Source organism: Mustelus asterias, chromosome 18 (assembly GCF_964213995.1).
Source record: "Mustelus asterias chromosome 18, sMusAst1.hap1.1, whole genome shotgun sequence".
Classification (NCBI taxonomy): Eukaryota; Metazoa; Chordata; class Chondrichthyes; order Carcharhiniformes; family Triakidae; genus Mustelus; species Mustelus asterias.
Window position 1 is genome coordinate 68,092,988 of NC_135818.1, and position 117,323 is coordinate 68,210,310.

At 42.6% G+C, this 117,323-nt stretch overlaps 1 protein-coding gene across 3 annotated transcripts; it reads right to left on the reverse strand.

Annotated features, from left to right (window-relative positions):
- Window positions 1–341: 341 nt before the first annotated feature.
- On the reverse strand, window positions 342–80,736 carry ppp2r5eb (protein phosphatase 2, regulatory subunit B', epsilon isoform b). 3 transcript variants are annotated; one of them, XM_078234240.1, is made up of 13 exons: window positions 80,514–80,736; window positions 27,683–27,879; window positions 26,174–26,275; window positions 24,043–24,135; window positions 23,407–23,537; window positions 20,982–21,041; window positions 19,212–19,320; window positions 16,099–16,152; window positions 15,958–16,008; window positions 11,139–11,258; window positions 7,106–7,233; window positions 4,235–4,336; window positions 342–3,495 (listed from the first exon to the last, which is right to left on the reverse strand). In XM_078234240.1, the coding sequence occupies exons 1-13, from the start codon at window positions 80,665–80,667 to the stop codon at window positions 3,402–3,404; spliced, it is 1,395 nt and encodes a 464-aa protein (XP_078090366.1). In that variant the 5' UTR covers window positions 80,668–80,736; the 3' UTR covers window positions 342–3,401. The 3 variants fall into 3 exon arrangements, with proteins under 3 accessions (XP_078090366.1, XP_078090368.1, XP_078090367.1); XM_078234242.1 differs by lacking the exon at window positions 80,514–80,736 and adding an exon at window positions 30,824–31,046; XM_078234241.1 differs by lacking the exon at window positions 11,139–11,258 and having other exon boundaries at window positions 1,356–3,495; window positions 80,514–80,721.
- Window positions 80,737–117,323: the final 36,587 nt, after the last annotated feature.

Here is a 117,323-nt window from a genome sequence, read left to right on the forward strand (position 1 = left end):
TCTGCATGCATGATTGGCTTCTTTGTATTGAAGTAATTCATTTTTAAATTATCCTTAAGAATGTAGATACTTGCTACAATTTATAGGACAAACCAACTGGATTGGCATTCCAATATTTGATTTAAATAAAATCGGATTCAAATCTGTTATTGCCGAGTAGCATCCTGAAAATACACATCTAGTATTTGTGTAGTGTGCTTTTGAGATCTTGGATGAGGACAGCAGCTTAACATAAAATATTAGCACCGGTATCAGTTTATGTTTAATGCAATGCCACTTGTTGAAAATACTTCTTAAATCTATAGTTTTGACAAAGCAAGAAGGTTAATCTCAGTTTTAAGATCATTTACAGAATGTATTTGATTCATTACTGTACAATTATGCAACAATGTACATAACTCACACAGTTAGGATTTTAGTAATACTCTGACAGAAAAAGATAAAAATTTCAGATGCACCTGTGGTGATATAAACAGGGCCTAGTTTTAAGGCTGATAAAATTGGATATCCTAAATTAAAGAATTGGGCATATTAAAATCAAACACAGTCAAACCTCAGGCAGGCCAATTATACAAATACACAAACATGTCTGGGCCTGACCTATCAACCACCCATCAAAGGTCGTTACACTCTACTTGAGACTTAGCAGGAGATCATGGCACCTCATTGAAATGCATCGGCCTATTGTTAGAAGCGCAGATCGAGCCAGACTTTCTGTCACCAAGAGTTCCTGTAGATACCCTATCTGATAACAAGTTCATCAACATGGAGATGGACACCTGGGGGCAGGTCCCGGTGTCCTGTCCGGCAGACATCAAGAAACCCATTGGGTATTGGAACCCCCTCCTGGGACCTCATTGGCCGGAAGCCAGAGAAGTTTCTGGAAAGGCAAGCAGGCTGGGGGATAAAGGGACACATTTTCAGACACACTGCAGCGAAGACTCGACAGGTGAGACGGCCGTGACCATTCGGAAGACTGACCAGAGAAGGAAGGAAGGAAGAAGCTGCCATCGAGATTCACCTTCGTGACAACGGACCAGAGGGACTCAGAGAATCGGACCTGCAGTTCAACCAAACCATCTTTACGGGTAGTATCCTTGAATCTGCTGGGGTATCCTCTTGTTTTATGTGGGTAATTTGGGGGTTAATTGTGTTATTATTAATAAACTTGTTGAACCTTTGTGTTTGTCCTTTGTCCATCTTGCAAATAAGGGCACCAGGGTAAAACCTTGAAGTAAACAAACTGGTTGAAAGTATCTGAGAATTAACAGGTACAACACACCGCCCGTACAAAGAATATTAAGTGCATAACATTGTCGTTCTGCGGTATGATAAAGAAAGTAACACAAGAAATTCATTGGTAAGATTTATATTTTAAAACTCCTCGGTCAATACATGAGCTTCTGATTACAGCCTATTTACAGTACGTGGTCAAAAAATGAACCTAAGGGTGTTCACAGTAATCTGTCATGTAATACAGTAACTGCTGTGTGTGTTGGTATAAAAACCAGTACATACTACCAATGTGCACAGTCAGCAACACTGGTTGCTCAAACAAAGATGGTTATTGACTAGAATGCATCACATTTACCATTTCTGAAAGTATAGTGGAGTCTATTTAAGACAGTCTTAACTTGTTTAACTGGTTGCCTTTCATAAAAGTTGTAATACATTTCTTTCATGCCCCACTCATCCCTGAAATATATCTTATTTTTGTTTTCAGATCATGTTTTGCTTTAGCATATCATCCAAACATCAAATATCCATATATGGCATACCTAACATCAGTCCTCAGGTTACATTAACACCTTCAAAGGTGCAGTTCTGAAGTGCAGCATCCACCGCATAGTAACCGATTCTAGTTAAGTGCAAATTTCTTGCATCAGTTTTTGAGCTAACAAGTGATTATTCAACAGTACGTATTTCTTGATGAGGCAGTATCTTGTTTGACCCACCTAGCCCTTTTTCAAAGCTGAAAGAAATCAAATTTAAACACACTGTTTGTTGTCGGATTTAAAAGGAACAACATCTGGTTAGATTTTATACTGCTGTTCCAACAAGCAAAAAGATCGAGGGCAACCTATGAAACTTAATGGCCATTTAATTTTTTTTCTGAAGTGTGAAGTTAGTTTTCTTAAAAAAAGGTTGAGAACAGTGCAGGATGATGCATTTCTGATCTGCAGTAAAATTAAAACTACAAAACAATTTCTCTTTTAAAAATAAAGTTTCATACCATACACTTTCCCACACCTGGTGGGATAAAAGCTACTTTGTCAACAGAGTGGTGTGACACACAGAGCAATATAACACTGGTAGTGTAACAATCCAACTGGATCAATACAGTGCATACTATGCCATAAAACATCATGGCTTATTTCCCTATTGAGTCATTAAAAATGCTGGGGTGTATATGGCGTTGATGACCCCACACATTAGTCACATACACAATCCAACAATATTAGTCTTGTATCATGTTGCACTGACCATATACTTCAACAAGCAAACTCTTGCACACAATGTATAATGCAGTTCTGTGCATGGAGTTAGGAGGGGTGCTCATTTCTCTATAAGAACCTTCAAATTAAAAGTTTTTTGTATGAATTAATCTGTGGTGTAAATATGAAATTATGTAGCTTATACTGTTAATGAATAAAATCTTGTACAACCAACTTACACTTTGGTTAGTTATTGGATATATCTTGCTTACTCAGCTTTGTAACCCATCAAAACTATGCATCTTTAACAGATACCTTTTCTAATATACAGTACTTCTAGAATATCTGCAAGGAGTGTACTTTAATACACGCCTACCAGTACAAAGGTTATGAACTGTATCTTGATGCACATGGACACGAACCTTTACACAACCAGCGTGCCGTGTAGAGGTATTTTAACACCACAATAGGTTTAAAACCACCAAATTAAAAACAAAACTTTGACAAACTTGTAAGAAATAACTTCACCTTATGTATAAATTAAAATGCAGCAAAGTCTCAGGGTCAAGCAGGAACACAATCTTCAGTCTAAAACATGTTTGCTTGCAGCCTGCCACCAACGAGTAGGGAACTCTCGATCTGGGTGTCCTGATGTAGCGATCTTCTTGGGTGATTCCGTGCACCCACAAGGATGTTAAATTATTTTTTCTTCTTTTTTGAAAAAAAGTTAAAACAATGACTACATTTATAGAAGAGCTCTCAGAAATCCATCTACTGTACACATTCTGTACTGACACCCTTCTTTTTTGACATACCATTTAAATGTGAAGAGAAAAGTTATATACAATACTGTTACAGAACCGACTGTCATTGATAATGAAACAGATGTGAAATCTACAATACAGAAAACTGTTGCTCCACCTCTTACTACAACGTATACCATGGGAATATTAGCACCATGTTTCCTTAAGATTGCATCCCTTTTATCACACCTTTCTTTAATTCAAGAGCCTTCAACTTTTTCCAAAGCTCTTCCCTCTCCTTCTCCTTCTTCTTTTCCCTGAAAAATATTTTACAGAAAGACCATGTTATGTGGTGCAGTCTCCTTCTGCAAGTAACCATTTTATTTCATAATGTACTGCAGCAAATATTAGGAAAATAAACTATTATTGGAGCTCGATCATTTTTTGGGATACCATTGTGCACTCTGATCACTCCTAGGCATGACCCCTATTTGAATCTAGCTGTCAACATGGTTAAAGTTGACCATTTAGATTTGCAGAGAAATAGTGAGCAACAGGCAGCCTCATCACTTGAGGAGGCACTGTGGTCGCAACAGTCGAAACTCAAGAAAATGAAGGGTATCAAACCTCTTCATTCTTTTCTTGGCTATTTTTCCAGTTCTTGAGGCGAGCAGGGAGAGGGTTGAAGAAAGGAAACAAGTTAGCTTAAAGTTGTTACCTTAAAGTTGAATAAAATTGCATTTTGACTTATTTTCATTGAGCCTTCAAAGAAAACTGTCAATCATATTATTTCACCCATGCATAGGTGCCAATTGCATGCTTTTTTTCGTGTCATTTTTCCTAGTCCTATTAATTATTTTCCACAATCTCCCTTTCAGAAATCTGTTAGTGATTTTTGAGTAAATTCACATTATAACTGTGTCTCAAGGCAGCACGAAACACAAATCTATAAGGCATGAACGTTGTGCTTAACTTAAGGCAACAATAAAAAAGAAAATCACATATTCCATATGCCCATTAATGAATAAGCAAAATTAAAGGCAGTTAAAATCTTACTTTTGGCGATCTGACTTGTAGGTTGCTGTCAATTCATCAAATAAAGGGCTGTTCATTTCCATAAAAGCCTTAAGTACATTGTAGACTAAAGCTACAATTGCCCTGCACAAAACAGACTCGCGCTTAGAAAACATGTTTAAAGCAAGTTATGTGCATATGAAAACACTTAGAAATTTAAAAAATCAGTCAAAGAAAATTATACCAGTAATGGAGGAGGATTGCCAAATCCCAACAGCGATTATCAGAAAATAATATGAGTGATGTGTGTCACAAACATAATATAGATTTTAAGGACAACTATTTTAACAGGTGTTTGTTTTCAAACTTTTACATAGAGTTTCAAAGCCTTTTTCAAAGTGGAATTATGGGCAGACAACATGGTACCTTCCGATGTTTATTCAAACCTAGCTAGGCTCGTATCTCGAGACCAGGCTCGTGGGAAACATTAAAAATGTTTGATGTCTATTGAATTCTAAAAGAAGTGAAAATTATTGTTTACTTCTGAGGGTTCAGGAGATGGGAAGGGACTTCAAAGGACCTCAACATAACTAATTTCTTTGCCTGGTGGAACAATGCTTCAAAATTAACGTAGCAGCCATTTTAAGTTTTGGGACTGTACAAAGACAGTTTGAGAACATCCATCTTGTGTGCAGAGCCCCAGGAAGAACTCAAAACAACATAGGTGGCTCATGGTCAAGGGAGGACAAAGAAAAATGTAGAAGAAATCAACTGCTCTGCTGTTCCATTGAAAAAGTCCAGGTAATCGACAAGCGCCACATCCGCAGAATTAGTGAGGATTAGGAGACCTCTCCTCTCTCCCCAAAAGTCTGCTGAGTCCACCTGAAAAAGTTAAACCCCGACTGGGCTGTCTGCAAAAGTCATCGCGGCTGCTAAACTGAACCTCAAGTTTCAATCCCTTCACTTCAGAAAGCAGGAAACCAAACAACATACCTGCAATGATATCTCTTGAGACTGATGCGAAATCTCATCTTTAACTTCCTTTTATCTGCTTTTAATCGGTGTGTCTGCATTTTAGTTAATAATGATCACTTTTACCCAATAACTTTCAGCAATAGTTGCGTAATAAACAAATTAATCTTGTTTAAGACTAAAACTTGTCTCTGCTGCGTTATTTTTAAATTGAACCACTCAAATTCAAATACACGCACACACACACAGTTCATCGACCACTTCAGGGAAATGTTCCTGTGGTCATGACATGTGCTTACAATCTCAGAGGCCTTCAGTTTTTGCACACAAATAATCCAAACATATCTTGGCTTTGAAAAAAATAAACTACAATAAATTTATTATCAGCTCCTCTTTAGCACTGCATTGCTGAGATTTGCTACAAGCAAAATCTAAAAATAGGTGTCTGTATTTAAAACTTTAAAAATCAACCTTTGAATACAATTTTCAGTACATTGGAACTAGTGTGTTGCTGAAGATAATTTATACGGATAAGTTGTGTTTCAAAAAAATAATTGATTGAAATTAAATCAGGGAGAGAAAAAATGGCCAAATGATTACTCAAATTATAACTGTCTACACATTGTTTAAATCCCAAGAACAACCCTTGGACAGGTTTAAAGTAAATTAAACACATGCATAACTATGTAAATTGGAACAGAAGATGCATTAGTATTTCCGTCATATCTTCTGTTCCAGTATTTCTGTATGCTGTTTTATTCCTATAGAGGGTGCTGTTTCTAAAGGATAACCATGTGTCTTCATCATCACTTAAAACCAAGCCACCAATATGCCCGTTCCTCAGACTCATTTCTTTGTGCCAGTTTTGTGAGCACTTATCTGGACCATTGTTTCTCCAAGCTTTAGAAACTTTTGTACAGCTAGGTGCACAGAGGCATCAAGAATGCTTTTGCCCACACTGATTTAGTGCTTATCTACACTATAAATCAGAAAGAACTACATTTAATTCATGCGATATCACACCTTTTGAATCATGCAAGCATACAAGTGAATCTCTTCAGTTGGAAGAGGAAATCGTTACTTTTTGGAATTCAACGATCTGTTATAAACTTAAACAGATTAATCAAATAACGATTTTCGTGATCCATATAAATAAATAAGCAATGGCCAAAGGCAGTTTATAGTCTAAAATGTGGCTCCCTTTTATTCAATAAATCCTCAATTAAGTTTAATGACCTCATCATCTCCAATTTACACAATATAATTTTAATGTAAAGTTTATGGTGCTTCACCGGAGCATCAGGTAATCAGTAGGGGTTGGACAGACTGTTGGGAATGCGAGGTCAAAGTGGCAAATTTCGAAGAGTCTCTCTCTGATAGAGAGAAGAAATGCTGCACAATGAACTGGAGTTAGACCAGTGTGGGATGCAGTCTGACTGGTTTGGAGAAGGCTGCAACTGGGTGGTATAAGGCCGCTGAAGGATGTGTCAATGAGGAAATTGCAATCAATATGCTGTGGAGTGGTGCGGGGGAAAACTAAGTGCATCTGATCTGGAATGGAGTTTGTATGGAGTGGAGATGGGGGTGCCAGTCAGCAAAGAGGGAATTGGAGAAGTGAAGCTATGGGCAAGTGTTCTGGTGACTACTGGGATGAGATAGAGGTGGAGATGGGTGGGTGACGATAGAAATAAGCAGGCAGTCCTGGTGATGGACCCATGCTCAGTACGTTACCTACGTTAGGATTAACCAAGACAGGAGGTTGAACACTACTGAGTGAGCAATTAAAAAGGTACATTAAATTGGAAGGTAAAATGCAGGATTTCAGGTGCAGTTAAATGAGAATAATGCTGGCAGAGCCCCTCTGAATTAGAACAGTACACAGAAAAATGAAGTTCTCATCGGCAACAGAAATATTTTCATTTTAAGTGTAAAAATACATACGGGTTCCAATGTTCTTTAGAGATTCTGTAAAGGCTTGGAAACATGATGGGTAGGATCACAGCAGAGTTCTCTTCTATGAGACTCATAATGTATTCATTGTTCCAGTAATAAAGTGCCCTCTCAGCCACCTTAAGAGAGAGAGAACAATTAGATTTTCAGCAATATTTAACCAAAACTTTTCCATTCTGCTGTAAAAACAGCAGAAACGCTAGGAAAAGAGGTATCTCCATTGTGGAGTCCCCTCCAAAGGTGTTTTGTATTTGTTAAAGTTACTGGTGATTGTCCATGCAATCAGAAACAAAAACAGGTTTGAAAAGTAGAATCTGTTGAAACAGGCAGGTTCTGTATTGTTTTGGTCAGCACTGGGGAGGCTGTTATCAGTCATGGACACACATTGCCTAGAGTGCTGGCACTTACCTGGGCAAATGTTTTCCCAAACTTTAGAAAATTTGTGCAGATGTTGGTATGCAGCTAGGCGACAGAGGCATCAAAGGCCTCCCCCCCCCCCCCCCCCCCCGACTGATTCAGCACTCATTTACAACATAAATCAGGAAGAGCTACATTTTATTCATGCTATATCACATCTTTTGAAGCATGCAAGCACGCGTGCAAATTTCTTCAGGCGGAGAGGGGAATAGTTATTGACCTGCTATAAACTTAAGCAGATTAATTATTTCAATAATGATTTCTGCAATCCATTTAAAAAAGGCAATGACCAAAGACAGTTATAGTCTTAAATGTGCCAACATATTTGGTTCTTTGCTTTCATTCAATAAATCCTGAATTAAAGTATTTTAATGACCCCATCATCTGCAATTTACACAATATAACTTTAACTTAATGTCCTATGGTGCTTCACGCAGGCATCAGATAATCACAGTAAGAGTTTTAACAACACCAGGTTAAAGCTCTTGCTCTTGTTAGAACTCTTACTGTATTTACCCCAGTCCAACGCCGGCATCTCCACATCAGATAATCAGCAGCCTGATCAGAGTTGGCATCAGGTAGAATTGTTGGCCAGATATCTCTCTTCTGCAGTGGGGGTCACATGGGCGCATATACAGGAAAGCTCTGGTCTGGCAGATCAGCACTGGAAGCACTAACTGGCTTCAGCAGTGTTAATTCAGCAGTAGTGTCTTCCCATAGAACCACAGACAGTTCATGACACAGAAAAAGGCCATTCAGCCCATCGTGTCTGCGCCGGCCATAAAAGAGAAATAACTAGCTACCCATACTAATCTACCTTCCCAAACCCAGTCCATCGGCCTGCAGGCTACAATACTTCAACAGATCCAAGCATCTTTTAAATGTGTTGCGGGTTCCTGAGTCAATTACCAGACCAGGCAATGAATTCCAGATGCATACCACCCTCTGGATGAAGTAATTTTTCCCCCTATCCTCTCTAATCCTTTTACCAATTCCCTTAAACTTGTGGCCTCTTGTAATTGACCTCTCTGCTAGGGAAAACAGGGAATTCACATCTACTCTATCTAAACTTCTCAATCTTGTACATTAATTAAGGGATTACCTTAGTCCTCAGCCTCCTCTGGCCTAATGAAAACTGATGTGGAGATGCTGGCGTTGGACTGGGGTAAACACAGTAAGAAGTCTCACAACACCAGGTTAAAGTCCAACAGGTCTATTTGGTAGCAAAAGCCACTAGCTTTCGGAGCGCTGCTCCTTCGTCAGGTAAGTGGGAGTTCTGTTCACAAACAGGGCATATTATATGCCCTGTTTGTGAACAGAACTCCCACTTACCTGACGAAGGAGCAGCGCTCCGAAAGCTAGTGGCTTTTGCTACCAAATAAACCTGTTGGACTTTAATCTGGTGTTGAGAGACTTCTTACTAATGAAAACTACCCTAGTTTATGAATGTTTCCTCATAGTTCAAAACCTGGCAATATTCTTGCAGATCTCCTCGACTCTCTCCAGAGCAATTATGTCATTCCGTCAAGTGGTCTAACCAACAATTTATACAGTTTCAACATTCCATCGTTGTTTTTGTATTCTACACCTCAGCCAATAAAAGAAAGCATTCCATATGCTCTACCACCTTATCCACCCATCCTGTCACCTTCAGAAACTTATGAACATGCACTCCAAGGTCTCGCTTCCTCAACCCGTCTCAATATCTTCCCTTTCGAGTATTCCTTTGCTTTGTTTTCCTTCCCCAAATGCATTACTTTGCACTTTTCCAGATTGAATTCCATTTGCCACTTCTCTGCCCAACCGATCAAACCATTGATATTCTTCTGGAGTCGGCAACTGTCCTCTTTACAATCAACTATACAGCCAATTTGTGTCAAATGCAAATTTCCCAAGCATGCATCCCATATTTAAGTTCTAATCATTAATATGTGTAACAAAAGCAAGGGACCCAACACTGAGCTCTGTGGAATGCCACTGGAAACTGCTTTCCATTTGCAATGCCATCCATCAACCACTACCCTTAGTTTCCTGTCACTGAGCCAATTTTAAATCCAACTTGCCACATCCCATAGGCTTTTGCTTTTCGGACCAGTCCCCAGTCTGCCATGTGGGAACTTGTCAAATGCCTTACTAAGATGCATGTAGACAACATCAACTACACTACCCTCAACAATCCTCCTTGTCGCTTCCTCAGAAAATTAAATTAGTAAGACATGACCTTCCCCCGTTAGGCGCTCTGACTCTGATGATTTTGCCAAGAGAGTTTCTTTATTCATTCAACAGTTTTGAGAATTGGTACAGCAACATCAGACTCAGCATAGACTGGTGATGGAAACCAGCTTCATTAATTTCTGGAACAAAGCAAGGCAGTAAACCTCCAGATAGTTCCTTAGTGAGGTGTTGTGACAAAGAAAGGGTTAAGGATCTGCCTGGTCCCATCATATGTCAGGACACCAAACCCAGTGCTCCTGCTCCAGTGAAGAGGACTAAGCTCAGAAACAAAGCATCAGCGTCAGGACTGCTATTGATTTCCATCACCTATGAATTTATTTTATAGATAACCAAGATCCCATTGCTGTGTGAAGGCTTGAATGTGATGTGGAGATTAAAACGCACACCATTTCTTATTAAAGCTCTAAATTTGAAAAATTGATTTTTATACAGACAGATGCATTTTACCTTGGATCTTCCTTCAATTTCCTGCAGACCATATGCCACAAATGGAGCCACAAATCTGATTTTCCAATTGGTATCAACCCATCTATTTTAACTGAGTTATTCCCACTGACATTGGATAAATGATAGGTGACAATTTCAGGTTATGGACTTGAACCGAGACATTTTGACATAAGGGCAATCATTTTAACTAAACAGAATGAGCGTGAAATGTGCAATTTAATCTACCAAACAAAATTCAGAGCCTCTAAATGCTTGTATACCATGCTACAAAGTAAAAGTAATTATGCAATGGTACTGAAGTGCCTAGCACAACCAGGTCTGCAGCCAGGTTTCCGGATTACTGGAGGTAGGTCAGGAAAAATACTCAGGACTACCAAACTCCCGAGCCTGATGATTTTCTTTTCTAGTGATGGGGCTTTTCTCGGCTATAATTATATCACTGCCCAGAGATTCAGTGGCATGGCACCACTCGCTATTCATTTTCTCAGTTATGAGTATTTCATTAACACCTTCATATAAAAATACTCTCACAGACCATATGCACTTTCAATGACAAATTCAGGGTGAAAGGAACCCAAGTCAGAAGTTACAATTCCTTATGACACAATTTAAACTTGAGATCAGCATTAGCTAACCAAAGTTCTTACAGAATTCCTATTTTGAAGAGTTAAATACCGGCTAAAAAGATGAAGCAGTAAGTATAACCTGAAGCCCTAAGGGAGATTTTTCAATACCCAACATATGTGGCAATAAAGCAATATATCAAACCTTGTCAAAAGCCCCCACTCAATAATCTAATCTATTACACCAACAGACAGTGCACTTCCTATTGCTGTATTTATAGAAAATAATTTACATTGAAGTCCATGAACCTTGTGCAACTAGAATCATCTTTTAATCTATGGCACAAAAAGCAACTTCTAACCTGGAAATGGGGGCTGGAAACACATCTGGAAATTTGTTTGAACAGCGGGTCCTGAATTTTTACAAACTGTGTTGGCTCAATAACATCCAAGATTTCCTCTAACTCTCCGAGGAACATGACCTGGTTTAAAATATAAATATCATTAATTTCCATCATATTTGCAAAACACAGTGCTCTATAATTGTCCAAGTATAAATCATCTAACTTTATATGTTTGTAATTCAAAACATGTTATATTTTTGTAAATTCTGTACAATTGAATACGATCATTTCTCTATGTTGATTTTCTTCCCTGCCCACCCTCCTGGACTTATCCACCACTAGAAGGTACAATTCTAAAAACCATCAACTAACCCTCTGTTACCTCATCCAGGTCTGCAATCTTCAACGTGCGTTTTGTCGGTATATTTTTGACTATGTGGAGCCCAAACATCCCCAGATCCAACAGTCACTTCCCACTATTTGTTACTAACTGGTTTATACTTCCCTTTCTAACCCAAGAGCAAAAGGTCAATTATATTAGTACCTTTAGTACCACACTGACAATGACTTCAGCACAGGCCAGGAATCAAACTCATGACCTTCTGATCTGCAGAGTTCCATTATATACTCATAACAGCTGAGACATTGGGGACCCCAGAACATCACATAGCCTTCATTCTATTCAGCGCTTTGAATAATGCCAAAATATTACTGTCGTCTTTCCAAAACATCAATAACTTAAAGCCAAATGCTGACATTCCGTGCATAATGTTTCCATTTTCAGAGAACACGTTCCAACAGAGTAGCAAAAGGGAATGTTTATTTGCTAATCTGCATAACAATAAGAATTTTTGCTAGCAAAGTTCACAACACATCTGCCTGTTTAGTCAGTCTTCATTTTCTCATATAGGCCAACCATAATTTGATTCCAATGAGCTTTGTCGATGAAAGAGCTAGGTATTAACAAAAATATACTATACAGAAGAAAAGGTCATTCCATTTTAGTACTTGTATTGCTCATTTAAAGCACCTTCTGTATATTCTTTTAGGAAATCTAAAAATATTATGCTGAGAATAAGCACTACATAAGGTGGAAACATTTAAGAGCATTGCTTTAAATAATTCTCTAATGTTGAGTTCAGTAGCATGATTTATTTTAAATATTACATTATTTTGAAATAAGTACATCATTTTGAAATGCAGAAAAATATAGAAGAAACTTGAAAAAATTGAGGACATAGCATCCTGTGGGCACAATGCATCTTGGCATTGAAGTATTGTTTCTACTAAGCTTAAATGGAAGTCTGCCTCTCAAAATAACAGGTGAAGCTTTTAACTTTGGCAGAAGCTTGAAATGAGTGGCAATGAATTGGTCACCCATTATAAACCCAACCCTATTGTGAGTCGATGGAAAAGAGAGTTGTGCTTGGGTTTATTATAGGAGACTAAATCCAGATCACCCATTTCTGCCATCGTCAGAGCTGAAAGTTCCAACAACCATCTTTGTTATACATTGGCAAATATAATTTAGGTCTTTAATAGGTTTTTTCCAAATCCAAGTAAAACTTGAGAATGCTTATTTTACCTGGCCATCACTTCTTGCACACAACAGTTTAAAAATACAGTTTCTCAGAGTTTAAATACAGTCTCTCAAAAACGTTTATTCTGGAACACACACCTTCAAGCACGTTAAGGATTTGATTTGTTTACAGATGATTTATTCAATAGTCCTAGGTATGGTTAATTTTGAAAGTTCTACTCGTGATGCAGAAAAGAAAAGTAATAAGCAATCTTACTACTTCATCTGGATCATTATTTTGTCAAGTCTTGGGGTGCTGCTGTGACCCGAATAAGCAGGAGTGCCTGGCCCCATATTCTGACTTGGAAACCTGGAATATGATTGGTTCAGTGTCAGAGATGACTGGCCGTCAATCATACCCTGACACACAGAACATAGATGATCTCACCGTGCAATGGGGAAGTGGGAACAGAATGAAATTGTGACACCAGGACATGTGTGTATCTTTAAAAAAAAATTTTAAGGCACAAGCCTATGAAATGGTATGAAACTTTTTTAAAAAGTGGAAGTTTCTATGAAGCAAAGCTTATACAAGTTTACGTCAAAGGAAATTAAAAGTTTCAAAATTTTGAAAATTATAAATTTGGAAACAAAATGAACATTTTACACATCAAAACATGAAAATTGGTCACAGCATACCAAAATCTGTCAGTAGCATTAAGTTTTCATTAGAAATGAGAGACTGTGTGCATTAATTTAATTGATTTAAGTCTGGATTTTACTGTTAGTTCTTCTCCCACTTCCTGATTTAATTGCATGCAACCTATATATAGGAGCTCATATCCAAGCTAATATCCAACAGCAGAACTAATGTGGTCAGTGCTCATTCATCTGCGTGAAAATATTAAAATGCAGCAGTCTGTCCCAAACAACCATTTAAATTAACAATAATCCTGTGACATTTTTAGATAATGGAAATTATAGCCAGATTATTGGTGGCTATAATCAGTTACATTTTTCTGACAATACTTCAACAATGATTGCTATGGATAAAATGGAGAGTAAAAAATTTAAACCACCAAGAAGAAAAAACCAAAGTCAAAGTTACAATCCCAATTATAGTATTAGAAATAAGTTGGAAGGAAGTGCTGTGTGTTACTGGTTGGGTAATTGACAACGCCAGGGGACTACCTCATGGATTTAAATTTTTTATGGAGGAAGTACTGAATGAGCTGTCTAGTTGAGAGAGCACCAAGACCAGATGAGATGCATTCACGGATATAGAGGGAAGCAAGAGTGGAAATCACTGAAGCACAGGCCATAATTTTCCAATCTTCCTTGGACTCGGGGTGGTGCCAAAGGACTGGAAATTATAAATATTACACCCTTGTTCAACAAAGGATGGTAAAAGCCCAGCAACTGCAGAACAATCAGTTTAACCTCAAATAAGGAAAATCTTTTAGATTTGATTTAGTCACTTGGACAAATGCAGGTTAAGGGAAATTATTAGCACAGATTTGTTAAGGGCAAGTAGTGTGCAATTAACTTGTTTATGTTTCTGATAAGATACCAAAGAGAATTGATGAGGTCAATGCTGTTGATGTGCTCTACATGGACTTCTGAAAGACATTTTATAAGAAATATGTGACAAAGTTTGAGCCCATGGAATAAAAATGACAGTAGCAGTATGAATATGAAATTCGCAGAACAGGAACAGGTATGATTAACAGGTAATTATGCTTGTTCTACAGAGTGGAGGATGGGTTTATAGTGGAGTTCCCCAGAGATCAGTCTTAGGACTTCTTCTCTTCCTTATACATATGATCTGAAACTTGATGTACCGGCACAATGCCAACATTTGCAGATGTGAACTGTGAGGAGTGTATAGAATGCATAGACAAGTTTGTAGAAATGACAAACAAGTGGCAGGTGAAATTTATTCCAGAGAAGTCTGAAAGGATTAATTTTGGTAGGAAGAATGCAGAGAATATAAAATACAATTCTAAAAGAGGTGCAGGAGCCGAGGGACCCAAGTACTTGCACAAATCATTGTAGGTGGCAGGACAGGTTGAGAGAGTGGTTAATAAAGCACATGGCATCCTAAATTTATAAATAGTTACACAGAAGACAAATGTAAGGAAGTCATGTTAAGCCTATACAGAACGCTCATTCAGCCTCAGCTAGAGTACTGCATCTAGTTATAGACACATTTTAGGAAGGATGTGGAGCTATTAGAGCGCTCAGTGAAGATTCAAGAGAATGGATCTAGGGATGACAAACTTCGGTTACATAGATAGACGAGAGAAGTTGGAACTGTTCTCCTTGGAGAAGGTTGAGAGCAGATTTGATAGAGACATTTAAAGTTATTAGGCATCTGGACAAAGTGGATAGGGAGAGACTGTTCCTTTTGGTGGAAGGATTGAGAATCAGAAGGCACGGATTTATGGCAATTGACAAAAGCAGCAATGGCAACATGAGGAAAAGCTTTTTCATAGAGTGAGTGGTTAGGACCTGGAAAACACCACCTAGGAGTGTGGAGGAGGCAGGTTCAATCGAGAATCCCAAAAGGGAATTGGATTATTTGAAAAGGAAGCATGTGCAGGACGATGAGGAAAAGGCAGACGTGTGGCAACAGATGATTTGCTCCTTCAGTGGGCCAGACATGGTGGACTGAATGGCCTCTTCCTGTTCTGTACCATTCTATGATTCTGTGCTTTCACCCGATTGCCCTTTCTTGCAAAGCAGAGCTCGTTAAAAATCTGTACATTCTTACAAAAGAATTTCAGTGTGTGAAAAATTCAATATCAGTATTCATGTGTTTAATGGCAGCTTTCAATCTACATAGGAAACCATATACAAAGCATGGTATATGTATAGGTTTTCATAGAAGCTACAAGAATGTGGTAGTTCCATGTCTTTTTAAGATGACAAATTTTCTCTTACAATTATGGAATTGTACATATTTTGTGGTGGGATCCTAATAAATATCTAGGAGTGTTCATTAAATCCCTTATTCAGTATGCAGATCTACAAAGAATGACAAAAAAATTTAAACTTTCCACTAAGTTGTTTTGAAATGGAGGTTTATAGTTTGAATGATAATTTCAGCATCCAGCAGGATTGCTAATAGAAACATGTGCAGAACACAACTCTAAAGATACTCTGAATCAGCACATTAAGTGCTGCTACTGAGGCAACTGGAGTGATTTAACAGTAAAGTTTTCCTTTTCGTAATTAAAATTTTGCATTATTAATTACACCACCCTCCACCCTTCTATTCACATTTTAGCAAACCGCGAGTTCAAACTGTTTGCTTACCTCTTTTTGACTGCAAGTTTTTGGCCAGAACTTTAGTAAACCCCTGACGATCTGAAGCATATATGACAAACATTAAAATCAACTGACTTTTAATTTTTTTTTAAAACAAAGCATTAATTGAGAAACATTATTGAAACGTACCGATTCAGTTAACGTTGGATCTTTTTCTAGAAACTGTACAATGCAATAAGCCAACTGTTAAAGAAAAGTAAAATGACTGTTAGAGCTAGTAAAAAGAACAGCTTTTAAACATAAAAAAGAATATTCACTGATTCTGTCACATCTGAAACAAAAGGCTCAACTATTTTTGTGCAGTACGCCCAGAAAATCAATTAAGAGAATGTGATTCATGGCAGGTTGTCAATCAGATTTGGCCTAAAATACCTGCTCATCTTTGAGTTTACAAAGCAAGAAATTAGATGAGAAAGAAGAGAAATTAAAGTGGATTCTGATGGCTCTTCTGCAAGGTATTGTTGTTGAATAGTGTAGTATTATACCATACTACCTTAATACAATTCCCATCATGGCGCGGCATGGTGCACGCAGTGCCAGGGACCCAGGTTAGATTCCCAGACATTCTCCCAGTGTCTGTGTGGGTTTCCTCCGGCTGCTCCGGTTTCCTCCCACAGTCTGAAAGACATGCTGGTTAGGTGTGTTGGCCTTGCTAAATTCTCCCTCAGTGTATCTGAACAGGTGCCAGAGTGTGGCATCTAGGGGATTTTCACAGTGACTTCATTGCAGTGCCAATGTAAGCCAACTTGCAACAATAACTTTTATTGCGGGTGTAATGATTTGTCCACTAAAACAAATGGGAAATATACTGTGAAGGAACTAGCTCTAAGACCCAAATAAAAATGTTTCATGGTTTTCTCTCCAGACATCCTTCACTCTGCAAATCTAACTATAAGCTTGCTTGTAAATGGCAATACTTTAGCAGTTAAAAGGCAGATGTTTTTCTTATTTTCCTGCATTATAATTACCTCCTGGTGAAACATTGTTTAACCTGATACAACTTTATTTACACCAAGTTAATTAATATGTGGAAAGGTTTGTGTTAACCCATTTCTCACTCCTGCAGTTTGCTGTTAGTCAAAACCACTGCACTGAAATATATCCAGAAATTGGATTTAAAAGTAGAACCATAGAACATTACAGCACAGAAACAGGCCTTTTGGCCCTTCTTGCTTGTGCCGAACCATTTTGTGCCTCGTCCCACTGACCTGCACCTATAGAACCATAGTCCTGTGACAAGAATGATAAAAACCAAATTATGTACATTTGCTCCACAATAACTGAATGGTTAGAAATAGAACATTTAATTTTGCCAGTCACTTTGTAGAAGCATTTTTTTAAAATCTGCCTTGTAAAAAGGGGATATCAGGAGTCTGAGATAGTTTTTAAAGTAGGTCTTAAAGAAGGTGGTGGTGATGGTATTTTCATTATGAACAAAGACATTCTAAGACATGCTCCTCAATGCTAAAAATCATCCCGTATGTCATTCCTTCAAAGGAACTGTATGTGAGAGCGCGTAAAAAGGATGAAGAAATGTGAAAAATTCAACTCGAGGATGCTAAACAAAATAAACTTGTTCCACCACTACATGCAGTTCATTAACACCTCTTGCCAAGATTAGAATTAGCAACGGTTAACTGAAAAAAAGTTACCTTCTTATAATTAGACCCCAACTCGCAATTTAAACAGTGCACATACCAAAAAGGATATGTGCTTCGTCAGCAGCTTAATTGGTATCTCAGACAGCCCAAACTAATCCCTTCCTTCTTTCCCCCTCACCCTTTTATAGAAAAACTGCTGATTTGAAAATTGGATAAATGCACAAGAGTCTTGAATACATTGTTCAAACATCTTTGCTAACCTGCCCTCATTTGCCTTTTACAAGATACAGGCAAGATAAAGTGGGAGGATTGATGGGTCTCGATCTGAAATTAGAGTCACAGGATGACTACATCAAATGACTTAAAATATGGTGCTGGTGAAACTACGGAATAACTTAATCATTCCAAAATTGTGACATTGGAGTCAGCCCCTTTATTGACAGAAGAGGTTGCATGGAACTCAAAAGGAATCATAGCTCCTTTTCCCATTTCAGTATCCATTCTGGAGCATTTCATAGAATCCCTACAATGCAAAAGGAGGCTATTTGGGCCACAGAGTCTGCACCGACTCTCCAAAAGAGCATTCCACGCCACCACCCCCCCCCCCCCCCCCCCACCCCATCCCTGTAACTCTGCGCATTTACAATGATCCATCTTTAGTCTGTGGGACGAAACCCCAGCACCAGAGCAAATCCATGCAGACATGGAGAGAACTTGCAAATTCCACATATTGGAAATCCAAACGCTACTGAAGATTAACTTCAATGTTGGAAAATGCTGTCAAACTTTGCAGAAGAGAACCTAAACATTGCAAAAGATTGTCAAAAAGAATTGATAAATGGCTACATATCATGCCCTTCACCATTCTCTGTGATAAAAGTTTGATTCATAGGGGGAGATTCACCAGCCCCATGCACACAGGGGCAAATCGCGTTATGGTTGGAGACTCTTGCAAGAGGGGCCATAACACGAATTGCACTGGGGAGATTCATTTTGAGATACCCCTCACCCATGGCCGGCAACATAATGTGGTTCACCCCAAGTAGGGGCGTAATGATTAGCATAATTAAATCCTCATTTAAGTATGCATTTTATGTTTTTAAACCATATTCACCCAGCTCTGGGAATTTACCCAACCACCAGCACAACATGGAGCCAGCAGAAATCATTACTGGTCTCCACAGACAGATGCCATTGGAACCCTCGGGTGGTCAGTGACTGCCCCTGCCACAGAAGGCTTCCCTGGAGCAGCTGGCATCGTCAACGTCTTTAGGTCCCACACATCTCTTTCTCGGCATGAATTACCCCAAGCTCCAAAACAATGTCTAACATGGGTGGATTGTGATCTGGGTTGACCACCCAGCGGAAATCCTGCCAGGAACAATACTTAGAAATTTTGCGGAGAATTTCACCCATAGTCTTTGACAAACAAAAATAATTTAAATTGCATCACAAAACATAGGCTTAAGATACAGCGGAATGAGAATGATCATGCCTGCCGTATATGGTGCAAAGTTCCCAGATGGATGGTATCGTGGTGATTTTCTCCTGTAGATAAGAGCAATCTTCTGTTTGGATGTGGATGCTGAACAATTGAGTGCTAGAAAATTACAATATAAATGGATCATTCAACAGTCTTACCTGCGCATGAAAAAGCGATAAAGTCCTCACAGAATGCAAAGGGAGCAGAACCTTAATCAGAAATTGTTTGTGTTCAGCCTTCAGAGGCAATGCAAACCCATTTATTATACTGTCAACAGAAAAACAGGAAAGATTATCCACCTAATACCTTGCATACAAGAACAATACCCTTTCTCTGGGAACCTTATACAAAGGTTCGATATTAAAAAAGGAACAGCTCCAATTTACAGAAATGATCACATACACAAACCCCAAGGTTCATATTTTTAAGGATATCAGGTATTTGCTCATCAAACCATATAAGCCTACATGTCATTCTTGTCTGACCAAATTAACATCCCATGTATACATCCAAACTTCTTATAACCAGGAGTTAAGCATGCGCGACATTGTGGCAACCAAGAGTGACAAAGATTACAAAATCCCAATGATATTAATACATTAATATTTTTAATGTCACCTTTCACAGATAGCCAGATGAATATAAAGATTGCAAAAATGTTCATTTTAACCAATAGTTTTATCATAACATTTTAGAAAGACAGCTACAAATGGCACTGATAATCTCGGAGAGATCTCCAGTCTATACGGCTCTCTCCCTTCCTGTGTTTTTGTTCCTTCCCAGCCCCACACTATAAAGAGAGGAGAGTATTTTGGGTGCAGAAGAAAAACGAAGGCCAGCAAACCATTTAAAACAAAGCACTATTTATGCGTTATGTAAGCTATTTACTAAAGATGCATATTTCTGTCATATGAGCTGGAGTATAGCTACGATACATGACCATCAAGCTGCAACATTAACCATTAACGTTTAACATCGCCTGATCCTTTTCAGGCCACTTCTTAAATATACCTGGTGGAGAAGATTGATGCCTGGTGGAGCAGAGAGATTGAATAGGTTGGGACTTTATTCCCTAGAGCGTAGAAGAATGAGGGGAGATTTGATAGAGGTGTATAAAATTTTGATGGGTACAGATAGAGTGAATGCAAGCAGACTTTTTCCACTGAGGCGAGGGGAGAAAAAAACAAGAGGGCATGGGTTAAGGGTGAAAGGAGAAAAGTTTAAAGGGAATATTGGGGGGGGTTTCTTCACGCAGAGAGTGGTGGGAGTGTGGAATGAGCTGCCGGATAAAGTGGTAAATGCGGGGTCACTTTTAGCATTTAAGAAAAACTTGGACGGGTTCATGGATGAGAGGGGTGTGGAGGGATATGGTCCAAGTGCAGGTCAGTGGGACTAGGCAAAAAATGGTTCGGCACAGACAAGAAGGGCCAAAAGACCTGTGTCTGAGCTGTAATTTTCTATGGTTCTATGGAGAAGTGTTCTAAATAGGCAGAAACAGCTAATTGCAGCTGCTTGCAAAGCTCACAATGTCCCTGCTGGTAAGCATCTGGCTGCAGATCAGAAGAACTCAGCATTTGAGTATCTCCAACCAATTTCTTTTACTGTACATCTGTAACAAGGTGCATCAGGAATGTGAGGGATACACACATTATACAAGTCTTGGATAAAAATTTTCCTCAGTACGCCTAGACTAGAAAGGTTAAAGTAACCGCTGATCACTGCTTAGTGATCCATGCTGAAAAATGGATTTGTGTAGCTGCTGACAAGACTTGACCATGATGTTCTCGCCACCAATTAATTAACTAGCACTGCTCGCGTTGAACTCAGAACAGTCATTTGGGAAGGGCATCAGAATACTATTAAATTGATTCAACAACCTCGAGACAGAAGGGGAAAAATTAGAAACATTGGAGTGTGTGGCTGCTTACCTTCCTAATATTTCCAGGAGTTCTGCTACACCATTAAAATGTTCTGTTTCATAAACAAATCTGCAATGAGAACTGAAGTTAACTGTTTGTGCTTTAACAAGCAACATGCGCATTTTTACTGGGAAAAACAATGAGGAAATAACAATGCTGAACACTAAAACCCATGATATCAGTGTGCAAAAATTAGCAAAACATTTGACTTTAAAGGCACCATCTTTATATTCTCAAATAGTGAATTCAAACCTGATGTTACCTGCAAAATATTGACAATCAATAGGCTGGCTAGCTCTAACATTTGTGTGACCAACATATCATATTTTCGGCACTTGGCTCATTGGCCTTTGAGGAAACTGCAGAACAAAAAGAAAGCCCCCTCCTAATTTCTGTTACCTCCTCAGATAATGATTTTCCAAAATTCCCCAGATTCTAGAATGGTCCGAAGTATATTGGAAGTAAGCAAATGTTCAAGATTCAAGTAACGTGGGAAAAAGAACATCTATGTAAGAACTTGAGAAGTAGGAGCAAGAGTAGGCTGTTCAGCCCCTTCAACCTGCTCTGCAAGTCAATATGATCATGGTTGATTGGATTGTAGCTTAACTCCATTCTCCTGCCTGTCCCCATAACCTTCGACTCCCTTGTCAATCAAAAAGAGAGAAAATAGAAGTACAGGCCAGTTAGCCTGACGTCAGTCATTGGGGAAATGCTGGAATCTATCATTGAGGAACTCTTAATGCATAGTATCAGACAAAGTCAACATTGTTTTACAAAAGAAAAATAGTGCTTGACAAATTACTTAGTTTCTAGAGGATTTAACTGGTAGGCTAGAATAAAAAAGGGAACCAGCAGATGTAATATACTTGCAATTCCAAAGGCACCAATAAGATGCCACACGAAAAGGTTGTTATGAAAGATAAGGTTCATGGAATTAGGGGTAATATAATAGTATAGGGGAATGGCTATAAGACAGGAAGCAAAGTAATATAGAAACATAGAAAATAGAAGCAGGCTTAGGCTATTCAGCTCTTCGAACCTACTCTACTATTCATTTTGATCATGGCTGATCTTCAAATTCAACATCCTGATCACACCTTTCCCCATATCCCTTTAGACCCAAAATCTATATCTAATTTCTTCTTGAAATCACAATGTTTTGGTCTCAACTATTTTCTGTGGTAGTGAATTCCACACATTCACCACTCTCTGGGTGAAGAAATTTCTCCTCGCTCAGTCCTAAAAGGTTTACTCCTTATCCTCAAACTATGACCCCTAGTTCTGGAGTTCCCCACCACTGGGAACATTCTTTCTGAATCTACCCAGTCTAACCCTGTTAGAATTTTATAAGTTTCTATGAGATCCCCCTCACTCTTCTAACTCCAATTACTATAATCCTAACTGACTTAGTCTCTCCTCATATGACAGACCTGCCATCTCAGGAATCAGCCTGGTAAATATTCGCTGCACTCCCTTTATAGCAAGGACATCAAAACAGCACAGAATGCTCCAGAGATGTGGCCTCACCAATGCCCTATATAATTGCAGCAAAACATCCCTATTTCAATACTCAATCCTCTTGCTATGAAGGCCAACATACCATTTGTCTTCTTTATTGCTTGTTGTACTTGCGCGCTTACTTTCAGTGATTGATGTACGAGGACACCAAGGTCTCGCTCAGTATCCACCTCTCATACCCATTCAAATAATAATCTGCCTTCTTATTTTTGCTATTGAAGTGAATAACCTCACATTTATCCACATTATACTACATCTGCCATGCATATGCCCACTCAATCAACTTGTCCAAATGACGATGAAGCTCTCACACCTACTGCAAATTTGGAGATAACACATTCAGTTTCCTCTTCTAAATCATTAATATATAATGTAAACAGCTGGGATCCTAGCACAGATCCCTGCGGCACCCCGCTAGTCACTGCCTGCCAATTAGATAAAGACCCATTTATGCCAACTCTTGGCTTCCTATCCGCTAACCAGCTTTCTACAGAGATAGGGATTAAAGGGGGCATTTTCAAGTTGGGAGGCTGTGATCAGTGGAGTGCTACAAAGTGTGGGAAGATCAGTGTGGGAATCTCAGCTATTTATAATCTATGAATTTTCAACAATTGCACAGGGAGTTCCAGAGTACCTAATTATTCCCCCTGACATCAGAAGCAGTCACTCTGTTAAAACAAGGGGTTCCCTTGGTGTCACTGGTCCAGTAAATTACTGGAAGCTTCTGTAACCATATCCTATTGCAATTTCTCTCATGGAAAACACTACGAACTGCGTGTAAGGCTGCTAATTTTGGTGGGGGTGAAGTAAGTCACTGATCTTAAATTAGTGTTGAACATTACCCAGTACTAAAAAAGTACACTTGCGTAACTACATTCAAAGCAATCTTTGACACAACAGGCAATCACACACTTACTGTAGAAAAATATTGTTAATTTGCTTCCGGATAAATGCTCTAAGTCCAAGAAACTTTCCATAAATTCTGTGCAGGACAGTCTTTAGGTAGTCTCGTTCTCGGGGGTCCTCACTGTTGAACAACTCTAAAAGCTGAAAGCAACCAGGAAAAAAAACATTTCAACTTTGCTGTAAAGCTCATCTAGATCACAAATACTAGATTTTGTCATCTTATTGTTTTTGCAGTCACCATACCTCCAACTTTATAATCACAGAAGTTCAGCATAAAATACTTGGTAATGTCATGGAACAGATCAGATAAATTTAAAGGAAGACACACACAGAACTTAATGTCAAACTGATGAACCGCAATTTAATCAATAATCGTGGCAGTCTTGTAGACTATTCAGGTCCTATTACAGCATATGCACTTGCACTGGCCAAGGTGAACCACAAGGGGAAATCAATAGCACAACAATGAAAGTTTACAAAAATGTGTTTCAAAAGTATGTTCAACATATTATCTGTACACAAATTTACAATTATGCCAGAGAATACTACTATACTATTTGATTCCTTAGCTTCATGAACAGTTGGTTCCGAGAAAGTCAAGGCAATGTACCATTTATTATCTAGTCAACAAAAAGCATATACGCACCTGCAATATAAATTTTTGATCTACATACTTTTTGGCAATACTAGGTTGGAATTCTTGACTCTCCAAAAATCGAATGAAGAATTCATATACAAGCTGCAAGAGACAAGTTAAATTACAATTAGGTAACAACACTTACTTCTAAATGGAAAACTTTTTTAAAATGTAGGTTTGAATAATATCTGCTTTCAACCATCATTTCTTGTTGATTTCCAATTTTTTCCCTCTGCCCACCAAAAAGTTGGATAGTGCAGGTGGGGAATATACATCGACCCACAGACACAAATGAAAATATCAGTGCTTTACTGAAAGATGCATCGCATTGCAAGAAAGAAGAACTAATGGTCATGACCCAAATTAGCAATTCCTATATTATACAAAGGTTAAATACACAATAATCCATTCGGATGCAAAGAACACTTGAACTTTTCCCCATCAGAACAAAAGTGAGGGGGAAAAGGAACCGAGATATACAGTCGCCATAGCTTGTATACATTTTAGGTGCAGGTGGATATTACTTCTGCAAATCTCCTGTGACAAGCATGTTGGAGGTTTCCATTGAAGGAAAATTAACTGGACCAGCCATATAAATACTGTGGCTCCAAGAGCAGGTCAGAAACTGAGAATTCTACAGTAACTCATCTCCTGATTCCCTTAAATTCCAGCAGTGAAGCAGTCTGACACCATCCAGCACACAATGGTCCACTTGATCAGCAACCTCACCCACCACCCTAAAGATTCACTCACTCCATCACCAGTGGCAGCAGTATACACTATCTGTACCAAAGCAACTCTGCAAGACCCCCTGACTGCACCTTCTAAACACCCACGTTACCACCTAGAAGGAGAAGGGTAACAGGTGCAAAGAACATCGCCTGCAATTCACCTATCCCGCCACAATGACTTAGAAATATATGATCATTCCTTCACTGTCAAAATTCTGGAACTTCCTCCCTCACTGCACTGAGATTACCTGTGCCACATGGACCTCAGTGGTTCAAGGCAGTTCACCACCACCTTCTCTGGGGAAATTAGGGGTGAACAATACATGCTGCCCTTGCCAGTGATGCTCATATCCAATGAATAAATAAACAAAAGCAAACTTTTGAAGGACCACTGTCGCAATGGTTTACCCTCACTGGGTGATGAGTCTACCTAATCAACTTGGGAAAAAACACAAAGAACAGAGTTCTGGCAGCATCTGTGGAGAGCGAAAGAGTTAAAGTTTTGAAAATGCATGACTCTTCAGAGCTCTGAAGAGTCATACAGACTCAAAGTTGGCCCTGTATCTGTCTCCACAAATGCTGCCAGAACTACTTACAGTTTAAGTTTCAACATGGCAAGTTGGGAAACTGTATTTAGCTCTCTGTCAGTGAGATCTAAACCCCAAGAACATTTTTCTTTAACAAATATGTTTAATGTCGAAGCACTCGTCAATAAATGTGCTCTCGTGGAAATGATTCAGGGGAGATGGTTCAGTACCGGCAACGTCACTGGACTCAATGAGCTGGGACACTGGTTCAAACCCTGCCGTGGCTGCAGGTGGAATTGAAAGTTGCTCTCTGTCACGGTGACCATGAAACTGTCATCGGCTGTTGCAAAGCCCCATTTGGGCCCAGCCTACATGTTACTCCAGACAAATACAATAAGGTTGACTCTTAACTGCCCTCTGGAATGGCTTGGCATGCTACTCAGTTCAGGGACAATTAGGGGTTAGCAACAAATGATTTGATTTCTTGTTACAAGTATTGGGATACAGTGAAAAGTATTGTTTCTTGCATGCCATACGGACAAAGCATACTGTTCATAGAGTACACAGGGGAGAAGGAAAGGAGTGGGTGCAGAATAGAGTGTTGCAGTCACAGATAGGGTGCAGAGAAAGATCAGCTTAATATATTGTAGGTCCATTCAAAAGTCTGGCGGCAGCGGGGAAGAAGCTTATGCTGATTTTGCCAGCAACTCCCATATCCCATGAAGGAATTTTAAAAGATCGAATTTCAGGCCCAATGGGCTCAGATTTTAGGAATTACGAATTCTAAACCCTATCCAATAACACTGTATTTGGCCAAGCTACCTCTCAAATAACTGATTCATATTAACCAACTATTTTACATATGAACTTGCAGTGTTTCACCTGTAAATGAGGCCAGGATGCTTCAAGCGTTGGTTCATCTTCTTCTGGATCAAATTCTGATGACTCTGAAGGTGGAAGTGTCCTAAATATATTGAAAGAAACCTATAACAAAATAGAGTACTATATTAAACATTGAATTCTCCCCTTTTAATCCTATCCAATAGATTTTGATTAGAGAGCTACGTTCTGACAAAAACACATTGCGCAGCTACTTCAACAGCATCTCTGAGCTTCTGTCAACACTCCATGCATTAAGGACTGGAAAAATTAATGCCCTGTTCAAAATCATAGCTAATGGATAGATACAGAAGCTCCTGGAAACAATTCAATAGATAGGCCAACTGTCAAAAATAAAGTACACATGAAACTCATTGAGCATCAAGTATAAACCAATACTTAGATGTTCAGTGTTTTCTGAAGATTGACTTCCAAGTATTTTGATGAAGTATCTTAGATCAAATATGTCAGATTGTATTTTAGCTCTAGTATTGAAGTTCCTGTAAAGATAAAAAAAATAATCAGATGGACATACATTATTGTAAACAAATACATTGCTGTCCCCTGAACCCAGCATGAAGAGGATTTCATGCTAAACTTTCTACAGCAGGGATTGTTCTTAGAGAAGAAAAGACCAAAGAGATGAGAGGGGTGATTAAAATCATGAAGGACTTATACACAGAAATAGTTTCTACTGGCTGAACAGTCAATAAACAGAGGGAACAGGTTTAAGATAATTGTCAAAAGCCAATGGCAACAAAACAATGGCAACATAAAGAAAATCTTTTTTTTTAAAGCAATGAGTGGCTACAATTTGAAATGCAATGCCTGATTGCAAGGATGGTGCAGATTTCGTAGTTGCTTTCAAAAACGAAGTGGATAAATATTTCACAGCAAAAACTTTGCAGGGATATGAGGAAAGAGTGGGGGAATATGACTGGCTGAATTACTCCAAAAAGCCAGCACAGTACAGCACTGAAGGAGGCTGAGCTTATTCTGTGGAAAAATGCTGGGGGCAAGAGCAGGATCCAGCTAAGGCAACAAAACACTTCTACATTATACACATACAAGTTTCTTCCTCTTGGGCTTAAGGGAGCCATTTCAGTGGAACAGTGAAGGTAGAAGAGAGCAAGGGATTATTGTGGATAAGGGCATCAAAAATTTTGTGGTAACACGACTGAGCAGATTTGACAGCTGCAGCGAATGGAGGGCCAAAAGAGTAGCCAGTTGGGAGTCTGAAATATTGTAACAAACCAGAGAGAACATCTTGCGTCTAGAATCTTTATGCAGACATGTCCCATTGAGGATCAGGCTGACTTAAAAGCAAAAATGGCACTGAGAAAAATAATACCTGGAGGGATAACCAAAAAAGTGTGGTCAAGAAGTGTTGAGGATAACGTGTCTGAGATTAAATTTCAGAGTGGGGCCTATATAGGTTCCCAATGATTGGGGAAAGAGGGGACAAGATGCAGAAAAAGTTAGGGAAAGAAAGCTTGTAGGGCAAAAACTTACCATTTTAACTACTTCAGGGTAGTTCTGTTCTGTCAAGATTCCTCGACCAACTGCGACAAAGTCCACCAGTTCATTAAGGGTAGCGCGCTTGTACTCCTTCAGTTTAAGATCTGCTAGTGAATCCATGAAGTCAAATACAATACAACACTGTTGTAATTTCTTCTGGAAAAGCACTGCCTTCTCAGTTGTGGAAACGTCTAAAGAGGAGTGAGAAACAGTAAATTTAGAATTAGTTGAAAGAGATCAATTTAGCAGTCAAGAGCAAGAGTAGTTTCACTTTGAAATACAGTTTGAATTTCAGAACATAAATTTGTATTTAGGTAAACAAAAAGTTAACATTCTGTTCAACAAATCAACAGAAAAGCAACTCAGTAAAAACAATTCTCGGCTAAATTTCATGCTCTTCAGAAGTGTACAAGTTAGCTCAGTGAAATACTGTGAATCTTAATTCTACACAAGAGCAAACTAAAAGGGTACCAACATCCAGCTTACTTTAAGTGCTTTGCTAGTGTAATTCATTTCCACTTATGGATTAGTCCTCACTTCAATACCCAGCTAAAATTTGACTCTGATTCTGTATCCAACCGTACAAGCTTTTCTCAAAATATTTAGCATTGGACCACTATTTAATACATTTCCAAGCCGTAGCCCATGGGCCTGATTTAGTCCACAAGGCATTATACCTTGGTCCTCCCAAGTATAAGTCGCAGTTCAACTTCAAAACTTCCTGAAAGAATTTCAGAAAATTCTGTGCCTGCTCAGCCAAATACAGGTTAGTTTTTCCATTCATTGGCTGAGACTGGTTGCCTATCAGCAGCCAATGTAGGGATGAAGCCAGCCTGCAATTTGATGAGCGAACACGAGTCAGCAGTTGCCAAGAAAGTTTTGAGTATCTGTTTCTAACTAGGGATCGGAGTGGAAAGACATGTTCAATGGGAGCAGGTAGGGTCAGAGGTGATGGGAACCAGTGTGTGACCACGACAGACGGTGCACAGCAGAAAAAGCTCACGTCCGAAGAGAATGCATATGAGAGAATGGAGGTTTGCATGTGAGAAAAAAAAGAGGAAGTGTCTTGTGGGTGCTTGGAGGGGAGGTGTGTGCTATTGGGTGCTCAGGACCAAGGGCCCAGACATCTGGCGGTCTTAATTTTCTCAAGGGGGAGGGCGAGATCACGTCTAACCTGGTGGAGTTTTTTGAAGAAGTGACCAGAATGGTTGACGAGGGAAGGGCCGTGGATGTCGTCTATTTGGACTTTAGTAAAGCGTTTGACAAAGTCCCTCATGGTAGGCTGGTGAAAAAGGTTGGATCTCATGGGATAAAGGGGGAGGTGGTTAGATGGGTGGAGAACTGGCTTGGTCACAGAAGACAGAGGGTGGTAGTGGAAGGGTCTTTTTCCGGCTGGAGGCCTGTGACTAGTGGTGTTCCGCAGGGCTCTGTATTGGGACCTCTGCTGTTTGTGATTTATATAAACGATCTGGAAGAAGGTGTAACTGGGGTGATCAGTAAGTTTGCGGACGACACAAAATTGGCAGGACTTGCAGATAGTGAGGAGCATTGTCAGAAGCTACAGAAGGATATAGATAGGCTGGAAATTTGGGCAAAGAAATGACAGATGGAGTTCAATCCTGATAAATGCGAAGTGATGCATTTTGGTAGAAATAATGTAGGGAGGAGCTATACGATAAATGGCAGAACCATAAAGGGTGTAGATACGCAGAGGGACCTGGGTGTGCAAGTCCACAGATCCTTGAAGGTGACGTCACAGGTGGAGAAGGTGGTGAAGAAGGCATGTGGCATGCTTGCCTTTATAGGATGGGGCATAGAGTATAAAAGTTGGGGTCTGATGTTGCAGATGTATAGAACGTTGGTTCGGCCGCATTTGGAATACTGCGTCCAGTTCTGGTCGCCACACTACCAGAAGGACGTGGAGGCTTTGGAGAGAGTACAGAGGAGGTTTACCAGGATGTTGCCTGGTATGGATGGGGCTTAGTTATGAGGAGAGATTGGGTAAACTGGGGTTGTTCTCCCTGGAAAGACGGAGGACGAGGGGAGACTTAATAGAGGTGTATAAAATTATGAAAGGCATAGATAGAGTGAACGGTGGGAAACTTTTCCCCAGGTCGGTGGTGACGTTCACGAGGGGTCATAGGTTCAAGGTGATGGGGGGGGGGGGGTTTAACACACATAACAGAAGGACATATTTTACACAGAGGGTGGTGGGGGCCTGGAATGCGCTGCCAGGCAGGGTGGTGGAGGCGGACACACTGGGGACGTTTAAGACTTATCTAGATAGCCACATGAACGGAGTGGGAATGGAGGGATACAAAAGAATGGTCTAGTTTGGACCAGGGAGCGGCGCGGGTTTGGAGGGCCGAAGGGCCTGTTCCTGTGCTGTATTGTTTTGTTCTTTGTCTGTCCCTGGGAGGGTGATGTCGCACCTGAACCAGGGAGGTGTGTGTGGGAGTGAGAGTGTGTTTGAGAAAGTGGGTGCGAGTGAGTGACTAAATGTGTGTGGCCGGCAGTGCAAGGCCCTGAGTGTGTTGTGTGGGGGTCAGTCTGCCTTGCATCAAATCTCAACTTTCTCTCTCATGCTTACCACTGCACACCAGCACAAACTCAAGGACCCACTCTCACTCACACAAACACTGACCCTCTCTCACTGTGGATTTTTATTACCTGCTGAATTTAAGTTTAATTTGCGATGATATTGCTGTATTCTTGCTCAGCAAATGTTTCTTTCCTTGAAACCTCAACTTTAAAAAAATTCCATTTACTGTTGTGCTGAATGTATCATTCCAAAATCTGCTCCTAAGTCGCACTGAGTGAGAAAAATATGCAGTGTGGTCCCCGAACAAAAAAGCTCCCTGAGCTGCAATATGGCAATGTTATTCAAAAATCATCTTCAAGTGGGATACACAAATTCTGTATGAAATCCTAAACATTCCTATAAACTTCACTTTGAACTTCAGCCATTAGAGGGCAGATTTGACAACATAAAAACATGGTTAACAATGTGCCTTTCGAGTGTAAAGCCTTGCCAAATACAAATTGCTTTGAATCAAAAGTATGCAAATCGTCAAGCAACCCAGAAAATAGGCAGTGCAACAGACAAAAACAATGCTTGTACATTTACTCCTTTACCTTTGACGAGTTCCTCCCTTTTCTCATTCAACTCCAATGCATTGATTTCTATAATGTGGAGATGCCGGCGTTGGACTGGGGTAAGCACAGTAAGAAGTCTCACAACACCAGGTTAAAGTCCAACAGGTTTATTTGGTAGCAAATACCATAAGCTTTCGGAGCAATGCTCCTTCGTCAGATGGAGTGGATATCTGTTCTCAAACAGGGCACAGACACAGAAATCAAATTACAGAATACTGATTAGAATGCAAATCTCTACAGCCAGCCAGGTCTTAAATGTACAGACAATGTGGGTGGAGGGAGCATTCAACACAGGTTAAAGAGATGTGTATTGTCTCCAGACAGTACAACTTGTGAAATTGTGCAAGTCCAGGAGGCAAGCTGTGGGGGTTACTGATAATGTGACATAAATCCAACATCCCGGTTTAGACCGTCCTCATGTGTGCGGAACTTGGCTATCAGTTTCTGCTCAGCGACTCTGCGCTGTCGTGTGTCGTGAAGGCCGCCTTGGAGAACGCTTACCTGAAGATCCAAGGCTGAATGCCCGTGACTGCTGAAGTGCTCCCCCACAGGAAGAGAACAGTCTTGCCTGGTGATTGTCGAGCGGTGTTCATTCATCCGTTGTCGTAGCGTCTGCATGGTTTCCCCAATGTACCATGCCTCGGGACATCCTTTCTTGCAGCGTATCAGGTAGACAACGTTGGCAGAGTTGCAAGAGTAGGTACCGTGTACCTGGTAGATGGTGTTCTCACGTGAGATGATGGCATCCGTGTTGATGATCCGGCACGTCTTGCAGAGGTTGCTGTGGCAGGGTTGTGTGGTGTCGTGGTCACTGTTCTCCTGAAGGCTGGGTAGTTTGCTGCGGACAATGGTCTGTTTGAGGTTGCGTGGTTGTTTGAAGGCAAGAAGTGGGGGTGTGGGGATGGCCTTGGCGAGATGTTCGTCTTCATCAGTGACATGTTGAAGGCTCCGGAGGAGATGCCCTGTTTGAGAACAGATATCCACTCCATCTGACGAAGGAGCATTGCTCCGAAAGCTTATGGTATTTGCTACCAAATAAACCTGTTGGACTTTAACCTGGTGTTGAGAGACTTCTTACTTGATTTCTATAAAACAGTGGTATGCATGAAATTTTAATTAAAATCCCTGCCGCTCCAACTGGGGAAAACAGCCCACAGTACAATTTCAAACTTTATCCCTCCATACCTTGTTGGCATCTGTGGATCATACACTAGTAACAGCCAAATAGATTCATGTTGATTCCCTAGGGGCTGGCAGCAGCACTCAGGCCACTGCCTGCGCACATTTTCCATTGATATCATTGAAGGATGTTGCTTGGGCCACACAAGTAGCAGGTCCCAGTCCAGCATTGCTTGTTCAATGAATCGAGATAATCTGTGTAGAAGTGACGCTACGTGAACTTTTTAAAAATGCATTCTTTCATGGGATGTGGTAGTCACTGGTTAGTCCAGCATTTATTGCCCATCCCCAATTATGATGTGGAGATGCCGGCATTGGACTGGGGTAAACACAGTAAGAGTTTTAACAAAACAGCAGTGCTCCGAAAGCTAATGGTATTTGCTACCAAATAAACCTGTTGGACTTTAACCTGGTGTTGTTAAAACTCTTACTGTGTCATCCCCAATTACCCAAGAGGTGATGAGCCCTGGACGTGCCCTGCTATAACATATTGAACAATAGCACAGATAGTTCAGGAGCTCAAGTTTTCTATACTATTGCTGAAACAGTGTCAGCCTTTGCCGTACCAGTGTCTTCAGCCCTTTCTTGACATCAGATGGACTGAATTGAATTAGCTGAAGATTGGCATCTGGGGACTCCTGAGGAGGACGAGATAGTACTGGGGACACGAGAACAACAATATGGATCATCCACTTGCACTTCTCGCTGAACATGGTTGTAAATGCTTTTGTGCAGCTATTTTGAGCTCCAGGATCATTGAGAATGGGGATATTTTTGGAGCCTCTTCTTTCATTTAGTTATTTAATTGTCCACCATCATTCATGAGTGAATGTCATAGAAATCATAGAAACCCTACAGTGCAGAAGGAGGCCATTCGGCCCATCGAGTCTGCACCGACCGCAATCCCACCCAGGCCCTACCCCCACATATTTTACCCGCTAATCCCTCTAACCTACGCATCCCAGGACTCTAAGGGGCAATTTTTTTAACCTGGCCAATCAACCTAACCCGCACATCTTTGGACTGTGGGAGGAAACCGGAGCACCCGGAGGAAACCCACGCAGACACGAGGAGAATCTGCAAACTCCACACAGACAGTGACCCGAGCCGGGAATTGAACCCAGGACCCTGGAGCTGTGAAGCAGCAGTTCTAACCACTGTGCTACCGTGCCGCCCAAACAGTGTCAGCCTTTGCCGTACCAGTGACAGGACAGCAGAGCATTGATCTGATCTGTTGGTTGTGGGATCACTGAGCTCTGTCTAGCGTATGCTTTACGTTGTTTGACTCACCATGTTGGAGGCTCACCAGGTTAACACCTCATTTTCAGGTAAAATGCTTGGTCCTGCACCTGGCACTCTTCACTGAGCCAGGGTTCATCCCCCAGCATGATGGTAATGGCAGAGCGGGGGATATGCCAGGCCATGAGGTACAGATTGTGGTTGAATACAGTTCTGCTGCTGTTGATGACCCACAGTACCTCATGAATGCCCAATTGAGAGTTACTAGATTTGTTCAAAATTTATCCACAGTGCAACACAACATGATAGAAGTATTCTCAATGTAAAGACAGGACTTTGAGTTCAGGACTATCTGGCGATCACTCCTACAAATTCCACCATGGACAGATGCATCTGCAACAGATAGATTGGCAAAGACGAGGCCAAATAGGTTTTTCCTTCTTGTCGGTTCCCTCACCACTTACTGCAGACCTAGTAGTCTAGCAACCATGTCCTTCAAGACTCATCCAGCTCAGTCATGCTACCAAGCTGTGACAGACACTCCAGTAAACAACTCGGGGTATATTCTCTGCCCTTCCACCCTCCGTGCTTCTTCCAAGTGGTTTCAAACATGAAGTACTGATTCATCAGTTGAAGGATGGTCATCAGCTGGATGTTTCCTTACTCATATCTGACCTAATGCCATGAGATTTCACAGGGTCCAAGTCAATGCTGAGGTCAATGTTGACCTTCCCAGCTGATTGTACACCAGTGTCACTAGCTCTGCTGGGTTTGTCCTCCATGTGGGACAGGACATAGTCACAGACGATGATGGTCGTGCACAGGACATGGTCTGTAAGGTATGATTTCGTGAGCATGATTATGTCAGGCTGTTGTTTGACTAGTCTGTAGGACATTCCTTTCCCCTCCCCCCAATTTTGGCACAGGTCCCTAGATATTAGTAAGGACAACTTTTTAATGCCAACAGGGCTGGGTGTGTCGATGTCAGGTGGTCCATCTGCTTTCATTCATTATTGACTTCAGAAGGCATTTAAGAGTTAATCACATTTCTGTAGGTTTAGGGTCACATGCAGGTCAGATCAGCAGGTTTCTTTCCTTTAAGAACATTAGTAAGCCAGGTAGGTTTTTATGACGATCAACAATTGTTTCATGATTGAGACTAATTTAGCTCCAGATTGTATTGAATTGAAATTCTACCAACTGCAGTGGTGAGATTTGAATCTGTGTTCCCAGTGAATTAGCCTGGGTCCTCAGATTGCTAATCCGATGGCATTACCACAACAGCACCACCTCTCCTAACTTAATTTTATTTTGTGCCGCTTATGCTAAATGCTTCAAAACAAAGTCTATGAACACAGTTGGATGAGCATTAGAGTGCAAATTTCACTGATGCTTTTTCAAGCAGTGTGGTGGCACATGCAGTCTTCATACTTGCTCTTTTCAAACCAAGTGGTGCCTTACATGATAACTTTGATCCTATACCTAGCTTTAATAGAAAGTCTTGATAGTAGACATTTTGCCATATATTTAGCTGCTGTTATGAAAGATATATCTGTCTGTGTGGAGTTTGCACATTCTCCTCGTGTCTGCGTGGGTTTCCTCCGGGTGCTCCGGTTTCCTCCCACAGTCCAAAGATGTGCGGGTTAGGTTGATTGGCCAGGTTAAAAATTGCCCCTTAGAGTCCTGAGATGTGTAGGTTAGAGGGATTAGCGGGTAAATATGTGGGTGTAGGGCCTGGGTGGGATTGTGGTCGATGCAGACTCGATGGGCCGAATGGCCTCTTTCTGCACTGTAGGGATTCTATGATATCATCTAAACTAATTTATTTTTCCCAATTATTCTAAAATCAAATCCAGCTTTGGCAGCGGTTCATGGTTTTAACATGGGGTCAGAATTTTACTCCTCATGGCTTCACATTTAAAGCAATCATATTGAAACATTTACCTTGTTGATTGCAACCTTCAACAGTTTCTTAAAGAATGGCCTGTGAGGCCCATTCTGACCTGGTTTTCCTGAACACAGACACCCAGCACTGGCTGCATGCAGACTAACCCAATATTGCACCTGGGCTTCAAACAGATGGTAGGTCTATAGCATATTGCAATAAACCTAAGGCTTCATGCCCCTTTTAAGCATTGACCTTGGATGCATACAGCAATATATTGGGCGACAACTCCAGCTCAATAAGACTTCATTTAAAATACCATGCAAGTCCACTGCTATCAAACATGCATGATAACTCACCACAATTAGCTGCTGCTTGAAAGCCTAGGTATTATTCTGCTGTGTGCTTGATGCAAAGATCAATAAATCTCCATGGATACATAATCAATACTGAAAACCATTCCTTTCACATATATCACAAAGTGTAACCAATAGCAACATCCATTTACAATTCTGTGTATGCATTGTGCACAGGTTTCAATAACATTTCTGAATCTTTAATTACATGCAATAGAACTACCAACATAATTCGCTGGTGCCTTAAAATCAGTAAATGCTTGATGCCATCAAATAATGGATTCTATAAGAGCTGTTTTAATAGCTATTCAGGTAAGGCAACCAATCTTTCCTTGTTAACCAGAGTAAGTAACCGGATATTGTTAGAAAAATAGACATTTTTTCCTTTTTTTTAAAAAACAATGCTGAAATTCTGTTCTACCAAATGACAACAAGGGGCAGCACAGTAGCACAGTGGTTAGCACTGCTGCTTCACAGCTCTAGGGAGCTGGGTTCGATTCCCGGCTTGGGTCACTGTCTGTGTGGAGTTTGCATATTCTTCCTGCGTCTGCATGGGTTTCCTCCGGGTGCTCCAGTTTCCTCCCACAGTCCAAAGATGTGCGGGTTAGGCTAATTGGCCATGCTAAATTGCCCCTTAGTGTCCCAGGATGCGTAGGTTAGAGGGATTAGCGGGTAAATATGTGGGGATATGGGGATAGGGTCTGGGTGGGATTGTGGTCGGTGCAGACTCGATGGGCCAAATGGCCTCTTTCTGCATTGTAGGGTTTCTATGATTCTATGAAATTAACTGGATGTTTTAATCTGGAGAGCATTAAGGGGAATTATGTATACTTTTTCATTAATGATATTGAATAGATGATTGCAATATAGGGTACAGTTTTGAATAAAAAACAGCCCAATTCAATCCCTAATTTTGACCGAGTTCATCTTTTTCAGCCAAGACTGTGAAGAAATACTAACTAGGGGTTTACTCAACCATAGTGTCAAAAGCATCTTGCATGAGAAAATGTGACTTTATTATGATGCCTCCCAAAAAATCAGCTATCTAGTAGCACACAGGAAAAACTACCATTTGATACAGATAGACAGTGGGAAAAGCTACAGCAGATGGAATTCCGTATTGAGTGGGGCGGTCTGAAGTCATCTCTTTCAGATCCAAGACAGACTAATTGGAATATTAATGGAAGAGACTAGAACCTGTGGAACAGCAATGGGATTTAAATGCCAGGGTAAATGTATCACTAAATGCTCATGCACAGGTATAAAAAGAAATTAAAAAGGTTAATGGAATGTTGGCTTATCTCAAGGGGTTTAAAATACAAAAACATGGAAGTGATGCTACGCCTTTACAGAGCCTTGGTCAGATACATCGAGTGTCGAACTCCGTTTTGGGCTTAGATCCTCAGAAATAGTATAATGTCCTTGACATTATAGTCCACATTCGCTAGATTCACTAGAATACCACTAGGACTTATCGGGTTGAATTGACAAGAGGTTACATAAAGTTGGCTTGTATTCCCTTGAGGTTTGAAGCTTGAGATGTTTGAATCAGTGTTCAAAATGCTAAGGGGATTTGACAGGATAGAGAAACTACTTCCTCTGGTGGGGAAATCCAGAATACAGAAGACATAATAAAATTTAAGCTAGGTTATTCAGGAGTGACTTAAAGGAAATCACAAAGGTTAATCGAAAAGTGAAACACTCTCCCCAGATGATTGTGGATAATTGAAGCTTTCAAGACTGTGATTGATACACATTTGTTCAATAAGGATATCAGAGGACATGGAGCATCGATAGGTGAATGGAATCAATGGACACATTAGCCATGATCTAATAGAATGGCAGAACAGTTGAGGGTTTGATTGGCCTAATTCTATTCCTCTGCAATGGTACTGGAAAGTTGCTAGCCCCTCAGGAACTTTTATCACTTGGGGACAGAGGGAGAAAATTCCTCCTGGATAAAAACTTCCCTCTACTGATAATTAAGTTTGCCCAGTAATTATTAAATTCTGTATCCCAGTGAAGATTCAAGTTTGATCCATGTTATGTACTGCTAATTCACCTCAGCCTTGCAGGTAGCATTGTTCTTAAAGTAGTCACTGTATCCTCCTAAGAGTACAGATAGGACGGCACAGTGGTTATCATTGCTGTCTCACAGCACCAGAAACCCAAGATTGATTCCAGCCTCGGGTCACTGTCTGTGTGGAGTTTGCACTCTCTCCCAGTGTCTGCATGGGTTTCCTCCGGATGCTCCGGTTTCCTCCCACAATCCGAAAAATGTGCAGATTAGATGGATTAGCCACAGCAAATTCGTGAGATCATAGGGACAATGTAGGGCAGGGTGTGGTCCTGGGTAGGATGTTCATTTGGAGAGTCTGTGCTGACCTGATGAGCCAAATGGCCTCCTTCTACACTGTAAGCATTCTATGATGCTACGGTAGGGAGAGGAGGGAAAACATGATCCTACGATTGATGACCATGGTCTCTGCTGGAAATGAATGTGCACAGATGGTAAGTAAAGATCAATCATAGCTCAACTCCATAGGCTTGCCATATCAAAGTCTAAGATTCACAGATAAAGGTACTGGATAATAAATATCACATCTGGACTTAGAGAAACTGGGGAGAAAATTGAGGAAAGAAAGGCAAACGTTTCCTCAAAATTTTTTCTGTGCAACTGAATTCCTATATGCAACTCAGCCAATCAATCATTCAATCTGTGCTTATTTGCCTGAAATTCTAATAAGCAACTTTATTAATAAGCCATTTGTCCTGTCGTGAATGGAATATGAAAGTCAACTACAAAGCAAATTAATGAACCCACTTTTACCGTTTTCAATGCATATAAAGTCAAAGTAACAGCTGCCATCAAACAAGTAATTATGTAGCACTGTGCAGCAATGCTTCATTACATAAGATAACAGATTTACAGCTGATAACTGCAGCTGTTCAGCTTATCTACACAAGACTTCTCTCCGGGTAATTATGCCCGTCAATGTAGCTTCCAACCCTACAGACTGGCCGTCTGGATGGAGGATAACCAAGCAAGTCACGTAACTATAAGAAAAACAGATTTTTATCAGAATTCAAACCCAAGTTCAAACATTTTTACAAGCTGCAGAATCCAAGACATGCTCAAAGCTATGCACTTTATGAAACAGTTCATTTCACTTCCTATTCTGTATTTCTATCATTCTCTGTTATCATTTACAATGCACATAAATTTTTCCATGTTTAAAATCATAACCTTTTCAAAAATATACTGAAGCAACTTGCTAGCAAAATTGTGGCGTGGCATTCTCCATGGTGGCCTTCACGACACACGACAACGCAGGATCACTGAGCAGAGACTGATAGCCAAGTTCCGCACACAAGGACGGCCTCAATCAGGATCTTGGGTTCATGTCACACTATCTGTAACCCCCACAACTTGCCTGGGCTTGCAAAATCTCACTTACTGTCTTGGCTGGAGACAATACACATCTCTTTAACCTGTGCGTAACCCTCTCTCCACTCACATTATCTGTACCTTTAAGACTTGATTACCTGTAAAGACTCGCATTCCAACCATTATCTTGCAAATTGAGTTTGTGTCTGTATATGCTCTGTTTGTGAACACAGCTCCTCACTCACCTGATGAAGGAGCGACACTCCGAAAGCTTGTGCTACCTACTGGACTTTAACCTGGTCTTGTGAGACTTCTTAGTACGTCCCAGTATGCATTGGTGGATAGGTAGTTGGGGTTATTTTTACTGAACCACCCACAAGGTGAACTGACCCATACAGTGACTTTGCAAGTGACCTGGGATATACTTTCTCAGACAAGCATACCCTAAGTAAAGCATTTGTTCATTGGCTCTCTGAAAGTTTTGCACATTAAGACTGAAGTAGAGTTTAAACAATCACTCCTTCCTCTTTCCATATACAGTATTAACATTGCGACTGCTGCTGTTCTGGGAGTTGGAATGGGGTTGTGCATCCTGGGGCAGCCCACTTCCTGAACTGCTGGGATGCTTTGACACTCCAGCAGGTTTTATTGGGTTTGATACTTGCTATGAAAAAATCCAAGTAAATTGGTTTAAAAACTAGGGTATGTATAAGGCAAGCAGTCCAAGTCTCCATGGTTCCAGCCACCTGATCCCATAGTCGTAAGGGCAGGGTAAAACCAGCAAGCAGAAGTTTAAATGTCCCACGTAAATACCATGCCTGTATGCACGCTGGGACATCCTCGGGGTCCCAAGGCACATCAGTGATGCAAGTTGAGTCGGAGGCCTCTCCCCATATCAAAAGAGTTGCGCCAATCTGTATTTCGTAATCCCATATCTTACTAGATAAAAATGTCATTAGGCTAACAAACTACACTTTAATTTCAGTATATATTGACAGTTTAAATATAAATTAGTTTAACATCTGCAATGAACTGCTCCTGTCTATCTGGCCTGTATGTGACTCCAATCCTACACAATGTGGATGACTCAATGTCCTCCAGACAATGAGGCAGGCAAGAAGCCCTGTTTTTACCCAAGTAACTACCAATTCAAAAAAGTGTGCTGTGAACTTCTAGGTAGGATACTGGAAGCATGGACTGTAATAATTGGTAAAAAACTGAATGCTGTGATTGGAACAGATGCAAGAGAGATTATTTCTGGATGGAAAGGATAAGATCACCGAACAGTCTTCCATCATAAATATCGTATGATCATGTGATGGATGCCTCACAGTGCCAAAAGCTTTAAACTCCAAGAACTTAAGACAAAGTTGTATATTGTTGCATTATCACACATGGAAGCACATCTTGACTTAACCCTGACAAATATAGATGGATACATTATACATCAGGGAGCAGGGTCATGGAGGCCTCAGGGGATCGTTGCCCTGCTCTTTTACAAGTCCTCTCAGACCCAGGGAAGAATCCTCTCAGGCCCAGAGTTACGAATACTGGTTAATGGTGCAACCAGTGAAGGGCTAGACCCACGGGGGGCAAGGGCTGCTTACAGGGAGAGAATGGAGGACGGTAATGGAAAACCACTTGTCCCTATTAATAGTATCCATTGCAAGAAGCCTCAACACCAGGTTAAAGTCAAACAGGTTTATTTGGAATCATGAGCTTTCGGAGTGCTGCTCACCTGAGGAAGGAGCAGTGCTCCAAAGGCTCGTGATCCCAAATAAACCTGTTGGACTTTAACCTGATGTTGTGAGACTTCTTACTGTAATCACCCCAGTCCAATGCCAGCATCTCCACATTATAGTATTCACATCGAAAATGGGAGATTCCTACAGACGACCGAAGGCCATGAGACAAGGCCATGAGACAAGGAAAAACAAGCAAAATGGCCTACTCTTGGACAAATCACTACTGCTGTATAATACATACTACTCAATAAATCAGTATATTCGGTTTATTTTATCCAAATGTGATAACTCATTGAATTTACTGTTCTACCCAAGAAAAATCCCAACACTGCAAGATTCCACATCAGTGTTGAAAATATATTTATCTGACCATTCCTACTTTAACACCAATTCATTACTTGCTTTATTTTTTACTTAACTGTAGCCTTTGAAACATTTCTACACTTTCTAGTCACATCTTATTGGAACCATTCTACAAAATATTTTACACTAATATTTGGAAATATTATTCATAATGCAAGTTCCCCACTGCCAAGGGATACTACAGCCACTTTCTATAAATAAATCAAATTGAATCGCTTCCAATAGAATGTTTAATTTCACTCAAGTAGAGAATTTAAAAGATTTTCTGCAATGACTGCACAAATTATAAAGACTGAATCCTGTTTGTACTATTTAATGTGCCAAGTCCTTGGAGAACATTAATGTATCATGAAGTATACAGAAAAGAGTCAAATGGTAGTGACAGAGTGGCGTTAATGTTACTGAACTAATAATCCAGAGACATGAGTTCAAGTTATACCAGGGCAGCTAGTGGAATTTAAATTCAATTAAATCAATCTGGAATAAAAAGCTATTCCTAACAATGGTGGCCATGTATCTACCATGTAGTTACAAAACTTATCTAGTTCACTGGCATGTTTTAGGTAAAGAACTCTGGGGCCTTTATTCGCTCTGGCCTACATGTGACCCCAGATCATAGCAATGTGGTTGACTCTCAACTGCCCTTAGAAATGGCCCATCAAGGCACTCAGTTGTATCAAATTGTTACAGAAAAGTTGAACAAATACGAAACCAGGACCACACTGTATCGAACAAGGATATGACCATGGTACACACCACCTAGTCAACCTTGAAATCCCCTTAACTAACATCTGGGGACTTGTGCCAAAATTTGAAGAGCTGTCCCACAGTATCACCAAAAAACTGACTGGCATTATCACCTTACAACCAATGTCTCAAGACTCCTCCAGCACCATCTCCACGTATGTCCAATTCTACCAGCAGAGGCAATGTCACAGTGATGTACAGTCAGGAGGAAGTGCCCCCGAGAATCCGCGACTCTGGATTATTAAATTTCACAATATCGGGTCTAACACGGGCAAGGGAATTTGCTGATGACCACTGACTTCCCTCCCTCAACTCATGAATCAGTACTCCTCCATGTGGTGGTACACATGGAGAAGCACTGAGGGTAGCAAAGGCAAGGGAAGTGCTCTGGGTGGGGGACTTCAGTGTCCATCACCAAGAGTGGCTTGGTAATATCATTACTGACTGAGCCATGGGATGACATAGTTGACTGGCTGGGTAGAGAATGGTGAGAATACCAATCTGAGGGAAAAATCTGCATCACCTCATCCTCACCAATCTGCCGGTCACAGAAACACCTTTCAATAACAGAACTGACAGTAGTGACCACCACAGAGTCCTTGTGGAAACAGAGTCCCATCTTCATATTGAGGACATGCTCCATTGTTTAGTGTGGCACTGCCAACATCGCTAAATGGGAAGTTTTCAAATCAAATTTTGCAGCTGAAAACTGGACATCCATAAGGCAATGTGGGCCACTTGCTGCAGAATCTCTGCACCAGAATCTGTGACCTCATGGGCCTGGTGTATCCCTCATTCTACCATCAATCCTGGTTCAATGAAAAGTATGCCAGAAGCAGCACTGGACAAACCCGAAAAATAGGTGCCAGCCTGGTGAAGCTACAACACAAGACTACATGATGGACAGCAGAAGGAACATTGTGTATAAAGCCAAGAAATCCACAACCAGCTGATCAGATCAAAGCTCTGCAATTCTGCCACAACCAGTCATGAATGGTGAGTGCTGCCTCTGGCAATTGTTCGACAGGTTTGAGCTTTTCTCATCTGGTTTAGATGAGAGTGGGGGTTTCAGGGTGGATGAGCAGGCTGGTCATGGCTTGAGGTATGAGAAGCCATAATTTGGGGGAGAAAAAGGAATATGGTGATAACAGGGGACAGTATAGGCGAGGGGGATTGACTGTACTTTATAGCAAAAAGCAAGAATCCAGAAGGATTCTTGCCCAGTGCCAGAGTTCAGGACATCGACTCAGGGCTGGAGAGGAGCTGGAAAGTGGGATGGGAAGGGTACAGGCATCATGGTCCATATAGGTGCCCAACAACATAGGCAGGGCAAGGAAAGAATATGAGTTAGGCACCAAATTAAGCAAAACCTCAAAGGTAATAATCTCTGGATTGTCACTTGAGGTATATGTAAATTGGCAGAGAGCACATAGGATTAGAGAAATGAATGTGCGCTCAGAGAAATGAACTCATGGCTCAAAGACTGGTGTGGTGCAAGTGGGTTCTGTTTTGTGGGGCACTGGCACCAGTACTGTGTTGGGACCAGTGTTCTGGCGAGCTGCATAACTAGAGCAATAGAGAGCATTTTTCAACCAAATAGTGGAGGCAAGGGATAAAATTTGGGAAGATGTGGTAAATCAAAGAGTAGACTTAAGGCAAGAGAGAAAGGTACTACTATTTTAAATGATAAACAGACTGTGATAGGAAGGGATAGAGCATAAGTCTAAGAGTAAATCAGCGGATAGAGCTAGAGATTACAAAAGTAATATAAAGGACAAAACTAAAGGCTCTTCATCTGAATGCAAATAGCATTTGAAAAACAGTACAATCTGTTGAAATTACACAGACATGGCTGCAGAATGACATAGATTGGGACCCTGGATATCGAAGAGTACATGATATTTAGGTAGGACAGACAACTAGGCAAAGATGAAGACATAGCTCTGTTAATTAATGATATTAGCACAATAGATAGGGATGATATGACCCAAGTTCAGGAAACCAGGATGTGGAACTGGTTTGGGTAGAGATGAGAATTGATAAATGCAAGTAGTCATTTGCGGATGTGGTGTACAGAGCCCTAATTGTACCCACATGGTAGTATGAAGTATAAAGGAAGAAATACCAGGAATTGTCAAAAAGGTACAGCAATAATCATGGGAGATTTTAATCTACATATAGACTGAAAAAAATCAGATGGACATGGGTAGCTTAGGCGAGGAGTTAATGGAACATGTTCAGGACAGTTTTTTAGAACAAGATATTCAGGAGCAATAGAGCAGTCTAAACTACACCTAGTATTGTGCAACAAGATAGGGCTCATTAAAAACATCAGTGAATGTGCCTGAAGGGAGCAGCAATCACAATGATTGAATTTTACATTATTTGAGGGAGAAGAACATGGCCAAGACTGGCATTTCAAAATTAAATAAGGGCAATTACGACGGTATGAAAACAGAGCTACGAAATTACAATTACCAAAGTGATACTGAGCAAATTGTTGGGAGTGTGAGCTGACAAGGCCCTAGTCCCGATGGACTTCATCCTCACGTCTTAAAGGAAGAAGTTGTGAGATAGTCAATACACTGGTTTCAATTTTCCAAAATTTCCTTGATTCTGGGAAGGTTCCATTAGGTGGGAAAATAGCAAGTGTAACGCCTTATTCAAAAAAGGAGGGAGACCGAAAGCAAGAAACTACAAGCCAGTTAGCTTAACATCTATCATAAGGAAAATGCGAGAAGCTATTAAAGATGTTATAGCACAGCACCAAGATTAATTCAAGGTAATCAGGAAGAGAAAACATGGTTTAGTGAGGGAAGAATCAAGTTTAACCAATTTACTAGAGTTCTTTCAAGTAGTAGAATGTTCTGTGGATAAAGGGGAACCAGTGCATGTACTATACTTAGATTTCCAGGAGATATTTGATAAAGTACCACATTAAAAGGTTAATGTGGAAAATAAAAGTGCATAGGTCTCTGGGGTAACATACTGGCCTGGATGGAAGATTGCTTAGGCACCAGGAAACAGTTGGCATAAATGGGTGTTTTTCTGGTTGGCAAGATGTAACGAGTGTTGTGCCACAAGGATGAATGCTGGGACCTCAACTTTTTACAATTTATGTAAAATGACTTGGACGAAAGAACGGATGGAACGGACAATTCAAAGGTTGGGACATATTTTATGTTTAGCTTACTAAATAAAATCAGACTGCTTTGAAGAAAGATGAGACTGACCACATTTTTAAATTTCAACTCATTTTCTAGCAATCAAAATTCATGACTCAACCAAAGGGGCACATTTTTTATAGTTGTTCAGACTGCTTGAATGCAAGTGCAAGTATGGCATACATTACAATTGAACACTTCCATACATCTTTAATGCTTTATTGATTAAAGACAAGATGGAGGTTATCAATTATACTGGTAGGTTGAAGAACATTGCCAACCTTACAGGTTTGAATGCATGCAACTATCCTGTAATATTTAAATTCATTAAAGCCTGCCTCACAATTCATTTATTTTTAAAATTCTGACATTACTGAACAAGGTTCTGTTCTTAAAAAAATCTTTGCAGAAGGTTACTTGTTTTGCACAACAATCACGAGATTTTATACAATGGATAAAAGCCAAAGTGATAGGACCAGATGAGGAGTTTGGATTTTCCAACCACAAAGCCAACCCGCAAGACCAAGACTAATTTGCAGCAGTCCCAAATACATTTTCACGATCACATGAATTTTCTGGTTGTCTAATGTCAAAGAACTAACACGAGGGCAGATCCTCAACATGTACAGTTGAAAATTTGAAGATTTTCAGACCATTGCGATTAAAGTGACAGACTATTTATTAACAAGGGAGAGAAAGTGAAAATGACAATTATATAATATCTTGCAACAACAATTCAGTGTTCCTTAATCTAAATTAGAAAGCTTTTCATATGCAAACTATTCAGCACCACACCACTTAAACGACAAACTTATTTCAAAAGCTGGGAGGCTGTTTTGCTAAATCCTGTTAAGATAGCAAGTTTTACCATGTCATGTGAAACTCAGCGAAATAGTAATACTTTACTTTTTGCACAAAGCTTACCAAAATGCCTACAAATAGGTGAGTGGGTGCTACATAATGTGTTGGAGGTTTTTGCTAGCAGATTAATATTTTTTTTTAAAGTGGGATAAGTTTTGCTAAAAAAGACCATCCAAGCAGAAGAGTGAAACAGGTGAAATTAAACCTGTGCAGCATTTACTTAGTAAGAAGTTTAACAACACCAGGTTAAAGTCCAACAGGTTTATTTGGTAGCAAAAGCCACACAAGCTTTCGAGGCTCTGAGCCCCTTCTTCAGGTGAGTGGGAATTCTGTTCACAAACAGAACTTATAAGACACAGACTCAATTTACATGAATAATGGTTGGAATGCGAATACTTACAACTAATCCAGTCTTTAAGAAACAAAACAATGGGAGTGGGGAGAGCATCAAGACAGGCTAAAAAGATGTGTATTGTCTCCAGACAAGACAGCCAGTGAAACTCTGCAGGTCCACGCAACTGTGGGAGTTACAAATAGTGTGACATAAATTCTGATTCTAGGATCGCATGATAAAGACTCAGGAGGAAAAAAGCAGAAATATTTATGTGAAATAGTGTGACATAAACCCAATATCCCGGTTGAGGCCGTCCTTGTGTGTGCGGAACCTGGCTATCAGTTTCTGCTCCGCGACTCTGCGCTGTCGTGTGTCGCGAAGGCCGCCTTGGAGAACGCTTACCCGAATATCAGAGGCCGAATGCCCGTGACCGCTGAAGTGCTCCCCAACAGGAAGAGAACAGTCTTGCCTGGTGATTGTCGAGCGGTGTTCATTCATCCGTTGTCGCAGCGTCTGCATAGTTTCCCCAATGTACCATGCCTCGGGACATCCTTTCTTGCAGCGTATCAGGTAGACAACGTTGGCCGAGTTGCAAGAGTATGTACCGTGTACCTGGTGGATGGTGTTCTCACGTGAGATGATGGCATCTGTGTCGATGATCCGGCACGTCTTGCAGAGGTTGCTGTGGCAGGGTTGTGTGGTGTCTTGGTCACTGTTCTCCTGAAGGCTGGGTAGTTTGCTGCGGACAATGGTCTGTTTGAGGTTGTGCGGTTGTTTGAAGGCAAGAAGTGGGGGTGTGGGGATGGCCTTGGCGAGATGTTCGTCTTCATCAATGACATGTTGAAGGCTCCGGAGGAGATGCCGTAGCTTCTCCGCTCCGGGGAAGTACTGGACAACGAAGGGTACTCTGTCCACTGTGTCCCGTGTTTGTCTTCTGAGGAGGTCGGTGCGGTTTTTCGCTGTGGCGCGTTGGAACTGTTGATCAATGAGTCTAGCGCCATATCCTGTTCTTATGAGGGCATCTTTCAGCGTCCAACATTAGTTGTAAGTATTCGCATTCCAACCATTATTCATGTAAATTGAGTCTGTGTCTTATAAGTTCTGTTTGTGAACAGAATTCCCACTCACCTGAAGAAGGGGCTCAGAGCCTCGAAAGCTTGTGTGGCTTTTGCTACCAAATAAACCTGTTGGACTTTAACCTGGTGTTGTTAAACTTCTTACTGTGTTTACCCCAGTCCAACGCCGGCATCTCCACATCAGCATTTACTTTGTCAGATACTTTTTCTTGCAAGTATCTGCACCAGCAGCACTGAAATCAAGGCCAATAGGTGTGCAGTCAATGCTGCTCCTAAATAAGATCTCATCCCAGAATTGCTTAATGTTTTTCTACGTATCTATATATATTTTGCATCAGTCTTTACCAAGGAAGATGCTGCTACCCAGGCTATGGTGAAAGAGGAGCAGTTCAAACACTGGAGGGGTGTAAAACTGATAAGCAAGCAGTACTCATAAGGCACCCAGAACAGAGGAGATGCATCTAAGGATAGTAAGCGACGCGAGAGTGGAAAGTGTAGAGGCACGGGCCTTAATTTTCTAGTCTGTCTTAGACGCAGGAGTGATGCCAGAGGAATGGAAAATTGTAAATACAATGTCCTTGTTTAAAACAGGATGCAAAATCAGGAACTACAGCCCAGCCAGTTTCACCTTGGTAGTGGGGGGTGGGGAAATGTTTAGAAACTCTTATAAATAGTCGCTTGAGCTGATATGGGTTAATTAAGGAAAGTCAGCATAAAATTACAAGCAATTATGTTTAACCAACTTGCTTGAGTTTTTTGATGAGTTAACAATTAGGACAACGCTGTTGATATGGTGTTCATGGTCTTCCAGAAGACATTTGATAAAGCACCACATAAAAGACTTGTGAGCAAAGTTAGGCCTCATAGAATAAAAGGGGCAGTAGCAACATGGATGCAAAATCTTGATTTAAAGGAAACAGAGTTGTGGTTAATGGTTGTCTTTTGGACTAGAGGAAGATTTATGGCAGCTTCCCAGGGTTTGTTTTTAGGACACCTGCCCTTTTTGAATGACATAGGCCTTGATGTACAGGGCACAATTTCAAAATTTGTAAAAGGCTTGGAACTATTGCAAATAGAGCAAGATAGTGCAGAACTTCAAAAGGAGGAGACAGATTGGCGGTCAAGTGAAAGATGAAACTTAACGGACAAGTCTAAGAAGAACATAAACAATAAAAATTAAAGGGTACAATCCTTAAGGGAGTGCATGATCAGCAGGAAACCTGGGTATATATAAACATCAATCAGTGAAGGTGGCAGGACAGATTGAGAGAACAGTTAATAAAATAGGGGCATAGAGAGTACAAAAGCAAGGAAGTTATAAAACACTGTATAAAACACTGGTTCAGCTTCAGCTAGGGATTGCATCCAGTTCTGGGTACCACACTTTAGGAAGGACATGAAGGCATTAGAGAAGGTGGGATAGAATGGATAGGATGAGGAACTTCATTTATGTAGTTAGGATTGGAGAAATTGAGACTGTCCTCCTTGGAGAATAAACAGTAGAGAGCAGACGTGCTAGATGTATTCAAAATCATAAAGGATTTGGACAGGGTAGGTAGGGAGAAACTTCTCATTTCTGAAGGGATCGAGAACCAGATGGCACAGATTTAAAAATAATTGGCCAAAGAAATTGTGACATGAGGAAAAGCTTTTACAGGGAGGGAATCTGCACACACTGCCTGAGAACCTGAGACAGGTTCAATTGATGCTTTCCAGGGGAATTGGATTATTTGAAAAGTAAAAATAGGGAGAAGACCAAGGAGTTGCAGAGGTGAATTACTCCTTCAGAGAGCCAGCACAAATATTACAGGCTGAATGGCCTCCTTCACACCTAATAGGGGGTCAAAATTATGTTGAGAAGACCACATGCATACAAAAATAAGCAACAGCAAACCCAAGATTACAATGGAATCAAGATCAGAGGCTAAAGGAGTAAATGCTCCATTAATGCCCGAAGAACAAGCATTCCTTATTCTTGCCAGGGAGTATTGACGCAACATTTTATATAGTTAATAAATAACAATAAGGGGAAAGATAAGATGGATAGAAAGCAACTAATTCTGCTGGTTGAAGTCCAAGACTGGGGACGTGGTCAAAAATTACAGCCAGTCATTTCAAGATTGAAATTAGAAATATTTTGATGCACAAAGGGTGGTAGAAATTTGGAACTCTTCCACAAACAGTAATTGATGCTAGATCATATTAATTTTGTATGTGAGATTGATAGACTTCCATTACCCAAAGGTACATAGGTATAGGGAATAAAAGACACTTTGAATGCTAAATAAATAGCAATTTATGGTTTAAAGTAGATTAGCATAGCAGATTTCGGGTTAAGGTTTGAGACACATACTCCCAATTACATGTGATCTAACTGGAAAGGTAATAAGCTGGTTTTATTCAATTTTACCTACCTAGCAACTCCAATTTTCAGCACTAACTGAAAGTGACATCCTTTGCATGTTTCACAGCCTGATGTAAATACAGTACTCTACTAGAAGCCAGCAGCTAGGGATTACATTAATTAGTAGCCCAAAAATATTTTGTATCAGGATTTGACAGATTGTAAGGTGCGAAGCAATAATGTGAATTACTTTGTCAATGGGAGAAAAATGCCAAGCTCGAGTCATAGTTGCAGATGTTTGCTATATTCGTATTGCTATTAGGAACTTGGGGTAAACCTAACATGTTAACGACTGACCAAACACCATGTTGGGAATGAAAATCAACATAAAAGAAAAAAATGCCTGGTCAATGACAAGACACGTTTGTGCAAAGTGGAAATCAAGGAGCTTCCATTACAGTCTGAATAGAACATCAATTCGGGTCAAGTTGCAAGTTTACATGACAATCGGAGTTAATGCTCGAAAGGGAAGTTATACTAATAATTAGCTCAGATTTTTTTTAGAAAACCTACATGTTAGTAAAGTCATAGTAGAGAAATCCAGTGCTATTACTCAGAGCCCTAATTTCTTCAAACATCACTGGTGCTCACTCTTCTTGTTGGCTGAGTGTCCAAAACTGTACAATGTTTCAAGCATGGCCTCGCAATAAATTTATACAAGGTTAGAATGAATTGCTTCAGTTAAAAGTTTCAAGATACATTCCAGTAAACTGATTTGCAGACTGATTGAAGAATAAGGGGTCTTCAATCAAGTCAATAATCAACCACAGTCAAGTAATCTTCTAAAGTATATTAACTTTAACATTTTCACCAAATACAAGTAATTTTTTAATTAACAACTTCATTCAACTGAACAGGCCTAATGCCACCAATGTCTCAGCTGCTGATTTATACAGAACAAGGTGGTCACAGATTCAATTCTCTCTCGATGTTCATTTCAGTGAACAGAGGCAGGACAGCAGTCAAAGAATTACAATTAATCTCAGTGCCCCTAGTTGGGGAAATCATATTGCTCCCCAGAAACCACTTCTGGGAAGTGCATATAGCTGAACAGGGGAGGCGACGGCTTAGTGGTGTTATTGCTAGACTATTGATCCAGAAACTCAGCTAATGTTCTGGGGACCCGGGTTTGAATTCCGCCATGGCAGATGGTGGAATTTGAATTAAATCAAAAAAACATCTGGAATCTACTGATGACCATGAACCCATTGTTTATTGTCAGAAAAACCCATCTGGTTCACTAAAGTCCTTCAGGGAAGGAAGTCTGCTGCCTTACCTGGTTTGGCCTACATGTGACTCCAGAGCCACAGCAATATGGTTGATTCTCAACTGCCCTTGGGCAATTAGGGGTGGCCAGTGACACCCATGCCCCACAAATGAATAAAAAAACATGGGTGAAGCAAGCGGCTGCAATGGCTTCCTCCCCATCCCATACACAGGAGACACACATCACACCCAGGAACAGCAGAGATCATTCATAGAAACATAAAAATAGAAGGAATAGGCCATTCAAGCCTGCTCCGCCATTCATTTTGATTATGGCTGATCAAATTCAATATCCTGATCCCACATTCTGTCCCATATCCCTTGGTCCCTTTAATAAGTCCCTCAAGACTAACCCACCATTTTATTAGATTGTTACTGATCCAGACTTCAATTTAATTTACCCCCACCATTGAGTTGTGTCTGTGCCCGAGAAAAATGTTATCAGTCTGGAAAATTTCAATTCATTCAGAATCCACAGCCTTGAGGGAAGAAAATTCCCCATTGCCTGTATTTGAAATTAGTGATTCCCAATTTCACTCCTGAATGGCCTGGCTCTAATTTTCAGACTGTGCTGCTTCTCCACCAACAACATATCAGTGCAGGCATGGTGGGCCGAAGAGCCTGTTCCTGTGCTATATTGTTCTTTGTAAAAGAGCTGTATTAGCTAAAGACTGCAAGTTTATTTCCCACCACCTTAGCTGGAAAATAAACAGAATCATACTGATACAGCGGAGAGCCAGACAGTCCATTCTGCCTGTGCCAGTTCTTTGAAAGTTTTCTGATAAGTCCCACTTTAATGTCCTTTCCCCAATGCTCTGCAAATGTTTTCACTTAGCATTTATCCAAATGTTTTGAATATTACTGTTGAATCTGCTCCCACTAGCCTTTTAGGCAGTGCATTCCAGATTATGACTCTACATTAAAAAATTCTCATATCATCTCTAATTCTTTAGCTAATTACCTTAAATCAATAACCTTGGGTTACCAATCCTGCTGCAACTAGAACAGTTTTTCCTCACTGACCATCAAGTGCCATACGATTTTGGACACTTCTATTAAATCGCCCTTAACGTTCTCTGTTCCAAGGAAAACAACCTGAGTTTCTCCAGCTACCGAGCTGGAGTATTTCACACCAGGACCATTCCGCCAATCAAACCAAGATAAATACAGCCCTACTTATCAAAGCATTTACTGCACAATAATACCAAAGCAAACTGTTTAAAATTAGATAACATTGAGCTCGCCAAAGTTATAGTGGCAAATAACATTCCCTTCAAATAGTTTGAAAGTATGAATTAAGCAGTATTGAAAACAAGTGGCCAAAGTCATTCAGAGGCTATAGGAAATAGGAATAAGCTAGGGTTGTGAATGTATGCCAGTGGAAAAAAAATGGGGACAGTGCATCAAGGGTGAGTTGGATAAGTAACTGGGAAAACATTTTGCAGAGTATAACAAATCTAATGGATACATTAATTTGATGCTAGGATCAGTCTAATGGATACAAATTTGTATTATCCTATTAATAATAACTTTTAATATTTACACAAGCAGAAACACTATTCTTCTGAAACGGTGTGAAATTGTGCTGATAACCATCAAGAGGGAGTTGAATACTGAGAGCGCTTACATGATTGGTAATTAGCCATAGTCCACAAAGGACCACAGACATATCTCTCCGTTGGAGAGAACAGCAATTGGTTATATAGCTTAAAGGACACTGTTCTGCATCAAGCATGGGGCAATGCAAGGAGGCAGACTCCCATGGACTGCCACAGCCGGTATCGAGAATGAACCTGCACTGTTGGCATCATTCTGCACCATAATCTGACCACCTAGCCAGATGAGCTCACCAATCGCTACTTGATTGGTAATATAATAATTATATTCAGGAATAAAAGATAACCATATCTAGGCAGCTACAAACAAATCTTACATCAATAACTGGTAGAACTGATCAACTATTTGCGGAATATTTGTAACAATTACAGATTAGGATAAAAATTTCAAATTCCCAAAGTGGCTTTTGAGATTCAGCAGTACAAAAGTGAGAATAAATTAACAATCTTCAATATATCTTAAATATATTGTGTATAATATAAATATAAAATGCAGCAACAAACAGGTAATGCCAAGTTATTGAAAATTTGACAGACTGCAACTAGAATAGTGGCTCGACTTTTAGGATCATAGAATCCCTGCAATACAGGAAGAAGCCATTCGGCCCATCAAGCCTGCACCAACAACAATCCGACCCAGGCCCTATCCCCGTAACCCTACATATTTACTCTGCTAATCGCCCTGACGCCAAGGAGCAATTTAACTTGACCAACCAGCCGAACTTGCACATCTTTGGGAGGCAACTGGAGCACCTGGAGGAAACCCACGCAGACACTTTGGGTGTCTGAGTACAAACTCCACACAGACACCAAAAGTCAGAACTGAACCCGTGGCGCCGTGGGGCAGCAGTGGTAACCACTGTATCATGATGCCACCCACAGTGCATACGTGTTTTACTTCAGGGTGGTTGTCAAGGCTTTTTGTGCAAAAGAGATTGACTGTGATATCAAAGATGACAGCCTTTAGTTACAGGGAGAAGCTGGGGCTCTTAGCATTGGAAAAGGATTGGAGACTTAGAAATGTTCAAAGTGATGCTGTTCTGATAAGGTAAATCAGAGAGTGGAAGCATAAACTTAAGATAATCACCAGAAATTGATGGAAAAGGTGGCAAGATTTTTATTTATACAAAGTTGTTAGAACTTCAGTGGTAGAAGCAGAGTCAATAACAGCTTCTAAAAACATGTATTTTTTTGAACAATTAAAAGATTACAATCAGAGCTGATACATTTGGCATGTCCACTACAAATCTCACCAACTTCAACAGGTGCATCATAGAAAGCATTCTTTCTGGTTGCATCACAGCTTGGTATGGTCCTGCTCTGTCCATGACTGCAAGAAACTACAAAGGGTCATGAATGATGCCCAGTCCATCACTCAAACCAGCCTCTTATTCATCGACGCTGTCTACACTTCCTGCTGCCTTGAAAAAGCAGCCAGCATAATTAAGGACTCCATGCACCCTGGACATACTCTCATCCACCTCCTTCCATCAGGAAAAAGATACAAAAGTCTGAGACCAACCGACGCAAGAACAGCTTCTTCCCTGCTGCCAGACTTTTGAATGGACCTACCTCGCACTAAGTTGAATTCTCTACACACTAGCTATGACTGCAACATTACATTCTGCACTCACCGTTCCTTCACTTTATACAGTATGCTTTGCCTGTGTAGCACGCAAGAAACAATACTTTTCACTGTATACTAATTCATGTGACAATAATAAATCAAATCAACATGTACTGTAAAAATCCACATGACAACACCATTCAGAAGATCCTGCTTGACCAACCTTTCTTTTTATTTTTGGGAAAACACAAAATTAATAATGGAAAATGATAAGAATCCAAGTGAAAACAGTGAGAATTCAAGGTAAAACTTGGGTATGGATGTAAAATTGGCTGAAGGGGAAATAAAGCAGCATTTGTTCAGGGTTAATCTAAGTGAGCGGGAGATAACTAAAGAAATCAAAAGCCCAATGTAAACAGGTCAAACTTCCAGAGGATAATAACTATAGGGTGAAAGGGGCTGCAGCATCAGGAAGAAACAACCCGACAGCTGGAGAGGGATTATATCTGAAAGAGGCAATATAGCAACAGACGAAGCTCAATGCAGACAATTCCAAGTTAATATACATTGAAGTTAAAAGCAAGTTTATATGGCTACTTCAGACGCTGTGGCAATAAGTGAAGTAGAAATGCAATGAGATAATGATGATTTAGCATTTAATAAACGACAGCATCTAGGTCAGGCAGGATCGTGTGCAGTTTTCAATTTTAATTAAGACATTCAAAAAGATATTGGAGCAGATGCAATGAAAAACCATGAGGCTGATCCCCAGAGATAAAGGATTGGGTTATGAGCCGATATTGAAAAGTGGAGCTCTTTAGAGAGGGCACCTTATACAAACATACAAGATAGGAAACACACATCTGCAGGGCTGCTTTTAGATGAGACAAAACCCTAGAACAAACATGCACAGGCTGGTGAAAGGGCACTTCAGGATAGAAATTGGGACAAATTTCTTCATGTGTTAACATCTAAAATGGTCTTTTGGTTAAGGTAGTGGAGCCAAAATCCTTGCTTTCATTCAACATAGTTAGATGACAAGATGGGAACTGCAAGTTATTCTGGATGGATAGGCTAAAACAGCCTTCCTGGATAGAGATACAAAATCACAAGTATCAGCACCCAATGGTAAAAATGTAGTCAATGTTTCAACACAGTAATGCTCTGTCAGCAGATCAGTTAACAAAAAACAGTAACAATCATTCTCTCTCATCTCGGAGCAGAGTTCTCTCCGGTGTCTTTCCATTTTAATTTCTTCAGGCCATGGTAGTGTCAAAACAGGGGAATTAAATTTGCTCCAATACACAATGTACGTTTGTTTTTTATTCAATAACTAACAAATTTGTCCAAGAGTATGTGGCACGTAAATACATTTCAACATCATACCAAATATCTTTCTTTCCATCTGTTGAAGGTTCTTCAGCAACTTTTACAATTCCATTTTGTCTATGAGGTACACTATTCTCCTTAAAAAAGGGGCTCAATTTCTAGAAGATTCATTTTAGTCACAAATATTTCCTATTCAAATCCACCAAAACACAATAGACACTCTCGTGTCTTTTTGCACCTAAAGTACAGTGTGCTGGATTTCTAGCACATTCTCAGTTTCAACATGTGAAAACCCTTTTACATATTTTGATTCAAAACCTCAGAACCAAACGAACCAAAGCAAGCTGGAAGAATTTCCAAGCAAATTTTAAGCTATGAATATAGCAGAAGTGTAAAAAAGATCTAGTCATCTCATAAAATGTACAGGAATATGCAATAACAAAAGGGTAAAGATCAGCAGGTTCATCAAGCCAATACTGCACTTGAACAGTGGAATACTGTACCCCCACACCCCTCCAGCCACAAAAATCTCCTGGAATAGACAAGATCACAAAGAATATACCATCAATTATTCAAGAAATTATCTGATCATTAGTGAACTAAGTTAGTGAAGACTGACGGATCTCTTGTGGCATTCTTCATAATGAGTAAAAGGGTATGGCAAAAATCTGTGAAAGCATGTGGACATTGGTAAATGTTCAACTGGCTCAGGTTTCCTAATAACTAATCAAAAACCAATTTATTCGGCTGCTACAGAAAAGTTAATGTGACTTACTAAACATAAAACATATTACAAATAATCTAGGCTTGCAAGAAACTAAGTGAGGATCAAGGCAGATGCAAGTCTCGAGGGAACCCAACTGCAGCCAAAATATCACTTCCTCTCATGGTTAAGGGCACACCCAAGATGATGACTGAGGCTTGAGAAACTGAGCATACATTTTATATAATGAATTGGTCAACACGGCTGTGCATTTTCCATTGTGGAAGTTCAAGCAATAAATGGTATACCAATATAGCATCACAATCATCGTCTTTCTTTAATTTTTGATTTAAGAAAAATTCACCATTAATAGATCCAGTGACTGAAGATACTTGACGTCTGTAGAAAAATGTTTTTGCCCCACCTGCCATTATTCTAGTACTTTTACGACCAAATTACAAACCACTTCACATGTTTGGATTATGATGCAAACAGAATTACTGCACAATATACTTTTAAAAAAGCATATTAGAATATCAACATTATATGTTTAAAATTAGAGTGAACACAACAGTCTTTCAGGAATGACAGTCGAAACATTCTCTAAAATAGTTTGGAAAAATTGGGGGGAAATGCCCAAAGGTCCTTTGCTTTATAATAAAAGCTTTCCTTTAATTTCTGACTCGATCCAGAAATGTGTTATTCAGAATCCAGGAGGCTTATGATCATAGAGTCATAGAAGCCCTACAGTGCAGAAGGAGGCCATTCGGCCCATCGAGTCTGCACCGACCACAATCCCACCCAGGCCCTACCCCCACATATTTACCCGCTAATCCCTCTAACCTATGCATCCCAGGACTCTAAGGGGCAATTTTTAACCTGGTCAATCAACCTAACCCGCACATCTTTGGACTGTGGGAGGAAACCGGAGCACCCGGAGGAAACCCACGCAGACACGAGGAGAACGTGCAAACTCCACACAGACAGTGACCCGAGCCGGGAATCGAACCCGGGACCCTGGAGCTGTGAAGCAGCAGTGCTAACCACTGTGCTACCGTGCCGCCGGTATCAAAATATAGAAACTAGAAATAGAAACAAAAATAAAACTTTTAATGTTAGTCATGGTCAACAAGTAAATTCTACTTCCACATGGATAATGGTGTTTTGCAAATGTCTCCATTTTGTAGGTACCTCAAGGCTGCAGTGTGTCAATAACTTGATTTGTGTCCATTTTGTTTGTGCTATTATGCACCCCCTCTGTTTATCCACGTGATGTACTTATGGACTCCCATGTGCTATTTGTATTTGAAAGGGAGATTATCCTGGATTCTGCGAAGGTGCCAATTTCTCCCCGTCTGTTATATATTGAATTAAACTGCATGATAGATTGGCATTAAGGGAAATATTTCTGTTGTTGAGCAGCAAGGCAGGCAAAAAAGGCTGAAAGATTAAAGTTTAATGTGAATGGTGTCCAAGAAGCCTACAAACCAGTCAAGTCACTGGGTCAATATTCCTAACAGCACACTGGGTGTACCTACACCACATGGAATGCAGCCAATCAAGGCGGCAGTTTACCATCACCTTAAAGGCAATTAGGGATGGGCAACAAATTCTGGCCGAGTCAGTAATGCCCACATCCCATGACAGACAAGGAACAGTATATGAAGCCCAAGAACAGGTGAAGATTGGAGCAGGCACCTGAAGTGAGACGGGGTAAATGAGCAACAACAACAATTTGCACTTAAGACACATTTAACACAATAATACATTCCAAAATATTAAACAGAAGAGATGATAAAACAAAAGCATTAAGCCACATTATGTGCAAGATGACCAAAACTTTGATTCGAGGTAAGTATTAAAGAATGATTTAAAGTAGGGAAGTTATGATGTGGAGAAGCCGGCGTTGGACTAGGTTGGGAAAGTAAGAAGTCTCACAACACCAGGTTAAAGTCCAACAGGTTTATTTGGTAGCATGAGCTTTCGGAGCACTGCCCCTTCATCGGGTGAGTGCAGGATTTGGTTCATAAGCAGGACACACAGACACAAACTCAATTACAAGATAATGGTTGGAATGCGAGTCTTAACAGGTAATCAAGTCTTTACAGGTACAAACAATGCGAGTGGAGAGGGGATTAAGTACAGGTTAAAGGAGATGTGTATTGTCTCCAGACAGGACAGTTAGTGAGATTTTGCAAGCCCAGGCAAGTCGTGGGGTTACAGATAGTGCGACATGAATCCAAGATCCCGGTTGAAGCCATCCTCATGTGTGCGGAACTTGGCTATCAGTTTCTGCTCGGCGATTCTGCACTGTCGTGTGCCTTGAAGGCCGCCTACCCGAAGATCAGAGACTGATGCCCTTGTCTGCTGAAGTGTTCCCCAACAGGAAGGGAACACTCCTGCCTGGTGATTGTTGAGCGGTGTCCGTTCATCCGTTGTCATAGTGTCTGCATGGTCTCCCCAATGTACCATGCCTTGGGAAATCCTTTCCTGCAGCGTATCAGGTAGACAACATTGGCCGAGTCGCAAGAGTATGTACCGTGTACCTGGTGGATGGTGTTCTCATGTGAGATGATGGCATCCGTGTCGATATCTGGCATGTCTTGCAGAGGTTGCCATGGCAGGGTTGTGTGGTGTCGTGGTCACTGTTCTCTTGAAGGCTGGGTAGTTTGCTGCCTGCAATGGTCTATTTGAGGTTGCGCGGTTGTTTGAAGGCAAGTAGTTGGGGTGTGGGGATGGCTTTGGCGAGATGTTCGTCTTCATCAATGACATGTTGAAGGCTCCGGAGAAGTTTCGTAGCTTCTCCGATCTGGGGAAGTACTGGACGACGAAGGGTACTCTGTCCGCCATGTCCTGTGTTTATCTTCTGAGGCAATGAGTTTTTCACTGTGGCGCGTCGGAACTGTCGATCGATGAGTCAAGCGCCATATCCTGTTTTTATGAGGGCGTCTTTCAGCGTCTGTAGGTATCTGTTGTGATCCTCCTCATCTGAGCAGATCCTGTGTGTACGGAGGGCTTGTTCGTAGGAGATGGCTTCTTTAACGTGTTTAGGGTGGAAGCTGGAGAAGTGGAGCATCGTGAGGTTATCCGTGGACTTGCGGTACAGTGAAGTGCTGAGGTGACCGTCCTTGATGGAGATGCGTGTGTCGAAGGATGTAACCGATTCTGGAGAATAGTCCATGGTGAGTCTGATGGTGGGATGGAACTTGTTGATGGCATCATATAATTGTTTCAGTGATTGTTCGTTATGAGTCCAAAGAGGAAAATGTCATCAATGTATCGAGTGAATAGTGTCAGTTGAAGGTCCTGTGCGGTGAAGAGGTCTTGTTCGAATCTGTGCCTTCAAGACACACGACGACGCAGAATCGTCAAGCAGAAACTGAAAGCCATGAGGACGGCCTCAACCGGGATCTTGGGTTCATGTCACACTATCTGTAACCCCCATGGCTTGCAAAATCTCACTAACTGTCCTGGCTTGAGACAATTCACACCTCTTTAACCTGTACTTAACCTCCTCTCCACTCGCATTGTTTGTACCTGGAAAGACTTGATTACCTATTAGGTCTCGCATTCCAACCATTATCTTGTAATTGAGTTTGTGTCTATATATGCCCTGTTTGCGAACCAAATCCTACACTCACCTGATGAACGCTCCAAAAGCTCATGCTACCAAATAAACTTGTTGGACTTTAACCTGGTGTTGAGACTTCTTACTGTAGGGAAGTTAGGTCAAGACACAGAAACGGGAGGGGAGGGAATTCTGGAGCTTAAAGCCTCAGCAATTTAAGGGGTGCCCACCATTGGAGTGATTAAAATGAGAATGCGCAAGATAGATAGATAACTTGGAACATAGGAGACGGAGTAGGAGTAGGCCATTCAGTCCTCTGGGTCTGTTCCACCATTCGATATGTTCATGGCTGATCTGATTGTTGTCTCAAATCCACTTTCTTATCTGTTGTGGATTAGAGAGATGTAGAGAATCAATGCCATCAGGGGATTTAAAATTAAGGATGAGGATTTTAAAATTGAGGCATTACATAACTGGGAGCTAGAGTAGTTCAGCAAGCAAAGGGTGATAGGTGAACAGAAATTGATGCCAGTTAGGACTAGTCAGCAGGATTTTGGATGATCTCAAGTTTTTCGAAGGTAGAATATGGGAGCCTTGTCAGGAGTGACCTGGAATAGTCACATCTGAAGGCAATAAAGTGAGGGCTTCAGAAGAGAGACCTGAGGTGGTGGAAGAGGCAAGGGAGGAAATTCAAGTGATGTTACAGAGGTAGAAATAGGTGCTAGTGGCAGTACTAGTAGATGGTTGATAGCTCGACTGTCAATTATGATGCTGAATTCCAGTCTGATATAGCCTCAGTTGCTAGGTAGAGGGATGGGGTGAAATGCCTCAAGTCAATGGCTTCAGTCCTTCCAATGTTGAAATGCAGGAAAAGTTGCGGCAGGTGAAGAATTGGATCAGGAAAGCCTTTTGTGCAGTCAGGCAATACAGGGCCATGGTGGCAGTGGTTAGCGCTGCTGCTTCACAACGCCAGGAACTGAGGTTCGATTCCAGCCTTGGATAACTGTGTGGAGTTTGCACGTTCTCCCCGTGTCTGCATGGGTTTCCTCCAGGTGCTCCGGTTTCCTCCCACAGTCCCAAAGATAAGCAGGTTCGGGGGATTGGCCATGGTAAATTGCCCCTTGGTATCCAAAGATGTGTAGGTTAGCTGGATTGGCCATGGGAAATGTGCAGGGTTTTGGAAATAGGGCAGAGAGGTGGTCCTGGGTGGGATGCTCTTCTAGAAGGTCGGCGCAGACTTGATGGGCCATATGGCATCTTTCCACACGGTGGGGATTCTATGATTCTAAAATTACGAGAAGAAATTAAACGGAAGAAAAACCTTACATAACACCATTAAATACCTTCAGCTTTTACAGTTAGCAGTAAATATTTTAATAAGCAGCAGACTGCTGGATATGTGAAAATAATTGTGCAGAAAAACACGACAAAACACTGTTATTTTGATTCGATTATTGTCACATGTATTAGTATACAGTGAAAAGTATTGCTTCTTGCATGCTATACAAAGCATACTGTTCATTGAGAAGGAAAGGAGAGGGTGCAGAATGTAGTGTTACAGACATAGCTAGGACGTAGAGAGAGATCAACTTAATATGAGACAGGTCCATTCAAAAGTCTGACAGCAGCAGGGAAGCTGTTCTTGAGTCGATTGGTAGGTGACCTCAGGCTTTTGTATCTTATTTCCCGACGAAATGAGATGGAAGAGAGAATGTCCGGGGTGCGTGGGGTCCTTGATTATGCTGACTGCTTTTCCAAGGCAGCAGGAAATGTAGACAGAGTCAATGGATCGGAGGCTGGTTTGCGTGATGGACTGGGCTTCATTCACGACCTTTTGTAGTTTGTTGTGGACTTAGACAAAGCAGGAGCCATACCAAGTTGTGATACAACCAGAAAGAAAGTAACAGTTGGTGAGAGTTGTAGTGGACATGCCAAATTTCCTTAGCCTCCTGAGAAGGTAGAGGTGTTGGTGGGCTTTCTTAGCTATTGCGTCGGCTCATCATTGTTTGAGATCCGACCCACTATAGTGAGGTCATCAGCAATCTTGAAAATCGAGTTGGAGGGGAAATTGTGCCACGGTCATAGGTGTGAAAGGAGTATAGTAAGGGGCTGAGAACACAGCCTTGTGGAGCACCAGTGTTCAGAATGATCATGGAGGTGGTGTTCTGACGAAGGCTCATCTAGATACGAAACGTTGGTTCTATTCTCTCCTTACAGATGCTGTCAGACCTGCTGAGATTTTCCAGCATTTTCTATTTTTGTTTCATATTCCAGCAACCGCAATATTTTGCTTTCATATCATGGAGGAGGTGCTGTTGCCTATCTTTACTGATTGTGGTCTGTGGGTTAGAAAGTTGAGGATCCGGTTGCAGAGGGAGGAGCCGAGCCCCAGGCCAGAGTTTGGAGAATAATGTTGAAGGCTGAGCTGTAGTCAATAAATAGGAGTCTGATGTAGGTGTCATTGTTATCTAGGTGTTTCAGGGTTGAGTGTAAGGCCAGGGAGATGGCGTCTGCTATGGACCTGTTATGGCAATAGGCAGACTGCAGTGGATTCAGGCAATCTGGGAGGCTGGAATTGATTCATGCCATAACTAACCTGCAAGGCACTTCATAATAATGGATGTCGGAACCACCGGACAATAGTCATTAAGGTACACTGCCTGGCCTTTCTTTGGTACAGGGATGATGGTCATCTTCTTTACACCAATCTGAGGTCCCTATATGCTTTAAGAGAGATTAAAGATGCCTGCGAATACCCCCGCCAGCTGGTCCGCGCAGGATCTGAGTGCTCGCCCGGGTACACCATCCTGACCAGTCGTTTTCTGTGGGTTGACTTTCGAGAAGGCTGATCTGACATCTGCGATGGTGACCTCGGATACCATTCGGCCGAAATTTCCGGGGTGAAAGGCATGTTCTCGCTGACCTCTTGCTCAAAACGAGCATGTGTTGAGTTTTTTAAATTACCTATGTTAATATACTTGCACTTCACAGTAATGCAGAAATTTTCAAAACAGGATATAGTTTAAAGTTTATTTATTGTCACAAGTAGGTTTACATTAACACCACAATGAAGTTATTGTGAAAATCCCCTAATCGCCACATTCTGACACCTGTTCAGGTACACTGAGGGAGAATTTAGCATAGCTAATACTCCTCACCAACACACCTTTCGGACTATCGGACCATTTTGTATCGTTTTTGATCTGTTGTGTAGACGGAAATCATGACATGTACATAGAAAAGGACTGGGACTGTAAAAGTTCAAATGGACAAACTCTAACAAGAATTTTCATTTCAAAAGTTTAGATTAAATTTTAATCAAATAGTGCATAAGCGCGCAACGAGTTTTGAATGTTTGTTGCCAAACGGGAAATACTAATTTACCGGGTATTTCTGTGAAAACCAATGTGATTAGGAATGTCTTTATGTACCACAAAAACAGGGCTGTGCCAATGAACTATTGAAATAATCAATTTAGTAATTTGATGAATAAAGCACCTAAATCCATTCAATAAAGTAGCTTGGGTTGCTATTAAAGGTTTTTTTTAAAAACAACAAAGCCAGCATAATATGCAACGGATGCCAGTTTATTTTTAGTATTCCAGTTACACCTAGAAAACCGGATTAAAATTGATGTGAGTTTACATTTACCAAGACACTGACTTAAACCACAGGGAAAGCATGCTTTACAGGATTAACTTGGGGAGCAATTAAAATACTATGCTTAAAATTTACTTGGTCCAAGCATCACATCACTATTTCTTTGGTTTCAGCAGCTAGTTGCAACTTGTCTTCCAGGTTGCTCTAATATGGCAAATTAGGATTTCCCATAAAGTTATGGAGGAAGAGATATCAGTTTTCAATGTTTCTACTTTGTTCACTCTTTTTGGGCTATCAAAACTGGCCCTGATGGCTTACAGTAACTCACTGCCAAATTTTCTGCTTCTCTGTTCCACAACTGTATTTAAAGTAACCCCTCCCTCACTTTATTTTCATGATACTATCTTTACAAAGTCAAAAATTCAGATTTGAAATCTTACTAAAGTGACAATCTTTCTTTTAATTCCCCCACCTAAAAATACACCAGCAGAAAGCATACAAATAAATTAAAATGGTGCTATTGCAAAAATGGAAAAAACGTCATATTCAGCTTCAGTTAGTACAAATTTTAGTCACCAATTGTAATTTGGCTCTCAAATGCCATCCATTACACCAAGCAATTCAGACGAGTGGATATCAATACTCATCTAATTAACAGAACTCTATCCTCAAGCTCATTTGACATTCTATCCCAGATCACTTCACAGGTTGCTGTAACACAGTAAACTCAATCTGCTCAAACTACAACCAACACTAAAAGCCTCTGACTTATTCCAAACCCGTAGCTAGTTATTTAACCAATTAATACAAAATATCACTTGATGCTAGAAAATTGATGTTATAAGATCAGTCCTACAACTTCAATAAAAGCATTAGCTTATTTTTTCTTAGCTGTGATTATGCAATTGCATTTACCCTTACTTGGGTATACTAAAATATACTACTGGGTGCCCCATGGCACTATTCAGGGTTGAGGCAGCCACATTCACACAGTAATCTACATCAAGTAAAGAATGATCACTGGGAAAATCCGTCGCATGAATAAATGAGGTATCATTTACAGTCCAGAATTCTCTTATCCAGCCCAATGAGAAGTAAATGTTACAAAGTGAAACAAACTTGCATAATAAACTAATCTCAGGATGAAGCGGAAACTCAGAATTAAGAACCACAATTCAGGATTCATTTAAACCTAACTTTCCATCTTAGTGTACCTTTCTTTCTCCAGAAGAACATGCAATTTTTAAAATTTTGAATCCGTTCCTTGGATCCATTAAAACAACTTCCTTGCAAGACCTTCCTCAGACCATGTATCTATTACCCCTTGCGAATGCAGTTCTATCTGAAGTTCCCCCCATTTAGACCAAATTTAAAAATTAGGTATCCTGCTTTGTGATCCCTTCATTAATGTGATTAGTTTAGCAACTTTATCAAACCTCTTAATTTTGAAACTTGATAGGTTACTACTTTCAGGTGATCTCCTTTTGCAAAACAAACAAAATGTAACTAGATTCCGGAGATATAAAATTGTGTTTGTTCTGACATCCATATTTCCTGAACCTCAAAACTGAGAATTTATTTCTCTTTATATACCTTTCAAAGCCTCAAGGTATCCCAAAACACTTCCCAGCCAAGGAAATATGTTAAAAGCATAGTTTTTTGTAATTGATGGAAATGTGGCAATAAATAAAGTGACCAGAACATCAGTTTTAAAAGGTAAATCAGTAGAGTGATAAATATTGCCCAAAACACAGACTCTACTTGTAACAGTGTCACCAGAATTTTATCAAGAGACCAGACAGAATTTATATCACATCCGAAAACATCCCCAACAATACAGCACTCCTTTGAAATCTCAGCCCAAATTATGCACTCAGATGTTTGTATGGGGCTTGATCACAAACTGCTGACTCAAGTGACCACGCTACTTCTAAGCCACAATGGTACCAAAATCCCTCATCATTTGATGACAAGTCTTGTCGGGATCACTCAAGCTGGAGTCAAATCAGTGCCTGAAGTAGTATTTTCTCTTTTGGTTTATATTCTATGCTTCTGTTCATGAAATTCAATATCTTGCTTTGATTTTTGCACTGCAACTTGGCCACAACAATCCCAAATCCTTTTCCTACCAGTATATCACACATAACACCTTGATTTGGTTTCTCACTAATTATCTTACATAGCTCCACACTGAGCTTTATTTGCCTTGTAATTAGTCCTATTTCACCAAATCCTACTCCTCCTGATTCAGGTTGGATTGATTCTCAATCTTTGCTCCTCCTCCACATAAAGCATTATAATCTCGTAGTTTAGGTAATTTTCAGCAGAACATTGAGAAATTTAACTCAGCTCACACACACAAAGATGCAATCATCCAACAGCAAAATATGAATTTCAAATTGAAATAAAATGAAATGTAAACTGTTAAATATGCTTTAGGAGTTTGGACAATGCTTATATTTCATATCAATTATTTGTTACATAGGAAGTTGGATCATCTCCCTTTGAGTAATAGAAATATTTTTAAGGTTAATGAAAGATTCACTTTGGGACTGCAATGGTTTTTTTCCTGGTCATGAACATTCCTGATGTCTATTAATTGGCAATTCCTAATGCGAAGTAAATTTTATTTGTTTCGAACAAATTTAACAAAACAAATTTAATCAAAATTAATATTCCAAAATCTAAACATGCATTATACATGTCAATGGGGACTTTGAATTCTAAACCTGCTTGGCTTCTGACAATGATAATATTGAAAATGCTATAGAAAGAGTAAACAAAGTTGTGACAATTTGTTACTGGCTTGAAATTCACAAGCGGGATAAGCAGCTTTCATGCTCAAATTAAAGTGAGCAACACATACCCAGAGCAATATGCTTTATGTGATACATCCATAGCACCATCCTGCAAAATTCCATTCCCCTGCATCATGTTACACTGTGGGCCACTGTAGTAATATGCAAATGAAGTAAATTTCCAATTGCAATCTGTGTGTAAAAAAGTGCTCAGTACAGAAAGTGACCTCTAACCCATGATAGGATTGGCTTGTGAAACACGTACGTATTAAATTGTTAGTCAGATATTTCCTAATTCCATTCTTGTCAGTGGTGGTGGAGTTTGCAATCCTTTTACAAGAAATTCAATTCTGCAAACACGATCACCAGAATATTTCTCTATATCATTGAGTAGGCAGTGAAATAAAGAACAGCTTTGGTAAAGAAAATAAACAGGTCATAGTATTGCCAACATCACTTCATATTATACATACAAATATCCATTTCACAAGCCACCCAGAGTTGAAACTTTTGATACACGTTAGAAGAACTGCATACTGAACACATCTTAACGTTCCCCTGATTGATCAAGGTACAGTCCTGTGTGGCAGTGTGCCACACAAACCTGAAACGTGTTAATTTAGTTACATCTCAGCTGGAATGCAAGGAAACCAAAATCCTTGCCAGGATTGTGTTCCTTATTGAGAACTATAAACATTCATGCAGCAAAGAGCCCAAATTACCTGCTCAGAGTTTGCTTGCATTAATTTAAATTTCTAATCAGTACACTAGTCAAATTTGCACTCATTCAATCTATCAAAGCCTACATTCTTAAGGTTTTGGAATAACAGTATCTATTTAAGACTATAAACACCACAATCCAAAATCACTGTCTTCAAAATCATCCTATTACTGTAAATAGAAAACAGCACATTTGCAAATGTTTATTACTTTTCAGCCAGAGACAGTTTCCTTTAGCAAAGGCAATAATTAATTGTTTTTAATTGCATTAGGCAATTCTACTTGCAGTGGGAGTAAGCTATACTTAGAATCATTCACTGTAATTGTCAACAATACAAACCAACCGCAGTACAAACAGAAACTGCTACCTGGTCATTTTCTGCGACACTCAAATGTTGTCCCTAGGATATTTTTGAGGTTCCCACTGCTTCATGTAAGAGGCCACAAGTGTAACTAGCATGGAGAACTTACAAGGTTGTTAATTCAAAGGAAATGCAACTATTCTTGACTTGAACTTTTCCTTAATGTATTTTGCTGTTGAAAACACAGTTTAGTTGCATATTTGTCATCATCTTCCTCAGCAGACACTAGGATACATCCAGTTCTAATTCTGGATAAGGGCATTTAGTCTGCAAGTGAAATCTGAATTTAGTGCACACTCAGTTAAAAAATATCAGTTCAATATGTACAAATTTCACAAACCAACCCTCTCATGGATTAATGGTCACAATTTCCATGCCGAATACATTTTTCCACAAAACTTACAATCAGGAATTTCTCATTGGCATCATACTACACTAGCCCACAGTGCAACATGCTCATGATGCAAGGGAATTTCCAGTCATTTTCTGATCCCACCCAGACTATCAAAGGAGAATAACATGCACACATATTACCTTATGGCAGCACTACACTGCTCTTATTGATCATCTTAAAAAATTAAGCTTGAAGGAACATTTTTAAAATAATGGTGAAGGAAATATTTTCAATCAATCAGTTAAGATCACATTATGTTCAGAGCCAATTCAAACCTCAACTACCAGGCATAATGGCATAGCGGTTAATGTCCTCATTCCCGATTGGAAGTCAGAATTTTGAACATGTTGTCTTTCCTCAGTTGCCCGACTCTAAAGATCCTGACTTTGGTCCTATTGGCAAGATCAGTTGAAAATGGAATAGCCACTTTTCCCAACCAAATTTCTTCCATATAACTCAAGTCTAGTCGCTAGACCCACCAACATCCCACCAGTGTTAATTTTAAATGTATTTTTATTGAAGATTTTTCACAACAAATAACTCAAACTCTCAGATTGGTACAGTACAGCGAGATCATTTTCAAACAAATACACGTAAGAAACAGAAAAAGAAAGAACATTTATCAACACAGTTGCTTCAGATTATTCATTATATCCAGCACCTCCCATCATACAAGTAATAAAAGGATATATCTAAGGGTGATGGGGATATCAGGATAACACGATACAGCCACAATTCATTCAGCAGTGCTCAACGAAGCTAAAAGTGACAGAGTTATAGAACTTGTGTCTTCAAAATAGCCATTCAACCATACAAAATACAAGATATTAACACAAGTAAAATGGTGGTTAAACCACCAAGGATTTTTGCACCACACTTGGATTTACACCAAAGGATGCTTCCCCCAAGGCCAGCCACCTTGGAGGCACCATGGATACAATACACGTCTTTCCCATGATATATAGTCTGTCTGTACTATAACAAGAATTAATTGGAGATTCTATAACCTTAAAACAACTGAAATACACAATCTGCAATCCCATAAATTCTAGTGGGGGGTGGTGGTGTTCTTCACCCGCTGTGAGGGCTCGTAGGGTCCTTCCCACCCCCCCCCCCCCCGCCCGCCCGCAATGCCATTATACATTTTAATCACAATTGTGATAAAGGATATCAGGTGAAAACGTCCAAACCGGGATTACAAGATGAGAAGACGGATAAAAATTGCAGAGTTACAATTTACACAACACACCTCAGAAACGAAAAGCACATTGTGGAATGCATTCCACCAAGGACTGATGGATGCCCCTGGATTCACCAGGACATCAGAACAACAGGATAATATGCAAAAATTCACTACCATGCTCACTTGCAGGATTGCCCCTGTCAATGTGATCAATGATGTGGAGATGCCGGCGTTGGACTGGGGTAAACACAGTAAGAGTTCTAACAACACCAGGTTAAAGTCCAACAGGTTTATTTGGTAGCAAATACCATTAGCTTTCAGAACGCTGCTCCTTCGTCAGATGGAGTGGAAATGTGCTCTCAAACAGGGCACAGAGACACAAAATCAAGTTACAGAATACTGATTAGAATGCAAATCCCTACAGCCAACCAGATCTTAAAGATACAGACAATGTGGGTGGAGGGAGCATTAAGCACAGGTTAAAGAGATGTGTATTGTCTCCAGACAGGACAGCCCGCAAGTCCAAGAGGCAAGCTGTGGGGGTTACTGATAATGTGACATAAATCCAACATCCCGGTTTAGGCAGTCCTCATGTGTGCTGTCTTGTGTCATGAAGGCCGCCTTGGAGAACGCTTACCTGAAGATCAGAGGCTGAATGCCTGTGACCGCAGAAGTGTTCCCCAACAGGAAGAGAACAGTCTTGCCTGGTGATTGTCGAGCGGTGTTCATTCATCCATTGTCGTAGCGTCTGCATGGCTTCAGGAGGTGCATCAACACCAAATTCATCTGCCGCACTCACAAGACAGCACCGAACATCACCCAAGCACAACGTAACTCCATGCACGCTCTCAAGACCAACCGCAACATTGTCATCAAACCAGCAAAGGAGGGGCCATCATCATACTGAACAGAACGGATTACTGCAAAGAAGTGTACCGACAACTGAACAACGAGGAACACTACAGACAATTACCCACAGATCCGACCAAAGAACACACCTGTCAACTCAACACTCTGATCAAGACCTTTGATCCAGACCTTCAAAGCACACTCCGTGCTCCCATCCCACGTACTCCCCTGGAGATCTCTACTGCCTCGCAAAGATACACAAGGCCAACACACCCGGCCGTCCCATCGTATCAGGCAATGGGACCCTGTGCGAGAACCTCTCTGGCTATGTCGAGGGCATCTTGAAACCCATTGTATAAAGAACCCCCAGCTTTTGTTGCGACACTACGGACTTCCTACAGAAACTCAACGCACATGGAGCAGTTGAACCAGGAGCACTCCTCATCACAATGGGTGTCTCGGCACTCTACACCAGCATCCCCCACGATGATGGCATTGCTGCAACAGCGTCAGTACTCAACACCATCAACTGCCAGTTTCCAGATGCAATTTTACAACTCATCCGCTTCATCCTGGACCACAATGTCTTCACCTTCAACGACCAGTTCTTCATCCAGACACACGGAACAGCCATGGGGACCAAATTCGCACCTCAATATGCCAACATCTTCATGCACAGGTTCGAACAAGACTTCTTCACCGCACAGGACCTTCAACCGATGCTATACACTAGATACATCGATGACATTTTCTTCCTTTGGAGTCATGGTGAGCAATCACTGAAACAACTATATGATGACATCAACAAGTTCCATCCCACCATCAGACTCACCATGGACTCCTCTCCGGAATCGGTTGCATTCTTGGACACACGCATCTCCATTAAGGACGGTCACCTCAGCACCTCATTGTACCGCAAGCCCACGGATAACCTCACGATGCTCCATTTCTCCAGCTTCCACCCTAAACACGTTAAAGAAGCCATCCCCTACGGACAAGCCCTCCGTATACACAGGGTCTGCTCGGATGAGGAGGATCGCAACAGACACCTCCAGATGCTGAAAGATGCCCTCATAAGAACAGGATATGGCGCTCGACTCATCGATCAACAGTTCCGACGCGCCACAGCGAAAAACCACACCGACCTCCTCAGAAGACAAACACGGGACACGGTGGATAGAGTACCCTCCGTTGTCCAGTACTTCCCCGGAGCGGAGAAGCTACGGCATCTCCTCCGGAGCCTTCAACATGTCATTGATGAAGACGAACATCTCGCCATAGCCATCCCCACTTCTTGCCTTCAAACAACCGCGCAACCTCAAACAGACCATTGTCCGCAGCAAACTACCCAGCCTTCAGGAGAACAGTGACCACGACACCACATAATCCTGCCACACCAACCTCTGCAAGACGTGCCGGATCATCGACACGGATGCCATCATCTCATGTGAGAACACGATCTACCAGGTACACGGTACCTACTCTTGCAACTCAGCCAACGTTGTCTACCTGATACGCTGCAGGAAAGGATGTCCCGAGGCATGGTACATTGGGGGAACCATGCAGACGCTACGACAACGGATGAATGAACACCGCTCGACAATCACCTGTGGGGGAGCACTTCAGCAGTCACGGGCATTCAGCCTCTGATCTTCGGGTGGGCGTTCTCCAAGGCGGCCTTCACGACACGCGACAGCGCAGAGTCGCTGAGCAGAAACTGATAGCCAAGTTCCGCACACGAGGACGGCCTAAACCGGGATGTTGGATTTATGTCACATTATCAGTAATCCCCACAGCTTGCCTCCTGGACTTGCAGGCTGTCCTGTCTGGAAACAATACACATCTCTTTAACCTGTACTTAATGCTCCCTCCACCCACATTGTCTGTATCTTTAAGATCTGGTTGGCTGTAGGGATTCGCATTCTAAATCGGTATTCTGTAACTTGATTTTGTGTCTCTGTGCCCTGATTGAGAGCACATTTCCACTCCATCTGATGAAGGAGCAGCGCTCCGAAAGCTAATGGTATTTGCTACCAAATAAACCTGTTGGACTTTAACCTGGTGTTGTTAAAACTCTTACAATGTGATCAATCACAGAACAGGATCAATTAAAACATGAAATTACAGGGGATACATTCAAGGATTAACAGAACTGGAGAATGACTCTAAACAGGATAATTGGTCAAATTCGCCTCAAGAGTTCAGTTACAGGATTGCTCTTATCAATATTTTAAAAAGCACAATACAGGATCAACACAAGGCTAGAGGGTGCAGTCCAGGATTAACAAGTCCTGATTTTCAGCGTAACAGGAAAATAGGTGACAAATGCCTCATGCTCATACATCAGTGCCAGGATAAAGGACAATATCACAAAATCAGGAGAATCATCACAAATATTAATGATGAACTGCAGGATAATATAACCATCCATGGAACTTGAAAAGGCCAAAGCCACGACAGGATCATCGAGCAACATTCCTACAAGAGTTTCATCAACACCTTGGCACCTCCGCCATGTCATTCCCCCGAAACCCGGGTAAAGAGAAACCTAGGCCCCAGCACGTAGCAAAGCCCCGTCGCATCTGTCTGCCTCCAGCTCTTCTATGTACTCTGTGTTCATTGAGTAACGCAAGACCAATGATCAGAGACTTCACTCGACCTCAGGCCTTCAAGACCGAATGTAATGTGCTCCATCGATCTTGAAATGTCCAGTCTTCTAATCAAGATTGTAAGAGCATGGCAATAGCCTGTGCCGGGGAGTCGAGAGCATCGTCCACAACTTCACTCACAATAACAGCTATCATCCCGATGCCTATGGCACTGTCGAAGCATTGGCCGCTCACCAGCAAAACCGCCACTGCGAACTGGGCCCCATTCTGGCAGTCTCCAACCGTCTCACCAAACGAGGGCTCCCTGTCAACGTTTGGCCAAGATCTTGCAGGGACATAGCACACACAGGCTATATACATCAGGATCAAATAATTATGCATTAGGTTGAAAAAATAAGTAGCACCAGAGCTCATGAATATGCAGTCACTTCCTGCCCAGGAGTATTCAAAGAGCTTCCCATTACACCAACTGTGATGGACCTCAGCTACACAGGTGACTGATAAATCCAGCACAGCGTAACCTAACAAAGGTGAACACTGATTCCTACATATCCAACTACACTTGTCAGTGAACAAAACACAAGCAAAATTTTTTTCTACAGGAATAGAATAAAAATCAAAGAGCGGGAATTAATGTTAAATTCGCATGGAAGTAATCTGATTAGATCACAATGTGCAGTTCAGATCTGAACATTACAAACAGGATATTTTAGCACTGGAGAAAGTACAGAAAAGGTTTACTAGGATGCTTACATCCTTAAGTGGATGCAATGATCAGATATGACAGAGGATCGAACTCTTCTTTGGGAAATACCAAGTGCAGACTCCATAGAGGTCTTTACTTTTATGAAGGCATTTGTTTGGAAGCTGTGGAGAAACTTTTCTCACCGATGGACAAATACAGGTCAAAGAAAAATGAGGAATTTCTTTACTTGGAGTGGCAGGATAGTGGCACTCACAACATGGAGTGGTTAAAACAGGCTACAATGAAGATTTGAAGAAGAAACTGCATAAAAGAGGGGTTAGCAGAGAGGGGAGAGAAATAGAGGGCAGAGACTTACAGGCCAAATGACCTGTATGTGTCATTAATTCATAACATGAAACAAATTTGACGGGTGGGGTGAAGAGAGAGAGAGAGAGAGAGTGGAGAAAGAGAAAGAACTTTAGTCAGCACTCCCATTCCATTTATGACCACTATTGAAATAAATACATAAGAATACTGAGTATTTGGCTCGGCTAACCCACTATTCAAGGCATTATTATAATCTATGAAACAGTCAGCCAGCAGAATCCAAAAGAGTTGACACACTGGAACTAGAACACACAAGTAAAACTTTTCTTGCCCTCCACACCTCATCCTTTGTAAACTTTGCTAAACAGGAGAAATAACCGTTGCAGAATACGTGAAACACAAAGCACTTTTCAAACAAATATTACTTGTTTCATGACAGCATTTAATCTACTTCTAGCAGCCTCATTGATGCCATATAAAAACTAAAAGCTGTTTTTTCCCCCCCAAGTCCACAAGATATACTTGATCATATTTTTCAAACAGAAACTTCAAATACATGAAACTTTGAGTAGCTGCTTGGCAGATATCTCCATGCAGATGTGGAGAGTTCACACATGATTACATCTTTGCATAGAATGAACACAAGCAGATTCAGCAAACAACATTTTTTTTGAAGGCAAATGCTTTTTAATTCAAAGATAAAAAGCCTATAACTTCTGTATTAATAACATTTCTCAATTACCTTTTTCCATTAGTTACTTGCAGTAACACAAAATGATTACACTTAAGCAATGCTGTTGAAATTCCCAATTTCGTTATTCACACATTCAAAAGTAGGAGCTCACTTCAGTCTGTTTCCTTCTCTGTTAAAGATGGTTATACACAGTAAGAAGTCTCACAACACCAGGTTAAAGCTTGATGTATATCCACAAAGATGGTTATGCCAAACAAAATACTTGCTTACAACTCCAGTGCTGGCAATATGATGAAACGCTGTAAGAACAAGAATATTTAAGACTACCACACAGCAACACCCCTGACTGACAATTGTCAGATATTTTAGGCATCACATTGAGATAGTGTATTTGAAACCATTAATATAGTTAATGTATTCAGCTACCATTGCACTTTTCATTACCCCAAATCCATTACCAACTGCCTTTACCCTAAAATAACATGGCCTTCAGCATCACCCCCACCCTGACATTATTAAAATGCTCGACAGACAAAATGCACCAAGTCGTTTTCTTTGTTTTAGATCTGAAAACTAATCAAGATGAAATTACTTGCAAATCAATAACAGCAACCCAGTATTAAAGTGAACCAAGCTACATCAAAGCCAAAGGTGGCTGATGTTGGCGTTTTTGATTCCCTCACTTTTGTCAATTTGTTATTGATTTGTAGTTAATTTCTTTACTGCAACAGCCCCATACTGCTACACACAATCGGCAATCTAATATATCTTTCCAATGGTGATTGTCAAAATTGAATTTATTTTTCCACGGGCTAAAGCCAGAAATGCTGCAGGTATCAAACTCCAGGCGTGACATTGAGGGGAGGTACCACATGGTATGATGCCAATGCAAAATGATTGGATGGAGTACTGCAGTTCATCCTCAGTCTGTGCTATCAGTTGACTGCAGCCACTTCAACAATTAAACTGCTGCAGTTGCATCTACAACGATGTTTAGGTAGTGATTATAGTACCGCACTACCAAATCCCTCCATGACAAGTTGTGACTTCGAAATTCAATCTAGTAATTTGGTCTGACACAAGGAAATATGATTTTAAGAGCTGTCAGATTGTGGTAAAATCTTAACTGGTTCACCCGTGATCTTCAGGGAAGTGAGTGAACCCGCGATAGAAAAGTGCTACTCTAGAATCTGACCAGCACATGATTCTTGTGTACATTATGTGGCTGATGGCTAACACACTCAGAAGTGTCCTTGCATGTTAATCAGTTGTAGAGAAAAGAAAAATCACAATCTGGACAACAGGGGCTGACCAGATTAACCTCACCAGTGTCATCCAAATGTGAAAAACAAAAAATGGCCTCAGTGAAGTGAGGCAAAGCTGATGCCAAGTTCCTACTGCATATTGCTATTGACCTCCTGCTAGAAAACATGCACATGCGAGAAGAGGACTGGATATTCCCATAGTTAAATAGTTGCTGATACTCACTGCCCCACAACACAGGAGTTTTGGGAGGCTGCGAGCAGTGAAGGATTATTAGGTATTTGTAGAGGGAGGTTGGAAATCTGAGCATTGTGGGGAAAGCACTACCAGCGGACATGGTGTGTGGCTGAAAGAATGGAATGGAGAACAAGAAAGAATTTTCCATCACTGGTTTACTTCATTTGATCAGTGTTGTGCAAGCACTACCATTGCAACCAAGAAAAGGAAGAATTTAATTGTGATCGGTAATTGTGCACAGCCTGCAATGGAGTTGCTTTGCCAGCACGGAGCTCCACTGTGAAGGCTTGCTTACTTGCATGACTGAACCCTTAATGATGCCTATGTAAAAGATAAATGACTTCTGGTTTTGAAGCTAAAAGACAAATTTCAATTCTGGAACATTTTTACTGCAGTTGAGGGCTATTATCGAATCTAAACTATTTGATTAGCTGAAAGCAGACAAGCTAATGACCCACTTGGTCAGCTAACTAACCTTTGGCTGATTTTTCAGCATTTCTGCATGGATGGGAGAGAAGAAAAAACATGACTGTTTCCTCATCTGCCAGCATGAGAATACTTTACAATGGGAAAACTCAACTACCCTCACAGATCAAACAAATTTCATTCAGTACCAGAAAACAAACTTCCTGAAGTGTCAAAGGGACATCCCAACAGTTAGCAGCATAATGTTTAATCAGTTTAATTACCTTTCACTATCCTCTAAAACTCATGAGATGGCAAGCAGAAATCACAGATAATGCCAAGTCTAAAAAATTTGATACGGCAAAAGGTTTTAAGACCAAAGAAACACAGGGTACAGGAACCATCCAGCCTCTCAAATCTGTACTACCATTCAATTACATCTAGGCTTATCCGCATTAGAACTGGCCTCCCTTTATTCTATATCCCTTTTGGCTTCTCCCATTTTACTTGGGGTCACCGCAATGCTGGTCTCCAGCTCCTCCTATCAGTCACCCATTCTTATCCAAGCACACTGCCACTGTATCTTTCCATCTGGTCTCAGGCCTTCCTCTTCTTCTTCCTGGCACTCCGATCTCCATCACTCGCCTCACTAAATAGCCTCTCTCTCTGCATAACATCTCACTAGTATCCAGTCACTGCTCGGCTCTTCTTGATATTGTCCTAGTCTTTGCACTACATAACAAAGGCAGTCTCACAATTTCCTTTCAGTTTCAGCAATACTTTTCTCCATCACATAAACCACTGTACTCCTTCCCTCTGCACTGCCTGTCCTTCAAGGACAATATACTCTTCCTGAAGTCTGGTGCTCAGAACAAATTGCATGAGTTAAGGTGTGGCCTGACCAATTAGGGATTCTCATGTTAACCCCATGTTCGACTTCTATGTTTAACACAAACAGGAGACAACAGACTGGTATCATAGGATCATAGAATGTGTGGCACATTAAGTATTGCATGGCTAAAGAAACAGCCACTAGAAATTAAAGTTGCTTCATGTTTAAAAAAAACCAAATAATTTTATGATTAATCATGCCCCAACTACCATGGCGTGTTAACCAAGGTAAAGCTATTATCAATTAATTCCCAGGAAAGTAGAGACATTAACAATGTTAAATAATTTCTCTGCCAAACTGACAGTACTAGAAAAAATTTCCTTTTTGCAGGAAAGGTGGAAAATTCAACACTGGTTCTCTGGAGATGGTTATCCATTGAGTGCCTCGGGTGTGTAAACCAGCTAAATTCCAGGTTTCACCTGACTTATGCTAATCTGGTTAGCTCATAGCTGGTGAACATGTATGGAACAATACAACCACTACAACCCACCAGTCTTGGCATCACTATCACTACTTACCTCCCTCAGTGGCCTTCTTTAACAAACTATAGGATTGTTGTAATCTACCTTTACCTCATTTTCTTAATCCTTTACCTCCTTTTTTGTGTCTTATGATTTTCAATCTTGGTACTGATCTGGACGGCAACTATTGTCCTTCACCTAGAATGCTCTCAGCAATAAGAATATTCTTTAAGAATATGCTTTGCTGGGAAAAGTTATGACTAGAGACAAGAACAGCAACATAGGATATGAGAAAGCAAAACAATTAAACATGTGATAGTTTTTAAAAACACAGTAAAGCAATGATCTGCTGCTTTGGTAAAACTGGAAGGTGTGATTTTGCAATATCCAGAGTATTACTGCAGTTGTATGTATAATGAAGGATGGGTGTACTGTCACACCTTCCATGTCATTCCTAATCGGGATGTGGAGATGCTGGCGTTGGACTGGGGTGAACACAGTAAGAGTTTTAACAACACCAGGTTAAAGTCCAACAGGTTTATTTGGTAGCAAACACCATTAGCTTTCGGAGCGCTGCTCCTTCGTCAGATGGAGTGGAAATGTGCTCTCAAACAGGGCACAGAGACACAAAAATCAAGTTACAGAATACGGATTAGAATGCGAATCCCTACAACCAGCCAGATCTTAAAGATACAGACAATGTGGGTGGAGGGAGCATTAAGCACAGGTTAAAGAGATGTGTATTGTTTCCAGACAGGACAGCCTGCAAGCCCAGGAGGCAAGCTGTGGGGGTTACTGATAATGTGACATAAATCCAACATCCCGGTTTAGGTCGTCCTCATGTGTGCGGGACTTGGCTATCAGTTTCTGCTTAGCTACTCTGCGCTGTCGCGTGTCGTGAAGGCCACCTTGGAGGACACCCACCCGAAGATCAGAGGCTGAATGCCTGTGACTGCTGAAGTGCTTCCCCACAGGAAGGGATTCGCATTTTAATCAGTATTCTGTAACTTGATTTTTGTGTCTGTGTGTCCTGTTTGAGAGCACATTTCCACTCCATCTAACGAAGGAGCAGCGCTCCGAAAGCTAATGGTGTTTGCTACCAAATAAACCTGTTGGACTTTAACCTGGTGTTGTTAAAACTCTTACTGTATTCCTAATTGGAACCGCATTATACAATGTGAACATTGTCTTTTCAGAATTTAGATGGTCTCTTTAAATAGCAACAAACTATCAATTCATGACAAAGAATTCAAAGCAGTAACAACTTTAGAATTCAGATGATGAACATAAATTATCGATTTGCGCTCATGGTTTGGCAGTCAACTGAAGCATTCAATTGAAATATGCCTTCTACTTTAGAGAAGTCTTTACTAGAGTACCTTCTCACAACAACATGTGAACCAATGGAACCTAAAATCAGACACAAGATAGAAAGATATTCTGCTTAATGAAAGGAGCGGATATAAAGAAAATGTTTTCTAAATCAAGATGCCCAAGGACAAATCACAAAGTTATATTTAACAATCTTTGTGCATTTTAATTTCAGTCAGTACTGCAATCCTGCTTCAAAAAAGTTGCATGTTAGCAAGTGTTCTTTTCCAATTCATACATTTGCAATAAGTGAGCTTACTACATTTATTTTGCATCATTTTTGTTAACAGCTTGAAAGTCTGCTTTCCAGCCACTTTACCGCTTTGGAGCTGTACGGAACAGACATCCCAGATTCAATTGTCACCTTGTGCTGAGCTAAGTTTTCTCAATAATGGTAGCAACTGGCCTTTACAGACTGTGGACTCGAAGAAGGGGTTAAACAAATAACAACCAGATTCGTACTTGATCATTATCCAGGGGCCGCAACCATAAGGGTTGAATGAAGCAGCATTTGGCTTGGTATTCATAATGGTTCCTACTTCTGCCAACCTCCCATCAACGAATAATAGGTTACTACCAATTACACTTAGGCAATGAAGAATAGCGCCTTAGACAAAATATTTAAGGACAGCCAGCACCCACCAAAACCAAAGATGGGAGTAAACTCTGTGAAGGGAGGAAAATCATATTTTTAAAATGAGTTTTAGATAACAAATCAGGATATGAACCAAGAATCTTTGTCTATATATCCAAACTGCAGACAGTGGAAATGTATTTTAAAAAATCATAAAACAGCAATTTGACAAGAGTTAGACTAATTTCCATCAGAAGATGTGGCAGCCAAACTACTCTTATCACCAATATACATGTCTCCACTAGTATCCAAAAGTGATTAAAAACAGTGAAACAATGTAATGCCTAGTAACAATGTGTGGTCAGCCATGCTGCCAAACACCAATTCCAACACTGCAAGTAAAATAGAGCCAACTGTAGAACAGCACTTGCCCAATCGGCATAAGCAATTTATTTTAATCATATTTGCAAAATGTTTATGATTTTTGCAATCGTGCCACTCACTAGCTCTCTTACATATATATATAACGCTCTGCAACATACAGTCTAATGCAATGCAATTTATGGCTTACTTTTCTCATTCTCATTTCACTTCCTGAAACAATCCCGAATCGGAGGACTGCAGACCTCACTCAGACAAGGATCAACAGTAGGAAACTGTAAGAATTCAATCTGACTGCAGGTCCCCAGCTTCCATCAATACAAGGATAAATTATAGCTAGCTGAAAGTGACTTGGAAGGCAAATCACATATCTGGGTAAAATGCAGCGTTTTGAAGGTATTAGAATACCCAAGTTCACTTGTGCATGCAATATACAAACAGAATAACTCACCTGACCAGTGTGATTTAATTAAAATGTACAAAACTCAAATCAGCAGATTAAAACTAAATCTAAACCATTTACTTAAGTCTGGCATCCCACAAGAAAATAGTTACAAAAGTCATTGCCTCGAGAGACCTTTGTTACTTCAGCAACAGAGAATGGACTGTGAAGTCATTGTGAGCTTGGCAACCACACAATGGCGTTGGGTCACCTGGACAGGAGGGGGGAGTACCAATCCTGTCCCTGGCACACTATCCAGATTTAAAACCTCACCACAGCAAGTTGGACAGTAAACTTGCAACGAACAATCCAGTGAGGTTTACTTCAATACTTTAAAGTTGGGGTGAGGTGGGGAGAGAGATAGAGAGGCAAAAACTCAGACTCCCAATCTACTAACTGTTTAAATGTCCAAGTTGGATAATTACGCCCTTAGAGAACTTAGCAGCCATCCTCCTCACACTATATTCGAGAAACCTTTCCCAGCAGCTCAGCACAAAAGTTAGTTCCCTGATTAATGCCACTGCTCAAAAGAGTTTATCGACCTGCTGGTCTGATGGCCTTAAGAAGGGAAGTTAACACACAAGGGAAAGAAGGGATGAACAACTGTGAGGTGGTGCAGGCCTGGCCCTTACCTTTCAGAAGAGGCAGGGGGTTCAGGTCGACGGATTTGCCGTGGATCTTGTACTGCGAGGAGCTCTGCGAGCGCTTCTGCTTGGCCTTGCGAACGGACTTCCGAGAGAATCCGTCTACTTTCTCCACTGGCGAGGTGACGCTGGGTGAGGACATATCCCCTCAACCTCCTAAACTTCTCCACCAAGCCAAGTCACCTCACCTCAAGGAGGGAGAGGGGGGGAGGGGGTGGGGGGATAGGGGGGGGGAGGGGGGAGAGTGGGGGGGTGGGGGGAGAGGGGGGGGGGGTGGGGGGGAGAGGGGGGGTGGGGGTGGGGGGAGAGGGGGGGGTGGGGAGGAGGGGGGGGGGGGGGGGAGGGGGGGGGTGGGGGGAGAGGGGGGGGGGGGTGGGGGGAGAGGGGGGTGGGGGGGTGGGGGGAGAGGGGGGGGTGGGGGGGAGAGGGGGGGGTGGGGGGAGAGGGGGGGAGTGGGGGAGAGGGGGTGGGGGGGGGGAGAGGGGGGGGTGGGGGGGAGAGGGGGGGGTGGGGGGGAGAGGGGGGTGTGGGGGGAGAGGGGGGTGTGGGGGGGGGAGAGGGGGTGTGGGGGGGGGGGAGAGGGGGGGTGGGGGGGGGGGGGGGAGGAGGGGGGTGTGGGGGGGGGGGGGGAGAGGGGGGTGTGGGGGGAGAGGGGGGGGGAGGAGAGGGGGTGGTGGGGGGTGTGGGGGGGGGGGAGAGAGAGGGGGGTGTGGGGGGGGGGGGAGGGGAGAGAGGGGGGTGTGGGGGTGGGGGGAGAGAGGGGGGTGTGGGGGGGGGGGGAGGGGGGTGTGGGGGGGGGGAGGAGAGGGGGTGTGGGGGGGGGAGAGAGGGGGGGGTGTGGGGGGGGGGGGAGAGAGGGGGGTGTGGGGGGGGGGGAGAGAGGGGGGTGTGGGGGGGGGGGGAGAGAGGGGGTGTGGGGGGGGGGGGAGAGGGGGGTGTGGGGGGGGGAGAGAGGGGGGTGTGGGGGGGGGAGAGAGGGGGGTGTGGGGGGGGAGAGAGGGGGGTGTGGGGGGGGGAGAGAGGGGGGTGTGGGGGGGGGAGAGAGGGGGGTGTGGGGGGGGGAGAGAGGGGGGTGCGGGGGGGGGGAGAGAGGGGGGGTGCGGGGGGGGGAGAGAGGGGGGGTGCGGGGGGGGGAGAGAGGGGGGTGCGGGGGGGGGAGAGAGGGGGGGTGCGGGGGGGGGAGAGAGGGGGGTGCGGGGGGGGGAGAGAGGGGGGGTGCGGGGGGGGGAGAGAGGGGGGGTGCGGGGGGGGGAGAGAGGGGGGGGTGGGGGGGGGGAGAGAGGGGGGGTGTGGGGGGGGGGAGAGAGGGGGGGTGTGGGGGGGGGAGAGAGGGGGGTGTGGGGGGGGAGAGAGGGGGGTGTGGGGGGGGAGAGAGGGGGGGTGTGGGGGGGGAGAGAGGGGGGGGTGTGGGGGGGAGAGAGGGGGGGGTGTGGGGGGGAGAGAGGGGGGGGTGTGGGGGGAGAGAGGGGGGGTGTGGGGGGGAGAGAGAGGGGGGTGTGGGGGGGGAGAGAGAGGGGGGGTGTGGGGGGGGAGAGAGAGGGGGGGTGTGGGGGGGGAGAGAGAGGGGGGGTGTGGGGGGGAGAGAGAGGGGGGTGTGGGGGGGGAGAGAGAGGGGGGGTGTGGGGGGGGAGAGAGGGGGGGTGTGGGGGGGGAGAGAGGGGGGGTGTGGGGGGGAGAGAGGGGGGGTGTGGGGGGGGAGAGAGGGGGGTGTGGGGGGGGAGAGAGGGGGGGTGTGGGGGGGGAGAAGGGGGGGTGTGGGGGGGGAGAGAGGGGGGGTGTGGGGGGGGAGAGAGGGGGGGTGTGGGGGGGGAGGGGGGGTGTGGGGGGGGAGAGGGGGGGGTGTGGGGGGGGAGAGAGGGGGGGTGTGGGGGGGGAGAGAGGGGGGGTGTGGGGGGGGGAGAGAGGGGGGGTGTGGGGGGGGAGAGAGGGGGGGTGTGGGGGGGGAGAGGGGGGGTGTGGGGGGGGAAAGGGGGGGTGTGGGGGGGGGAGAGGGGGGGTGTGGGGGGGAGAGGGGGGTTTTGGGGGGGGGAGGAGGGGGTGTGGGGGGGGGGGAGAGGGGGGGTGTGGGGGGGGGGGGGAGAGGGGGGGTGTGGGGGGGGGGAGAGGGGGGGGTGTGGGGGGGGGGAGAGGGGGGGTGTGGGGGGGGAGAGAGAGGGGGGGTGTGGGGGGGGGAGAGGGGGGGTGGGGGGGGGAGAGAGGGGGGGTGGGGGGGGGAAGAGGGGGGGTGGGGGGGAGGGGGGCAGAGGGGGGGTGGAGGGGAGGGGGGGTGGAGGGGAGGGGGGGGAGGGGAGGTGGGGGGGGGAGGGGAGGTGGGGGGGTAGAGAGGGGGGTTGGGGGGGAGGAAAGGGTAGTACCCGACGGGAGGGGGGGAAGGTTACAGGGGGACCCCCCACCCCAACAGCACACCCCAGGCCGGGCGAGCTGACCTCCTTCCCGGTATGGTGTTCACTCAGTGTCCGGGGGGTGGGGGTGGGGGAGGGGGGTTGGTTTTGGGGGGGGGGGGGGGTGGAGCGGGGAGGGGGTCAGAGTCCGGACTGGGGGGGGGGGGGGTGAAACTCTCACTCGCTTTTCAGGCGCCCATTAAATCCCGCTGGGCCGGGCGCTGTGGGCTTTCCTCTGGGCGGGGGAGGGGGGGGGGTTCCGATCCTCCTCTCGGAAGAAGATGATAAAAAAAAGGATTTATAGTTTTAAAAACAAACTGTCACATTCCTCCGCCGGCCGCTCCTTGCGATCGCTGCTTCTCTCTCTCACTCAGCCCGTGCCTGCGTGCGGCTGTTTGTGTTAATCTCTTCTTTTCCTCTCTTTCTCTATTGTGTTCCTCTTTCTCCTTTTGTGTCAGCAGCAGCGCCGCCGGCCCGCGTCCATTTCCAATATGGGGCTGTGTGTGCGTCCGGATCCGAGCCGAGGGAGGGAGGGAGGGAGGGAGGGGGCGGGGACCAAGGGGCGGGGCCAACAGTCCCGCCCCCCCTCCGCCCTCCCATTGGGCCAAACCCGGAGACGTCAGCGGGTGGCAGCGCTTCCCCATTGGCTGAGGATGCCGCGTCACTCCCGCTGACGACAGCGAGCACCCCGCTCCTGAGTGGTCAGGATGAACGTCACTCAGGTGACGTCACTCGGGTGAACGTCAGATTCGGCTGCGCCCCGGTCAATAGGTCAGCAGTCACCCGTATGAACCGTTGCTCGGCGGCTGCAGCGGAGCCGAGCAGGCTGTGCCTTGAGAGTCCGCCGGCGGCAGGAAAGTTAGTGGCTGCTGTCTCACAGCGCCAGGGACCCGCTTTCAATTCCCCCGGCTTGGGTGGAATCTGTGTGGAGTTTGCACATTCTCCCCGTGTCTGCGTGGGTTTCCTCTGGGTGCTCCGGTTTCCTCCTCCCCCACCCCGGTCCAAAGATGTGCAGGTTAGGCCTCTTTTACGGCAATCCAAATGAACCAACTCAAATTAACTCGGGACAAAGTAAAAGGGGCGGCACCCCAAAAGCAGGGGGGAAAACAGCCCAAACAGAACAGAAGTACAAAGGAAACTTAAAACATCAAATCATAATGTGATTATCGGGGTCTATAACGCACCCCCAGCCCCTGCGGTGCCCGACGGGATGTGACGGTTAGGTGGATTGGCCATGCTAAATTGCCCCTTAGTGTCAGGGGGGCTAGCTAGGGTAAATGAATGGGATTACGGGGATAAGGCCTGGGGGGAGATTGTGGTTGGTGCGGACTCGATGGGCTGAATTGCCTCCCTCTGTCCTGCAGGGATTCTATGATATTCTGGGAAGTGTTGACTCCACTCCTGCTTTTGTCCAATGCACAATCTGCAGACTCTGCCACATGTGGGGGCAGGTGCTTCTTGACCTTTTTGATTTGATTTATTATTGTATGAGTATACTGTGAAAAGTGTTGTTCCTTGCGTGCTATACAGACAAAGCATACCGTTCATGGAGTACATAGGGGAGAAGGAAAGGGTGCAGAATGTAGTCATAGTTAGGGTGTAGAGGAAGATCAATTTAATGCAAGGTAGGTCCGTTCAAAAGTCTGATGGCAGCAGGGAAGAAGCTGTTTTGGAGTCTGTTGGTATGTGACCTTAGACTTCTGTATCTTTTTCCCAACGGTGGAAGAAGGTGGAAGAGAGGATGTTCGCGGTATGTGGGGTCCTTAATTATGCTGGCTGCTTTTCCAAGGCAGTGGGAAGTGTAGACAGAGTCAATGCATGGGAGGCTGGATTAAGTGATTGAGTGGCCATGTTCACACCCTTTATAGCTTCTTGCGGTCTTGGTCAGAGCAAAAACCATACCAAGCTGTGATATAACCGGTAAATATGCTTTCTACAGCGCATCTACAAAAATTGGTGAGAGTCGTAGCGAACATACTGAAGAACAAGAGTTGGGTAGCTTTTTTTTGAGCTTTGTACACTCCCTCCAGTACCTCAACTTTGTGTGTGCACATTCCCAACAAAGTTTCTCAATGTGTCTGGTGCCTTCCCATATCAAACCTTTTCCTGTTAGTGTGCATGTGACCTCTTCAGGGATGCTTTGAGCACATTCCTAAAATGTTTCCGTTGTGCTCGTGGAGTCTCCTGCTGTAACCAAGTTCCAAGTAGTGCGCTTTGACAGAGACATCCAGACTCAAAAGGTTAGCTCTATTCTCTCTCCAAAGATGCTGTCAGACCTGCTAAGATTTTCCAGCATTTTCTGTTTTTGTTTTGTCCCAGTAAAGCAATTGCTTTGCAAACCTGGTATTGGGCATACCCCCACGACTTGCCTGGGCTTGCAAAATCTCACTAACTGTCCTATCTGGAGACAATACACATCTCTTTAACCTGTGCTTAACGCTCTCTCCACTCACATTGTCTGTACCTTTAAGACTTGATTACCTGTAAAGACTCGCGTTCCAACCATTATTTTGTAAATTGAGTTTGTGTCTTTATATGCCCTGTTTGTGAACAGAACTCCCACTTACCTGACGAAGGAGCAATGCTCCGAAAGCTAGTGGTTTTTGCTACCAAATAAACCTGTTGGACTTTAACCTGGTGTTGTGAGACGACTTATTGGGCATACAAACAGCATTTCCTATCTACCAGAGCTAGTTTTGAGTGATTATCGCCTTGATGCTGGGCAGGTTTGTTTGCGAGGGGATGCTGTTGTTGACAACCTTTCTTGCTACCGGATTTGGACGATCATGCACCACTGGTCTCCAGTACTTCTCCAGTATTTTGAGATGTCATTGGTGAGGCCGCAGCTGGAATACTGTGTGCAGTGTTGGTCCCCTTATTTGCGGAAGGATATATTGGCCTTGGAGGGAGTGCAGAGAAGGTTCACCAGGTTGATACCAGAGATGAGGGGTGTTGATTATGAGGAGCGACTGAGCAGATTGGGTTTGTACTCGTTGGAATTTAGAAGGTTGAGGGGGGATCTTATAGAGACCTATAAGATAATGAAGGGGCTGGATAGGGTAGAGGTGGAGAGATTCTTTCCACTTAGAAAGGAAACTAGAACTAGAGGGCACAGCCTCAAAATAAAGGGGGGTCAGTTTAGGACAGAGTTGAGGAGGAACTTCTTCTCTCAGAGGGTGGTGAATCTCTGGAATTCTCTGCCCACTGAAGTGGTGGAGGCTACCTCGTTGAATATGTTTAAATCACGGATAGATGGATTCCTGATCGGTAAGGGAATTAGGGGTTATAGGGATCAGGCAGGTAAGTGGAACTGATCCACTTCAGATCAGCCATGATCTTATTGAATGGCGGGGCAGGCTCGAGGGGCTAGATGGCCTACTCCTGCTCCTATTTCTTATGTCCACAGAAGCCTGGATATCTCTGCTGCCTGGTAAACCATGACCTTCGTCTCAGGTTTGAGATCCTGATCCTCAAATATTCTTTTCCTCAGTCAGCCAGAGACTGAGCTGGAAAATTACAGGTGATGATGAACTTTGTCACCTTTGTCCGCCTTTGTCGAGTGGAGGCTCCCAAAGTATGGAAAATGTTCCACGTGTTTCAGATTCCATCATTGATCTTAGTCGATGGGGTGAGGTATTGTGCTATCGGAGTTGGTTGGAAGAGGACTTTAGTTTTCCGTTTGTTTAGTGGAAGTGAGTGAGCACACACAAATGTCACCGCATAATGAAGCTCAATGACAGTGGTTCTAGATTGAAGACGGCAGTTTTCTGTCTGTAGATTATCTCCATGCCTGTGGGTAACTTGCTGGAGGTGAGGTGCAGTTTTGCAGCAAGAAAAATTGAGAGTGGATTGGCCATGCTAAATTGCCCATTAGTGTTAGGGGGACTAGTTAGGTTAAATGCATGGGGTTATGGGGATAGGCCTGGGTAGAATTGTGGTCAGTGCAGACTCAATGGGCCGAATGGCCTCCTTCTGAACAGAAGGGATTCTATGAACAGAGTTGCTGCAATTACATAGCCTTGATTAACCCCAGTTTTCATTGAGAGAGGGTTTGTGGTGGTTCAGTTATTGAGGATCACAGCATATATGTCAGTCGCCATGGATTAGGCAGAGGATGTTGACATTACTGCTGAATGAATCAATTTTGATGAGAATGCTGCTTCAGGTTTTGTGGTTGACACAGTGAAAGGCTTTTGTGAAGTCAGAAAAGCCCAGCAGTTGGTGCTGTTTCTTGCACTTTTCTTGAACTTGCCATGCACTGAAGATCACGTCCATGGTGCCTCCTGATGGACTAAAATGCATTGTGGCTCTTGAAGGAGTTCCTCAGCCACTAGGAGGAGGCAGTTGGGGAGGATTCTTGCAATAATCTTCCATGTGGTAGACAGCAGGAAGACTCTTCGGAAGACTCCTGCAGTCAGACTTGCCTCCCTTCTTGAATTTGGTCACCATAGAATCCCTACAGTGCAGAAGGAGGCCATTTCCCCCATCGAGTTTGCACTGAGTCTCCCAGGCCCACCCTGCACCCTATTCCCGTAACCCTTGTGCATTTACCATGGTTAATCCACCTAACATGCACATCTTTGGACACTGGAAGGAAACCAAAGCACCCAGAGGAAATCCATGCAGACAAGGGGAAGATGTGCAAACTCCACACAGACCCATGGCCAAAATCGAACCCGGGTCCCTGGCACTGTGAGGAGCAGTGCTAACCACTGTGCCACTATTACCATCAGGATTACAGCATAGCTGAGGTCCCCCAGCATGCGCCTTTCTTCCCGGATGAATGATATTAGGTTGTGCAGCCTTGCCAGGATTCTATCTTCACCATGTTTGAGAATTTCAGCATGGATTCCAACTACTCCAGGGGCCTTGCTGCTGTTCAACTGTTGAATGGAGTTTTCAATCTCGCTCTGCAATGTGACTGAGTCTGGCGGGGTGTTGCAGAATGGAGTTGAGGATGTTCAAGTCGACAATAGAGTCTCAGCTAAGGGGTTTTTCAAAATATTCTGTCCAGTGAGCATTGACTGTCCTTGAAGATCTCTCCTCCATGCTTGGCTGCTAGCGGGATGGGCCCTTGAGTACTTGCACCGTAGATCATCATAACTGGAGAAACCTTCCATGTCATTGGTGACTGCAACTTGTTGGATTTCCTGCAGTTTCTCTGCCCACCTTCTTTGTCATAGGTTTTATGCTATACCACTGCCTTCAGTCAACTGTAGGACTCGTGCCTTTCTCTTGAGCCGTGGTAAAGTTCCCAGTCAGTGAAAACTATGTGCTTTGTGCTCAGTTAGGTCTTGTATCTCTTGGACACTTTTGTCAGACCAGTCATCGTGTTTCCTGGTAGAGAGACCAAGGACCTCTTTGCAGGCGCTTGTTATGGTTCACTTCAGGGTCGATCAGGTACTCGGCACATTGTAGTTCCTGGTGGCTGGAGGTTGAGGGGTTGGCAGTAAGGTGCTAACTGAGAAAGGAACTTTGAGGCTTTTGGGATTCATTTTTTTGCAGCATTGCTTCTGTTGCATCCGTTGGTTGCCAGGCTGATGGAGATGGTAGATCAGATGGTGATCAGTCCAGCAGTCGTCAGTACCTGTCATGGCGCGAGTAATGTGACCATCTCCGTGGTCCCCTGGTTCAAACAATTACATGGTTGAACAAGTCGCATAGTTGGCTCCGTGTGTTGTCATGAAGTCTTGTGCTTGTCATGAGGTGCCCGATTATCCCACAGGGGGAGTCACTGAGATACCAGACAGGCTTACTTTTGATGGCAAAGCACACCCCATGGGAAGCATCATTCCCCTTCTGGAAGGCTTTTCCAGAAAAAGATGTATTGACGCCTTGTTCCTTCAGTTGGCCTTCCCCAACACATCATGTCTCTCTTAGGGTGGCAAAGTCATATCATAGTATCCGTACAGTGCTGAAAGAGGCCATCCGGCTCATCGAGTCTGCACCAACTCTCTGACAGAGCATCCCACCCAGGCCCTATCCTCATAACCCTATGTATTTACCCTGCTAATCCCCTTATCCTACAACATTTTGAGACACGAAGGGAAAATTTACCATGGCCAATCCACCTAACCTGCACATCTTTGGACTGTGGGAGGAAACCCATACAGACACGGGGAGGATGTGCAAACTCCACACACAGTCACCCGAGACCAGAATTGAACCCGGGCTCCTGGCATTGAGGCAGCAGTGCTAACTACTGTGCCACTGTGCTCCCCTTTGGTGAGGCACCTCAGTTCCCAAGCTATGATGGGGATATGGTGTTTAGGTCTATCACTGTTGGAGTTGTCTATAAGGATCCTGATGTTCGAGGTCCTAAACTTCATTTTGACAAGAGGAGGATTGCTGTGCATGAATCCTTTTATTGTTGGGTAACATTGTCCGCCGACCATGTATGTTTCCGGTAGAGTGGGGCATTGGTCCAATGGCAAGGGTGTTGCAATATGATCAGAGGCTGAGCTCTGCTTTAGGTGATTAGCATGTTCTGTGCATGATCATATGCAGATACGTATGTAATATGTGGCCAGGAGTAGACTGTAGCTGAAAAAAACAAATTGAACCAGGAGACAGACACAGGTTCAGTTGGAGACTGAAGTCTCTATAATCATTGCAGTGGTGGGTGAAGGGCAGTATTGACCAAAGATACTCAATGTTGCAGGAGATCAGCAACACAGAAACAGAATTTAGGTCTTATAGTATAGCCAGCGTAGTCCTAAGCAGAAAATTTCATCTTGATGTCAAAGAGAGTCCAAGGGTTTGAAGCCAAGTTTGAAAGATGACTCAGATCAGCAAAAAGAAGAAAAAACATAAGAGCAATAATAAGCCCAAGATGGTTCCTGTACAGTCAGTTCCTTAGCAAGCTCCTCACTATGCCTATCCAACCATTGTAAGTAGTCTCACAACACCAGATTAAAGTCCAACAGGTTTATTTGATAGCACGAGCTTTCAGAGCGCTACCCCTTCATCGGATGGCACTCACCCTGATGTAGGGGCACTGCTCTGAAAGCTCGTGATATCAAATAAACCTGTTGGACTTTAACCTGGTGTTGTGAGACTACTTACTGTGCCCACCCTAGTCCAATGCCGGCATCTCCACATCATATCCAACCATGCAATCTGCTGCCATCTGTTCCTTCTTCTCCCCTCTAAATCCTCACTTCTGCTGATTAAGTTCTCCAGAATCTAATTCTGGGTGCATTTCTTAGAAACATAGAAAAACACAAACAGGCCCTTCGGCCCACAAGTTGTGCCGAACACATCCCTACCTTCTAGACCTACCTATAACCCTCCATCCTATTACGCTCCATGTAGTCATCCAGGAGTCTCTTAAAAGACCCTATTGAGTTAGCCTCCACCACCACTGACGGCAGCCGATTCCACTCGCCCATCACCCTCTGTGTGAAAAACTTACCCCTAACATCTCCCCTGTACCTACCCCCCAGCACCCTAAACCTGTGTCCTCTCGTAGCAGACATTTCCACCCTGGGAAAAAGCCTCTGAGAGTCCACCCGATCTATGCCTCTCAACATCTTATACACCTCTATTAGGTCTCCTCTCATCCTTCGTCTCTCCAAGGAGAAAAGCCCGACCTCCCTCAGCCTATCCTCATAAGGCATGCCACTCAATCCAGGCAACATCCTTGTAAATCTCCTCTGCACCCTTTCAATCTTTTCCACATCCTTCCTATAGTGAGGCGACCAGAACTGAGCACAGTACTCCAAGTGGGGTCTGACGAGGGTCTTATATAGCTGCATCATTATCCCCAGACTCCTAAACCCAATCCCTCGATTGATAAAGGCCAGCACACCATACGCCTTCTTAACCACCTCCTCCACCTGCGGGGCCGATTTCAGAGTCCTATGGACCCGGACCCCAAGGTCCTTCTGATCCTCTACAGTACAAAGAGTCTTTCCCTTTATATTGTACTCCTTCATCCCATTTGACCTACCAAAATGGACCACGACGCATTTATCTGAGTTGAAGTCCATCTGCCACTTGTCCGCCCAGTCTTGCATCCTATCTATGTCCCTCTGTAACTTCTGACATCCCTCCAGACTATCCACAACTCCACCAACCTTCGTGTCGTCGGCAAACTTACCAACCCAAACTTCAAGTTCACTTCCACCACCAATACAATGCAAATTATACAATAGAGTCATAGAGGTATATGGCACAGGAAAAGGCCCTTCGGCTCATAACAACTGCGCCAGTCAAAGACAAACCACCTAATTATTCTAATCCCATTTTCCAGCACTTGGTTCATAGCCTTGTACGCCTTGGCATCATGTGCACATCAAAATACTTCTTAAATGTTATGAGGGTCTCTGCCTCCACCACCTTTTCAGACAGAGTATTCCACACTCCCACCACCTTTTGGGTGAAAATGGTTTTCCTCTCATCCCCCGCTGCCCCTTTCCTTAAGTCCATGCCCCTTCGTCACTGATCCCTCCACTAAGGGGAAAAGTTTCTTTCTGCCTGCTCTATCTATGCCCCTTATAATTTTATGCATCTCAAACATGCCCCCCTCAGTCTTTTCTGCTCCCAAGGAAAAGAACCCCAGTGTATTCACTCTCTCTTCATCACTAAAATTCTCCAGCCCGGGCAATATCCTGGTAAATCTCCTCTGCTCCCTTTCCCATGCTATCATATCCCTCCTATAATGTGGATTCCAGAACTGCACACAACCAAAGCTGCATGTTCAGCTTTCTAAGCACAAGTATCTTGATCTTCCAGTGATTCAATTTAAATGCACCCACAAAAGCAACACAGCAATACCTTCAATTGCACAGACTGCATCGTTCCAGTTTTAGTATGTCATATTTTATGATGACACAGTGAGGTATGTTTAGACTGCTAAATGAAATATCAAAAAGGTTTTTTTCAATGTGAAGATAAATGATTCCATTACCACAGTTTGATCCCATTCTTTGTACGCAAGCCTTTTGGCTAGTGTTCTCAGACCACTAAATTAGAAGTAAGATCCTTCTCAACATAACAGGAAGAAGGCAAGAGAATGGAACTGTGCGAGTTGCTCATTTGGAGAGCCGGTGCAGATGCGATGGCCCAATGACTTCCTCCTGCACCGTATCGATAGTGCGATTCTGTGATAAGCATATGTATGTCTAGCAAGTTTCCCAAAATGGTACCTGATTGTGAATCACTCTGTGACATCCTGGGATGTAAGGTGCAAGTTCTTTCTTGTCTTTGAAATACCTCACTGTGTCATCATAAAATTGTACTTTGGTAATGTGCATCGTGGTGCTGAGTGAAAAAGACAAAGTTTAGTTCCTGATCTACGGTGGCAGTAGGGGTACTACAGTTGGCCTAAACCTCCCTAAATTGGGAAAGGGCAATATTGGTTTGATGAGGATAGTGTGCTGTTAGTAAAGGGTAGGGGTTCAGTTAGCTCAGTTGGCTAGATGGTTAGAGTGTGATGCAGAATGATGCCAATGGAGTGGGTTCAATCTCTGTACCGGCTGTGGTATTTCATAGAAGCCCCCTGCCTCCTTGCCTTGTGCTGAGCTTGTGGAGTGCGCCCCCTCAAGCTGCGACTTGCTAAAACTTGTTTCTTCCTAATGAGAGGGATGCCTACGTTCCTTTGGCCTGCTGAAGTTTGATTTTTATTTCTGACAAAGCTGGCTGAGACGCAAAGAGCGAAGAACCTCCTTTATGGTACGTAGTCGGGATTTCTGCTTCTGATCACTATCTGATGAACCTTGCTGGAAATGCACGTAATCAGCTCAAAAAGATCCAGACTTGCAGATGAATAGTTTGTCAATTTGTTGAGCAATAGTCACTGCGTAGGCTTAGACACAAAGAATGGTATTACCGTACAGCTATTAGAAATCATGTAATATTATACCACATGACTCATATTTCTGAGGGAGGTATGCGTGATTCACTGAGTACCTTTTTCAAAATAAATTACTTCGCATAACTACCTTTTATTAACTTCCATTACATGATCTTGTCGGAAATTCTCATGGAACATTTTCAATTTCGAATACTATTCACCCCCAGAGACATTACAAATTTAGGTGATAGTTTTTTTAAGTTCGTTCAGGGGATGTGGGAGTCACTGGCTGGGCCGGCATTTATCGCCCATCCCTAGCTGCCCTTGAAATGAGTGGCTTGCTAGACCATTTCAGAATCAACCACATTGCTGTTATAGGAAAGAGATAGAGAATCTGGTGAAATGGCACAATGACAATAATCAGTAAAACGAAGAAGATAATCATCGACTTCAGGAAACGTAATGGAGGACACGCCCCTGTCTACAGCAAAGGTGATGAAATGGAGATGGTCGAGAGCTTCAAGTTTTTAGGTGTCCAGCTCACCAACAATCTGTCCTGGTCCCTCCATGCTGACTCTATAGTTAAGAAAGCCCACCAATGCCTCTACTTTCTCAGAAGGCCAAGGAAGTTCGGCATGCCCACTACGACTCTCACCAATTTTTACAGATGCACCATAGAAAGCATCCTTTCCGAATGCATCACAGCTTGGTATGACTCCTGCTCTGACCAAGATCGCAAGAAACTACAAAGAGTTGTGAATGTAGCCCAGTCCATCTCACAAACCCAGCCTCCCCCCCATCCAGTGATTCTTGTCTACACTTCCCGTTGCCTCAGAAAGCAGCCAGCATAATCAAGGACCCCATGCACCCTGGACATACTCTCTTCCACCTTCTTCCATCCGGAAAAAGATACAAAGTCTGAAAATATGTACCAAACCAACACAAGAACGGCTTCTTCCCTGCTGCCATCAGACTTTTGTATGGTCCTGTCACATGTTAAGCTGATCTTTCTCTTCGCACTATTGCGCTAACTGCAATACTATATTCTGCATCCTATCCTTTCCTTCTTCCCTATGTACCCAATGAACAGTATGTTTTGTCTGTAGAGCTTGCAAGAAATAATACTTTTCACTGCATCCCAATACATGTGACAATAATTCAATTCAATGGAATCACATGTAGGTCAGACTGGGTAAAGACGGCAGATTTCCTTCCCTAAAGGATATTAGTGAACCTTCATGGTCATCATTAGACTTTTAATTCCAGATCTTTATTGAATTAAAATTTCACCATCTGCTGTGATGGGATTCTTGGACTATTACCCTGGGTCACTGGATTGATAGTCTAGTGACAATACCACTACATCACCACCTCCCTAGAAATATTTAATAAAATAAAATCATTTTCTGTGCCAAACGGGAGCAAGCTTCCAGCAGAGACACTGAACCAAGGTCCAAACAACTGTCAGATGGACAATACTCAAAGATAAGCGCTGGATCTTTTCCCCAGCATCCTGGCCAATGTATCCTTCAGTCATACTTCACTGAATGTAAAGTGCTTCAGGATGTCCTTATGTCATGAAATGTGCTCAAGAAATGCAAGCCAAAACATTCAAAACTCATCATTTGGGCCTTCGCTATCCCCTGTTTAACACTCCTAATGAGTTCCTGAAAAGCAGTGTGCTAAACAAAAACTTGGAAATAATATTGCTATTGGGAAACAGTTAATAATAATTGGGTGGTTTACGTTCCTGCCCCAGACAGAGCACTGCCCTCCTCCATGCTCACTGCCCCTGCACCACTCACAGCAAACGCTACTTGACAAAAGCCAAAAACAGGAGGTTATTGTAAATGAATCTTTAAGACAGAAAACTGGCCGAACTAGCGAAACCAACTGGCGGGTTTAGACTCTGCAATTCCCCACACCCACCCAAAATAAAGATCAGAGCCTGACGGCAAGTGTGGAAAGATAAAATCAAATCAAAGTATGTTGTGCGTTCACAGCTGGCTCCCAATGCAATGTGCCCGCAGCCTCCCTACCTCCCCACAGACTACAGGCTCTGAGTGAAGCAGCAGCTAGGTACTGTCTCCTGAAGAGGCTACAAAATAACAGAATTGTTACAGTGCAGAAGCAGGCCATTCAGTCCATCGTGTCTGCACCAATTCTCTGAATGGGCATTTGTGCCATTCCCCCACCTTCACCCTGTAACCCAGCACAACTTTCTTTTGGCTGGCATGGTAGCACAGTGGTTAGCACTGCTGCCTCACAGCAAGAAGTTTAACAACACCAGGTTAAAGTCCAACAGGTTTATTTGGTAGCAAAAGCCACACAAGCTTTCGGAGCTCTTAGCCCCTTCTTCAGGTGAGTGGGAATTCTGTTCACAAACAGAGCTTATAAAGACACAGACTCAATTTACATGAATAATGGTTGGAATGCGAATACTTACAACTAATCAAGTCTTTAAGAAACGAAACAATGTGAGTGGAGAGAGCATCAAGACAGGCTAAAAAGATGTGTATTGTCTCCAGACAAGACAGCCAGTGAAACTCTGCAGGTCCACGCAACTGTGGGAGTTACAAATAGTGTGACATGAACCCGGCGCCAGGGACCTGGGTTCAATTCCGGCCCTGGGTCACTGTCTGTGTGGAGTTTGCATGTTCTCCCTGCATCTATGTGGGTTTCCTCCAGGTGCTCGGGTTAGGTTGATTGGCCGTGCTAAATTGTCCCTTGGTGTACCTGAACAGGTGCCAGAGAGTGGCAACTAGGGGATTTTCACAGTAACTTCATTGCAGTGTTAATGTAAGCCTATTAATTAATAAATAAATACATTGATTGGTCATGATAGATTGCCCCTTAGTGTCAGGGGGATTAGCAGGGTAAATACGTGGGTTTACGGAATAGAACCTGTGTGGGATTGTTGTCGGTACAGGTTCGATGGGCCGAATGCACTGTAGGGATTCAATGATTTTCAGATTCTAGTCTAATTCCATTCGTACCTCCACCACAACTCTCAGGTAGTGTAACCCAGACTTTAACCACTCGCTGTGCGAAAAAAAAGAAGCTTTGCCTCTTTTTGCCAATCATTTTGACTCTGTGCCTTCCCGTTCTCGATTGTTTCATGTGTGGGAACAGTTTCACCCTATCTACCCTGTCCAGACCCCTCATGATATTGAATACCACCATCAAATCCATAAACTCAAGCCTCAGGGGTGGCACAGTGGCACAATGATTAGCACTGCTGCCTCACAGCACCAGGGACCCGGGTTCAATTTCTGGCTTGCGTCACTGTCTGTGTAGAGTTTGCACATTCTCCCCGTGTCTGCATGAGTTTCCTCCGGGTGCTCCGGTTTCGTCCCACAGTCCAAAGACGTGCTGGTTAGATGCATTGGCCATGCTAAATTCTCCCTCCGTGTACCCGAACAGGCGCCGGAGTGTGGTGACTAGGGGATTTTCACAGTAGCCTCATTGCAGTGTTAATGTAAGTGTACTTGTGACACTAATAAATAAACTTTAAAACTTTTCCATTGAAAAAAGGGAAAAAGAAAACTGCAGCTTTGTTTTCAGCTAAACTCTTTTGTTGCAAATTGAAAACTGCAAGATTTACTCAATCCGTGTCTCTACATAACCTCCAATGCGCTGCACTTTACAAAAGTCTAGCTAGCTATGAAAGCAGCAAAAAGAATTCTGTAAAAGGAATTAGCAATTAAGCTGAAATTGTATTTCAACATTTTTAACACGCAGTAACAACTTATCAATTGTGCTATACTGAAAATTAAGGGTGTGGCTGACAGCAGTATTCGAGGATGTTCTTTTATATTAAGGCTGTTGTAAAATGAAATGTCATACTAGAAAGATATATATAAATCATAATTTTCCTTCAGAGGTAAAAGCTTGCAGTTAAAATACCAGATAGTTTATTCAGACTTTCATTGATCCCATCCTACCAGTGAGGGTCTGATACGTGCCTCAGACTATTTATAATGAAGCAATAATAACTAAACTGACGCAGATTAGAGATGTTTTTCTAGATCTCTCTCTTTAGCTTTTCTTCTTGAAATGAGTAATTTCTATGTGCTGGCAATCTTCAGTTACCTTGATAAGAGGACAGTTTTCCCACATGAGCTTGAACAGTGACTGTCTAGAGGTGAGACTTCACAACTAAACCTCATCCTGTCCTCATGTACTTTTCAGCAGCAATGATGGATCCCAGTCAATTTAAAAAGTTGGATATTTTAGTTTTCCTTTCTAAGCCTGGAACAATGAGACTAATAGTAGAAACACGGGGTGAGACTAGCGAACTGAGCATGAATTTGGAATTGGAACTGGGATTTAGCTTGGCCTGTTTGCCTCAGTGCCACACTCCATTTACCCACCGAGATGCTAACAGTATGTATAATAAGTTTTAGAAAAAAGTCAAATAGCTTCCCATTTTGTAATTTTTTTTACCAAGTCACAAGAATATAAGCCTTTTGTTTGGAGCTCTTGATTCCCTGTTAAGAGGCTAATGTGACAGCATTAATACACGATACAACTTTTCTCATGCTGTATCCCCATTCTTAACTGTGTGAACAAGCAGGGGAAAATAATTAAGGGGTCAGTGACCCATGGTCCACTCCTTAATGATCAGCTGTAAAGTACATGCAGAAATGTGGGAGAAATCTTTGACTTTTCTCTCGAGTTGGGAAAGTAAGGGGAGGCTGTAGAGGAAGAGAAAATTAATCAACAAATGTTCCAGAGGGGTTTATAAGAAATGGGGCTTACAGGAAAGGGAGGATTCCTGGGCATTAAGTGTTTTGAAACAAGCAGTTATAGAACCTAATATTTAAGTGACAGTTTGGAATTTCACCTTCATTCATGTTATAGTCTTGTAACAGAACAGGTATTCTGCTTTTGTCCAGTAGGCTGGCGAAGCTTGAACGGTGCATCCTCATGCAAGAACTAAAGCTGAGATGTGCATCTGCACAACTCACAAGGCAGGAATTTAAGTTCTCATTCTGGCTGTGAAGTCTCATACTTACACAGCTAATCATCCGCATTCTGCCTTGCTCAGGTAAAGAATATGACTTTTGAGGACATACCATGCATACTCAATTTGGGTGTGCCCTGTGCAAACCACACACGGTAAGAGAGTTGTGACATTAATCAGATCATGAGATCTCAGTTCCCCGAGGGCAAAACATCCTTAAGTTTCTGAAAAAAAGTGAATTCAATTTGTCAAGGATAAAATTATTTTTAGGTCTTTTAAATACATAATTTACATTATCGATACGATTACATCGCTGTACTTGACACAAAACATTGTGGAGCAAAATAAAGTTCCTGGGTCGGAGTGAGAAAAGTTGCTTGAAGTGAAGTTTCTTAAATTTCAATTCTTTTTTATTCAGCTCTGAAATGTGTTTAATGAGTGGTATGCTTAGAATGTGGTGGGGGAGGCGTAGAAACCGATCATTATGTTCTTCTTACCTCTTCACAGCCAAACCTGTTCTAATTATCACCAAGCTGATGATAACCAGTTTTGGTATTGTAAGCAAAATGAGCTGCAAAACAAGTTTAACAAGCAAGTTCAAATTTCCCATTCAGAAACTTGCATTTAATTCCAGCACAATCTAAAACAATACGCCCGGTGAGAACAGAACAAAACTCTGCTTTGGGCAGAACATGGACCTGGAAATTGATTTGCTCCTGAATCTGAGCACAAAACTAAGCAGCAACAACAATCGATGAGGCAAGAAGACCACGTGAAACCGGCCCTCTGGCACCATCAGGACACGACTGGCTCGCTGGGTGTGCTATTTGCACTCCAAGAGGCAAGGCACATAGAGAAGAGAAAAGCCAGCCAGCAGCTATGCTGGTACTGGGTCTACAAGTTGCCCAGAAGGGAGGGGGGAGTCCAGAAAGGCGAAAATAACTCATCAGCAAATATGAAGTAATCAGCTTTGGATCTAAGAAAGACAAACTGGAATGTTTTTTTTACACTGAGAGGTTAAGAACTGTGGAAAGGAGAGGGACTTGTGTGTCCACATGCATGCACGGCCCACTAGAAGTTAGTGGATAAGCACAAAAAGTAATCAAAAAGGTTATTAGATGATTGGCCTTTAGGAATACCTAAGTATTCAGTTGCACAAACTTGGTCAGACCCCTTCTAGAGTACTGCAACTGTGTTTCTATTAGAAGGGTATGAAGACAGAGTTGGCTAAGCAGTGGGAGACATTTAAGGAGATACTGCATAACTCTCAGCAAAGGTATATTCCATTAAACACACAAGGTAAAAAGGATGCACCATCCGTGGATAACCAAGGGATTTAAGGTGGTATTAAATTGAAAGAAAAGATATACAATGTTGCAAAGATCAGCGGTAGCCAGAAGATTGGGAACATTTTAGAAACCAGAAAAGGGAGAAATTTGAGCATTAAAAAAAAATTAGCAAGAAATATGAAAGTAGGTGGTTAAAGTTTCGGCAAGTACATAAAAAAGGAAAAAGGCAGCTAAAGTGAGTGTTGGTCCCTTAGAGGGTGAGCCTCAGAAATTAGTAATGGGGAACAAGGAAAAGACAGAGACTTTGCATAACTATATCTCTTCACTGAAGACACAGAAAGTATTCTAAGAATAGTAGGAAATTGAGAGGCAAAAGGGAGGGAAGAACTTAAAACAATCATGATCACCAGAGAAAATGTACGAGGAAAATTAATGGGAATAAAGGCTGACAAGTCCCTGGACCAAATTACCAATATCCTTGGGTCTTAAATGATTTGGCTACTTGCAATCTTCCAAAATTTCCTAGATTCTAGAAAGGTCCCAGTGGATTAAAGTTAAAGGTCAAGTCTATTTATTAGTCACAAGTAAGGCTTACATTAACACTGCAATGAAGTTGTTGTGAAATTCCCCTAGTCGCCACAGTCTGGCACCTGTTCAGGTCAATGCACCTAATGGGCACATCTTTCAGACTGTGGGAGGAAACCGGAGCACCCAGAGGAAACCCAGGCAGACACGAGGAGAACGTGCAGACTCCACACAGTGACCCGAGCCGATTAGAAAAACTGATTAGAAAACTGTAAATGTAACAATACTATTCACGAAATGGAGGGAGATAGCAGGAAACTACAGGCCAATTAGTCTAACATCTGTCATTGTAAAAATACTCAAATTCAATATTAAGGAGGTAGTAGCAGGACATTTAAAAAAACTATAACATGATCAAGTAAAGTCATGTTTTTGTGAAATAGAAATCATATTTTACAAATTGATTACAGTTCTTTAAGAATTTAATAAGCAGGGTGGACACGAGGAACCAGGAGATGTTGTGCATTTAGATATCTAAAATACATTTGATAAGGTGTCACATTAAATGTTACTGCAGAAGTTAAGAACTGATGGCTTTGGGGGTGATATATTAGCATGGATAGAGGATTGGCTAACTATCAGTAAAGAAAATTCGAGATAAATGGGTCATTTACAGGTTGGCAAAGTGTAATTTGTGGATCACTGCTGGGACCTCAACTATTTGTGTGAAGGACACAAAGAGCCTTCAAATTAATATAGAAAGGTAACATGAGTGGATAAGAAATTGGCAGATGGAATATAATGTGGGAAAATGTGAGATTGTCCACTTTGACAGCAAGAATAGAAAAGCAGGATATTATTTAAGTGGAGCAAGGCTACAGAATGCTGTAGTTCAGAGAGACCTAGGTGTCCTTGTACATGAATCGTGAAAGGTTAGCTTACAGGTCCAGCAAATAATCAGGAAGGCAAATGGAATGATAGCCTTTATTGCAAGGGGAATGGAGGATAAAAGTCAGATAGTCTTGCTGAGCTGTACAGGGTATTGGTGAGGCGGCATCTGGAGTAGTTTTGGTCTCCTTATTTATGTAGGGATATACTTACATTGGAAATAGTTCAGAGAGGTTCATTAGGCTGATTCCTGAGATGAAGGGGATGTCCTATGAGGAAATGTTGAGCAGGTTGGGCTGATACTCATTGGAGTTTATAAGAATAAGAGGTGATCTTATTGAAACATAAGATTCTAGGGAAGCTCGACATGTATAACTGGCAGAATGTTTCCGATCGGGGGGAATCTTGAACTAGGGGGTCACAGTTTAAAAATAAGGTGTCTCATTTAAGACTGAAATGAGGAGGAATTCCTTCTCTCAGAGGTTCCTGGGACTCTTGCACAGAAAGCTTTGGATCATCGGATATATTCAAAGCTGAGTAAGACAGGTTCTTGATCGGCAAGGGAGTTAAGGATTATGGGGGACAGGCACAAAAGTGAAATTAAGGCCACAGAATCTATCTGTCAAATGGTAGGCTTTGAAATTCACATCGACAGTGGTCTTTGCTAAGTAGGTTCAGGACAGGCCAGGGCCCCTGTGCAGCCAACCTCCACTGATGAGGTCTCAGTATATGCAGTAGTGGAAAGACACAAACAATGCTGTACATTACTGACGAGTATCCCCTATACAGACTAATGAGGAGGCTAATGCTTGGCTTCAGGGATTTGCATTATAATAATATAGCGCTAAATGAGGCCATTCAGCCCACTGATTTTACGCCAGCTCTTTTGAAGGGAAATCCAATTATCTCTGGCTCATTCCCCATATTCATGCTGTTTTTTTTGCTCCTTCAAACATTTATCTAATTCCCTTTTGAAGGCTACCATTGAATCTGTCCCCACCAGCCTCTTAGGCAGTGTATTCCATAGCCTGACCAGTCATTGCATAAACATTTTTCCTTGCATCTCCTCTTGTTCTTTTACCAATCACCTTCAATCTTACCGTCTAGTTATTGGCCCTTCATCCATCAGAGACAAATTCTTTTCATTTGCTCTAAATAAAACCTTCATGATTTTAAACGCTTCAATTAAACCACCTCTTTACCTTTTCTGCCCTAAGGAGAACAACCTTAGGGTGGCATGGTGGCACAGTGGTTAGCACTGCTGACTCACAGCGCCAGGGTCCCGGGTTCAATTCCAGCCTCGGGTCACTGTCTGTGTGGAGTTTGCACATTCTCCCCATGTTTGCGTGGGTTTCCTCCAGGTGCTCCGTTTTTCCTCCCACAGTCCAAAGATCATAGTGCAGAAGGAGGCCATTCGGCCCTTCGGCTCTGCACCGACCACAAAACCACCCAGGCCCTATCCCCACAACCCCATCCATTTACCCCAGCTAGTTCCCCTGACACTAAGGGGCAATTTAGCATGGCTAATCCACCTAACCCGCACATCTTTGGACTGTGGTAGGAAACCGGAGCACCTGGAGGAAACCCACGTAGACACGGGGAGAATGTGCAAACTCCACACAGACAGTGACCCAAGTCGGGAATTGAACCCAGGTCCCTGGCGCTGTGAGGTAGCAATGCTAACCATTGTGCCCTGTGCGGGTTAGGTTGATTGGCCGTGCTAAATTGCCCCTTAGTGGCAGGGGGATTAGCAGGGTAAATGTGTGGGGTTGCGGGAATGGGGCCTGGATGGGATTATGGTCAGTACAGGCTCGATGGGCTGAATGGCCTCCTTCTGCACTGTAGAGATTCTAACCCTTTCCACATAACTGTAATCCCTCGTCCTTGGAACCATGGTTATAAAAGTCTTCAGTACCCTCATCAATCTTTTGGGGGGCAATCTTACAAATAATTCTAATTGCCAAACGAGCGTGAAAATGGAAGAGTTTCAGACCCGTTTATTCGGTGAGAGAAAAAGTCAAATCTTGCAAATGAGTTCTGGGCTCACTGATAATAATTGAATTAGAAAATGAATATTAAAATCAGCTTTGCGCCCTTCCCAAACGTGAGGTTGATTAGGCCAGCTATTCAGTGCCAGTATCATCACAAGAGGCAAGAAACCTGGCGCGAATCTGGTTTTTCACTTTTCTCGCAATCTTACTGGCTCACCACGCCGATCGACCAGCATGACGAGCCAGTAAGATTGCCCCATGCCACTCCTACAGTTATAGTGTTGTTCTTGAATTTCTCTCCTCTGCTGTGAATGCTGATTCTTCCTTGTGTTACATGATTTCATGGGAGCCATCTGCCTTAGGCTCCTTGGCTAAATGACTATTTTTTAAGCATGAACTCAGTCACCAAGCATTGAAGGACTAGTTGACTACGTAGGGCATCATTGCTGATTCTTATTCTGTGCTCACCCGACACTCACAAGTTCTAAGAAAGGTCAGTACCTAAAAATGTGTAAAAGGAACATTGGCTGACATTTCTCCTTTCCAACTCAGGATCACTGAAATACTAACAGAAATAGACTAAGAATCAAACTTGCGTCATTTTGGCCTGCTTGGCTCAATGCTACACTGGGTGGTGATAGCTGATTGTGCAACTGCAGCATTCAATGAGATCAGTACATAGCATTCTTGGGTACGACTGAAGCAGTTGTCATTGTACTTTGACAAGATCACATTACAATAGATCACTCTGGTTGATTCTTAGACGATTCAAGTACCAATAAATACCATGAAATTTCTGTGGCTGTGATCTTAAAAAGAATGAAGGCAGTGCTTCCACCCATAGTTCAGGAATGTGTATACATATAAAAGAGTAAGTCAAGACCAATTACTCTGCAAAATACAGGATGGAGTGAGTGACAGAAGTTGCTGTAAACTGATGGAATGTTGGCATCTCATTCGAAGACTGTAAAGCCCCTAAAATATTTGGAAACTCATGATTTCTGCCTCTATTTAAATTACTACATATGTCATATCCCAAACCAAAGACAGGGCGGCACGCACGGTGGCACAGTGGTTAGCATTGCTGCCTCACAGCACCAGGGACCCGGGTTCAATTCCAGCCTCCGGTGACTGTCTGTGTGGAGTTTGCACATTCTCCCCGTGTTTGCATGGGTTTCCTCCAGTTTCCTCCCACACTCCAAAGATGTGTGGGTTATGTGGATTGGCTATTTAATATTGACCCTAGTGTCAGGGGATTAGCAGGGTAAATATGTGGGGTTACGGGAATAGGGCCTGGGTGGGATTGTGGATGGTGCAGACTCAATGGGCCAAATGGCCTCCTTCTGCACTGTAGGGATTCGATGAGGTAAGTTGAACTAGTTGTTTAGAAAAGTAGACATAGTTTTGTGCTCTGCGCAAGTAATATATCTGAATCTCTGAGAATTTCAGCTGGGTTTGTTGTATATATTAATGCAAAACCTTCGGGGCAACCACCTTCACTGCAGAGAACACTGTTATAAATCTGTTTCAAGTGAAGTCAAACACATAGGATTGAACAACATGCACTTCATATCCTTCTGTTCTTGCGTGGGTTTGATTAAAATTATCATCAGCCTTACATCTGCTTGAGACTAGGCAATGTGGTATAGTCAAAACACTGAGTGAGAAAATCAACTCTGCAGCATTATGACACTGTCTATCTTAAGGAAGAAATATTAATAGAATCATAGAATCTCTACAGTACAGAAGGAAGCCATTCAGCCCATCAAGTCTGTACCGACCACAATCCCACCCAGGCCCTATCCCTGTAATCCGACACATGTACCCTGCTAATCCCCCCTGACACTAAGAAGCAATTTAACATGGCTAATCAACCTAACCCGCACATCTTTGGACTGTGGGAGGAAGCCAGAACACCTGGAGAAAACCCACGCAGACACGGGGAGAAAGTGAAAACTCCACACATACAGGCACCCAAGGCCAGAATTGAACCCAGGTCCCTGGCGCTGTGATGCAGCAGTGCTAACCACCATGCCACCGTGCTGCCCACTGTGGACTTTGCACTGTTTGGACTCTGGCCACTGGAACTTAGTAAAATGGGTGCCGTATCTACGTCCAGCACAGCCATCCTTGAAAACCCCTGGGATTAAAGGATCATTCACAGCAAACTGTTGGTTTCAATCCACCTATCGCTGGGAGCCAAAACAGTAGCTAAGCAGGATCTTCTCCTGCTTTGCTACAAGTACTTTATAACCAGTCTTCTTTTAGCATATAAAAAGAAAGGAAAGTCTGAAAACTGTCTGAAAATGAATGGAGAAGGATACATGAAGTACAAGTCCACTCACTGAGGAAGCTGTTTCAACTGAAAAGTCAGTACTTCTGGAGAATTCTTGACCAGATGGGAGAAATGGGTTTGTTTCATCTGACCGCAGGAACAGGAGAATCTCTAACTAACAAACTGTGTCTAACGATATCTGGGAAGAGAAACCAGAAACAGTAAATGCTACCTCCAACACCAAAAAAACATGGGAGCAGATGAGGAAGCATTTTGTTGTACTTGGGACAACCTGCCAAAGTAAGGTTCTCAATGGTACTTCTCAAAACATCAAGGTGAACATGCCACAAAAGCATTTTATTGCAACCAGTTTCATATTGATTTGTTCCCCAGTAAAAGAACACAAGACAACTTTACAACTGTTCAATTGCTTAACATGTGTGTGTACCATCTCCAATAGCTTGGGTAACCTGTGACCCGGGGGCCACACAGCCCATCTGGATTCTGAGTGTGCCCCATGAGACATTTTGTTGACCATTGCCCATGCGCAGAGTTGCCACATTCTGCTGATTTCCATCTGCGTAGTTTTTCTTTCTACTGGAATGACTGAAGTATATATAAACCGAGGACAAGTGAAGTGAGGTGCATGCTGATTTCTCACAACATTGACTGTGAGAGTCATGCACTCCCTTTGTATCCAAAGTGTAAATTTTTTTTACCATTTAAAATTGATGACAGTTCTACTAATATATTAATGATTAAGCATTTTCTACAACCTGTTATGAAATATTTCGGCATGTATTAAATGTAGTTAATCTTATTTGTGCAGCCATGGTTAATGAACAAGCCCGATGTCAACCTTGCAGCCCACTGAGATGAAGGAGGGTCGCTCATGCAGCCCACTCTAGCTAGGTCACCCATCACTGATTTATAAGGTGCACTGCAGGAACTCACCAAGTCTGCTTTAACAGTACCTTCCAAACCCACAGCTTTTACCATCTAGGACAGGGCCACAGATACTTGGGAACGCCACCACCTGGAAGTTCCAATGCAAGCCACCTTTCCTTCACTGTCGCGGGGTCAAAATCCTGGAACTGCCTTCCTAGCAGCACTGTGAATGCGCCTACAGCACAGGAACTGCAGCTGTTTGAGAAGGCAGCTCAGCACCATCTTCTCAAGGGCAATTAGGGCTGGGCAATAAATATTGGCTTACCCACTGACACCCAGATCCCGCAAATTAATAAAAATAAAATTACAATACTACAGTGGGAACAGTTTGCAGCTCCAACTTGCAGCTGGAATTGTCACACTTCCCTCTTTAAGATGTGCATATGCATAATGCGATAACACCCACAAGGCACCAGGGAAATCATTGGTTGATCATAGAAATCATAGAAACTCTACAGTGCAGAAAGAGGCCATTCGGCCCATCGAGTCTGCACCGACCACAATCTCACCCAGGCCCTACCCCCACATCCCTACATATTTACCCACTAATCTACGCATCTCAGGAAACTAAGGGCAATTTTTAGCATGGCCAATCAACCTAACCCACACATCTTTGGACTTTGGTTCTCCCTGTGGGGACTCATTGAGTGTGGGTTCCCCTGGCTACCAGGTAATGACTTGCCCAACTGGAACTCATTACCTAAGCGTTTTATAAGGCAGACCCAGGCCTGCTGAACTACAGTCCCGGGCAGGGACTAGTGTGTGTATAACACAGTTGTGGCTTTACTTTATGTTCTGTAAATAAATTATGTTCCTTTCCAGTCGGGTTTCCTGAGTTATTACACATAAATAAATTTCTTCCAACAAAAACTATGGTGCGGTGCTGATAAAGTTGGGCTGTAGGATTGGAAATTAGAGATCACTTGTTGTGTCTTGCCACAAAGTAATTACTTTTTCAGAACAATCAAGATTCAAACTTAACGCTGGACTTTGACTTAACTTTGAATAACTGACAAGTACCCAAGCAGATATTGGCATGTATCCACATGTCAGTCTCTGCAGTCTCCTCAGTATGGTCTGGTCGGATCCTCTTCTTCTGGGTCTGGTCTGTTCTTCCTTCTTCTCCTCTGAATGATCCAGGGTCATCCTTCATGGTGGTTAGTCACTCGAGTCGCCGTTGCTGGTAGTGTGTTGCGTAGCACCTTTATCATTTGATTATTTTGCGCCCTTTAGGATGGGCTACCACTACCAATCAATCAATTAGGGTTCAGCAACTCTGATTGGTGGAGACCAATCGGGTGCTGCCACACCAATTTCGGGATGTGTACCAAGCAGCCATGCCTGTGGGTGTTCAGGCACGTAGTTTACATACTTCCCTCCCAAATAAGGGGTTAAAGCACCCCTTTGGCTGGTAAACATGTTTTTGTCAAATGAAGATTGAGCATCATAAAGCAGACCTTATATTAGTTGACCTCAACTGGGATAGTGGTAGTCCTGTTAAAAGTTGGCTTCAATGCTCAGTGTATTGTATTTAGTAATGCCAGAATAATCAAACATTGACAAGAAACCAATACTTTATTTTGTCATTTTAAAATTTGATATAGAGACATAGAAAATATGTTTACAAAATTAAGGTCCACCATGGCTGCCATGGTGGCACAGTGATTAGCACTGCTGCCTCGCAGAACCAGGATAACCGTGTAGAGTTTGCACATTCTTCCTGTGTCTGAGTGGGTTTCCTCTTGGTTCTCCAGTTTCCTCCCACACTCCAAAGATGTGCAGGTTAGGTTGATTGGCCATGCTAAGTTGCCCCTTAGTGTCAGGGGTCTAGCGGGGTAAGTACGTGGGGTACGGGGATAGGGCCTAGGTGGGAGTGCTGTCTGTGCAGGCAAGATGGGCCACATGGCCTCCTTCAGCACCGTAGGGATTCTATAACAAAAAATAAATAAGATAATCAATTGCTGAAATTACAACTGGTACAGTTTGGGAGAATGGCATTGCTACCTTGGAGGGGGTAAGGCGGGATCAGGATATTGAATTTGATGATCAGCCATGATTTTTCCGGTTGGAGGAAGGTAACTAGTGGCGTGCCGCAGGGATCGGTACTCGGGCCGCAACTATTTACCATTTATATAGATGATCTGGAGGAGGGGACGGAGTGTAGGGTAACGAAGTTTGCAGACGACACAAAGATAAGTGGAAAAGTGAATCGTGTGGAGGACGGAGAAGATCTGCAGAGAGATTTGGACAGGCTGAGTGAGTGGGCGAGGATATGGCAAATGGAGTATAACGTTGAGAAATGCGAGGTTATACACTTTGGAGGAAATAATAACAAATGGGATTACTATCTCAATGGAAACAAATTAAAACATGCTACCGTGCAAAGGGACCTGGGGGTCCTTGTGCATGAGACGCAAAAGCCCAGTCTGCAGGTACAACAGGTGATCAAGAAGGCAAATGGGATGTTGGCCTATATTGCGAAGGGGATAGAATATAAAAGCAGGGATGTCATGATGCACCTGTACAGGGCATTGGTGAGGCCGCAGCTGGAATACTGTGTGCAGTATTGGTCCCCTTATACGAGGAAGGATATATTGGCATTGGAGGGAGTGCAGAGAAGGTTCACCAGGTTGATACCGGAGATGAGGGGTTTGGATTATGAGGAGAGGCTGAGGAGATTGGGTTTGTACTCGTTGGAGTTTAGAAGGATGAGGGGGGATCTTATGGAGACTTATAAGATAATGCGGGGGCTGGATAGGGTGGAGGCGGAGAGATTCTTTCCACTTAGTAAGGAAGTTAAAACTAGAGGACACAGCCTCAAAATAAAGGGGGGTCGGTTTAAGACAGAGTTGAGGAGGAACTTCTTCTCCCAGAGGGTGGTGAATCTCTGGAATTCTCTGCCCACTGAGGTGGTGGAGGCTACCTCGCTGAATATGTTTAAAGCGCGGATGGATGGATTCCTGCTCGGTAAGGGAATTAAGGGTTATGGGGATCAGGCGGGTAAGTGGTACTGATCCACGTCAGATCAGCCATGATCTTATTGAATGGCGGGGCAGGCTCGAGGGGCTAGATGGCCTACTCCTGCTCCTATTTCTTATGTTCTTATGTTCTTATGATCAAAATGAAAGGTGGAGCAGGCTCGAAGGGCTGAATGGCCTCCTCCTGCTTCTATTTTCTATGTTTAAAGGGAAACTGGGTAAGTACATAATGTAGGAAGGAGTCAAAATATATGCAGATAGGGTTAAATGAAATAGGGTTAAAGGAGGCTTGTGCATTAAGATCAGTATATTCCAGTGGGGCTGAATGGCCTTTTTTAGTCCTGTAAGTTCAATGTAATTCTGTGTAAAACTGTTCATTCAATATGATTATCACAGGTGACATCATCATAATTAGTTTCACTATAAGTAAGGTTTTACAATACATTTAATTATATTAATGTCAATGTTTCCCTGGAGCGTTTCTTTTTATATAATCTTCAAATGTTCTTCTTCACTCTGGAGCATAAAAAATATTCACCGTACCTACGTGGTTCATATTTTAATTGCATGTTCTAAATCTGTTTGCCACTGAATTAATCGGTGCAGTAATTCTATTTAAATACAAACTGTTTCAGTAAATCTAATGAATACCTCAGAATAGTTTTGCAACACTGCAATTGTCTGCTAGGAATGTCCATAATTAAATTGTGAACCTTTTGAGGGTGCAGTCTATACGAATGACTGACTCATGAGCCATAAGCAGTGATCAAATCAACATAATGATTCTTTGCAAGAGTATAAGTTCATTTGTCATGGTGACTGGTCAAGTTAACTGGGCATTAAATTTGATAGCCTGCCAAAATTCCATTCAGCTCCTGTTAGACTTTTAAATGGAGAAATAATCTCTACATGTTAAAACATGGCCCGTACAGGCATAACTCTCATCATGTGTAGAACTATTGGTGCCAGCCATTTTCTTGTTTGTTTTGAGAGTATGGTACATTCTAATGTGCAAACGGATTGTCGAAACAAGGACCACCCTGTGTGAAATGTAGCATTAGCAATAGCATGCATGTAGCTCCATCAGTGGCAACTAAATGAATATTTAACAACAAGCTTTTGGTCATACCGCAGAGTGCATTGAACTATTTTAAAATAGATTCTACAGTTTTTTTTTGTTCTTAACATTTTATGGCTTTATCCTGCCAGGGGCAGCATGGTAGCACAGTGGTTAACACTGCTGCTTCACAGTGCCAGGGATTCGATCCCCGGCTTGGGTCACTGTCTGTACAGAGCCTGCACGTTCTCCCCGTGTCTGTGTGGATTACTTCCGGATGCTCTGTTTCCTCCCACATTCTGAAAGACGTGCTTTTTAGGTGCATTAACCAGAACAGGCACCAGACTGTGGCGACTAGGGGAATTTCACAGTAACTTAACTGCAGTGTTAATGTAAGCTTTACTTGTGACTAATAAATAAACTTTCACTTTATTTTGGAAAAGTTTTTTTCCAGTATAAACTTAACCCAGCTAGTTCCATCTTCCTGTCTCTCTGTCTCTCTCTTGTGTTCAGTTAAGAGCAATAGACACGTTGGTGAGTCTATTCCATCTGCCACCCTATCATGCCTGTTTTAGAGTCAAGGTGTGGAGATGCCGGCGTTGGACTGGGGTAAACACAGTAAGAGTTTTAACAACACCAGGTTAAAGTCCAACAGGTTTATTTGGTAGCAAATGCCATTAGCTTTCGGAGCGCTGCTCCTTCGTCAGATGGAGTGGAAATCTACTCTCAGCCATGTCTGAGAGCAGATTTCCACTCCATCTGACGAAGGAGCAGCGCACCAAAAGCTAATGGCATTTGCTACCAAATAAACCTGTTGGACTTTAACCTGGTGTTGTTAAAACTCTTACTGAATTAGAGTCAAGGGTCAGACTACAGGTAGCCTGTCTGGACCTGTGAGGTTTAGTTCATTATATAGGGTAGTCGCAATTCATCCATTTGTTGGCTCAATGTGACTTCTCAGTGGATCCACAACTTTCTCAGCAGCCAGAATGTTATGTTTGCATCTGTTACTCGAAGTCGGAGACAGATTAACAGCTGATGCATTGCAGTACTGCCTTCCTGTCAACTCAATTGTATCCCTAACTAATATGCAACTGTTCAATCAATGCACTTCAGAACAATTTAAACAAATACGTCTCCTTGTGCACACCAGAAAGGCCATTTATAAAGTTCCTGTGCAAGAGTCCTACACTGATATTTTTACACTTAATGCACAGTTAGCATTTTAGTACAATTTATCATATTAGAGGGTGATGAGGCTTAGAGAAGTTTCTCTCTGGTAGTCACATCAGATAGCTTTTCCAATTTTTAAAATGTCACCCCATTCAAACAAGATCATTAGCTTTGAGTTCTTTTAACTCATTTTTATTCCTGTTTAAAGGTGGTTTGGGCGCTAATTATTTTGGTTTTAAATTTTCACCTCATCTGTATTTGTAAGGTTTCTCGATAGACAATTATGTGGTGTTTCTTTAATCAATTCTTAATTTTAAAAATTGTGTCATTCTTTCATGAAAAATAAATGGAATAATGGCAAGCAGTGGGTGGCACAGTGGTTAGCACTGCTGCCTCACAGGACCTGGGTTCAATTCCAGCCTCAGGTCACTGTCTGTGTGGACTTTGCACATTCTCCCTGTGTCTGTGTGAATTTCCTCTGGGTGCTCATCCGTCTGATCCTGCATCGCGTTTACAATTGTACGTTTTGCTTTGTATCATCTCTCCCATTCTTCCCACCAAAAACAAATTTCTTCACTCTTCTCTGCATTGAATTTCATCTGCCATTTGTTCTTCCATTCCACAACCTTGGCTATGTCATCATAGAATCATAGAAACCCTACAGTGCAGAAGGAGGCCATTCGGCCCATCGAGTCTGCACCGACCACAATCCCACCCAGGCCCTACCCCCATATCCCTACATATTTTACCCGCTAATCCCTCTAACCTACGTATCTCAGGACACTAGGGGGCAATTTTTTAGCATGGCCAATCAACCGAACTCGCACATCTTTGGACTGTGGGAGGAAACCGGAGCACCCGGAGAAAACCCACGCAGACACGAGGAGAATGTGCAAACTCCACACAGACGGTGACCCAAGCCGGGAATCGAACCCAGGTCCCTGGAGCTGTGAAGCAGCAGTGCTAACCACTGTGCTACCGTGCTGCCCCGTACTTTTGAAGTTCTACACAATCCTCTTCACAGCTCACATCTCTTCCAAGAACAGCAGAGATAAGATGCTCTGAGGTCACCATAGCAGAAACCCCTGCTGACAGCGATATCACTAGCTCAATAAGACAATGGTGGGTAGTTCACCATAGCTGCACCCAATCTGTTACCATTTTGCATCAGCTTGTTGCTGCCATTCCTGTGAAACAATGCCAGCAAAACCCCAAGCCTTTTTCCAGTCAATATCACTCAAAGGACATCAATCTATATCAATCTGGGGGAATTCCTCTTAACAGTAGCTCTGAATAGTTTAGAAAATAACAATGGCTTTTTGACACTGGTACTGGATACTTCCCAAATTGACACCACAGTGTAGGTGTGCAAATTAATATTTTGTGACTGTGCATAGTAATGGAACCATTGCCCAAGAAACAGAATTGAATCAAATGCAAAATACTATAGACACTTTAGGAACGAAGAAAAATTTTTAATCCAAAGTTCAGCCCTCGAATCCCAAGAAAACCCCCAAGTCCAAAAATGTGCAGGTTAGGTGGATTGGCAATGCTAAATTGCCCCTCAGTGTCCCAAAATAAGTAGGTTAGATGGATTAGCCATGGTGAATATGTGGGGCTATGGGTATGGGGTGGGATAAGACACTCTGCCAGAGAGTCGGTGCAGATTCAATGGGCCGAATGGCCTCCTTCTGCACTGTAGGGATTCTATGATTCTATGAAATAGATGGGACAGGAATCATTCGGAACATGCCCTCCTTTAGGAGGTGACATTCTCCGTTTTGCAGCTTAAAAAAACTCTTTTCAGGTGGAAAAGATCAGCTTGAATATGAGCATTATCTTGAGATGCCTTCCTAAAAAAAGAAAAACACCTAATTTCTGTGATCTAACCTGTAACTTTAGTGGGCACAAAAGCTGTTTTTGGCAAAGCTTTTGCTTGCTTCATGAGAGGCAACCTTATTGAGACATACGCGGTTCTTGGGGCCTTAACAGGGTAGATGCTAAAAGGCTGTTTCTTCTCAGAATAAAGGGCTGCCCATTTAAGACAGGTATGAAGAGGAATTTCTTCACTCATGATTATCAGTCTTGTACCTAAAGATGGCGTTTTTGGCCAGGTCTTGTCACTCCTACTGCCTTGTTGCAACATAACAGTGAGTGATAAAGTAAAAATAAATCTAATTTCTCTACGCCAGTGAACTGCTGCAGGTGAAGGAGTTGACGATGACTTAGAGCTCAGCCTCCCAAGTGCACGCAGACCCAAATATTGTCTATATATTGTAGTAGGTGCACCAATGTCAGTGTTCTCGCTCAAGCCAACATCCCCAGCGTCGAAGCATTGACCACACTTAATCACTTCACTGGGCAGGCTAGATTGACCTCCTGCCTGACACGAGATTCCCCAAACAAACACTCTACCCGGCTAGTGAGCCACAGGAGGGCCAGGATACCATCAAAGCCTCCTTGAGAAGGTGCAAGATCCCCACTAACGTGTGGGAATCTCCCCAGTATCCGGGAAGGAGCTGATCACCTCACGTTTCATCGCCGAGAGCAAACTGAAGCCAAGTGCCAACAGTGGAAGGAACACGTGGGCAACCCAGGCACCCCATCCATCCACAGACTCCTCCAACCACTGTCTTCCCCACCTGTGACAGAGACTGTAGGTCACCTGAGAACTGCCTGAGAAAATAGCAAGAAATTTCACTCAAGTTCATAGGTTCCTTGCAATCTTCAGGGCCGACTGCAGTGCGTCAATTGTGTTGCTGAATAATTTATAATGGCAGGGCCATATCCTATCATGAGAACTACATTTGCTTTCAGCAGAATACAGGATATTAAATTCAAAAGTAAAAGGCAAACAAAGTAGAAAAAAGAGCACCAGAGGTGTCCATTAAGACAACAATTACACAGAGTCAAAATGGAAACCTGCGGAGTCATTGTTCTTCATGCCAGATGTCCTCCAGATCCTCTATCTATTGCAACTTGGTGATAGGCTAAGGCCATAGTCTGAATTGTTAATACCATCTAGTGGCTACAAACAGGAATAGTACTTCCAGCTTCGCCTTTTAGTTTTAGATGTCCTGCATTTTCAGAATGTTTTTCCTTTTTGTTCACATTGCTTGATTTACTGATACTTCTCTTTCAGAAATGCAAGCCGTAAAGTTGGCCTGTTTCCCTCCTTGTTATGATTTTCATTTGACTCTTGCAATGTTATCCCCTTTCCCTCTTTGTGGCTATTGATTCTCTTCCTCACCCTTCTTCTTTCCACATTTCCCAACTCAACTAACTTGCCTGTTTTTGTTTTAGTCTTCAGCTCCATTTAGAGGGGAGACATTTGAAAAGTTGACCGGTCTTTTTTACTACTAGCCGATTGGCTGTACTTTTAGAATTTTCTGTTTCACTTGCATTAATATTGTAGTTTTACCATTCAATTGGAGGAAAGATTTTTGCATCACACCAATATAGCAAAAACTCCGTTGAGTTGGTCAGATATAACGAGAAACAGGGCAAATGCCTCTAATTCTTCATAAATAACAGCCCAGTACCACAATCACAATTTTTAGATCCTGCGCCTTTGAAAGCTCCTGTTTTTGCATTTTCGTAAAAGAGGTTGATGATAAGACTCCTCGATATTTGAGTCCACCCAAACTGTGACTTCTTCATCTTCTGTGGGTTCTCTCATGACTGAAGATGCCAATGCAAGACCAACATGGACGTCCACAGAATCGACAGTACACTTTGTCACTGTTACTGCTTGAGGGATCTCTGGGATCCCTGGGCATGCTGGATGTTACAAGTTTTGTGTAGATGCTCCTTGAAACATGCTGAACCAAGTTTCAGTGTTTGCTTCACATGGGCCAGTCAGCTGCAGTGCTTTCCCAAGAGATAAGCTACAATGCAGAAGTGTATAAGGCATTTTTTAAAAAAATGTCCTTGTATCCTTTATTCTGACCACTTTGATGTTGTTTTCCCCCGAGGCTGTTTCCTATAGGAAGGACAGTGATGTGCAAACATATTTGCCCAGTGACCCACTTCTACAAAATGGCTGCACCCCCCCCCCCCCCCACCCCCCCGTGACCCACTGACCAGGCAAGCTGCAGTACTGCTGCGACAGCCACAATCTAAAGGGATTACAGTACATTTAAAAATACACCTTAACTTTTCCCTTCATAAATTGTAGATGACTTGAATTGTATCGGGCAATACTAAGCTTTCCCTCCTCATGTTGGCTACGTCATTGTCTGAGCTGAGAGATCCTCATTGTCATAGTGTCTTCTACAAAATGTGCACTATAAACAGAACATCCTGCTTTTCGTGTCGGGAGACTAGCTCGGGTAAATGCATGGGGTTGTGGGGATAGGGTGTGGGTGGGATTGTAGTCGGTACAGACTTGATGGGTCAAATGGCCTCCTTCTGCACTGTAGGATTCTATGATTCTATGAACAGGATCACAGAATATCTCGCAATGTTTTGAACATGACCACAGAACATCTTGCCATGTTTTGAAAAGGACAACAGAACATCCCACACTTTTTTAAACAGGATACCTGGTGACTGTTGCACAGATCACAACCCTCACTTTGAAAAACCCTGCTATAGAAGATCTGCTTGTTATTCTGTAGTCACAAATGCGGGAGACATGGCCCTCCATCTAAGTTGAATTTTCTGGAAGGCAATCTCCATGCTGCTGAGCCCAACACAATGTAGGACTTGGTTGTTTGCAATTTCCTGTCATTGAATTCTTATGATTGTCTTCGGGTGTCTTTGCACGAAGCATTCCAGAGATTTTGTGACACCCAAAGTAGACCCAGGATTCTGACCAGGAGTAGACGCAGGATTCACCAGCAGGGTGGTACAGACCATCGCCTGGGTAGAGTTTGATTTTAGTCCTCAGCTTAATGCAGTCAGACACAATCATGGATTCGGCCGTACTCAGAACTTGTTTTCTAGATGTGTGCGCTGATATCGTCATCAATAGTGGCATCCCTAGAGAGCACACTGCCAAGGTACGAGAATCGTTCTACAACCTGGAGACCAGTGCTATCCATGGTTATACATTTTTGATTTGATTTATTATTGCCACATGTATTAGTATACAGTGAAAAGTATTGTTTTTTGCACGCTATACAAAGCATACCATTCATAGAGAGGGAAACAAGAGAGCGCAGAATGTAGTGTTACAGTCATAGCTAAGGTATAGAGAAAGATTCACTTAATGCAAGGTAGGTCAATTCAAAAGTCTGACAGCAGCCGGGAAGAAGCTGTTCTTGAGTCGGTTGCTATGTGACTTCAGACTTTGGTATCTTTTTCCTGATGGAAGAAGGTGGAAGAGAGAATGTCTGGGGTGTGTGGAGTCCATAATTATGCTGGCTGCTTTGCCGAGGCAGCGGGAAGTGTAGATGGAACATTAATGTGTTGTTTCACATGGTGTGCTTGGCGCCAGCTGAAATGTAACCTTGCTCTTGTAGATACTGATTTGACAACCAATGATTTTGGCAGCTTCTTTGTCACATTCTGGATGTTGCCCTTAATAAGGGCAGCTACAGCGTTGTCATCTGCATACAGAAGCTCTCTGATTATTGCCTCTGTGACTTTGGTAGAGTCTGGAGAGATTGAAGAACTTCCCTGAACGGAATCCAATGTTGATGCCTGCAACCCTTTCAGCATTGTAGCACCAAAAAAAATAGATTAAAGAGTTGGGGAGCCAGCAGCACCCTTGCTTTATGCGGCTGGTTACAGAAAAGGCATTGGATACCTCACCATAGACACAACCATGCCATCATGCAGTAAGTGCAGAATTTCAACAAACCTGTTCGGACACCCTTGTCTGGCGAGAAAGTGCGGTCTTATTGCACTTTCAAAGGTTTTGCCCTGTTCACGAACAGCATATATGGATCCTGATGTTTCCCTCTATACTTTTTTTGTTGTTAGTCATCTTGTTGTAAACACCATATCGGCTGTTCCAAGATTATCCCCAAAACCACCGTGTAATTCTGGGAGGACATCGCTTCCCAGGTTATTAGTCATTCAACAATTTATGCTTATAGGTAAATAATCTTTTAGAGCTGGCAGCACAGTGGCACAGTGGTTAGCACTGCTGCCTCACAACGCCAGGGACCCGGGTTCAATTCCAGCCTCGGGTCACTGTCTGTGTGGAGTTTGCACTTTCTCCTCATGTCTGCATGGGTTTCCTTCAGGTGCTCCAGTTTCCTCCCACAGTCCAAAGTTGTGCGGGTGAGGTGCATTGGCCATGCTTCATTGGCCCTTAGTGTCCCAAGATGTGTAGGTTAGGGGGATTGGTGGGGTCAATACATTTGGTTATGGGGTTAGGGCCAAGGCTCTGTCAGAAGGTGGGTGCAGACCCAGTGGGCCGAGCAACTTCCTTCTGCACTGTAAATTACTCAATAACTCTACACAGCGCCTTTAATATAACAAAATGTCCCAAAGCAGATCGCAGAAAAGCAAAGTCTGACATCAAGCCACTTAGAGTTCTCATTTTTTAATCAAAAGAGGAATCTTGGCACTAGGTTAGTC

Excerpts from the sequence above, each read along its gene's own strand:
- ppp2r5eb (XM_078234240.1), bottom strand. The coding sequence starts at position 80,667 with ATGTCCTCACCCAGCGTCACCTCGCCAGTGGAGAAAGTAGACGGATTC. Across the intron at positions 27,880-80,513 it reads CCCCCTGCCTCTTCTGAAAG|ACGTTTCCACAACTGAGAAG; the intron begins GTAAGGGCCAGG and ends ACTCCTCTTTAG. Across the intron at positions 19,321-20,981 it reads CTCCTGGAAATATTAGGAAG|TATAATAAATGGGTTTGCAT; the intron begins GTAAGCAGCCAC and ends TTCTGTTGACAG.